At 38.5% G+C, this 144,179-nt stretch overlaps 2 protein-coding genes across 2 annotated transcripts; one reads left to right on the forward strand and one right to left on the reverse strand.

The window, feature by feature from the left end:
• The first annotated feature begins 11,394 nt into the window (after nt 1-11,394).
• SMCO4 (single-pass membrane protein with coiled-coil domains 4) lies at nt 11,395-41,198 on the forward strand. Its single transcript, XM_058856153.1, has 2 exons — nt 11,395-11,585; nt 38,891-41,198. The coding sequence occupies exon 2, from the start codon at nt 39,022-39,024 to the stop codon at nt 39,199-39,201; it is 180 nt and encodes a 59-aa protein (XP_058712136.1). The 5' UTR covers nt 11,395-11,585; nt 38,891-39,021; the 3' UTR covers nt 39,202-41,198.
• DEUP1 (deuterosome assembly protein 1) lies at nt 23,044-86,794 on the reverse strand. The gene is given in 15 exon segments (XM_058856141.1): nt 23,044-24,385; nt 24,387-24,511; nt 46,574-46,730; nt 52,774-53,074; nt 59,279-59,478; nt 61,908-61,994; nt 62,986-63,183; nt 64,799-64,901; nt 65,534-65,679; nt 70,412-70,612; nt 73,011-73,121; nt 75,879-76,013; nt 81,172-81,267; nt 82,571-82,742; nt 86,751-86,794. Coding segments are annotated over 15 exon segments (2,208 nt in total). The 3' UTR covers nt 23,044-24,253.
• Nucleotides 86,795-144,179: the final 57,385 nt, after the last annotated feature.

Raw genomic sequence — 144,179 nt, forward strand, 5'->3', positions numbered from 1 at the left:
ATTAAACACAGTGAAGAGGGTGACAGCACATAAGTAGGCTTTTCCAAGCTGTTGTCAGACCCAGAAATAAAGTGCCTGGCCCTTACAGGTATTTTAGGGCAGCAGTTATACAATTAGGCTCCTTATATTCCAGAGATAATGTCTGGATCTAAAATTCAAGCTTGCACCTGAACAGCTCCCTCGCCTGGCACCAGCAGGCTATTCCTTCTCCACCTGAAGCACTCTGGGTTCCCCCACTAATCTGCCCAGCAACAGTTTGTCCCTTCCTATCTGCAGCAGCCGGCTCGTGTAGGCATCGTGCTCCCAGATCAGCTGCAGCAATTTTTGGTATGATTTACAAGGGGAAAGAAAAAAAGCTGCTTCTTCAAAGATTCGACTCCTTAGGCGTCTGACTTTTGGCCCCCACCCTGACAGCATCACACGGGACGTAACTTTCAAGCTGTTTAAGTGAGACGTGTTTTTGTTTAACAAAGACAGCACACAGTCTATGATTAATCTTTTGCATGAGAGACATGGCAGTTTCCCCACTGTTGTGCAAGACAATATGGTTTGATTGCTTCTGCCTCCTGTCAAGCCTCCAACTGGAAATGTGTAATATGAAATGAAGTGCAGTAAAACAGATAAGAACGTGCTGAGGTAGTTAAAACGATACTGGAGTAATTAAGACTCTGAATCTGTATTAGAAACAAAATAAGCCCACTGTTTGGTTTGATTAACACTGCAGGATTGTAAGGCTGCCAATGACATATCTCTGTACAAAGCAGAAGATGCGAGAGTCCAAGAGTTGTCCCAATGGGAAGATGCGAGAGTGGAGAAGCTGTACCAGTTGGAGCTACCAAGAGCTGTCCCAGTGTGTAGATATGAGACACCAAGAGCTGCCCTAATGGGGAGATGTGAGAGTCCAAGAGCTGTCCCAAAGGGAAGTCAACAGACCAGAGGCTACAAGTCTGGAAGTACAGGGGCTGTACCCTGCGGGTTCCAGCCAGCTCCAGTTGGTTCCAGCTGATTCCAGCCTGTTCTCTTGTCGGGCGTGGCCCTTTGTGATAGAGGAGTGGCCCAGCCCCTCCTTTACATACCGTGTTCACAACAGTGTCCTGTGTGCTCACAGGCTGTAAGAGTGCCCTGCACACTTGCACACTGCCCTAAAAGCAGGAAAATTTGACAGTAAAAGGTGCACAATGGGAATATTTGATTTATTTAAGGGTTTTTAGGAAAGGTTCTCTCCCGAGCAGAAACAGGAAAACTGTTCTTGCAGCAGCTATAGCAGCAAGTTACATAGTGACAGGTCACTGTATTTTTGCTAATATATATTGTATTGTTATTATGCACTTAGAGCAACAACAAAGACTGAATGCCAGTGGCAGAAAAAAAATCTAGCAGCAACTGACTATATAAAGCATGAGAAATGCCTCCTGTGCGCGCCACATTAAAAAAAAGAAGCCAAGAGCTCATTGATTCACTGCACCAAAAACAATTTGGTACTGCCTAGAAGAGCAGTACTGAACTGTGAATTGTTCTTATTTATACTATATCATGCAACTTGATAAAAAAATCAAACTAAACAACTTGCTCTGCTCCACAGGGCTCAGAATCCAAGCAATGAAGTTTACTGCTAGGCATCTGATCCATCAATTCTGTTCTTTTGCCCTTGGTTCCTCTCTGTGTCCAGCTGCACTTCTTTCACTCTCCAAAAGAGTCATTAATTTCTGCATCTTTTGCGAAGTAACAGTCCCTCTTCTTTGGAGAAGAGATGCAGTCTGTGCACAACTGTTAAGTTACACCCATAGCTGTGCACTCTGTGCAGTGTATGTGAAAAATGGGGAAAGGGTGGAAGCATAGAGTCCCATTGGCTACAAATGGAACACATGACAAAAAAGGAAAAAGTACCCCAAACTTTTAAAGAGATCAAGGGAAAATGAATGAAACTATTCTCTCCAAAAGATATACTGCCTCTCTTTCTTTTCCCTCATGCTAATCCTGCCTTGTCCTGTATGCAGCCTTCATCTCTCTTTCCAATGAGAGATGGTACTGCTACTCATGCAGTATAGCCTTGCTCGAACTGAGAGACTTACTATGTCTCCCAAAGTGAATGTATCAATTGACCCAACTCATCACCTGGAAATGGCTGTGTGTGAGCCAACCCCAGCTTTCTGAGATGTCAGCTGTGCAATGCTCATTGCTGTCAAGCTCAGCAAAGTCAGACCTTTCCCTGTGGTGAGCTGCAGAGTGATGGAGCAGGTGCAGACTTCCAGCAACAGCTTTCCCAAAGAGCTCCCCTTGTGACATAGCAAATATGGGGGCTTCTCTACCCTCATTCCTTCTGCTTGATCAAAAACCAAACCACTGCAGCCATTATTTCTAAATAATGATTAAATTTAGAGGAAGTCATAGCAGTACCAGCCATAGTCTTGTGACCACTGTACTGCTAACAAACTGCTTTGGATTAGGTTCAAGCCTGAGCTTTTCTGGGCCTGCTGGATGCTCCTGATAAGTGTTTTTACCTAACAACTCACTGATAAGGATTCAAGTTTGAATGCAGCCCAGGACAGAAGTGCCCCAGTTACTTCATTTGCCTTAAAGGTTTGAGCTTGCTTTCCCATGGAAGTGCCATAATGTCAAAGTTATAGAGCACTCTGAATGTCTACCTTACCACTTTTACTGAAGCTGTTCCACTCTACATAGAATAATTGATATTCAATATGCATGAAATATTGATAATAATTGATGACGGGACCTGAGAGAGTATGGCTTGTAACTTAGTGATTAAGGTGGGAACTGGAGAAGGAATGGGGCTTCTTGTCTGTTCTCCAGGGAGCATATGAGTTTTAATTTACTGAGTATGTTATGGAAAACTTAAGATAAATGCTAAGCAGGCAATGCACAATGACACACACTTAAATTTGCTCATACCACTACGTGGTAGAGGAGCATCTTTACCACTCACTTTTCCTATGTGGATCACAATTGGATTCCGGTGCCTTTTGAAGTGATTTCAAACTGTGATCAGTGCAGCACTCTGGGATAATCCACAATTTTGGAGGATCAAGTGCAATCATACAGGTGTAGTGCAGTGGAGCAACTTCCTCTAACTGCAAGTAAAGGGGAAGAACCAAAATCTCCACGTTCCTTGGATGCAGAGTTTAAATCAGCTCCTGTTCCATTGCTCCTGGGCAACAATGTCAGGCTATGGTAAACTTCAGTAGGTCCCTAAGATGAAGTGAAACTTATTTAAAGTTGTTGGGGTGGTTTTTTTGTGAGCTTCACACATAACAGTTAGCAAAAATGATTAATACAGTCTCCAGAAACTAGAAGATTCCCACTGATTCCAGAGGATCACAGATAGAACCCCAAACCAACAATCTTAATTTTTAAGAACTGTTGAGAAACTACACTAGTCACACATTTTAACATAAATGTTTTGTTTGGAAAGCACCATTTCTACAGAAGTGTGGGGGGAGGGGGTTATGTGAAATTATCAATTTCAAAGCAGTTTCTATTAGGAAATAGTAAAAATCTTCCTGTTTCCATATTCTCCAAATTAGAAACGTTTAACTCAATATGGTTTGCCATTTAGGGATGGAACTCATAAAAACAGTTGAATTGTAGCAAAAAACTTTGGAACAGAGTAAGGTAAAACTTGAGAAGTCATCTAGGATTATTTTTTTTATTTAAAAAATTAATAGAGACAATTTCCATACCACTCATTTCCCTGCCCCTGGAAACCTTTGTCCCACTTGGAATAAGCAAAACTTCAGCCTTATCTGGAATACAAAACAGTTATTTCAAGATTTTGACAGACAGAAAAAAATATTTTTCAGCTCTACCAAATAGTCTACTGTGTCTCAGAGCTGTAAATACAGTTTGCAAATCTTGCATCTGCTTTTTGTTTACAGTGATGGTAAGATATCTGTGTAGGGTAAGTCAAGTTTTCCATGACAACAGTGTGTACTTCTACATTTCTAGCTACTGGTGGTTCTTGAAAACGCAAGAATAAAAGCATACAGAAAGAGGACCTTAAGAAAAAAACAACCCAGCAAGACTTTCAGAAGACAGAATTAGGTAATGTATTGAGTAACTGAGCTTGTTGAAGTAGGTAATTGTATTAGTATTGACTCAGTGTAACCATCTCTCTTTCATAAATGAATGCTTTGCATGACTGGTTTTCTGTGTATAAATGCATTGGATTTTTTTTCTTGTTATTGAGTTTTATAGGAAAAAAAACCCCAGCTACATAGATGGAGGTGAAGAGAACTAATCTCTAATATTTTGTATGAGAGGAAGTATCAAACATAGGTAGCAGTGAATCCAAATGTGACTAGATATTATATAACACTTGCTAGGGTGTATAATCATGTTTATCTCCACTGGGAAAAGATCCAAAGCCAGAACTCCAAATCTGAAGCCATCAGGAATGTACTATTTCAAATACCCCCACCCCTGACTGTGGGCTTCTGTGTGGGTCCAGTTTCAAAATAGAATTTCATGCCCAGCCCAGCTTGGTGAGATTGCTCCTGTACTCCCTCATGCTGAGTAGCACCTACTCATGGAAGTTATTAGACTGAAGGAGAAGGGGAGAGGGTAAGAGTATGTCCCCCCAGGGTAAGAGTATGTCCCCCCTTCACGACTCACAACACTGAAAAGAAAAAAAAGGAAGAAAAAAAAAAGGAAGAAAAAAAAAGAGGTGAAATATATATATATATATATCTTTGCATTATAAGTATAAAACCTTGAGGCGGTGGGGGGGGAAAGGAAGTTATGAATTTGGCCTCTGGGATCCAAGGAACTGAATTATTAAGAATGTCCACAAATGTAATATTAGATATTATATTCATGGATACAATGTGGAGAAAGACTTTGGAATTGAGCCCAGAAAGAACTGCTGATACAAGACAGTTCCTTATGTTTCTCCTAAAATCTCCAAATCTGATATTATTAAATAAAAGGGTTTGGGGGCTGGAATTAAACCTGCATAGTTTTATGAGGAACAGGTCTTTACTGCCTAGTTCAATCTGCATGGAAATATAACCCTCAGACTTTATAGTCAAGTTACAGACTTCTTTTTAGAGGCAGGTCAACAGGAACCACACATTCTCTTTTAATCTTGCTATGTATTAAAATGTTTTATAGTGACATCATTAGTGATATTACTGGAACCCATCTGCAGCCAGAATCTACTCCACTCCTCCACCCAACTGTAAGCATAAACCCTCAACCCTTTCTTTCTGACAGGAACATATACATTCATCTTATGACTGATCTCTCTTCCTTAGGCCCAAAGCTGGGTCGTGAGCAAGATGTTCCAACCAGCCGGTGTGAAATCTTCACCCTCTCTAGCCTCCAGTCCATCCAGCATCTCACTTCCGATGGGTTTGGTGGAGGAAAAGAAAAATAAAAGTACATCTGGCCAGTTTTGCCCAGGCAAGTGAGGGGCCAAGGTAGAGAAAACTTCCTAACCCCTTCAGAAAATAATCTGAAGTCCTGAGAGATGACATTTAATTACACACATTAGTGTAATACAGAACTACAAGTACTATGAGCAAAGTAAGGACTATGAGCACAATTCTGCTCACTATGCCACGATCCACAAAGAAAAGAAACTCTACATGGATTCATGGTTCTGGAAATCAAAATGAACTACAATGTCTGCAGCCCATAATCTCAGTACAGGGGCTATAAATTTCTTCCAGATGATTTAAGCATACTTTGTAAAAAAAAAAATAAAAAAAATTAACTCTTACTTTAAAAAAGCAAAGTTATAGTGATCCACCACTTCCTTGTGAAAGCACCCTACTGTTTAATTATTCCCACAGATTGCAATTTATTTCAAGGTTAAATCTATCTCACTCTTCTTTTGCAATATCATCAAATGTGAAGACCCATCACAAAAAATTACAGTGACATCTATGTCAAAAAGCACAGAACCCATCTTTCCGCTAACCTTGCTAAGCGCAAAGCTGGATAATCCTGCTATGTGATTTTCTAATGTTATCTGGAGATACTCACGCTCCCTTTAATGATATTATTTTACTTCCCGAGTCACTGTAAGGTGATCATCAGGGAGGCAAGAGGAAGCAGAAGGCCCTGTTATGTGCCAGAGAGAATGAAGGGCATGCTGTAAACAGTATCTAAGTGCCAAATGCTACCGAATCTTTCAACAGATCATTGAGCAGTCAACAGCTCTGGTCTGTTAAAAAAAAAATACACTGATTGTTTAGAGAAAAGTCCACAACCAAATTGGTCCTTTGAATATCTGTCTGCTATGATTTTGGAAAAATAAAAAATATCTCACAGCATTAGTACATTTATATACCTAAGGGAAGCAAATTATCTGCTGAAATTCATGGCACTACACATTAAATTTAAAAACTAAAGCTTTTTACACATAAGTTCCTCCAAAACATTTTGTCCTCTAACATCAACAGCAACAGAAGAAGCTGATGGCTGGTGTGAGAATCTTAATTGAAGTGACAGCAAGATTTTGCCAGTTAAGTATATTTTTATGTCAAGAAGAAAAAATAGAAAATGTCAAACTATACCTAAAAGTAACTACAAGCATGTAAGCTAATAAAATTAGTTTGCACTTCATTCTTTTAAAGTCTCAGCTCTTCCTGTAAATAGTCAACTTCCTACAATTCCTAAAAGTTCAGTAAGAGTTGAAAGCACTTAGTAACTCACAGGAAGCTGCTCAGCACTGTGCCATGGTGTTTACAGAGCAGAGTTTGAAAGTCTGGCTGGTATGACAGGTTTTTCAGAGAGAGACATCTTCCAACAAAGAAGATTCTCACGCATAAGTCTTCAGGGATTCACTGTAAGTCACATAGCTGTTAACACATTTAGGTTGATTGAATGTGAGAATGTTATATGTAGACATCAACTTTCAAGAGGGTTGTGATTTAGGGACCTGCAGGTGTTGCTTTTGTAAATTTCATAGAGTTCAGTGCCAAAAGAGGACACAGTGTGAAAAATTATAAGCGGATCAACTAAAGCATTTTTTTCAAGAGAATGTACTGAAGAAAGCCTTGTCAACGTCTGTGACTTATCTATCCACTTTTGTATAACATGATACAGGTGTAACTGTCTATTCTGACTTTTAGTCACAATATTTAGCTACCTGAAAGATAAAGTATAATGAGACACTATACATTTCTCCTTGTTCAGTCTTTCCCAGTTTTGGAACTGTAAGCCTTTGAAAGCAGATGACATACTCAATTATTATCAAGTAAATTTTTTGTCTGTCATTTGATCACTTGTGACAGTGGATGAAATATAAAAAGACTAAACTTGCACTACAGAATTAGCCTGCAAAATATACTGGCATGTGTCCAACACACAAAATAGAAATTATCTCTCAGAAGTTTTTGAATAATATTTTTATGGTTTTCGGGTAAGATCAGCCAAAGTTCTGGTGACATCACATTTCCATAATATCATTCAGAATGTTACATATCATGTTCTGCTAAAAAAGGAATCTTACAGTTCAAGAGTTCTGTTGCAACCTGGAGTACTAGGGAAAAAGCATAGTGTCTTAGTGTGTGTTAGTCTTAGCTTCGAATGTTTATAGATCAGATTTGCTCCTTTTGTAAATCAATATAATTCCACTGACTTCAATGGAGCTATGCCAAGTTAACACCAGCAGATGAATCCAGTCTTTTGTTTTGTGTCAAAACTCACATCTTCTAAAGGTTATTTTAGACTCTATGCTGGGCAAACTGTTGTGACTGTGAAAGTGTTATTCAGGTTTCAGAAAAAGGATTTCTGCAGGATGGTGACAATACAAACCAGCTTCTTCTACCTTGTCAATATAGCCCAGTTTTCTGTTTAAGGAGCTTTTTCCATAATTTGTAAAGTCAGAAGAAAGCACTGTGATAATTTACTTTGGCTTTCTATATATAGAGAGGTCATCATAATTTCTAGACCCAAGTCAGCATCCAGCCTCAATTTAGACATTATTATTGACAGTTTTTCAGCATGTATATTACTTTCCCTTTTTATTTGCTTTCATGTTTTTAATCTCATTCTTAGTGTGAAAATATTGAGCTTTAAACAGTCTGTTCCTAGGATCTTGTTCCATACATAGTTATTTCCAGTCCTGAGCTGCTGTGCTCCTTAAAGCACCTTTTCGATATATTTGCTGTAACACAGACTGAGCTCCAAAGATCTCCTCTCCAGAGAAGAAAGAGCATTATAGTCTCCGAGACAGTTCAGCGACTGACATCTATCATGAAGCAATCACTGAGAACACAGACTAAAAGCCATGTGGATTTCTCACTTGTCCAAAACTACCAAATTACTCTTTAATAATGACTAATGGTCACTTGTGTTTTGAGGTAGCTGCTGAGTTAGAAAAGAAAGCATTCATTATCCATCACCTCAGGTACCACTGTTACCAGGACATAAAAATTTCTTATCTTTCAGTGCTGAAATTACTCAGTTTGTCTTTGACTTCACTGGCAACAGAGAAATACCATAAAATGGAATTAATCTCACCCTACTTTAAATGTCTAAATCTGATCTACTTCTTATGTACTTTTCATAGTCAGAAAAAGATAAACAGGCACATCCACGGCACCTCTGTCCCACACAAAGCTTGACAGATCATCTAGTCTGAGTGTTGGAGGTAACTGTGAGATCTCCACGTTGAATCTTATGAGAGAAAGAAGACTCTGATGATGAGATTTAGAGGAAGTCTCACAGGAGATTGATACGAACAGAGAATAAGGAAAACAAGAACCCAGAGTAAATCTGAAGAAAGTGTAGAACAAAAAAGAAATCAAAAGAAAGGCAAAGGAGTTATTGGAAGGCAAAGAGACCAGCAAAACCCAGGGGTCTAACTGCACAGAGGTGGAAAGTATTTGTGATTTGGTTCTGCCACTCGTTGGAGAAAAAGTCCAAAACTGCCAGGGACTGTGAAAATCACAAATCCAGAGTCTTGGCAAGCAACATTTATTTCTTATTGTCACAAAATACTTTGCCAGTTGGGAAGGATATAATCTGTAAGGTTTTGCCACTCTTAAGTTCCCAGAGAAACAATATTTGAAGGGAAAGGGCCTTTAAGCGTACATGTATATGAATCCATCCAATTATACTTTGTATTAGAACTTGTACTGAACACCAGAGTTTCTGCACTTCAGTTGCACTTTGTGTGTGATTTTTTTCTTGTTCTCTCCATACATGCATTTACCTAAAACCACATGTATTTATTAAAAGACTAAGCTGCTACTGTCAGAGAAGTAGGATACAACAAAAGGACAAAATACTGAATTTGGCAATAGCATTTCCCACACTTTTACAGTACTGCATAAAACAAATCTATAAATTCTGAGCAGCTTTATGGGGAGATTACTGCACACTGACAGTTCAACCTGAAAATATTTTTTTTTTCTACATTAGGAATAAATAATAAAGATTATAATCCTGGCAGCAGATTTTACACCTACATCCAAAGGACGTGTAGGTTTATTACCTACTATTACCTACTACCTAGAACAGTGCAATGTCTTAAAATGTGAGCCAAATCTTCTACTGAGCTATACTGCAGACTTCACTGCTGCAATCAATACTCCGAAGAGCCCTATTTTTCTTGGACAGGAGACATACATATATCCGATATTTGAGGAAGCCAGGTGAATAAATCAATAGCTAAACAAAAATGCACTTAATCATAGCTGTTTTGGACAGATGCAGGTTAGAAAACCTATATGGCCCACGCATTGTCTTCTTAAAGCTCAGACAGGAAGCTCTGTTTCTTAAATGGCAACATCCTGTTGCTGGGCATCGCTAAAGCTGGAGTGATCACAGTAGCAAGTAATTCTGTGCCAGCCAGCCTTAGACAGATCTAGTGCTCAAACTTCTAAGTTCCAGTATAGTTTGTTGTTGGAATACTTTAGTATAAATAAGTAACTTAATAACCGCCAAATGACGTACTTTGTAAGTTTAACAGCTTTCCTGGAATATGTAGCAAAGATTCACACATTCACTTTAACCTTAAATTGACTCGGCTGCATTTTCTTACTTAGAGTCAGCCCAAGGAGGAATTTAATATACACCCATAATTTATCTTTTCTTAATGGTTTTAACCGGTGACCATTATTGGATATTTCTCATGGCACTGCAAGTGATCATTAAACATACATAATAGCCCTACTAAATGAGTAGATAACTCTAATGCCAAAATTTTCCCTGTTCAAAGGTACATTTGTGCATGGAATCACTGCCATGCTTAAAGGTGCCCCTTTACTTGACATTACTTAATAAAGCCCTCTGAGATAACCACAGTGCGAGAGATGTTTTAGAAAAGCACAATTTTATTTCTTCTCTGCTTTAGCCCTAAGCGGTTCAGCATTATTTGAACATCAGCAACAGCACTTCTTTACGACTTCAAAGTCAGAACCCAACCTCAAATTGGCAGTGCACCTCGAGATTAAAACTGTGCCCGGCACTCTGAGAAATGGATGTTTTCAGCAGAAAGAAGAGCAACAGGAGGTAACAACAGGACAGTCTAAGACCACTCAATTACAAGGTTTATTAAGGTTACACTAAGGTGCCTGTCATGAACACTCTGACAGAAAACACTTTAAGAAAGGCACGAAGAAAAGGGTGAAACCACTAAGCTTGGAAAGAGTTTTGTAGCTGTTATTAACCTGGAAGAAGGGCAAACTTCCTCCCAACCAACCTTTTCAGCAGAAAGCTGTGTGTCAGACGCACTGCAACCACTGCAAGCCCAAGAAACGTCTTTTTTTTTTCTCAATATGTGTAATCCTGACAAGAAGAAAAGACAAATAGATGTCTGAGATCTATTTTCCACCAGTTACAGCTTCTGTCTGTTTAGGAAGGTGGTGAGAGGTCTCTTCTCTCGCTCATACTCTCTGTGGCAGTCAGCCTAAGCCATGGGAGCTGGGAAGCAGCTGCAGGTGTTTTGGGGTGTCGCCGGTGCAGAGGTAGCAGCAGCTCAGGCTGAGTGTGACAGGGCTCCGCAGCACACCCAGTCCCGCCGCTCTGCCCACACAGCCCCTGCTCCCGGAGGACGTGCAGCCTGCCCTCCATTTTTATTTTCGGCTCATTATCGCAGAGTTTGATCAACTCAACAGGCGCTTCCGTCCTGCTGGTACGCTGAAAAAAAAAAAAAAAAAAAATCGCTGTCCTGATCCCACCTATTTTTGCGTTCTCCTTTACAAACCTCTCTTCCCCGTCCTGCGCGCCCGACACCTGAGGGGGCCGGGGGGTGCTGCACGCAGCTCCGCGGCCCGCGGGCTCCCTCCGCCCGGGGCCGGGGCCGGGGCCGGGGCTCCCCGGGGCGGCGGGGCCGGGCGCGGCTGGGGCGGGCGGTGCCCGGGCGGGCGGCAGAGGGCGCCCCGCGTTCCGCAGAGCGGGGCCGGGAGGAGCCTCCGGCGCGGCCGGGGAGGGCCGGGGGGAGGGCCGGAGCTGCCACGTCCTCGGCGGCGAGCGGCGGGCGGGCAGCGCAGCCCGCTCCTCGGCTCCACGTGTGGCGGCGGAGCGGGGAAGTTGCCGGCGGCCGGCGCTGCGGACCCAGCTCCTCTCCCGCCGCTGCCCGGCCCTTCCCGTCCCTCGGGAGAACGCAGCTCCAAGTAAGGGCGCGCGGCGGCCCCGCTGCCGCCCGCTGTCCCGGCGGAAGCCGGTGGGTGCGGGAGGCGCTGGGAAGGGGGCGGCCGGGAGCGCCGTGACGGGGCACGGGGCGAGCCCGCGGTGTCCCGGGGGAGCCGCGGGGCAGCGGGATCGGCTCCCGGGCGGGACAGCTTCCTGCTGACTTGGGCTCCGGGCGCTCCGTCCCCCGGCCGGGGCGCCGCGGATCAGCCCGGAAAGTTTGGGAAGGCGGAGGGCGGGCAGGGAGCTGGGAGCCGGCCGGGATCGGCGGGAGGGAGCCGCCGCCGGGCCACGCTCCCGGCGCTGGGTGTCGGTCCCCGGGAAGCTCCGCTGAGAGCTTAGCGAGGAAAAGAACTGCTCCAAAGACTCGCAGAAGACTTTCGGGGTTTGTGTGTTGTTGCTTTTTTCTTTTTTTATCCGCTTGATTTCGATTCCAAATCGCTAGTGCAGTTGTGCTGGGAAACGACCGAGACCCGTGTTTAAGCAGGCTGTTGGAAATAAAAAAAGAAAATCTCAGGGAAGCATTAAAGGTGACCCAAGAAAGAAAGAAAACAATCTATTCTGAGTGTGAAAACGTGGGGTTCATCTCTGTTTTAAAGCACCGTGCCTCTATTGGTGCGTGTTTTGTCCCTGCGATGAGCTGTCATGAGTTCGGTGCATAGTTTTGCGGCTCTCCTTATTGTTAGTTACCTTAAAAAAAATCATTTTCTTCTGTGTTTCTAAACCGATTGTAGTTCAAACCTTTCTCTTATTTTCTCGACTGTTTTAAATGTTTTCTTATCAGAGTGATTTCTATTCCGTGGTCCCTATCCTGTTTGAAATATGTATGGTATTTTTATCGGTCTGTGGGGTGGTGCCACCCTGGGTCGAACCTCTGGGGGCTTCCGTGTTCCTCTCAATTTTGAAAATTTGATTGTCAGCTATTTTTAGCTTCGTTCAGAATTTCCTCCTTGAAATGAACTAGAAGTCTTACAGGAATTCCCTGATGCTCTGTTGAAAAAAAGTGAAATGAGTTTCTTGTTGGTACATTTTTAATAACTTTTTGCTCTCTCTCTCTTAATTGCCTTTTAATGGCCTGTTTATAACATACAGACCTCCTAAGATGAAGCTAAGAAAAAAACTGTTCTTAACCTTTGTTGATTTCACTGATTTTTGTCAGATAAATGAACTGCTCCTGGCACAGAAATTTTAGCTGTTGGTTTCCCTCATGCTTTGTGGAAAATGTAGAAGGGACATGTGCTAACAGGAATTTTAGGTGAAGCTATCAAATACTGCCCAATATTTTGGGAGAACTAGGAACTACCTGTTTCTTTAGTCCATTTTCTAGCCTTGACTGGCATAGGTCTCCATTCTGCTCCTTGAGAGGGTTTTGGCAGAGCTGTTAGCCACAAATGCAGAGCAGTACAGAAGAGCATGGACAGCACTGGCAGACTTACAGAGATAAAGACAAGCGATTTGCAGAGCTGGGCAACTTTAGACACTGCCAGGGTGGACACTGGAAAGCTCTCCTAGGGACTCCTAAGCACACATTACACCTTTTTGGGATATAATTGGTCTTCACAGTCTGATGGGACTGATATGTGTGAGACATCAGATATTCTGTATTTTTAAAAATCTAATAATGTTTTTCTATGCATTAAATTAACACAGAAATGCTTTTACATGTATATATATAAAAGATACATGTACTGATTAGGTGATACAACCTATCTTTTTGGATGGTAGATATCTTTGATGATGTGTAATGTGCAAAGTGTAAAGTGATGCAGTTTCCTTGTTCGTTTTCACAAATTTTCCTTCTCTATCATCTTTCTCCCTTTCCTGTTACTTTGAAGACCAACAAGGCTTGTCCCAATGGTGGTGTTCCACCAAGAAGCAGTGGTGAGAAGCTGACTGAACTCCTCCAGGAAGTCACAGGAGATGGGTCCTGATTCAGAAGGCAGCACTGCTGCCATGGGGACTGTGCTCAGAGAGATACATTGATCTTTAGTAGTGCTGTAGGGGTTTGAGGGAGCTAACCATGAATTCTCTCTGCTGAATTGGACTGGCTTTTACTGCTACAGATGTGCTTCAGCTGCTCCCAAAGCCATCTGAACCCTTTGAGAATGGATCTGGCATCTCATACAGGTCCAGGTGCCTCAGAATAAAATTATCTCTGTCTCCATACTAATCTCTCCATCATTCACTGCAAGAAGCATGCCTGGGTAGATTGACATCCATGACATGCAGTAGCAATTTGTGTTGCATGCCAATATAGATTTCTCTAATTTTTGATTCATTATGCAAATGCTGTCATGCTTGGAGAAATTGTCCTGCAAAGACACCTTGCCTGCTTCTCTGGAGATCCTCAAGGCTGATGCCTGCCACCAGAGCAGTGGCAGGGCTGTAAGCCCACAAATTCTGTAACAAGTTGAGTTTGTTTTTTAAAGGGTGAAAGATCCTGAGGTGTCCATGCTTCTTTCTTGGTTTGTTTTGGTTTTTTGTTGGTTTTTAAATTTTTTTTAAATTATAGCAGTAACAGCTTCCAAGTAAGTCCTGCATACAGCTGAGAAGTTACCTGAGAAGTTACCTTCCTTTCTCATTATGGGAATGAGTTATATGTTGGCGGATGTAGCCTGTGTGAGGATTTGCTGAGCTCTTAATCCTGTTTGTGGCTGATAGGTCATGCAAATATGGAAGGGCATCACTTTCAGTATATAAAGGTCTTAACTGCTCTCTGCCTTAGGGAAGTGTGCTGTTAAAATGCTGTAATTGTTTTATCAGAAGCTACAGGCCATGAAGTTGTAGATGTAAAATCCGGCAACAGTACAGACCACCTCGCCCAGCTTTTTTTTTTTTTTCCCCCCCTTTCTGGTTGCTTGTTTGGGTTTTTTGAGAGAAATATTTTTACTTGTTAAGACAAACCATAAAATAATTCCTATAGGTAATAGAGGAACCAGGCTTTGTATATTGAGTGGGGGAAGCAGCCAGAGAAGCAGCACATGTCTATCTTCAGGGTATGAGAATGTGTGATAATATTCTCTCTGTTGTCTTTTGCCCTGTCACTAATTTAGTTTCAAGATAGGGATTTTTTTGGTCTTCTTTATTCTTCTTTGTTCGTTGTATCGTACACCCATTTTAGATGCAAAGTTAGTCCTACTTTCTTAAAAGTGTGAGCTTTTCTGACTACTGTTGTCATTAAAAATCTTGTAGAATTTCTGACCACTATTGTCATTAAAAATCTTGTAGAATTTCTCAAAAAGTAGGGCATGCCCCAATCAAATTACTCTGCATTAAAGTTCTGAAAGTACAAGCATAATTTTAAGTATATGAGTGACTTGTCAGAGGGGTTATCTTTCTAGTCCATCAATATGCTGGTCAAAACTTAATGGAAATGAAATAGAGTGCAGTGCAGCGAACTTTCCACTGCAGTTTCCAGTGAGTGTAGAAAACACCAGATTTTGCAATTCATGTATGCTATTTAAGTAGCTACTTCATTGATGGGGGCTGCATTATTTGGGCCAGAGGAGTTTACCTGTTTAGTTTAGTGGTGAGATTCTTTGGGGATAAAAAGCTGCTGAGCTAAGTACCTGCCTGCCTTCCTGTTTGCTCATCGGCTGTAGCAAAGGCATGCACAAGATAGGGACCTCACTTCCACCTTAACCAAGGTTTGGTGGGAGATGCTGATAAAACCAGAAACTGGAGCTGGATTCATAGGTGGAAGATGGAGGAGGAAAAGTGATTTGTGACACTGACTTTTGCAGTATGCACGGCACTTGATAGGTTTCCCCGAGTGGAGGTTGCTAACAGTGCCACCCTTGTATTTTCCCCTGTCTGTAAGAGCTGCTTCTGTGACCATAATGCAGTCTTTAACTGACTTACAAAAATTAAACACAATAATGTGGAAATCAGTGAAAGTATCAGTCTTGAGTGTTTGGATTATTTTTTTTTTTCTTTAAATAGGTCGTAACAATAATGCTGGGTTTTTCCCAGTCCTCTGCAGGTGCCTGTTGACTTGAAGGTAAAGGGACATAGCAGAGGAGTCTGACTGCATGCAGAGTGGGTGGGCTCTGATCTGCTCAGGTGGGTATTGACTTTCTGTGTTACTGCAGAGGGTCAGAGGAGACAGGTTTACAAGGTTTTGTGAAATGGCCTGATGTGTGGAAGCAGGAATGCTGAAACTCATTATTGGACTTACTAAAGCCTGTGAACCAGGCTAGAATGTGAACTCGTGACTGGTGCCCTAAGCCTTAGTACCAGCTAACCTATTTTCTGATCCCTTTCATGATTTTTATTTTATCTTATTTGGATTGCACATGTTTTCCATTCAACTTTTTCTCATGGTCCTTTTATTTGCACTGGTATTTTTCTTTCCTGTTTACCCCCAGCTGTTCTTTGACAGTTTGTCTGTTTTTTTTTTTTTTAAATTTCATTGTTAGATTTTTCTCCTGTGCATGGCCTATGTTGTTTACATTTATGCTTCCTTTATTCATCTTCTTACGTTTTTCTCCTTTTAACTCTTATCCTTAGAGGAACCAGTTTTACTCTTAGAGACCAGCCCTTTCTTATTGATTGCTGGCTGCTTTTATTGAAACTAATTTGCATTCTCTGCTCTTATTATGCTAGACAGAGGACTAGTGATTTTGAGTAAAGCTCTTTCTCAAAAGGGTTTGCTCAGAAATTGTCTCTGTATTTCACAAAAAGAGTGGAAAATAAAGAGCAACATCAGTGCAAAAGCTGCTTCTGCCTAAACCAATGTGTTTATATCTTTGTCACATGAAGAGTAGGAAATGTGGCCTGCCCTGCTGCAGGCACAAATGACTCTTTCAGGCTGAAATGAGCTGGTGTGGTGAGGGGGAGTGCAGAATGATATGGCCTAATGTTTGCTTCCATGGGCACCTCATAGACTCTGGCAGTAACAAACCCAATCCATTTGGATTGTGGCTGTGCTCTGCCTTTGTAATGCTGTGATATATTTATGTATTTATTTATTTTCCATAGACTGCACTAAAAAAATGATGAAGAATAAAGATGTACTACAGTTAAAGAGCTGAAGAGCTATGTTTGCATGATGGTAAACTTGAGGGAAAAATGTTAAATGAGAGGAGGTGGCTGGTAGGCTTTAACACTCAAAGTACCATCTGCCTTCAGATAGGCTCTTTTGAGAAGGGTCTCTAATAAGGCTCCTCAAGCCTTATTAGTTGCTAAGCATAAAAGCCCTTGTGTTCAGGTCATGTTGATCTGGGGCTTTGTATCATGCTCGAGGTATGGATAATCAGGGTTTGGATGTACTAGACTTCAGGGTGTATATCCCATCTCCTTCTCAGACTGCTTTTGGTTTAGAACTTGGTCTCACTGCTTTTTCACCCAGTGTCAGTTTGGTTTGACACCTTGGCTTTGCTTATATATTTGGAAAGGAGTTCTCTGACCATGGTACAGTGCTTAGTGTCAGGTCTGGAGGGGGAGGTGTGTTATATAAATCTGTTACCAAAACTCACTGTAGTGCTTTACCTCTCAAGTGTTTGCTCTGAGCATGGCTGCTTACTGGTAATTATATGTCAGTAGCATCATTTTATCAGGATAGATCTTCTACTTGACTTTGACACCCAGCTAGAAGCATAACAAAAAGAAGGAAGGTGCAGGATGGAGTTTTTAAAGTGCACCCTCAAACACAGATCAGGTACATGGCTGTCATGATACAAATAAGACATGAGATCCCAGAGCTTTTTATTAGACTTACTGGTGCCAGTGTAAAATATAGCTCTAAGCCTACAGTCATGCCACAAAAAGGCACAGGAAGTTCGTCTGTGGTTAGTTGTCTTTGCAAATTTAGGTTTGCTCCGAAACCTGTGCACTTACTGTGCTGGGTCTGGCCATCAACTCAACCTTCACAGCCTACTTTAAATGGAAAAACATACAGTTAAACTCTAGCATATTTTAGGACAAAAACTTCAGGATAAATGTGTCTAAGTGGCTTGAGAGGTTTAGGTATTAATGCTGTACAACATCAGAAAAACTTGAGTTTTCTGAATTCATAACTGTTGCAGGAGAAGCTTGTATTTTTACTGTTCTAACCTTTGAAATATGTTTGAAGGCTTGGAGTCTTAGAGTTACTAGTGATGAAGTACTTTAAGATAGAGGAAAAGGCTGCATGCCAACTTTTTGCCTTAATGTTAGGGTTTGATACCATTACTCGAAAGTCTTGATGCTGGTTCTTGCTGCTGAGTTATTATTTCAGTCTGCAGAGCAAACAGTTTCCCTCCATTGTTTAAATCTTTCCCACAGTTGTAAGAGAAATACTTAAGAGTACAGGAAATGGTATCTGTAAAGTAAGATTTGAAATCTGATTGCCTGAACTACTGCTAAGTTTTTGCATTTCTGAAAGTTGAAGATGACTTAGTTATTTCTGTTGGTAATTTACTTAGCATGTTAAACTCATTGTACAGTAATCTCTGTCAAACACACTTCTGCTTTTCTTTTAAATTGCATGATAAATTGAGGATGAGAAACAGAAATATCTGTATACCATAATTTTATTGTTTTTTTTCCTATGTCTTCCAGCTATAGCACCGTCTTCCTGAGTTGGGAGAAAGTGAAACCTTTCTGTTCTGTGTCCAGACAGAACAATATGCAGAAACCAGTAGCAGAAGTAGGAGTGAGAATCCATTTGACTTTTATAATTCTTGCCTTTGTTAATAACAGGATGGGTTATTACTATTGAATATGATGTATTTTTTAAAAAAAAGAAAGTTACTGACTTCAGTATGTGCTTAAGGGAGGAGCAGGGGGAGTTTTCAAACACCCCTTAAGAGCTGTAGGAGTAAATCTTTGGAATAAATTCAGTAACAAGTAGAAATATTTGAGTTGGTTTGTGCATCTTAGCATTGATCTCCTCCTGAACTAATCACACCCCTCCTAACACACACATGGTTTAGCTATACAGTGCCTTGCAGTCTGACCTATACTTTTCTGCACACCCTTCCAAGTAATTAGACAGAAGCAGGATCTTCTGTGTAAGCCTTTGAGCCTTGTTATTTCCGTGCTGTGCTCAGTGTAAAATGCAGTGCTGAGGGACTGGCCTTCAGACCAGCATCTGGAACTGCTTTGCATCTCATCCCCTCTGAACAGGAGTGAGGAGGATTGGGTCTGCCTGTGGTGTAGCGCCCTGTCATAACCCCATGTCTGGTTCTGGTAAATCAAAGCTGTTGACAGCTGGCTTAGCTGCTTTTTTCATGTTCTCTTTGGAACAAGATGATCTTTAAGGTCCCTTCCAATCCAAACCATTTTATGATTCTCTGTGTATGTTCCTGAAATGCCCAAATTCCAGTGGGAGGTTAGTCCCAGCTATCCTTTGTGACTGACAAAATTTCTGTGTGGTTTGGGGAGGGATGTGGTTTCTTTGGAGTGGGCTTTTTAAATTTCTTTTTGTTCTGTGGTTTATTGTTTTGTTTTTTTAGTTGATTGTTTTGAGGTGTTTTGGGAAGAAAGTACCTGTGCAATTGCTGTTAAACTTTTAACTTCTGGATATGTTTTGGGTTGTTTTTTTTTCCAATGCCTTACAAAACAGTGAAAAAGGAACCCCTGACCCCTAAAGCTTTTCTGCTTTATGCACTTCCTTGACATTTTCAAGCCCTTTGTGCTTTTGCAAGGGTATAAACCTGGATTTTTTATATATTCTGTGTTGCTGAACTAACTGGAAAATTTGGGGGTTTAAAAGATAGGAGCTTTGAGAAATGCATTTTTCCTTTGTAATACTTTATCTGTATTCTCTCTGCTGGGCACTCCTGAAGGAGAAGTTCAGTGTGAAGAGAGGTCTTGTGACAGTTCTGCCCTTAGCAACCCTTAGAAGCATAGGAGAGGAAGAATTAAAGGAAAGAGCTGCAGTGTGCAAAGTCTGAAGAATTAACATCAGTCCCTTCTTCATACACTGGAAAGAAAAGAGTTGACTGGAGGAAAGCTTTCCTGTGGTAGAGGAGTACAGACAGTATTTGAGACCTAGTTAAGGCCTCACAAGCAGCAGAAGTGTATCACACTGCAGAAGCTTTCTGGGTTGTGATCAGTGTAGTAAAATACAATTTAAGAAACAGTTAACAAAATGTGTATTCAGTTCACCTACAAAATTCAAATGTATTTGATAATCCCCATATAGTACATTTCAAAAGTATTCTTAAGCTTAACCTTCTTTTAATTTAGAAGGGTCATCACGGTAGAGTATACCACATTGCATGTTTGCTGAACAGCATATACTATCTGGATAAATGACTGAAAACTTTTCCATGTGGCATTTATTTGCTCCTTTATGCCAATTTTTTTTCTGTTTTTTTTTTTTTCCTGTGAAATGAGTGGGTACAAACCTTTTGCTGAATATTTCCATCCATGTTTTTATCCATTGTGTGAAAATATGATGCTCTGTTACTAAAATCAAAAGAATCCCCAGGTTGCAGGCATATATTGTAATATTGTCAGCATTTTTTCCTGTAAGAGTGACAGTGGATGCAAAGGTGTGTTTACCTTGAGGAGGGATATAGTTGCATTCCAAATAAATGTTGTTTATGAAAGTTTATTAGAAATTGTCTACAGGGGAGCGAACATTCAAGGATCAGTGTATATAACGTTTTCTTTGGAACATAACTTTGGTAAATATATTTTTAACGGTTGCTAATCTGTTTCCTGCCTAGGAAACCAAGGAAGTCAAAATGAAAAGGAGATTATGGACATATTTGTTATTCAATGCTGTGTTGTTTCTCTGACTTCCATCTTCTACGCAGTTAGAAACTCTGCAGGAAAGGGATATGTGGCTTGTGTTGAAAAGTTTCAGATTTCCTGTTTCTCTGGTCATGTAGGTTTCTGGCTGAGCAGGTTCACCGTTACTGCTGGGTTGAATCTATCCATATTTTCCTTAGCCCTGGAAAATTTTTGGTCTCCCCTGTTCCTGACCACCCTGGACAGCTGGCAATCTCTTCCTTCCAGTCTCACAATACCAGGAGTGCAGTGGCACCAGCAATGTGTATGCAAGTCCCTTTGAATTCTGCTGTCAGTTATATTTCTTGTGAATAAAGTGTTTCAGAATTCCAGGGAGCCCTGAATATAAAGGTATCAATTATGTGTCAACACAACAGCATCTGTCGTTGAAATTGGGTATCGTTTATTTGGCATCAGCATAGCAAAGATTTGGCTGACAGCCAGAGTGAAATATTCCAGCAGAAGCTGCTGCAACAGGAGCCATCTCAGAAGCAATTTGCTGAAATTCAGGTGCTCTAACATCATCTTTTAATAAATTCTTAAGACATGAGGGACCTTAAGCAAAAAGCCTTACATGTTCCACATTCTTGCCTACTGTTATTTCTTTTTCATGTCAAATTTTTTTTCGTTATACCTCTCTTGGAAGAGATACATACAAGGTTCTGGGATATATCTATCCTGTGATTTAATATACTTTTATATATTATTTTATATATTATATAAATTAAATTATATATTATATATATTTTTATATATATTTTATATATTATATTATATTTAATATACTTTTTTGGCTTCCCACTTCTTACTTCAAGACTGTTTGAAAGTTCCAAATGAAGGCAATCAGTGATGTCTGTTTTGGGGAAGCTTTGCTTAAATGTGAAAGAGGCAAGGCTCTTAAAACATGAGAGTAAGAAATTGCCCCTTGTAAAAGATGGGTGTTCTGGAGGTTTTGCATATTTTTTCTTTTCTGAATATCTTTGTCTCTTCCTTGCTTTTTCTTAGCTGTTTTTCTTAGAATTAAGTAAGTTTTGCATTCCCAAAGATGTAAGTCAAAACAGTAATTTCAGAAAGTTAAGAAACCCCCAAGTCTGTAACACATGCTTTTTGTCACAGACATAATGGCCATGGCTGAATAAGCATTTTCGCAGATCTGTGGGAAATGGGGAACTCGGATGACTTTGTTTTTATGGGTGATCTTTATTGTATTTGAAGGAGGTGAAGAGGAAACTCTTTGATTTAATGATATAGCTTGTAATAGTCACCTGGTTGATTCTGATACCTGTTTAAAAATGAAAGCAGGAAGATCAGAGTTAGAAAGGAGAAAATATAGCAGAAAGGCTCAGTATCCTGTGGCATATCCCAATGTTTACCTCAAGCCTTTTTAGTGACTCTGGGCTCCAAACAGTCCCCATCCCTTCATCAAGTTTTTCACCTGGGTCCTAGAAAAAAATATCCTTTCCAGGGAAGCATTAAGAACAATACAGGGATAAAACTAATTGGGAGAAAATGCACATTGGGTTTTCAGTGCTGGAGGAAAAGCTTGTAGAATAAAGATGAACTGGGGTTTTTTAAAGGTTTTTAGGGTTGTTTTTGTTTGTTTTTGTGGGTTCCTCCCCTCCTCTGAGAAGTTTGAAGTCCTGTGAAGTTGAGTTTTTCTCAGAGGGGAGAGAACAGCAAAAGGGAGGGAGATCTATCATATTGTCTGCATTTTAAATGGGCTGGTTTCTCAATAGTAAATAATAAATAGTAAATAGTAAATAATAAATAAATAGTAAATTTGGATTAGTTCTTCCTACTCTCAAAAGAAATCACAAATCTAGAGTTAAGCAATGAAACGTCTTTAGGAAAATCAATGTAACCTCTATCCAAGCTCAATTTATTCAAGAGGTCGGCTTTGTTGCTACCTTGGCATAGCTTGAATTTAATGATTAACCTCTTAATGACTGTTCATGTAGTTTACATCTGGTATTTTATATATAAGCGTAAGCCAAGATGATAACAGAATGCCGTAACAAAACAATATGTGCTATTCAGGGAAAAATCTCATTCCAAATCCTGTATGCAGCACGCATCAGCCCCAGTGAAACTGAGAGAAGCCCATTAAGAAATCCGATTAGCTGTCTGCTCTCTAGGTGAGTTAAAATCTCTGTCCAGTGTAGTAATCAGTGATGTCTAACTGGTGGCTTATCTGAAATAGTGCTGTCGCCTTTTATAGAGGTGCCTCTCTTGCAGTTCCGCCTGGCTTGTGTATTCATTTCAGCCACGTAGAACACTGAGCGCCCAAGTGAGACCCTGTTATAAATTTTAAAATCCTCTTCAGAACTGAGGCCAGCACTGTCGTGTTCTGTTGTGTTGCCCTTTGTTCCAGCAGGTTTCCTTGTGAGATCTCCAGGTGCCATGTAAGGAGTAGCACACAAGAGAGGGGAGAGTGTGCTTTGTATGAAGGCAGCATGGAAAAGTGCAGCATTAGGTTCAAGTTTCAAAGCAAAGTAATGTCAAGTACTAGTTAGTGTGCTTGTTCCAGCAGTAGTTTTCTACAGGTCAGAAGAAAAAAACCTGTATTTCGGGAAGAAATAATGGAAAATATTTCAAAAGTAGCTTTAGTTAATGCAGTAGCCTGTAAAGTCTAAATTGTTTTCCTGTTAAAATGCAGAATGTGAAGAAGGAAGTTCTAATGTCTGCAGTTTTTGATGTATTTTTTCTCCAGAAAATACAGATCTGGTGTTCCTTCTGTATGCATAGATGTTTGTGTCCATGGAGAGACCTGGCTGAATGAAACCTGTGGAGCACTGCAATAGCAATCAACATGAGTTGCCATATGGGAACTGAACTTTTCATCAGCTCTTGCCACATAAATATAGTCCTGAGTCTTTTGAAGGTGTCATCTGTTGGTGGTTGCTTCCCATCAGTGTTTGTTCATCTTCTATTCCTTCCACTCAGAGGGGGTGAATTTAGACTGCAGCAGTTTTGATAGTTGGAGGTTTCTTAATTGTGGTATGCTCTTTGCTTGTGGGTTCCATTAAGTTACTGTGATCTCAGCCATACTTTGTACCTTATTTTGTATTTCATTCTATACTTGCTGTTTTGAAATATAGTAATAGTGTCATTTCTGTTTAGGTTTATGAACAATTTTGATCTGTTTTTAGCATCCTCAGCTGATTGAAACTTCAGCTTGCCCTCAAGGAAAGTGAGGTAATACCTGTGGTACAGCATGATAGATAAGAAGTTATGCTTCACTCTCCCTGTTCTCAGAAATCTGCTTTGTAGTTGTAGTTCTAGTTTCAAATCTCGGTTAATTTGTGAAAAGAAATCTTGCTTCTCTCTGGGAAAGAGGCATAAGCAATGGCTGATGGCCTGTATCATAGGAGGAGTAAGCAGATCTGATGCCTCCAGCCCTTTGTAGAAAAAAGATGGTTCTCAGAGTCCTGCTGGAGGTGGTGTATACTCAAAATGTGTTTTGAGGTGTCCTCACCTCAGAATGCACAGAATGTACTTGTTGATTCTCTTGGGTTTTGGAGACACATGCTCCAGGAGTATGGGTACAGTACACTTGGTATTATTTAGAATATTTAGGTTTTGGTCTGGTTAGTAAGAGGCTCTGTTAAGCCACTGCCTGGTTTTCTGCTCAGATATTTAGTTTATTTCCCCCTCTGAGCTGAACCTCCATTCCTTTTCTTAGTGTCGTCTTTTCTTCCCAGTTCAAATTAGTTACAGTTTTGGAGGGAATTAATATTTTCCTTTTCTTTACACTTACACCAGAAATTCAAAGGACAAAATTCCTCTTCTTCACTCTCAGGAGTGAAGTGTTATGTTATAGTACCCTTGGATTAAATATTGAGGTTGCTAGTCTACTTCCTGCACTACAGTTCTTGTATAGAGGAACAGCTTGTTTGGAGCAGTATTTACAGAATCATTTCACTCACTATTTTCAAGTCAGTACTGCAACCTTATATAAGCCAGTCTCCATCCACTTAACTCCAGGACAAATGTGGTGATTAATATTTATATAAAAGCTTTCATGTTTCCACAGTGAAATTGTCTCACTTTGAAAAGAAAAGGTGTCTTTTTCCCTGTTGACTTGGTGTGAAAAAGCTTGCAAAGGCTTCCAGCAGCACTGCATCCGAGACAGGCATCAGCAGAAGGACTGAGGTCATCTTTAATTCGGTATTTCATTTTGTGAAATTGCCTACTCCAAGAGAAATAAAACATTTACATGTATATTAACCAGTGTTTGCTAGCTCTTGGAATAAAGCCAGTTCTCTCAGGGCCAAACAAACGCTCTGAGTGAATGAGTAATAATCTGCAATTGTCACTCCTAATTTATGGATGAGTAGATAGAGCAATGTTTGCCATTTTAAGTTGTCCTATTCGCTTGAAAGACTAGAAATCATGATTAGCTGTTGGCTTGGAGTATCAATAGCATGTCTGTTTATAGCTGATTTACTCAGTATAGCTGTTGCAAAAGTTCAAGACCTCCCCACATGAGAAGAAGTAATTGTGAAAGAAGATGAGAACACATGAAGGTTACAGATGTTTTGGGACAGTAATTTGGAGTCCACAGCCAGAAGATGAAGGATACATGGCATCTCCTCTTTGTAAATTACATGCAAGGTCTCCCTGTGTCTCGTTTATTTTCTGAGGAAATCTCTATCGTCATCTTCTCATGTTAAGAGAAAATTTAAAAATGGATTCCCAAGATGATGTCTGTATTGGCTTTTGTTGTTGATAAGTAAGAGGAAGGCATGCTACTGATTATCTTGCAATGATGTTTCCTGTCTCCGAGCCTTTCTATTTGCTTAATTTTCCAACAAATGCAGTTAAAAACAGTTTTGGAAACTTTATTTTACACATTCATGAGCATGCTTTTGTCATGAGGTTAACAGCAATCTTGCCATGATTAGAGTTAATAAAAACACCAATCAGACTCTCTTTTGGTTGAGAAAGAGGTGTGTTTTTAATGGGAATACTTAAAATGCTACCTTATAAAGCCGGTATTATAGACTGCAGGGAGTCAAACAGCACAGCCTCTCTGGAGTAGGAGTTTATGGGAATGAGAGTCACTCTTGAGATTAAATTGTCTGCAGAGTATCCTGTGAAGTCTTCCATGAGGTCTCCTGACTGTTTGTGGAAGAGGCTGCTCCATCACACCTAAATTTGTAGGCAAGAGATAGCTGAGAAGTACGAACCTCGGCTGTCAGCCACTGAAAGCAAAGACACACAGTGCAGAGGTGAGACCTGTCACTGATGTCTGTCTTCTCTGATGGATGGACCCTTCCATCCACTTCTTTCAGTATTTTACTTCCATGCAGCTTTTCTTCTGTGCGCTGGTTTGTCTTTGTTTTCATTTTGTTCCGTTTTTTTTCTGTGCACTAGGAGGCCTCTCCTGCACTTTCTGGCTGGGCTTCATTATCTTGCTCACCTACTTGCGCTGCATCATAACTTTTTTCTTCCTTTCCCCCCACTGCATTAAACTTCCTATCTGTCATCTTGTCAAATGAAATAACAGCAAGAGCAGTCGGTGTTGATGTTGTAGATACCAGGATGTCCACAGCCCAGGGTGCAGCCATTAATATTCTGTTTGTAAGCTGTGGAAGACAGACTCTGAAGAGGTGCCTAAGGACATGATTCCTCAGCCCCTCTTGAAAGGTCAGACATAGGACTTAACTTCTCTACTGTGTAGCCTTAGCTGTCACTTGGTGTTTGCAGGCACTTGGATAAGATTAAAAACTAATATATCCCTCTTTAGAGAGAAGGTCAAATAATACGTGATTCAAACCCTACTTGTACTGGGTCATGGCAGGAACCTTTAAACACTCATTCCCTGTACATGCACAGCTCCCAAAACCATCCGTGAGCCCCAGTGCTGACTTGACTTCCACTATTGGGGTTCTAGGAGCAACTTAGTTTGATTGTTGAGTGTCTGCTGTTGAATTGACAAGAGTGATCTACTGAATATTCCAGTAAAATTATATATATAGATATAATACACATATCAAATGGGGCTGGTTTAAACATGGAAGCAAAATAAGTTATATTTTTAAGAGCTGGTCAGCATTATCTTAATAAAAATAGGTGGGGTGAGGAGAACTAACTGTACCACAATACAAACAAAAAGAACCACAAACAAAACACTGAAGAAGAAAAAAAAAATAACCCAAACCTAACAAAAAAGCAACACCCCAAAGAGGAAAAAAAACCACCAATTTACCCAGCAGCTTGGAGCAATATTTCATGAAATTGCTTTAAAATATGAAACTATTAAGATTAATCCAAATCAGTCTGTGCAGAGTAAGATAGATAGATATGTGCTTAGATCTCAGCAGCAGCAGGTGCTTGCAGTATTATAAATAGAAAGCAATACAAATTGAGGTGCTTATTAAATTTGCCTTTATGATACTTTGAAGAATTGCCCTATAACAGAAAAGAAAAATTACCAGAGGCTCTGGATTAGAAGGATGACTTAAATAGCTGTGCTGCCAAAGGAAACAGAACATAAACTAAAATAAGTGATAGACTTGTTCAGAAAAGGTTATCTAACAGTGATTTGTCTCTAGCATGGAGTGGTTGGCCAAGAGCTTTGGATGGATGTGATTGAACACAGGAGGGCTTAATTTTTTTCATCAGTTTTAATATGGTATTGAGTTTTAATATGTTTTCCAGGAGATTGCACTGTAATCCTTTCTAGGACTTCTATTTCTCAGGTTTTTCCTTGTTTCCCTCTTCTTCTTCTCCCAGCTGACAAGACCTAATTCTGAAGGAAATTCATTCAGAATTCGTTCATGTTTGTGAAATTGACTCGTTCAGAATTTTTGCGGCCTTTTTGGATAAGGCCATGGTGAGGATCCTGTATCTTATTGAGAACTTTCTAATATTCTTGAAACACTAGGGCCTCCACAGAGAAGTGGCTGAGCACAGCAGCCAAGGAATCGTCAAGTAAACCAGATCAGAGCAACAGGCTCAACTGGCAGACCAATAAAAATAGATCAAAATCTGCAATGTTTTTTTTCTTTAACGAGATACTCAAATTGATTTAATTTGGCAGGGAAGCATACCAGGAAATCTTAGCATGGGAAAATGAGCGTGTTGGGGAGGAGTGGATTGCTCTGTGTAAGATCTGCTATCCTAGCTTTTAATAACAAAGCACAGGCATCCTTGATGGTGGAGAGAAGGGCTGCAGTGGCACAGTGTTGGTCCTGCACCCTTCTCGTTGGGTCACTGTCTTGGAAAATGGAAAATGCCTGCCACAGAAAGAGCAAGGTTGGAAATGGTGATAACATGTGGATATGCAGAATGAATCATTATCACTGAGTGAAGGGGGAAAGGGAACACTTGTAGACAACTGGACTTCTGGCATCCATACCCAGATCTCCCTGGCCCTGCATGCCTGGGCTTATACCAAGCATTCAGTGTATTTTAAGCTATCATTAGGAAATCAGTTGCAGCCTTAGGAGTTGCAGGAGAAGGATGGCTAAGGCAGTGCACAAGCATGACTCCCCTTGGAAAACTGCATCAGGGAGTGAAGCTTAGTTTTGCACTGAGTTTACTGGGGTTAATGCAGTATCCTGTATCACTGATGACTCTGAGAGTGCAGTGAATGTAGCAGATTGCTTTAAAAACAACCAGAGTGAAAAAGGGACTAAATGAGAAAGGTGAATGGGACTAGTGTTGCATAGGGGAAGGTGATGTTTTGGTCTTGGTAAGTGCTTTAAAAGGAGGTCACTTGTACAGTACTGTGTTGAACTGTGGTACTGATCAATAGTTGTTTGCTGAGTGTTGTAGAAGAACTTCTGAGACATCCTTTCCTGACTACCTGGGCTTGCTCATAATGGACCCTGTTAACACATGGCTCCACAGCATTTGCTTTTGCTTCCAAGTTTTTGATCTGGGAGAAGGTCTTGGCAGTAGAACTGTAAATAAGAATATATAAATACGTGGTGCAAGAACCAGTGTTGCAGAGCTGATGAGGCAAAACAGGTTTGTGTTTATAGAGTGCCTTTGCTGAGGAATTCCCTTTGGTTAGATTGTGCAAAACCTTCTTCTTTCTGTTTGTAATTTTATTAAGTCTTAATTAAACTTTCTTCATTTAAATTAGTTTACATTAATGTCACACTGTCTTATTATTGACAGACGCTAACAGGGATTTGATCAGCCTAATCCAGCTGTATGTAATTATGTGCCTTCCCCTTAAATAATTGCAAAGAGTCTATCAATCATGGCAGGAAAGCCGACTGCTTTATTACAATGTGGGATTGTTTAGTGAAATGTAATAAGACTTCAGATTTAAGCTGGGGAGTAAACAGAATAAGCTTTTACTGAGACCAATAGTAGGAACAAAAACTTCCCCACCCATCCTGTGTTGCAAGTCTCAGTTCTTATCTTCCCTCCCCCCACCCCCCTTCAAAAAAAAGGTGTCCTGATTGCATTGTTTTCACACTGATGTTAAGAACATTTCTGTACATGAAAGGAATTTGGGAAAGGTGTAGATTTCTGGCTAATGGATGAAGAGCTCTAGCCTAAACCTGTAGTGCTCTTCTAATGTAAGGTGGAGGCTTTTATTTCATTCATTGATAACTTGATTATCCAGATCAAATGTGAGCATGTAGAAAGCAGCAGCAGAGGTGGGAATGAAATCTGGGAAATGGCAGCACTGCATAAGCTCTAAAATAAAGCTTGGAAAGCGAGTAAGGAGGGGAGTAACAGGTGCCCACTCCATCGATTGTATTTGGGTCGATTTCTGTGTGATTTAGTTACTCTCCAGTGTCATGCAGACCTTCCCTGGCACATGCAGAAGCAGGGAGAGACAGGCATGTTGCCAGCAGTCTTTCCTCAACCTCCTACTGGAAAACTATCCATGCCAAGAAAAGCTTGAAAAACCAGAACTTCAGACAAGCCCCAAAGGGGATGAGTTTGAGATCTGAACCCCTCATTCAGTGTGTTCTGACATTGCATCAGGCTTTCTTTAAATCTGTGAATTACCTCTAAGATACTGTATAGAATAAAATGGTAAGTGCTGTTGTCAGTGCAGTGCTGTGCATTTTCCCCTGTGGGACCCCTGGGGGTTTCAGGAGCCAAGGTGATCATCCATCTTGCTTATTCCTGTGCCAGATAGTTCTGTATGTTTGAGCTAGAGGAGCGAGATTTCCCTTTGTGCCTTCTGAAGAAACAAACTGTTTCACAATTAGTTTTGATCCAGCATAGACAGATTGTCCTGTGGTCAAGAAGTACATGTTTCTGGATGTTCTAGATTTGTGCTATCTTTGGACAGTTCTTCCAGCTATTCTCTTCTATCAGTCACTCTGCATCCTTCTCTCCAGTGCATACACAGGTGTACACACACACCTGCTGCCCAGGCTCAGCTCTCGCCTCTGTGGTTTCCGTGGTTTCAGATTTAACATTCCCTCCTTCCTTGCTGTGGGCAAGGATTTTCTGCCTGCCAATCTTCAGCCTGGACTGAATTTTCAGTGCCAGAGTTTTAAAGACAGTAGAATTGTAATGAAAAGCAGTGACAGTCCCTCAGCTCTCCTGTTTGCATTACAAAACTGTAACATCAGGCTTTGGACTTGCTGGCATTATGCCTGGCACATGCCTGGGGGTTCTGTCTCAAAGGTGTTCATAGTGATGCTGTCTCAGAGTGACTGTGTTGGGAACCCCTTAGTTTGAACAGGGGAAGCAACAACCAGACCTCAAGTAGGTAAAGAGTGTTTCCCATCCAGGTCGTCATTGTTTCAGGAGATGAGCACTGCTACCCTCTGGTGACAGTTCAGCTTGAGGTGTGAGCAGTGACATTCGAGATCTGGGTGGGCTGACGCAGCTGGACTGGAAAACAGAAACATTGTTTTCACACCAGATTCCTGTTGCTGACCCTTCTGACAGATGCCAGAGGTTGGAAAAGCAGCACTTAAATTTTGAGGAATTCTTACACCAGTGACCAGTTTATTGTTTATTTAGTGTAGCTGTCTAGAAACTGACTGGATTTCTGTAAATACACTGTAAAGATAAATGTTTTGTATCCAAAGGAGCCTTGTCAGGAGCAGCTGAGAAAATTACCTTTTATGAAAACAGCTGAGCAAACACATAATATCAAGTCATATGCTAGATGTTGTGGTTTACTGCATTTATGTGCAAGATCATCTGTATCTGTAGAGATGCAGAATGGCAAGTTCTTCTTTTACAGCCTCCCCTAGGAATTTAATTCATGCAGTGGCAGAAATGACATGTTTATTTTTCTTGTGTTTTCAGTAAACATTAGTTGTATTTCTACATTGGACTGCCCATTGGAAAAGTTGTCTTGATGCTGTTCTCTACCAGGAAAAATACAGGTTATTTATCCACCTGTGCAAAAGGACTTTGCATGGAGCAAAAGAACTTGCCTTTTTATTTATTTTGTTTAAATTGCATTCTGCTCAGTTTCTTTGCTGTGTTCAGGGCAGATAGGATGGCACTGTACATCGCCTAGCCTCTGTTTAACAATGCCTCCCCAAATGCAGAGATCTGCAGCTCTTTGTTTTCAATGGAGGTTGCTTGCTATGCCCAAGTCCTTAGAATTGTGAGAATCATATGGAAATAGCTTTCTGCTTTGGCGGCCTTGCTCTCTCTGACTTTCTGGCAGCATTCAGTGATGGCTTTCATTTTCCAAATGCTGTGAGTAGTTTGCAGACTCTCAAAGCTGCATTTACAGTAAATGTGATGTTGCAGTAATGATGGGTCAATTCAGCTTTAGAAAAAAAGCCGCCACCTCTCACTAAAAAATAATGTTAAACTGACTTCAAACAGAATCTTAATAGTTCCATATTGCTACATGTATAATTAAAAGCTTTCACCTTTGAAAAAAGCATTCTTTTTATTTGCTAATTGTAATTCCTTGCTACAGTCAAATAGACTGAGGTAATTTTTTATGATATTAAGAATTGGCCTTATGCTGTAACGTGAAAATCCATTTTTCACAGAGCAAAAATTTTTCTCTTAATGCTTTTCTTAATTTATAGCAGACTCTGAAATCATGACAGTGTCACCGAAAGAGAAGATTTCGAATTTAGCTTTGGAAGCATTATCTTTAAGTATGCATCAATTCTGTTGTGCAGCTTCAGTTTAAAAAGAATGGGTGATCCGGAGCATTTTGATCATGGAAAAGGAAAGTTATTTTTTTGGCTGTTGCTGCAGTCGTTGCTCGTTATGTTAGGGAATGGCTTGTACAAATTAAAAATTGAGGTTTTTTTAAGTATTTGACAATAAGTTCCCCTCTTTAGTGGTTGCACAGAACTGTATTCCAGTACCATAAGAAGCTCTCCTGTGGCTGGAATATTCACTTCATCATGGAGCTGCTTTTGTGTTGCTCAGAGTGGGTTGTCCAGGGAGGTTGGGAGTGGGATGGAGGATGTGACTTGGATTGAAGTGTTTTGCCAGTCTTTTCGGCAGGCCTTGACTTTAGGGTTCAGAACTCAGTCAAACTGGCAAAGCTTTGTCTGTCTCTCACACAAGTGATTACATAGAAGCAGTCAAATAATGAAGATTTTTTTTCAAACTATAATTTTATGTTTATTAAAAATGAAGTGTAATAATTGTGCTTCAATGTGATGGAAATACTGCTGGACATTTACTACTGCAGTTGCCTAAAAACTGTTAAAGTCAAGCTTTTTTGCCTCTTTTTCTCCCCATAAAGCTTCCTGCATAGAGCCAGGTTTGCAAGGCACTGGGTGTCTAATGGGTCTGGCACAAACACAGGGGCAGGTTTAGCTTCTGTCTCTGCATGGGATATGGGTGCAAACTGGTCCAAGTGCTGCTGCATGTTCTACCTGGGTAATAGCTGCACAAAGTGATGAAAATGTTCTCCAGAGAATATGTAAGGGTTGTTATTTTTTGCATATCTGCCAGAACTAAAATGTGAGGTAAAATAGAGTTGGACCTTGGTGGATGGAAAGGCTGTGTACAGAACTGTTCTCTGGAGACCTCATCTAGAGCTCCATGCACTGGTATTTCTGCTTGTACATCTGTTCCAGACTCCAACTGAAATGCTTTTCAAAAGTCTCATTTAGCTGCATGTCTAATCTGGCCAAATCACCTTAGAAACTGGTGGCCTTGCTGAAGCTATTCCTACAATGGCCAGACGGTAGAATTACAGTAAGGAAAATTTCTGATCCAAAAAAAATGTCAAATAGACCATAGCACTAAGTGCCACATCCAGTCTTATCTTAAACAACTCCAGGAACTGTGACTCCACCTCCCTGGGCAGCCCATATGTCACCTCAAGGTAAGATCAGTTATGAAGTAATGATAAAAGAAAATAAGTCTGTGTTCCATGGAGAAGAAGCCTGGAGAAGAGGAGGCTCAGGGGTGACCTTATACAAATACCTGAAAAGAGGTTGTAGCCAGGTGGGGGTTGGTCTCTTCTCCCAGTCAACCAGTGGCAGGACAAGAGGACACAGCGTTGAGCTGCACCAGGGGAGGTTCAGGTTATACAGTAGGAAGAATTTCTTCGCGGAAAGGGCGATTAGACATTAGAATGGACTGCCCAGGGAGCTGGAGTCACAGTTCCTGGAGGTGTTTAAGATAAGACTGGATGTGGCACTTAGTGCTATGGTCTATTTGACATAGTGATGTCTGGTCACAGGTTGGACTTGATGATCTCATAGGCATTTTCCAGTCCAGCTGATTGTGTAATTCTGTGATTCTGTGGGGTAGCCTAAAATAAGACTTGTCCTTTTATTAAATAGTACCCATGGTTCGTGTAACAGTATTACATGGAGTTTGGTCATTCATTAAAAAAACCCAAAACATTTGTCTGGTTTTGAAGCTAGGAAATAAAGTGTCTCTGTTGCTTAGACCCCATTTTTATTAGGATGGAAATAAGAATGATATTGCTTCAGCTAACCTGTGGGTTTTGGGGTCCCCATGCTGGCTGGGGCAGCACGTCATGGTTCCTTCTGCTCTGTCAGGAGCTGCCATCTCCTGGCAGCGGTCACTGCCTTGGCTGCAGGGAGCTGAAGTTCTGTGAGATAAGGGTAATTAAAGCTTTGTGTGCAGGAAGCCCTGCACTGCTGCTCTGGCTACACAGAGCCTCTGTGTCTGTACTTCTGGGAGTGTGCAAGGAGAGGACACTGTGCCATGGCCTGGGGCTTCAGCAGCACTCAAGGAACAATCCTGTTTCACTGGTGGGAAGGATGGTCTTTGTCATAAGGATGGGAAGTGCTCTTTTTTTAATGACCACACAGTGCTGAGCAGTGGTTCCCTGCTGCCCAGGCTTCCTCTTGCCCTTTGGGTCCCTGCCTCCTCCTCTTTCCAGCTCTTGGGGCCAATGGTTCTTCCACCCTCCATGCAGCAGCTCTGGCTGCATGATCTTGAAGTAATCAGCCTAGTAGTAAAAATAAGTAACAAGCTGATAAGTTTGTTGGTTTGGGTTCTTCTCAACTCTGATGCTGATGTGTCTTGATGATAGGGAACTACTGGCCTGGGGGCTTTTTAATACTCAAATAATCTGAAGAGTATTGTCTGCTTACATGTCTTGTGTTCTTTTTTTCCAACCGCTGGCAGGCAGTCTGAATGCCGTGTGTCCAGATTGTCTGCTGGTTTGTTGTTTGATTTTATTTTTAATGTCTCAGTAACATCCATATCCCTAAGGGAAAATTTAAATTATAAAAATTAATTCCTGTCAGATAATTTGTTCGAATTTCAAGTTGTTTTGGTGTTCCAGGCGTGTTGTAGTGTTGGTAGCAGGATCATGAAGCCAGGTTGAGTCAAATTGGCTTGCATACACTTGTAATTTTGGAGGAAAATTAGTCAGTTGAACATGGTTAATACATTCATGCTGTAAGGCTGGTGATAATAAGTTCTTTAGACATCGAGACATGCAATTACCCTAAGTGCAGATAAACAAAATCTTTTGTGCACATGTTGCATGTGGAAGGATATGCAAATTTGCAATACTCCATGAGCACTGGTGTATCCTTAATCAAGGCTGCCATTCAAGACTTGCAGGAATAGCCTTGTGTGGTGTGAGGAGCTTTTAACTGCAGGCTACTGAAGTTAATTTTACCAAAAAAAAGAGATAACAGACTGGCACAGGTGTGGTTGGAAGATTGTTGGTATATTTTGAAGGATATCAGTCCCTACCAGTTCCACTACAGCCTTTTGGTATAAAATTATCCCTGCTTAGCCACAATTGACTTGATCTAAGATGCTGGCAAATACTTCAGCATTGGTATGAGTGACTTCAGTGACTCAGTCCACCAATTCATGTTTTTAGATTTTTATATTAGCTCTGCAGAAACAGTTCATAGTAACTTAACCCGGAAGACAGAATGAAGAACACTTTTGTATATAAAAAAACATGTTGATGATGGGCAAAGGGGAATGTAATTGCTCTATCAGGCAACCCAGAATACTAAGTTAGTGAATATGTACTATGTTGAAGAACGGTGTTTCTCCTCAGTAGCCTGAATTTTTTTACTGTTTTTTTCTCCTGGAAACCTTAGCCCTTCAGTGTCAAGCCGGGGTAGGCTTTGTGAGATGGGCATATCAAACAACTTTACCAAGTCAACACTCATTTTCTTGAATTGGCAATCAAGATTGTTTCTTTCTAGCAGCAGGTTTCTGCTTTTTGGGGAAACTTTGCTGTAGTGAATTTAAAAATAACTTCATCACCCCACATAATTTTATTATCGAATTTCAAATTTCAAAATTGATAAAAGTAAGGTGAAATTACCATGTCTGGCTAGTGCCAGGCTGCTGTCATAGTGTTGTGGACTACAGGTATGTCACTTTTGCTAGAATGTTAATCCCTTCTGTTGGTGTTCTACTTGTGTCCCAGTTGAGGAAGTTGCTGGCTTTCCAGTTAAGGCAGTAGTTGAACCAGTTTGGTGATCGCTTTGCCCCTTGGCAGATGTTTGGGCCCGTTGAGCAGTTAATACCCATGGGAAGTAGCCTTAGGGGGATAGGATGTGTGCAGCCTCTGGCAGTGAGCCCTCACGTGTGCAGGGGACTGGTATGGGAAGGAGACTCAGCTTCTGTCTGAGGAGGAAAGGTGAGCTTCCAGTTTTTCTGCAGCTGGTCCAAAGTTCGAGTTTGCACAAGACTGAAGAACCTGTGGGACATCACCTTCTCATTGACCTTTTGATAGTGGCTGCTCTGCAATGGTTTAAATGAGCAGTGCTAATGAGACTGTTAATTACACCTATCCCAGTGCTGTATTACTTACTTCCTCTCTTCACTGGCATTCCCAGAACACAAGCAGGGTGGTTGCTGGCTGAGGGAGGATGTAGCTCAGTAATGTCAGATAATTTGTTCTCGTGGACTGTGCATGCCACAGGGAACAAGACACCAATGTTGTAATCCTGCCCCTGTCACTGTGTTGATGTGCTTTATGGATCTGTTTCTTGCTTACCATAATTTTTGGTAGCCAGTGAAGTCCACAGGGGTTGGTAAGAGGCTTGGCAGTGCAAAACACTCTGAATATGCTTGTACAACATGGGCTGTAGAGTTTCCTCATATCCAGCTGAGCGCTGGTTTTTCAGGGCTGTTTCATTCCAGGATGAACATAGCAGAATCTACAACATCCTGGACTTTTCCTGTGGGAAAGTGTTGTTTCTTGCAGTAACTGTCCATCCTGGCAGTCACATCTGGGCACCTGGTGTTAGCAGGACCCTGGCAGCAACTTGCAGAGATTCACCACTTCCATTTTATGGTTCAGTTAAGATGAACCCTAAGGCTCATTTCTCTGAAAACTCTAGGTCAGTTTCTGAGTGAGTCCATCTCTGCCAGTAGCAAAGCCAAATAACGCATTCTACTGGAAATGTATTTGGAGACTGATGCCAGATTCCCAAACTGGAGAGTGTCAGCTTGCAATTCAAGTGGTGCTGACGTTTGCGGGAAGGCTTTCAGTTCTAAGCTGTCAGATGTTAGCCAGTCTGTGTAATTAACTTGGTATAATTCTGCTTCAGAATGAAATATCCATTCGAAAGAGACTTAAAAAAGCCATCCTGATGTTTTTAATGTGTGGGTAGGAAGCGATGCTGCACAGAGCAAGGCATACATTTATTGTTAGAGAGATTGGTTTCATGGCAACTCCTCTTTGTTACTGTGGTACACAGGAAGTCCCAGAGGCTTTTACTATCCATCACTTCTTGGGTCTTGTGGGCAAACCAGATACAAAACCTGCAGACATACATTAACAGTGGAAACAGAAAATAATACCAAAATACATCCTGAAATGCTCCAGTTGGCTAATTATCCCAATGGACAAATGTAAAACTTTATTTTCCATAGTAGTTTTTCTAGAGTTTGGTAATAAATCTTGTGAGCAGAGCAGGAGAGGGAATGGGAATGGAAGGAGTAAAAAATCTGGTTTGCCCCAGAGGAAATTCAGGAGTGAGTCAGAGAAGTGGTAACACCAAACCAGAAGCCCATGGCTTGCAGGTCGTGTAATACCAAAAGCTCCACCATGAGTCAGGGAGAGTTGAGGATTTGCTGAGAAGAAAGTTATGGAAGTTCAGAAATTACGTAGCCCGTTTGATTAAAAGATGGGAACAGGGTATTGTGTGTAGTTGCTCCATCCAATTCCTGTTTACCTCCCCATCATGAAGTTCATTGACCACTTCTGATCTCTAAATCTGTTATGTATTTTGATTCTAATGCTGTACCATGTAGAAAGAATTGATTCTTTTTAAGACATGAATTTTATTGTTTTCTCTTTTGAAAAATATCCTAGGCACCAAAGTTCCCCGTTTGTGCTTTATTAAAACCAAAATGAAGGGTTTGCCTCAGAGTGCAAGCTGTATTTGCAAAGTTTATGGTCAGAAAACAACTTCCTGAAAGATGTATAGGCAGGGGATACAGAATTGAGGAATCCATCTGAACAATGAGATCATGTCATGCTTGAGCCTTTTTTTGTTGGGACTGGAGTTTTTATTGTTGTTTCAGTTTTGTTTATTTGTTTAGATTGCATCCAGGAGGGACCATATAAAGCTAAAAGTATTGATTCTTTGCCTTATTGCTGGTTTTCTAGTGCCACAGGCTTGCTATGATAGTCTGGTTGCTTCCATCAGTTCAAGTTTAGCAGAGTTATTCCACATTGTACTTTAAATGATGCAAAATAATTGCCTGGATGAGATTCACAGCAGGCAGGTTGAGAGAAAGGATGTGAGAAAGGATGAAAAGTCCTTTGTAGCTGCACATAACCTCTAGGTGAGGATTTTTGTTTTGTATGTGAGTGTTTTTAGTTCCGTTTTGCTTTTGTGATCTGGCTGACAAATGAGATTGAGTGGTAATACCAAAAGAAAGTACCACACTCTCAGTGAAACCTCTTCTTGTTTTTTAAAAAAGTAGTCATAAGACAACTTGTAGCATCAACCAGAGATGACACATCAAGAGGAAATTGTGTCTGGGGTGAACTGAGCTTTGCACCTTTGCTTGTTGACGTATGCTTCTCACCTACAGCAGCACATTAAAATCTTTACATTTGGATATAAAGAAGGGAAAGAAAAGAGGAAGTTATAGTAACCCACTAATTTCTACATACATTTTATTCTGAGTATATTAGAGTGATGGAAAACCCTGAGTTCATCATTTACTTCAATTCAGCTCAGTATTTGTTACCGGTAATTATTATCCTCCAAATCTGTTTATTTACTTGTGGCCTGTGTCCAGCAGTTGTGCCAGGGCAGAACTGGGGGATGTGGTAGAGAAAAATATAACTAATGGCTGGCATCCACCCTTACTGCACAGTCAGGGAATTGCACAGCTCCAGGCAGATCAGGGTATGGAAATACTAAGCCTCTACTGACTCATTTCAGAGAGGCTTTCATACTGTGCTGTGTTTTTGTTTCTCTGACTTTGTAGATACTTCTGTATTTAAAAATTGTCTAGGAGATGCTTTAGAACGACTACCTTCTACTTTATTGATGACTGCTTGTCTACACCAGTGGTTTGTTAGCAGACTCATTATCGCTTGGGCTTCTTTTCTGTCATCAATGACAGCTGCAATAAGAGTGACAGCACTGAGTCATGTTATGATTTAGACTTTTTGTGTGGCAGCAGAACCAGAAGTATTAAATTAAGCAGATCTTTCTCCACATTTCTTCCTGTTGGAGTATCCTTTATGCCAATAATTACCTATTGTGGATGATAAATGCTTGTGGCAGGGTGTGTGCTTGCCCCTCCTTGTTCTGCAGGTCTGTGGGAGCCACAGCACCTGAGCAGGGAGCCTCCTGCTGTTTCAAGAAGGGGCAGCTTGAACCCCGTGTTGATGCAAGACTAATTCTGGTTATTTTCATTACGTCTCTAGTTGTGTTACCTTGTTTGCCTTGGAGGATAAAATGTATGGTGCTGGGCTCTGTTTCTGGCTTAACAGAGTACAAGTTCAGGGTTCTTGGACTGATACACACCATGACAAACTGCTCTGGTTTTTATGGGAAAGTGTTATGGGGATGAGCTGAACTCCATGATTCTGTTTCCTTGAAAGAAGTTGCATTAGTGTCCATTGGATGAAAGATTTACCAAGTGTAGCTGCAAGTGTTTTTGATGACTGGAATATGTGTAGATCTTGCTCAAGAGAATTGTTTTCTTTCTTTTGCAGTTTCTTGCACAGCCAGCCACTCAACGGAAAAGAATTCTTCAGCCTCTTGTTTCAAAAGACCTTGGACAATCCTCTGCTGTTCCACTCCCTTTGGTCCCACACTTCAGCAATAAAAAGATCCAAAGAGGAGGATGAGGCAGCTTAGAGGAAAACCTAAAAAAGAGACCTCCAAAGATAAAAAGGAGAGAAAACAGGCAATGCAAGAGGCCCGGCAACAGATCACCACCGTGGTGCTTCCCACACTGGCTGTCGTAGTACTGCTGATTGTTGTGTTTGTTTATGTAGCGACTCGTCCAAATACAACCGAATGATGCAGCTTTTCAGACTCCCTAGCTTTGGGATATTAATTTTACCAAGAGCCAAAAGGAACATTCTGCCACTCTTTTAGTACTTTGCAAAGGATCTTGCTGGTATTTTCAGTCTTTCTCTTGGCTACGGTCCCACAGATTCTCTTTAGGAATGTAACATAAAACGTATTAGTGAATGTGCCAGTACGTTTTATGGTCGAGTTATGTGCCTTTCAGACTTTTAAAAATGGTGTTTTTCTTAAAGCTGTTTGAAGCTCTATATTGTAAAAGGAAATCGTGTTCTGCTATAAATTTGTAAAAAATCAGCTTTCAGCTTTTATCACTGTTATGGATAATGTTGCTCCCATGAGCTCTTGTATGTCTATTTCAGAACTTCCAAAGAAGTACATTTCTTCTTTGTACTTAATGTCATATGAAGTGCTTTGATTCAGAAAGGATATATTTATTTTTTGAATAAAAGAAGTCTTACTTGGAATCTTCAAATTATTTTGCAAAAAAAATGTGACATTGTGAAAGCCTACATTGTGTAATAATTTTTTCATCAACCACTATATAGTTCACTCAAAAAGAATTTCATTTTGGTGCGAGATGCTAACATGCAAAGTGAATACTTCAGGATATTCTGGATGGAATCGTACAGAATTTGGACAGGGAGATTCTGCAAGGTTATGGTGAAGTAACTAGTAACAAACTACATAAACACAGATAGTTGCTTATCTGAATGTTCAATATTTGGAACTGTGTAAGTGGCAATAAAAAGGTGGTTTGGCATACAGCTCTTGATTATTTATTAAGATGGGAAAAGTAACAGTGTAACCTTGGTCTCTGATCTGTTAGCTGAAGTGAGCTGCTGTCCTGTGACATGCCCCCATCCCCTCATTGGAAGGAAGCTGTGAGCACAGCTTGTCCAGTTTAATTTTAGGAAATTAAGCTACAAATTCTCATGAAAATGCCTCAATGACCCTGTATTCTAGTACAGCCCTTTCTCATCCAAGTATTTTAAGGCACTCAATAGGCATTAACCTTCAGAAGGTTTTGGGGAGGGAGATTGAAAACTCTTCACTGCTGCTTAAATGCAGGTCAAGCAAGGAAGAACGTGATGCTATAGTGCAGTGGTGCATGGCAGGAAATACTTCTGTGCTGAAAGTTAAAGATCCCTTGAGTCTTTCCCTCATGTGTAGTCTTTTGGCTCAGGGATAGCACCAATGAAGTCAGCAGGACTCTTCACTGAGGTAGGTGCCAGTGAAAGAGAGGGTTGTGTTTCCTGCATCACGTCCATGTACTGCTCCTGTGTAGAATGCTGCTGCTAGCCAAAGTTACTTTAGGAGCAAATGCAGGTCCTTGCAGTGTACTTTGCCCTAAGGCCCACATTCCCCCAGCAGGGCAAGCCTATGCCTGGCTATAAACCAGCTCCACTGGGAATGATGCAGATATCTGATGGTGCGAGGATGGCCAAGGCTCCTGATATGGTGCTACCACTGGTGGGAATGTCTAAAATAAAACTGGCACTGGAGACTGAGGTGTTTTTGAAATACAAAGTTTACTAAAACCTAAAGAGTTTGGATGAACTGTGAGGTTGTTGCCCCCCGCAGCTTGCATCATAGTTGGGATATCTGCACAAGGAACTGCACAGACAGCATGGCCAGCGTGGTCTGACTGCAAGAGCGTTTACCCACAGAGTGACCAGCAGGAAGTCTGCTGGCAAACCCCTGTGCTCAGCGAGCCGTGTGCTGACACTGGAATTATCTGTGCTTTGCACTGACAACTGCTTCCTTCAACTGGGGAGCTCTGAAATGATGAATCTGTAAAGGTAATTGCTTAGTCTGTCATCTCCCAGCTGTTTCTGTTCTCCCAGGCACCAAATCCTTGTCCTATTTTTATTTTATCCTCAGTCAGGGATGGCTGCACTGGAACTGGTAGTTTGTACCTTTTTCAACTGTGCTGTTCAGCTTGAATAAAATTTGTGCCTGAGCAAGTGACCAAAAGTTTGTGCAATTTAAATATGTGTGTCCTTCAGGGCACTTGGTGTCTTGGGTGTCTGGAATAGAAGTGCAGTTTCTGATAACCTCTTGCACAGATTCCTCCTCATTGTCCTCTTCTATAGATTCTTAACCAGGGGTTTTCTGACCCTTCTTGTCGTGTAATACTTTGTGATGGTGCTAATGAGGTTTCTGTGACTTCCTCATCTCTGACTAGTAGCTTATTTCAGTCTCTTCTACCTGCAGGGCTTTTTATGAGCCCAGGCAATGATTTTATAATTCAGAGAGCCTTCCCTAAAATTGTTCAGAGTCCTTATGTGGTTTTGCCCCACCTTCATTGCAAAAGTTGAGTCTGTGACATAAGAGCAATGAACTGATGAACTGGCTGATAACAACTAAATAGGTAAAAGGTCAGTTGGGTTAGATAACATTTATGATTACTCCTCTAATGAGATGTTACATTTCTGCTGCTTTTTCTTATGCCCTTTCTTTATCTCTCGTGATTGGTAAATTCTTCGGGTCACAATAATAATCTTTTCAGGGACAAATGTCTATTAATATAAATCTATACCTAATCAGAGACATATATTTCAATTCTCTGAAATGTCTAATTTTACTGAGTGCTAATTGAGAGGAAAATAGTGTTACACTTTCTGAATGGCTCTTTATGTAGAAGCTGGAATTGATTTCACAGTTCAACCTTAAAAAAACCAGTATTTTTTCCTCTAGTAAACAATGAAGTTGGATTCTGACATTTTCTACCAAATTCCCTTTTACTAGTATTGAATATGAGAATGTGGATTTGGAGAAAAGGTATGAAGCCTCTGCAGACAGAAACTGTCAAAAATCACTGAGTAATAATGGGGAAGTAAATTAATGGTGGTTGCCCAAATGTCAACTTGTATGAGCTTCTCAGCCAAAGGTGTAACTGTGCCTCTGGTTTTTTAACTGTATGTATTACTCCAACTGTCAGTTGCCTTCAAAAATGTTTTAGAAATAGGGTTTCAAACTTTTTCCCAGCATACAGTAGCTTGTGGGCAAAATTGAATGATTTATTACAAGCATTTTCCAGAAAACTCCTGCTGAGACACTTCTTCAGCACTGTCTTACGGTTTCTAAGAGTGCTCATTATCAGGTGAAGTCATTAAAAACCTACCTTTGCCTTCTGATAAATCAAGTTATAGAAGCAGTTTTTAAAACCTGATTTTTCAAAGCATAAATCAAATCTGAGTAAAATACTTAAACATCAAGGTTTGAATGGAGTTTTATAAATGTCTGTCAAGTGCTAAAAAAACAAAGCTATTGTGTCAAGTATTCTTGCAGTGGGTAAATGCCCAGCTGTGTTACACATGGCCCCAGCTCCCCAAAGCCAAGTGAGAGAAGCCAGCAGCACTGCCTGTGGTCTGAAGGAAGAACTACACATATTTTAAGAGCTCAGAGAGATTGGCTCCTGCTCTCATGTTTCAATCCATCTACAAGAAAATATTTACTTACTCACTGATGTTCAGTTTAAATGCACACACCAGTGATGATGTGCTATTCTTTTTTCAGACCATGTATGTTCAGTGCCCAGATGGTTCATGTACAGCTTTGAACAGTCCTGTAGTTGTGGAAGAGGTGAAAGAAACAGATTGATCTGCTGGTTTAGGAAGGGACACAGGAATGCAGCATATCATAATCTAGGGACATTGCTCAATCCACAAGCAGAAACCTAGATGCAGTACATTAAATTACAGCCTATTTATGGATTTGAGACTGTCCATGTGATTAACTAGTAACTCCAACACAGTGAACTTTGAGATCTGATCCCCACAGTGAGGGAAGAACAACACACAGCTCCCACATTGGTTTGGCCAGTTCCAAGGAACTCTGCTTAACCTAGCATTTTCTCAGCAGAAGCTGTGTGTGACAAGAAAAAAACCAACAACAGATTTCCCTAGCAAAAGGCAGTTTGTGTGTAAAATCTAGTGGGTAGCTATTTTCAGTGGAATTAAATGGGGGAAAAAAAGATTGTGAATGATATAATTGGCTGTTGTAGGTTGTAAAGCCAGAGGGGAATGATACAAGTGAAGGACCTTCTCCCCAGTGCATTCTCCCAGCTGTTGAGTCTGTGGGAGACACAGGAGCAGAGAACAGCAGGAGTGAGTAGAGTTCAGCACACACCTGAGCTGGCTGTGTAATCCAGGCTTTGATGACTGGCATGACAGACCGTAGATGTGAAGTCACCTGGGGCTCATGCATTCAGCAGTCTCTGTTGACGGCTTGCTTCTCATTCCCACTGGTGGTGTTTAGCTGAGCTTTGAATTACTAAGTGCTGGTGGGCTTGATTCTGTGTGCTGTCGTACTGCTGTTAAATCAGGAATTAGAACCATTTACAGTACAATAAAGCCAGAACAGTGACACTTCGGGGTTAGGCACTTCCTGTGCTATCTCTGATCACAGCAGAGATTTATTGGCCGTTGTTTAAGTCTACCCATCGGAAAAGCAAGAGAGCCATGCCTGTGATTGTTCGTTTTTGTCTTCATTTGGCAGTGTGTTTTGCTGCTGCAGTTTGCATTCCTCTCTACATTGGCTCAGAGTACCCACTGTCTGACACTCTTCCATTAATTTCCCATACATAAAAGGCGAGAGTAAGAAATGGAAGAAAATGTGCTAAATATCTGACTTTCATGTGAGCCACTTTTAAATGGCTATTTAGTATTCAGTGACTGCTGTTTCAACCCCCTCAGAATAAGTTTTGGGGAGTGAATTGGACAGCAATGCTCTGGCAGCTCTTATGCCACCAACTATTTCAAAATTACATCTTGATGAAATATGTTGGCAACTGCATGCATTTGACCTCTGTTTTTCCTTCAGCCAAAAAAAAAAAAAAAAAAAAGTTTGTGGCAGCCTGAACCATTGTTCTTTGTATTTAAAACAAGTCTTTCAACTGGGAGCCAAAAGCTTGCTTTTCAGTACAGCTTTGAAAAATCATCAAAGTCCAGCAGCTTACAAAAATTTTCCATTGCCTTGCTATTCACAAAGTAGAATAAAAATTTTCTGTATTTTTTGGGCAACTTGCAGCTCCCGAAGATTGCACCTTGTCCTGTCAAATGAACCTAATGATTAATACTTCTTTTTTTTTTTTTTTCTTTTTTTCCTTTTTATTGGTGTTTTCTGGGATTTGTAGCCTTGAACCCTTCTGATTATTCCTTTTTTAACAGTATACATCCATGTCCAATCCCTGTTCATAAATGAGTAATTTCTCAGTCTTTATTATTTCTGCTGTCCATCATTCTTTTTGGCACGATAACGTCAGGAACATGTATCTTCCTACAGAAACCTCTCACCAGTTTTGTTGAGATTCTGCCTTTTAATGCAAATAAAGTATTCAGACCAGTGGTGTGGCTCCAGCTTTTCTGTGGTAGCAATGGGCTCATTTAAACTGGGGATTGTCAGATGAGCAACTTTTGCTGCTTGGTTGAGAAAGAGAAGGACAACCTTTCTGGCAAGTAGGTGTTAAAAAAATGTCCCCTTGATCCATCGTGTCTCAACACGTTTGTGGCACAGTGCTCTCTGAGCAGGCAGTAACAATAACAAGTAGGCTGCTCAGATACAGGTACTTCGCAGTTTTCAGTGCTTCTCACAGGCAGTTTAATATATGGCATTGCACAAAAGCCAGGCTGAAACTAACTCTGGTATTTTCTTAGCCAAAATTAGTAGCTTGCCCAGATATTAAAAAGCTTTAGGAAAAAAATAATCATATCCATTTCTTGATGATTTAATTCACTCATTCTTCATCATCTCACAGATCTACACCTTGAGAGGTGTCCTCAGGCCTGAAATGGAGGCAGACACATCCATTTCTTTGAAGATCTGGAGCAGACTCTCATCTTGTATGTTTGAATCTGAGAGTGGCAAAAAATTCTGGCTAACTGGCTATTTATTTTGCTCTTCTGAAAGACAGCACTTTTCTGTCTTTCTGTTTCTACAGATCTTTCCCAGCTTAAAATTAAGTTTTATTTTCAGAGGTCTCTGAATTTCTTCATTAATTCTTTTAAAACTGAATACCCCCCTAAGCTGAGGATATGTATATATTTAGTTTGTTCAGATGTCCTTCCGTCATCTTTTTATTCAGTCCTTGTTCCTCCAGCTGAGTCTAGTAATTTTCCTGAATTTTCCTGTAAAAGGTTCTTTGATGTCCTCATCTTCATTGCTCTTTTTACTGCAAGCTGAGCCAAACTGGTATTTAAAATCTTGGTATTTTGTGTAAGTATGATGTAGTATATTTTGTCTTAGTGAAAATATAGCATCGAAAAACAATTTACATTTTAGCCATGGTCCTGAATATTAATGAGAATTCTTTTACTCACAAACTGGAGCGGTTTGACAGCCTGGTATTATTTTTATCCAGATTTTCCCAGGAAGTTGGCAACAGTATATGCTGGAAAGCAGTTCTTCAGTATCTCATTCACTGAAATTGGTGGTTCATCAACAGTGTCTGTAATTTCTGTTTCGCTTGCACAGCAATAGAATTCAGTATGAATTGCAAATAAAAGGAATCTCAATATAATGTAGATTTTCAGCACATGGAGTTGAATTAACTCTGCTTGGTTATATAATGTTTTCCTATGATGTAGGAAAATGTAAAGAATTTAGGCCCTTACCTAAGACTGATCACATGCTGTCTGAAGTTAAAGTTTTTCCTCACTATTGCAATATAGTTATACAATAAGCCAACATGGTAAAGAAACTTCAATAAAAAATAGGTGCTTTTGAATACAGGTTTTAAAAATTGTGAAGTCGTAATGTAAAGTGCCTGAGATTGGGTTCTGCCCCTGGTGAAGTCTATAGGTCTGGTAAAAGGGGCAATATGGATGGCTTCAGAACATGTGCTTGGTCCTTTAATGTTCTTCTCACAGAGCAGCATTTCCAGAGGCCCAGGGGCTGTTTCCACAGCCAAGAATCACCAGAGCATAGATAAGCTTTTCATGCCAGGAGCCCAGACATGGTTAAAGGCCTTTATTATTTTTTTGTACAATCTAGAGAATTTCTCATGGTTGATTCTAATTTCAAGGGAGTAATTCCACTTATTAGCCCTCTGTACATTACAAAATTTTAAGTGTCTTGTTTCTTGATTTACAATGCTGCAACAGGGTCTCTGCTGCACACAATTGAACCCACCTGTATACTTTAGAATATGTTTAGAGTTTATTTTGTAATATAGTCAAGTTACAATATAATTAAATCTGTTGGATAATGATTATTTTCTTGAAAACTTGGTGTTACAAATACATGCTATTGGCAATGTGCCTAAATACATTAAGCAGCTATTTGCAGATTTTAGTTCTGAGAAACTCATGGGTGATTACTTCGTTTGCTTTCCTTAATTGTGTGACTGGCTTAAGTATGCCTGCTTTGCTGCATCCTGGCATATTTTTTTAGAGTGTTTTCAGAATATCTTTGCAGCTCTTCAAGCTGTGAATTTAAACGTTCTTCAAATTCTCTTGCATGTTTCTCTTCCTCTTGAAGGAACTTCTCTGTTGTTGCAAGGAAGGACATCTCAGGGGGAGACTGAGCAGTGAATAGAAAATCATGGTTAGGAAAAACCATCAAGTGCTACAACATGTTTGCATTATCAAATTCTAGATGTGACAAACATCTTGACCTATAGCAGCTAATAACACTATAATGCTTTACACCTCCTCAAGAAAGCACCATTTTTAAAGGCATACATTTTTGATGGCATCCATGTGCCTAAATGACATGAACTGAACATTGTGTTTGATTACCTCTGATATTCATAGCATTAGGATGTAGACTGGCCATTAAAAATATAAATATCCCACTAGACAGAATTAAGCTGCTGCAGAACCTCCAAAATCTATCGACTATAGGTTATGTTAGTTATTTGGATAATGTAGACCAGGCAGAGGACAACAATCTTTTTTGGAATTACAGACTACAATTAGTGTTGGATGCTGCTGATTGTCTTCTGCAATTTTAGCTCTCTGCTTCTGCTTTCTGAGGAAAAGAAGAAAATCTGTGCTCATTTCAGTACTATTAACTCAGAGCTCTGACATTCTGGAGAATGTACTAAATTTTTGTTCACTGCAAGTAGTTCACTGAAAAAATCTTCTTTCTGTTTAATGAGTATTTAGTGGACTCAGACACAAACCATACCAATAATCAGCCTTTAGATGGTTGTCATGGGATGCAGAGTTGTATAGAGCAAAGGACATGTGTGCATCTTTGCTGGAACAAGTTCTAAATTTTTAAGCACCAATTTTTGTAAATTTTCTTGCTAATATCTCAGATGCATTCATTGGAATATCTTTATCAAAAGAAATGTATGAAATACGTGAAATAATTTTTCTTTTCCTAAAGAGATTATGCCTGTTTAAATACATTCAATGATTTTTTGTAGAGATAAATGCAATTTTATGACATAAATTTTTAAGATTTGGCTGAGGAAAAAACTTAGTATAGGAGTTTTAATATTAAAAGAAAGGTAATATTTTATATTTTATTGTCATATATTGAGAAAAAATTATTGGCATCTTTAATCTTAGTTAAACCATATCTTAAATACTTTTAGTTACTGATTAAGTTATTAGTTTAGAATTTCAGGGTTTTTTTCTAGAATATAAAATTGTTTGAAGTTTATATGTCAGCATATCAAATAGGAGTTCAAATATTCAGGTGGTCTGTGGAAAAGGCCAGTTCTATTACATCAATAAATTTTTACTCCAGGCTGCACTGTATCAGAATGAGGTATTCCTTATTTCTACAGCAACATAGAGACAGATTCGGACTTTTGTTTTCAACTTAACTGAAAACTGCTCTTTAGAAGCTTTTAAGGCTAAAAGATACTAATTGGAAAAATGCTCTAAAGCACCAATCCATTCAAACTCTTTGCAGTGGACTCTGAGACGAAATTTAGAGACTTCCTATAGGAAACCCCTTTTCTTTTCAAAGTACAGAAGTAAGTGATAGCTGGAAATAAATTCTGAGTTCAATACCATCCTTCTTGAGTGAGAGAGGCTTCCTGATGCATAGGGCTCCTAAAATGAAATTCACAGAAAAAGCAGACTCTTCCTTTTCTCAATCCCTCCAAATTAATGTTTTAAAATGATGATCAAGAAAAAGTTACTTAATTTGACATGTATTAATAAGAAACCTAACCACTTTGTGCCGTAACACCCCTCTCTCAATCCTTGTACTAGCAAGAATAAGAAAGAATGCCAATCCTCTAAAGTTTAAGAAAATGGAGGGACATAACCTGCCTTTGATTTTCTTCATAAACATGTGCATGGTTTCTCATTCATAAATTATCACTGTTCCCATATGAAGAGTTTTTCCTGACATTCCAAATGCCATGGCTTCATGCCATTTATTCTTTCATGGGCTGGGTCACAAATACATCTCCTTGTGATGTCAAGATTCAGTGACAGAATTGTTAGTACTATTTTAAATTATTTGAAGAAGGCTTTTGTATTATGGAGAATACATTGGATTTGGAGGCTTTACTTAAAGAATCACCATGTGTTTCCCTTACTGAATACTAGCTATGAAATCACTGATTCAATGCTGAGCAAATAAAATACTTGCAGTGAGAAGCATGAGAAACTGGGAAAATTTGAATCTGAAACACAAATTTAATAGGTGTCATCACCTAGAGAAAAATGTCATGTCAGACTTTTCCTTATGGACTGCAGATTTACACAGCTGCCAGTCTCAGAAAGTTTATATCAAGTTTCAAAATATTCTTAGAGATTCAAAATAATAATGCTTATAATTACTGACTTGTCATTGGAAACAGATTGGCCTCACGATCAATCTATCTTCCCAAACTGTTAAATGTTCTTCTCTTCAACTGGTACTTTGATGTGTTTCTTCTTGAAATACACTGTAAACTCCAAATGAGACATTTCTGAATTTCTCAGAGCTGAGAGAAGAATGTTTCTCACTTAGAATAAGCAGGTCATGGCTCCCCACAGCTCCTTACCCGAGGGTCAGACATCACAGACTATGATTTTAGATAGGACCCTAATGCATTGTTTTTCATGCACTTTGAGAGAGGGTTTTATCTAAGCAAGTCTAAAAGACAACTCTTTGTTAGCAGCACTTTGCTTTTCAAGCCTCTGGTCTGTTCTTTCATTATGTTCGTTATTGTCTTTACTTTTGGCCTCTGAGGAAGAAGAAACACAAAGAAAGTGCTTTAATCCATGTCTCAGATGAGATTCATAGTCTCTGGTTTTGAATTTCTTTTTCGCAGATATTACTGCTTTTATGTCTTTTGGTTTTCTAACTGAAACTGGATAGAGATGTGTTCATTGTAAGCTTTCCCTCTAACCTGTTTGGGTAATAAAGCAACGAGGACTCTATTGTTTCATTTCTACAGTGCCAGCTGATCTCCTATTTCTTTGGTGTATATCAGTAATGAGAATCACCTTTCTGCCTGGAAATGAAGGAGTGCACCTGACAGAGATACATATTTTTATAGATGAAATATGTGCTAAGTATGTCTTCTCCTTAAATAAGAACTACCCAAAGCAGTTAAGAATTAATTCTGGGTTGCTGGGGAGGAGCCCTTCAGGTGGAAGCTAGCTCTCTCAAAGGGAGAGACAGAACTGCCTAATTAGTCTCTTACTTGCCCCATGAGCTGTCCCAGCATTCTTGGAGGCATCTTCAGCAGGGCAGCAAGAAAGCTTTAACATGTGCGATATTTTAACATTTACTGGTCAAATCATGAGCAGTCAAACCCCATTGTTAGAGTCTTCTCATGTTTAGCTGCTTCTACTTTCCAGGAAAGTTTAATAACAAGAGTAGAAATTGGTCTGGCTAATTTTAATCTCATAGTGACTAAATTTGGGATGTTTTGAGAGTAACCCTACACTACAATATCTCTTAGGCAGCAGGTACAGATGCCTATCTTAAACATGCTTCTGTTCATATATGAAAATTAAATTTGAAATGCCTAGAAAATTGGAGTGACATAGGAAGATTTTTAGAGGGCCTACATAGCTAGGAAATAGTAATACCTAGGGGAGAGAGGCATGGACTATAGCATGCCTCAGGGTAGGATCAAGACTGTCAAAATAATTCCTAATGATTTCCAAGGGCAGAATTTCCACAACTTTCCATTGCAAACTATTTATTAAGCAAGTTCCCATACTAATGTTAGAAAATTTCCTAATGCCTAATTTAAATTTTAATTATTACAGCTTAAGTCTTGTATTTCCAAGCCTTGAAAGCCAGAACAAACAACTGTCTATCATCTTTAGAGAAATATGAGAAAGTATTTATGACTAAAAGATCAACCAATCATTTTCTGAAGTTGTTCATTTCAGGAAGAGAGTACAGCCTAAAGTACTATTTAGAGGAAAAAGTATTTTCCAGATTAGGAAACCCTTGAAACAAGAATTTTTGGGGTTATGGGAATTTCCAGTGAATCCCAGCTGAGCTCTCTAGTTTATTCTAAGGCAAGAATGACACTATACATGTAACCTCTAAGTAAGAATGTGAAAGGGCAGAAGGTAAAAGTGGAACATTTACTAATCTTTGTCTGAAGATTCTCTACCAGGGGGAGGGACACAAGTCATTGTCTAAAGCCCTAGAGACTATTTTCTTTCTCCCCTCAATACCAATAGAGTTATTTTGGTAGGTATCAGGACATCACCTGGAAATTTGATGTTTTCAATTTGGCATACAAATATTCTTTAGAAAACTAGTGCCTTATAAAATTCTCCGAAGTTTTGAACATACTGGAGATTTCATGTGGGTCCTGTCCCTGTGTTCTATACCCCTCAAGTCCTCAGAAATCTGTCAAAGAACTCTGCTTTAACATACTGTGTATTTCCCCCCTCTTTCTCCTCAGTGCAACAGCTTTCCATTTGAATACAGATCTCTGGAGTAACAGACTACTGAATTCTGCACCAAAGCTGTGGTATTCAATGTCAGCCTGAGTGACGATTTGATTTCAGTGGTCTGAATTTGTACCTGCTTCAAAGCCACTGATTTGGACCTAGACTCTATATGAGAAACATCTCTTGTTTAATAGTTATGTACTTTGCCCACACACCAGCTGGAAAGTCAGCTGGCCTGAGTGCCAGCTGGGTAATAGTTTCCCAGCTGGGTAATACTTTCTGCATCTTGCAGAAGTGTCTCAGAATGGACATTTTTCCCAGGCTTTCTGGAAACAGAAGCTTTGTGATTTGGTGTCTTGTCTGATGCTTCTGACAGAAGAGAGAAGAGCTGGTGTTTATCAGACTCATCTGGAAAAGTCCAAATGACTCTTTTCATGATCAGCAGTTTAAAGAGAAAAACTCTCAAGCTGTGAGAAACCAAAAGCCATTTACTTAAAATTCCTGTGAAACGTAAGAATGTAAAAATGGAATTGAGATCAAACATCTGGGACTACCTTGTTCCCACTGTTCTTAGACTACTGGGACAGAGCTGATGGGACCACAGTAAGAGAAGGGCTGCACAGCAATCCCTGCTTCCCAGGCATGCCATCATTGTGGTTCTTGCCATCAACAGTGAGATTCTGGACTATGGAAATAGTTCTGCAGCAGCCATGTCTCTGATAGGAAGGGATGTGCATTTGTATCTGAAATGGACAGCAGAACCGGGGTACAACCACCACAGGTACGATTGCCTGTCAATCCCTCTAGTAAATGCTTAAGTCTTCCCTCTTCTCCCTCTATAGGTTCAGCCAGAGCCCTGCAGCTGAGGATCTCCTGGTTCATGTAGAGATCCATGTAACCCAGCTGGGCAGAGGGAGGCCTGTAGTTCATTCCTCACTTACATTCTTAGTTCCACTGCTTACTGACGGTACGGTTTCATGGTTTGAGGTCAGGAAAGTGCTAATTGTCAAGTGGAAAACAATAGTGGCCTGTAGTGGAGGCCTAAGGAAGAAGAGAAGATACTAAGGAAGAGGATAAAGCTCAAATTCAAAGGGAGCTCTAAAGCCAAATAATTATGGAAGCGTTTTCTTAAGAGTTCCTAGGCAAAGTGGGATTTGTCCCACTTGTCATGGAGGATAATAGTCTCCAGCCTATGAAGACTAAAAGAAAGAATGCTGTCCTATTACTCTTGAAAAATAAGGATCACAGTAGTTATAATTTCTGTTTCTTTTCAAATACAATAGCTAACATATGGAAAATAGTTGCTGTGATTTTTCTGATTTCATCCATCAATCAAAGAGATGTAGATCAAATAGGAACCTGATCTGTCTAATAGCACTTAAGGCAGTAAGTTTTCAGGTATTATGGAAATACACTTGAAGCAGAGTACTCTTACATAGGCAATACAAAGCAATGTGCCCCAATATAGAAGCCAGTAAGCTAAAATGTAGAAATCTTTCTCACAGTCACATAATGGCAGGTAATTATCACCATCATTATTAGAACAGAGGTATGGCTCAGTAGGGGATGTTTAATATCCAGAAAAACCGCACTTCTGTTAGGATAAGATATTTCCATTTTTGCTGGGCTGGCACTGTGTAACTAACAATGACAACAAGAGTGGTCTAATTTTTGGCTCTGTCAAGGCTGCATTTGATCCACAGATGGATTTTTGAGAATAAATGTGTTACAGGAAAACAGTTACTTACCAATAATTTGATTTCTTCCTCACTGTAAGCAGGGCTCTGAAAGCTGCCTATTCTGCCCACTTCAGGAAATGGCCCAGGAAAGCCCAAAGGATACCCCTCTGGTGTTAATGGAGATTTATGAACTATTTTCTTTTCATGACCTCTAAGAAATGGATGAGAAGATAGAGTGCTATCACTGTTTGAACCAGTGATATTGCCTTGGCCATACAAAGCAGGACTACAGTTTCTGTGGTATCCACCAGCAGTGAGCATAGCAGTCTGTTGACATTCCACTTCCCATGAATCTTTATTTTGGAAAGATCTAAAAGAAAAAGAATTGAAATATGAAACCCAGTTGAACCTCATAAGCTATCACAGCAAAGCGAAGGGTTTTTCATTGTATTTATTTACACAGTTTTGATTACTTAGTTGTTTAAACTGTTTCATGCATGAAGTTGTGGGCATAAGATTAAGCATTACCCAATTGCAGCAATTTAGCAATTTCCACCTAGATTACTGTAAAAGTCTGAGTGTGCTTTCTCTGTCTGCTTCAGCTGTGAATTAAACCACCCGAATTTAAACCCTTTCACTGGAGCTTGGGTTGAGGAACCTTGCCTTGGTTGGTACAACTGTGGCAGAAGGAGCTAAAACACAAACTCACTTCAGGTATTGAAGATGCCAATACTCCTTAAGGAACTCCTTTGTTACCTGTCCTTTGCTAATGGCTACCATTCCTTTGGCTTTCCAGTGGAAAAAGCTATGCAAGCACTCTTTGGCCATGTCTAGGAACTAGAATGAATTTAGCCACACAAATAGAGGAAATGAAATATCAAAGTGTGAGAGGAGAGAAAAATCCTATTAGTGGTTGGATAATTAGTCATTTTTGATCTAATATTATCTTAAACAACTATGTTCAAGAGGCTAGAACTTAGAATAAATGCTTAAACAAAAAATAGTACAGGAATCTTTGATTCTGCATTTTTACTGCAGTGACAGTTTTGCCACTGACTTAATGATAACACTCTGGAGATTAATATAAAAATTATTAGATTTAAAAAATATACTTTCTAAAAAATTGTACAATAGCATGGTTTTGTAACAATAAATGAAATCTTCAAGCTTAAAAATAATTTTTAAGCATTTTATTATGATGTTTCAAAACTCTTGTATCTCAGTGATCAGAACAGATGTGCAAATACGTATTTCTAATCATTTGTATTTCTGTAAAAACTATTTGCTATTTAATAGCAACTTAAAAAAAAAAATTCTTCCCATTCAAAATAGTTAACTGAACAATTCTGATACTGTACTGATAAAAGCAGAAAATTTTGAGACTTGCTTGCCCAGATGTCTGCAAAATTACATGAATTTTCAATTGTATCATTCCTTGTCTTATACACCAAAACATGCAGAAAAACGTTATTTCAGATTCTATTAATTTTATGCTACAGTATTTCTACCTGAGATAAAAATTTCCATTGTATTGAAGTCTGTGCTTATGATGAAATTTTAATCTTGGGAGGTAACTACTAAAATGTGATAGCAGTTTGAACAGATTCTATCATTGCAACTATCCTAAAACACTCTACTAATTTGAAATGCAGCTATAAAAGCTTTTAAAGAGCATGTAAAATATAATTCAATAAATATGCAAGCGTATGCAGCGCCACTCAGTACCTTTTTTTCTTTTTAAATAAAAGAACTTTCCAAGTGTAGGGAAAAGAGTGTTTTCTGCAGAAAGATCATACTGTCATTTTCTAATCTTAATTTAAATGCTTGGTGTTGGGAAAGAGTGGCTGTGGAGCATTGATGGACCTGCTTTTACATAAGCCCTTCTGCTGGTTTTCACAGGGATAGGGTTGATTTTCTTCACAGCAGCTTGTATGGGGCTGTGTTTTGGATTTGTTCTGGAACCAGTATTGATAACACAGGGATGTTTTAGTCACTGCTCAGCAGCACATGCACAGAGGCCTCTTCTGCCCCTCACCCCACCCCACCAGTGAGGAGGCTGGGGGTGCACAAGGATTTGGGAGGGGACACAGCTGGGACAGCTGATCCCAGCTGACCACAGGGATATTCCAGAGCATATGGGAGCATGCTCAGCAATAAAAAGCTGGAGGAAGGTTGCCTGGGCCTCACATGACAGGTGGTGAGCAATTCCACTGTTATAACTGGGCATCACTTGTTTAATATATTCTAATTATAGCATTATTATTACTATTGTTATTGTTATTATTACTACTACATTCCTTTTCTGTCCTACTAAATTGTGTCTCAACACATGAATATTACTTTTTTTAAATTTCAATTCTTTCCTTGTGACTGGGGGAGTGAAGAAGCAATTGTGTGCTGTTTACCTGCCAGGTTAAACCACAAAAGACCTAAAACATGAAACTGAATATTTAGTACATGAACTGTGCAGAACAACTCAGAGAACTAATGAAGAACATATTTTTTTTCTCTGATTACAAAAGAAGCTGTGATTAGAGATACTCTGAATGCTATGGCAAAGCAAATTATAAGCATGATGCTGTATTATTATTTGTTACTATAATTTAATTTTTACTATAGTAATAATACTATTATACGTGCTAACATAAAACTCTCTGAAACTACTCAACAAACCTTCTAGTTTTCTAAATCACCTTAAATGTTTACCTTTATGGAGGCAGAGTTTTCTCCTTTCTTTCATGCTTTTCTTTACATAAATATACTCTGCTTTTTGAGCACAGGAGAATTTCTTTTCTCTTTATTTTTCTTCCTATTTTAAAGTCCATTCCATCTACAGTTTGGGTGAAGGGCACCATGAAAAAAAGCCTGCCACAACTGAAGATAGATGGCGTGAATAATAAAATCACAGATTTTTTTAATCTCATGTTCTGACCTTTTTAGAAGTAATTTTCTCTCTAAACCCACAGCGAAGTCCATGTGATCAGTTTCCCTTTTTTCCCACAGAACTGCTTCTCTATGTATTTAATAACAATTATTTACTGTTGTGTTATAACTTCTCTAAGAACAGAATTTTTGGACTTGAGTGCCTACTTGACTTGGGTTATGGTAGCCTTTCGATAATAAAAACAGACACTGCACCTCCACTCCCCCCCAAAAAAGGACTGATTTTTTTAAAAAGGAACTCCCATTCTCCCCCTCCTAGAGTAATCCGTAGGTTTGCTGGGCCTGCTTGCTATTTTGGAAAAACATGACACCTGCATTAAGGTGCTTTGATAGGGATATTTGGCCTTTACTTTGTATGGTTTTCACAGTTGTGATTTAAACTTCTACCAGTTAATGTGCAAAATAACATCTAAGAACATAGATCTACTTTCAATACAATCTGCAAATTTGTAGGAAGCTGTCCATTTGTTAACACTACCAGTGCAAATACATTATTATTACTACAGCTGAACTACTTATGCTTTCAGTGAGATTACTGTCATAGAGTATTTAACATGTACACATACCACACAAATAATATCACTGTTGACATGGTGACATAGGGGACAAGTAGTGAAAGAACAGTGTCCTCACAAAAAGAATTTATATAGACAGGATCTACTTTTCCAGACACATACATAAAATCTGCCTGGTCCCTGTGAGGTCAATGACTTCAGTGATGCAAAAAACCCCAAATACCTTACACAGCTGGTTGACATAATCAGCATAATACCCTTGAGAAAGAAAACTACAGATCTTTAATGACCAAAATGTCTTCAAGAATTTGTGCTATTGCTTTTACCTGGCAAGTATAATAGCTAGCTTGATTTTAAAATTGATAAAAAGCCTTTTCCTGAAGAATTGTTTTGTTTTCACTGCTTCCACTTCATTTATTGCACTAACTGATACAGTGGTGAGTGTGACTAAGAGTTGTATGATCTCCAAAGAGTAGAGAAAACCTCCTTCACACAGATATTTTACTGCAAACACACATCCACTGAGTGTTCCCCAGCTACCTTAGCAGGTATTAAGACTTAGCATTTACCCTTCACTTTTCCCACATGACTAAAATGCATTGGCTTGATCAGTTATCCATTTAGTGCACATTTTTGTGGTAAATAAATAGCTTTTCATTTCAGAACTCATAGGCATGTTTTGATTTTGGAAGAAACAAACGGAACATATCGGCTTCATCAGAGAAAGTCCTCTTCAACCATGCCCAAATTTACATCAACTGCATATGGTCAAGGTCTAACTAAAGGATTGAAATCTAGAAAAGACTGAGGAAAGCTTATGTAAATTGCAATTAGAAGTAAGATAATTACATAAGGAAACAGTAATTAATGAAGATGGTTATAGGTAGAATGTGGGCATAGTCCTTTTTTAGCAAAAAGATGCTACCTCTGCATATCTTTCTTTCTAATACCTAGACATTCACTGTATACTGAAAAAAAAGAAGAAATCATGCCGCTTTTTGGCCTGCCAGTATAACTTCCTGCAATTTCCTGTGTTTTCTCTAGAGGTCTCCTCTCTAAGACATGATGGTTCCTGTGCCCAGGATTCCACTACTGATTGAGAGACACAGCTGAAAAATATTGTAGAATATACACCCGTCCCTTGCACCAACACCAGGTTTTCTAATTTTTTACCATATTAAAAAAAGGATTTTGTGCCCTTTCTCCAGTGCCATAATTACCATGGAAACAGAACTGCAAATTAAACCAGAAATAACAGGGTTTACGCTCAGAATAAAATAAAACATACCCCAGATTTTAACTTATCTAACATCAATTTCCTAGTTTATCTGCATACATCTAATGGTTGAAAATATAATTTTAGTTTTCTGGAAAAATCCTTAGGTAGTTTCCTGCTTGGGAACAGAGAAGTGATAGTACAAAGTGGGCCCAATCATAAAAGCACTGGCAAGGTGATGTACATACACAGTACATGTCAAATTTGCATGTTTTAAAATCTGTGTATTTATTTGAAAATCTGAATAGCTCTTCATTCAGGAATTTTAATGCATGATTTAGATACTGAAATCCAGGCTCAATATATCTGTTTCATCATATTAACGACAATAATAATAATTTATATTGTGTTCAGTAGTCTGGTTGAGATTTTTCTTGTGAGAAAGGTCAGCTCTCACAGGTGTCTCTCTCACAGTTTTGATTGATCTTCCAACAGCTACGAAATCACAATCCTGCAAATTACATGCATAGTTCTATTGTCTCAAATATTTATATTCTCATAAATTAAATTTCATAGTCTCTTATGTACAGCAAGTGTAAATACTGAGAAAATGAGAAAAAAATCTTACTTCCTTCTCACTTGAGAGGAGTTAAGCATGAGCAAAAATTGCACTGACCAATTTTGTGAAGTTATGAGACGTATTGGTGCAGAATAATCTGTACCTTGGTTTACAAGTATTTGTTTCAACAACATCTTCAACATATTTTGAAAATTCACAGGATATCGGCCATACCTGCCACTTCCAAAGACAGGTGGATGTATGTAAACATATACACCTCCATATAATATATCTATTTATTTTCATAAACACATGAATACTATCTCCAACACAAAACAACACTCCTTAAAAAGAAATTAAAATTTAGGCAAAACTGGATCTACCTATACTGGGATGCTGCTCTATTTTTCAGAAAAAAAAAGTGTTTTAAATTTTGCCAAAACCTAAATGTATGAGTTTGAAGTTTTAACACATCCAATTTTAGCTCCAACTATTTCAACTTTACTCCACAGATCTGTTTCATGTTAGTGCTATCATGTCAGTTCTTTATTACAAATAATCAACATATTTAGCTTCCTATTAATTTTTATTTTCCTGTAGTATGAAATACTGTTTAGCAGGGAGGGTTTTTTGTTTTTTAATTTTTTTTATTACAATGCCATGATTATAATATGCTTGAAGGCAATTCAGTGGCTCACTGAATACAGGGAAAGAAGAAAGTCATCACTACAATGCTTTCTATGAGTCTGAATATTCTCAAGTCTCATTATTTTTCCCTAACAAGGAGTTTATTGTAGTAATGACTTACTCAGGGCATCTGAAATTATGTTTCTTTTAAAAATCAGGTCACCCAAGAACACCAAAACCAGACAAGGCATTAAAATACATTTATTGAAACTTCCAACAAATGAAACTGGAGGACATAAAGCTTTTCAGCAGGGCCTATAGTTCAAACTGCTTATTAAGAGAACCTCCCGTAGAGAAGTTTACCTCTCATGTTGATTTTTCTATCCTTTTCTTGTCTTGTTTTTATTTGGTAGTAAAAATACAGTCTGCTCTATTTTGCAAAACCTGGAACTAAGAACAGCTTGAGCAGCATATAAAAAGTTTTTAAAGTTTCATGCTAATTACAGATATTAAACATTTCTGGGACTTCTTTTATTGCCAATTTCCATCAGCCATCAAGAAAATGTAGGAAGTCCTTACAAATATACTAACTAGGTCTGATATTTATATTGGTGGGAATTTTGAATGAACAGAAACAGCAAAAACTTGACAGTTTGGCCTAGTCAGACCATCCAAAACACTTAAAAGAAATTTCATAAACAATCTAAATATTACCTCTCTTCTGTTTCTTGCACCTCTGAATGGGTTTGGTAGCTGTGCTCTGTTTCCTTATATGTATCCATGCAACCCAGTATCGATGTTTCTGTGTCATTTTGTAGTTTAACAAGGCTATTTTGTAGTCTTAAATTCTCATGTTTCATTTTGCGAACAGAAGCTGTGAAATTTCCATGTTCTTTGTTACATAAATCTATACACTGTGAAAAGAGATAATACCATCATTAAGCAGTTATTTTTTCCACAGTAAATGGGTATATTTTTAACAAGCAAACACAAAACAATGTTCTGTGCTAAAGAAAAGACCTAGCTACCATATATAATCATGCAACATTTAGGGCAAACCAAAAGGATTGCCTCCAGAAAAAAAATCACAGTAGTTAAATGGAAAAGAAGGGATAACAGCTTCTATAACACAATAAAACAAATTAAAATTTCTCAGCAAACATGCATTCAAAATATTACTGTTGTAAATTTATCGCTTGCTTTGTAAAACAGATGACATAAAAACAACCATAACAGCTATAGCTGCAGACTGTATTGCTCCCTCTAGAAACAATTCCTTCAAAAATAACAAGCAAAATTATAGGAGTTCATTACTATACTAGATACAGAGTATGTGTACAGTTTAATATGTGTGTTGAGACAGTCACCTTCAGTTTCTGAAGCAGTGAGTAAAGCCACATCAGCACAGAGCTCTCTGTCCATGTCACTGAACCCTGCTCCTCAGCTGGGTTAGCCCACATGGTGTGCAAGGCAAAATACTGAAAATTCAAGCCACACATGCACTGTGATCAGGGGCTAAACACCCCCACCCACTAGGATATCAAGAAGGGAAGATAGATATTAGCTCTGGAAGTTGTCTAGCCAGGATACTCTGTTCTTTTTTTTCTCCTATCACTTAATCTACAAAGGCTACAGTGCACACCTGAGCCAGCTATTTTGGAACTATCTCTCTGCAGAGTACAGCACTGCATTGTGTAATATATTTGCAATAACAATATACTGTCGGCACCAGGAAATTCTCAAAAGGTTTATCAGATTACACACAAAAGACTAAAATCCCTTGCATTTCATTAAGTTGTGCTTTTATATGTTCCTAGATTTACCTTATTCTCTTGGAACTCAGTAACTCATTATTTGGTTCTTAGTACATGGCTGGCACAACTGTGCTTCGACATTTGAAAGCTTGTCTATTCCTTGCACTGATTTGATGCCATCTCTTCCTGTGAACCTTGCTTTGCTTAATTTTAGGGGGAATTCATGAGCCAAGCTGGCATGGAAATACCAGAAGGTATAAGAAAATTTAATATTTCATGCAACTATGGGGGAGCAGGGGCTCAGCTACATCACAAAAGCGGGAGGAGTGGCGGAACCGAGGGAGGAGGAGAATGCTAAGTCATCCAACCACTAATAGCTCTAGAGTCAGCAGTGAAGTTATAATGGCATGAACCCCGAAAGTGAGCTGGCCCAGCTACATTGCTTTTGACATCTAAACCCTGACAGTAACCCTGCCTGATGATGCATCACACCACACAGACTTAAGGCTGGCACTGGTCTCTGAGGTCTGTGTAGTGCTCCACTGTACAGCACAAACATGTCCATAAAAATCTCTCCAATCCCTGCAATCTTAATATCAAATATATCACAATCTCTAATGTTTAGATCCTCACAATATACTAGTAAAGCAGGAAAGAATTTTTAAGTCCACAATTCTACTGAAACATGTATTGACCTTGGAATACATAGTAACTGGATTTTACTGTTAAAATATAACAAACGTGATGTCTCCAAGGACCCTTGTCAGACAGCTCTTCTCAATCTTCAAGAAAAGTGTCACTGCAGAGAAGATGGATGTATACACACATCCATCTATGCTTCCACAGTAATATATATACACATACAGATATCCATAATAGTGTGTATGTATGTGTAGGTAAAGCATCACTGATGGACATCTATGCTACTTGAAGGGTGTGAATAAATGTGACATTCTTAACATTCCAGTAGGATTTTTTTTTTTGGTGATAAATACAGTAACTGCAGATGTTCTGTAAGCAGGGGATGTTTTGAAGCTTTTTGTGGAAAACAGGATATATACTATTAATTATACCTTCATAAATCATAGTTCTAGATAATCTTACGGCACACTTTTTATGAATTAAATTTTAAAGATCCCCTGTTTGGAGAGATAAAAATACTAAACTGAAAATAAGCTGGGTGGGAGCAAAATGTGACAGTTTTCTACACTGCTATTTAAATACCATGTGAACAAAGGGGTAAGGTATTAAAAAAGGGACATATTTTTGTCTGTGAGAATGATGACTAAACTTAAATAAGTGATATCACTTAAAAAAAATAAGCTCCCAGAAATTGTTTAGTGTCTAGACAGTTACTGAAAAATTTAGCTTACTTGGAGTTTAATACAATTAAGGTAAAAATTACTCTTAGCTCTACTCATTTTCAGGCTGTGTGTGAATGCCACTTGGTTTTGATTATGTTGCACAGCTTATTTTTATTTATTTAATCTATGCAAGTCAGGAATCTCTAAATCTGCCATGATCTTCATCTAAATTTACAATAAATATAAGTAACTATTCCGCATACTTCATAGGTTAAAAAAAATTACCATGCAATTCTCACACTTCTGGTTTTCCACCATTTCTTTTAGATGTGTGTTTTCAGATTTGATAACTTGGTAATGGAATTCCAAACACTAGGAAAAGATTAAGTTCATAGTTAAATACAAGAATATTACTCTCAACTGGAATAACACTGGGTATAAATATATTTAAGCTTAATTTTACAAAATGTACATTAGGAATTACAAAACCTATTATAATATTTTTAAATATAGCAATACCAATGTAGGAAGAAGTATTAAACCATCTATAAAAGATATAAAAATGCAATGCCTCTGAATTTATTTAACTTTTTGAAAGAAGTAACGACTTAGGAAAACAAGAAGTTCAAATGCAGTTACTACATAGAAATAGGGACAGATTTTATAGGCCACTGAAACTGGATGAAATCCTCTTCATGACGTCTAGAAATAATATCTACTCTTTTAGTGATTTGGAAATACCTGGTAAAGAGTGCCACACAACAAGAGATATCTCTCATTTTCCCAAACACTAACTTTGCTATTATCTAAAGTAAAGTTTTACTTCAATCAGTTTTCCAGATGTAGTGACCCTCTCAGAAACTGTAGAGATACCCCGAAGCCTCTAAATGTGATTGTTCTTTTGTTTTACAAACTAAGTAACGAGATGACAAATCTGTTTTTAAAACAAAAATTTGCCACCAAGATCCCCACTGTATCTTACAGTTTCCAGCTATAAAATTACTCAAATTTTCTATGCAGATTTGTAATATTCTTCAAAAAGCTTTAGAAAACACTGAAAAATTAGAAACTTAAAGCATATGCAATTACCACAAACTGCAAGTTTTCAAGATCTTTTAGATGTTAAAATGGTAACCAGATGTGATGGTCAGAACAAATTTCAATTTAGATATACAGCTGACATTTACTGGTGATTTCTCGTTCCAGTATCAATTTGGCTGCTTTTGTAATACTTCACAGATATTACAGCACCACTGATAAAAACTACAGCAAGAAATGTGATGTCTTTTTTTTCACAGATAATGAATGTCATTATCAAGAGTGTGGAGTAAAATGATGTGGGCTGCTTTGCCTACTTGCATACCTGTTGTTTAGTTAACAATTTGTGTTTTGTCTCTAACTCCATTTTTAACTGTCTTTCCAGAAGACTAGCTTTCTCCATGATAGTTGCTATAGTGATCTCCTTCTGATGAAGCTCCTCTGTCAGGTCAGAGATTTCTGTCTTCATTCTTTCCTGCTCAGAGCAATGGGACTGCTCTTCTCGATAAACATGGTTTCTTATCTGTAGCAAATACATTTCAAAAAGAAAAAATGCTGTGCAGTAAATATGATTGTATGACGTGCTACTTATCAGTGACTTTTTCTGGTGTTGCTTCCAAGACACCAACTCTCCTAACTGAATCAGAGATTCTGAGATTGTAAAACAAAATGTCTCTGAAAGTCAGTGCAGAGAAATACATTTATTTTTACATCTTTTTTTTCAACACTTCTCTTGTACTTCCATTTGCCTATTTAATATTAAATAGGCGTTAAAATATTTAATATTAGAAATTAACAAAATACAATACACTTCAATTAACCTTTTAAAAGAAAGTAATAAAAATTATGTTAAGAATTGGAATTTATGGTAAAGAATATCCTAGGTAATATCCATTTAATAAATTCAAGTACTATTTATTTATACAGCACCTAAGTTAAGTTAGGTTTAAAAACAGTTTGACGAAGCTTAAATTAACTTAGAAACAATATAAGTACATTAATCTAGAGGCTCTTTAATAAGAAATGGTGCTAGAAATAAAGGGTATATATGGCAAATCACTTTATGAGAATTTTTCCTGCCATTAAGGTCAAACTTTCTTCGATACCGCCTGTGTAGAGTTCTCCAAAGTATCAACAAAAAAATTGTTTTCCTAATTTTTCTACTATAACCAACAATTTAGTACTGAGAGATTTTTTATTGTGTAAGAAACAAAACAACAAAAACCAGCATAACAACCTTTGAACCCATTTTAACAACTTTTAAAGTACTATATATGAGTAACAGATTGCATTTCATTTTTATTTATGCGAACAGCACAGAAATATTAGAATTGTATAAAACTAGACATAGATGCAAAAACCCTAAGAGCTGGATCATGACTGTCATGCCAAAACTGGTGAACCCAACTCGATGCATCCAAATAGAGACATTCAAAACCCACTTGGCATGCATTCCTGTAACCTGCTCTAGGTGGCAGGGGGTTGGACCCTTCCAACCGTAACAATTCTGTGATTTCTGCTTACATTGCTGCTTGGCAAAACCACAACATGCTTGTAAGACAAATTCTGAGCATCCTCTACTTCCAAAGTATTTCAGCCTGCCAAGCCATACACCATGCCACAGTGTCATGCCATGCTGCTTGCTCACAGCACTTTTGGAAATGTGCAACACAATGTGATGCATTGTTCCAGTGTGAGAGCTGTGGTGTGCAGCAGGTACCTGATTAGGCTTAGCCTTGTGTGAGTATCTGCCACAGTGACTTGTATCAGTTATCTGTTTGCATATCCTACCTCTGAGACCACCTACAAATTACAGCTTAGCTCTACAGGCTAATAATTAATCAGAGCTTTGGAGGCTTTCTTAGTTGCATGGTATTATCTGTATCACAGTAATGCATAGGCATAGGTCTCTTCCATCGTTTCAATGAAGTAGGTAGACACAGAACCAGAATGCCAGTTTTACAGCTACACAACTAATTGCAATCATATATGAAATCTTTTTCATATAAAAAAACTTATGCTGTCCTGAACCTACAATGCATCCTCCTGCTCTCTACAGTATATGCACATACGCTAGGTCAGTACTCTCTCCTAAAAATCCTGTACTGCAGTTAAGACCTGGAAATTATATGAAATACCTTGTTCAGCTCTTCTTTGTGTTCTTGACTTCCTGCAAATAGCAATAACTCAGTGTTTTTATTTTCTAGTTGCTCAGTAAACTGAACATGAGATGATTGATGCCTTTAAGTAAGAAAGAAACAAAACATGAAACAACCAGAACATTCAATACTCTTTACCTTGCAATATCCTCTCCACAGTGTAAAACTGTAGAACTGCTTGCTGATGAAAAAATACCCCCAAACATAACCACCATTTGGCCTAAACCAGGCTGGATTTTGGGAGATGTCTAGGAATTAAGGACAATACAACTATGTGCAGAAAGAATCTTGAAAGCTCCTCTAGACTGGTATTTCATATATTTTGAAATGGCTACAGCATATTAGATTAGCCACAAAATCATGACGATTTTATTCAAAGGAGGTTAGGGAGAATCTTAATTGCATTGTTTCCAAAGTGTTTTCCAAAGCTGAGAAAATGAAAGACTGTAAAGATATAGGTAGAAATATCTGAAATGCGTTGATTTGTAGAAATCTAGGCATCATTAAAGCCTTTTAACAGGCATCTGTTAAATAGGCATCTAATGCCTAAAATTGTGTGATATAATTGTCAATGAAAATATCCAGTCTACAATTTAGAAGCTGACATTTGAATTCTGAGTGTCTTTTCAAACAGAGTTAATTTAAAACAAATGTAAGAAAAAAGTTATTAGCTCAGAAGTACTTGTAATTTAAATATGTCTTCACCATCCATACTTTATTTGAATTTCCTGCATATCTTTATACTCTTTGATTTTCAGTAGTTCTGTATACAATTTTTGGCATTCCACTTGTACCCTTCTCCAGAGACCATCCCTTGACTGCAGCTCATTTCTCATTTCTGATACGTCTGCCTCCATGCTCTAAAGAAACAAGCAAATGGATGAACAGTTAAATAAAATTTAACCAGCTGTTAACCAGCTTTAAATGCTGGGTTTTGACACATTGTATTCAATACCTGTACACACATGATTTTAATTTCTGAAAAACATATTGCTTCCATGTCATTTCCTCTCATCTAAAAATCAGATTCTGAATATGTTTTAGCCCTTGCAACATTCCAATGAATCTGCCTCTGAAATTATCATAGGAAACATAATTCAGAAGTTCTTTATTGTACTAAATTCACCTAAAATATATAGCTTGCTTGTTTTAGAAGGTTCTGCATCATGGAACATGTTTCACATGCCAGAATTGGAGTCATAAGTGGCTTCCATTTTCTATTTTCCTAACAGCATTTCCAAATTTATAAACTTTAGAAACTACAAGGCTGCATAAATCTTCTTCAAAGCTAGTTCCATCTGCATGGAGTTAACTGCTTATTTAAATGAACATCACAAAATTTTCAAACAATCAAAAAAAGATTTTTCTTAGGAAACTGACAAACCTTTTTCTGTTTTATCTTTAATTTCTGATTGATCGTGTGTTAGGCAACCTGAAGACACATACTACATTTGGCATGATAAAACATGAAGCCCAAAAAAATATACTGAAAACATACTAGATATAAGAAATTGGAAATATAACTCACAAATAACAAAAGTAACAATAATAATCAGTGCTTGCAACAGTAATATCCAGAGAATATGTATTGCTTCTCACCTAAGATCCAAAAGCATTAAAAAAAAAGATTTTTCCAAGGATACTGATCCTTTACCTTTCAAACTATTACACCAAAAACATTCACATTTTTCCTAATTTCTTCATTTTATCTGAATATAGCTTCCATCTTTAAGAGCAAAAATAAAGCCTTTAAAATTTCAAAAGAGAACTGGATTCCAGACACTGCACTACAAGGAAGAACTTCAAAGGTCTATTTCCCTTAGAGCCTCCTATGAGAATGACCCTCCTTCCAAGAAGCCTGTGGTCTTCCTCTTGCTGAAAGGGTTGCTGAGGACAGATATGAAGTGCTTTTGCATTTTTTGGATTCTTTTAGGGGGGGGCTGCATATATGGACTCATTCATCTTATCCTTTGTTATATTAAGGCCAAGAGAGCTTTTTTAAACATCAAAATGCGATTCTGGGTATATTCACGTGAAATAAAGCTTAATAAACTGTTAAAGTTGTTGGTAAGACTTGCTTATTCTCATCTTCATGACTCCAACATTCAAGAAATAGCCACAATTGTTTTATAACATATGAATATGGGAGATGGTTAGTTACCCTTCTGATTTCATTCTGGGGTGGATAAGGAAAATGAATTCCACACAATTGTGTGGCAGAAGTAATATTTTCTGTGATAGACTTCTGTCATCACACATATTTACATAAATTGTATTTTCATGTGAATTAAAATAGTAGCAGGAGCAACAGCAGTCACAGCAGCAGCTGCAATAATAATTGACAGAACTTCAGGTCAACAGTTTCACAGTTCTACATATCAGTTAAAAAAATTAGTTATGCATCACTTATAATTTTAGAAAATATTTATTGCATCTGGTTAAAATGAAAATTAATTTTGAAGCAGATAACTTTACGATTTGTTTAGAAAGCATCTCATATAGTCTGTCTGTTTCAAGTTGAAAAAAACATTAAATCTTTTACTTCCTTCTGTGAAAAGTTTTGCTTCTACTAGCTTCCCAATCAAAACAAAGTCCCAAAAAGTTCCTGATCAGCTCTTGTTCTAATTCTACTCAAAGCTCTTTGTGGTGTGTCGACCCTGACTGGATGCCAGGTACCCACCACAGCCACTCTGTCACTGCCTTTCCCAGCTGGACAGGGTGGATAAACAAGAGAAATGCTCTTGGGTTGAGATAAGGACAGGGAGAGATCACTCACCAGTTACTGCCAAGGGCAGAACAGTCTCAACTCAGACAAATTAATTTATTGCTAATAAATTAGGGCAGGTTAATGAGAAATAAAAACCTAAGTCTTAGAACACCTTCTCCTCATGCCTCCTTTCTTCCCAGGCTCAACTTCACTTCTCAGTTCTCTACCTCCTCCAGTGCTGCAGGGATATGAGGAATGCAGGCTGTGGTCGGTTCATCACACCTTGTCTGCTGCTCCTTCCTTCTCGGTGGGACTCCTCACTCTTCTCCAGCTCCAGTGTGGGTTCCTCCTTAGGGAGGTGGTCTTCTATGAGTTTACTCATGGTGTGTCCCATAAGCTGAAGTTCTTCATTAACTCCTCCAGTATGACTTCATTCTATGGAGTGCAGTCCTCCAGGAACAGGCTGCTCCATTGTGGGTCCCCAGGGGCTCATAAGTCTTGCCACCAAGCCTGCTCCAGTGTGGGCTCCTCTCTCCACAGGACCACAGGTTTGTCACAAACTTGCTCCAGCACAGGCTTCCCACAGTCTCCTTCAGACATACCCCGCTCTGGCTGGGTCCCTCCAAGGGCTGCAGGTGGATCTCTGTTCCACCCTGCACCTCCATGAGCTGCAAGGCACAGCTGCCTCACCATGGGCTGCACCAGGGGCTGCAGGGGAACCTCTGCTCTGGTGCCTGGAGCACCTCCTGCCCCTCCTTCTGCACTGACCTTGGGTCTGCAGGGCTGTTCCTATGACATATTCTCACTCTTCTCTCTCCACTGCACAGGGTTTTTTCCCCCTCCTCTAAAATACATTAACCCCAAGGTGCCACCATCACTGCTGTTGGGCTCAGCCTTGCCCAGCAGTGGGCCCATCATGAAACCGGCTGGCATTGGCTCTGTCAGATACAGGGGAAGCTTCCAGCAGCTTCTCACAGAGGCCATCCCTGGAGTGCCCCCATTACCAAAACCTTCCCAACACAAACCCAATACACTGTTCAACCTTTTAAATATAATTATATGGTGCCTTTTAATGTAAATTAGTGTCCAGCACCTGACCTAATGCTGACTTTACAAGAACCAAGCCCCTTCTGTGATGTTTTCAGGTTACCTCTCATGTTATGGCTTCAGATAAGTTTGTCAGATAATTCACAGGGTAGAGAAACAGAATGCAGTCTCCATTTACATATTTTAAATTTTGTATTTTCTGTGAAGTCAAAAAGCTGGTCGTCCATACATTTTACTTTATTATTTGCTAATTAATAGTATAAGTGAAATAATTAGAAGCGCACATAAAATGATCATAGGCATAGAGGAGTATATGAGGCACAACAATTCTTGCTCTCCTTGCCATCACAGTTCTCCACACCAAGATTCCCATCTATTTCTTCGTCCTTTACCTATATCATGTCCAACTACTGCCATCCTCCACCTGATTCTCCCTCACACAAGCCTGCTTACCTTTTCTGGCTTACAACAGGCCTTGCATTTTCTTCTTTCTCATACAGACATTCCTAAAAAAATATTTTCCCTTAGCTACCCCTTTTCACCATACATTGACATCAGTGTTTCCCTTATGCATCTATTTCCAAATGCAGCTTTTCTAACCAACATAGCAGCATTCCACACCACCAACACAGTTGTTCTGCAACTTTCTGCCCTTTAGATGACACTGTTATGTACATCTCGTTCCACTTCTACTTAAAGTGTCTTCAAGCTTCCTACAGTTCCTGTATTCTCTTGAATACGTGATTCCTAAATTCTTCCTGCTTGAAGATTTTCTTCAAGGCTACAGCACAATCTCTCCATTGTACAACATGTATCCACTTGCTCCAACTGCCATGATTTGTTCCACTGCATATTCTAGTCCCACTGCTATAGATGGCAGCCATTTCAACAGGCCCCAAAACATAAGTTTTGATTGCACACTGATAACTTGTTTACAGGCAAAAGATTCAGTGAACTAATGTGCAAATGGCATGTATAAACTTGGCTCTTCCCACAACACCTGACAACACAATCTGAAATTAACCTCTGCCATGTACATGCTAATTCCTATAAAGTATATTGCATATGCTGTTAGCACTCTGCAAGACTGTCTATAAACAGAAATAAATCTTACTCCAAAAAGATTTGAAGTTGCTATAGGCCATTCAATATATTACTGAACCTAGAAATGCTTAAATATATAAGCAAAAGCATAACTGGTATATGTCACCAGAAAAAAATATCCATGAGAATCTCATTCCTGATATGTTTCACAGATAATAAAAATACGTTGTAAAGATGTTGTATTATCTCAATCTTGTCAGAACTCATATACTATGACCAAAAGAAGGGGAGCAAATGGTTGTCTTCATAGATCAGTGCTATGATGAAAAACAGCAAACTAGGGATAAGATAAAACTTGATGGTTCTTTACATGGCCAGAAACTTAATTTTCAAAAAAAAATGACTGCATAGTCTTCTTTCAAAACTAACAAAGCATACCATTCATGTTTGTATATACTTATTTACTAGCTACATGACACAATGAACAAAAATATGTAAATCAGATAAAGAGATTTCACAGAAATCATTTATATACAAAGAACCAAACTAGGGGAAGTTCATGTAGATCCCATGGATATAGAAGAGTTATAAAAACCTAGATACATAGACAAGAGAAAAAGTATACCACTACAAATCAAACTTACTTCTGTTTTACTAAAAACAAACAACCCATAACATTCCCATATTATTCTGTGTTCATGCACAGAATATACCTAATGACATTTATGTAAGCATCTCATTTTGATTTTCCAACATTAATCTACAGTCATCATAAAAAAAACAACTATTACTACCTGGCACTGATTTTGGTACATTTTTAGATCCTCACGGAGTTTCATATTTTCTTCTACTAGTTTATTCTTGTTTCTTGCTATTTCATTCACAATTGCCTTTAGCTTTTCAATAATCAAATCATCATTTTCACTTTTGGGCTGGGTATATGTAATTAGCTCTTCTTGGTTTTGCTTCTTATTGCGTATTTGGAGTTGATAATTCTGGGTCTGCTTCTATAAAACAAGAAAATATTTTAAATTAAACTCAATTATTGTATGTAAATTGCTAGGACCAAACCATTACTACTGAAATCATAAGGCTATACCCATCTTCACCTGGATTTGCTTAGAAAAGATGACACAATTCAAACAGTTTGAATTACTTGCCTTCAGTAAAAAAAATGTTTCAAGAACCTTCAAGGGCACGGGAGTTTTTCAAGGATCTTTTTCTCCTGTACTGTGTATTTTCCTAATACTTAATGAGCCTCAAACATGAAAAAGGTGATTATGATGACCCACTCAAAGCAGTTACCTGTGAGAAATAATTTGAGAGAAATGTTCTTCTTTGATTCATTGAACTCAGTAGGAGCTCTGTGTGTGTGTGTGTGCCTCATGATAGATATTAACCTTTGACTAGAGGGCTACCATTACATAGGTCATGTACAAACAGCTCAGTTACTACAGAAACTGTACTTCTTTGAGATCATTATCCTTAAACTTGGGGAAGAATAATTCGTACATTCGGCAGACTCCTACACCCCATGCAGCTTTTTGCACCAATTAAAATCCTAAAAACAAAACTTCAGAAAATTGGTATTGCCAGTATTTCTGAATCCACAGGCATTGTGAAGAAGCATAATTACTATGGCAACTGTTTTTGCTGTTTAAAAAATTATCCACATGAATCCCACTACTTGGAGATTAACAAGCAGCACTAATCTTTCAGAAGACTGAGAATTACTTGAAAAATGACAACAAAATATGACCTGGAAATCATATATCATGTGCAGAGATCAAGTTGGGCAAGAAAATATAAAGTAAAAATAAATAGGGTTACAAATACCATATTTCACTGACAAGAACTGCAAGAAGTCATAGTTTAGACAGTTTTTGACATTACTGACTATATCCCCATAATTTGTGTTGTCTGAGAACCTAAGTATAATGGACCACTGGCTGCATATCAAATAAAAAGCAAAATTAATTGGCTTCATTTCTATAGATAAAAAAATAAGGTCCCTTTGACATCCAAGTTATGGACTTGGATATACCAAAGTGCCAATGCATCCTGAGAAAAATATAGTGCAAGACTCCAAATAGAAATCAAAGATCTCATGAAAAATGAATTTGCGGCAAAGATGCAGGAACAATTAACACTTTTGAAACAGCTAAGGGTAACAGTCTATCAGACTTGTACTTCAAAAAATAGTAGGTGTTAGGTTACAGTTGTGAAGGAAATTGTCTTCAAAGCAAGTTCACTGATGGCAATGAAAGCTTCAACAGAAAAATGTGAATGATCACCCTGAGTACTCTATTTTGACTTGTCTAACTGTACAATCAACATGTCATCAGTAAATTGTCTAGTCAAAGACTTGTTTTTTGAACACATTTGTATGGAAGTTCAATTGCTGGAATATAATGCTCTCAGCAGCTAAACCCAAAACATAACTGCAATCCTTGGAAACTCTGGATATGTGTAAAGAGTCTCATAGGAATGGTTAAGAAAGTGTTTCACTAGATTAAGATCCAATGAGCTTAGTAACAGTGGAAAAGGGAATCTGTGAGCAACATAATTGGCTTCCCCTTACTTAATTTTCAAGCTGTCTTGTGGCCCAGTCAATTTATAAGTTATTTTCTGTTTTGTTTTTTTTTTTAGAGAAGGATACATCACCAAGACATTATTTAATTAAAGGTTTTTCTGGATTAGAAGGAATTAAAAAATAAAAATATGCAGTATCAATAGTCTATATATATAAAAAAATAAACAAATTGACAAGTAGAAAATAATCATAAAGTCAACCAAGGAACTGCATGGTAACTAAAAGGCTGAAAAATATGAAAAAAGGGGCTAAGTGATCCAACAAACAATGCCAAGAGTGATTCTGGAATAGCATATGAAAATTCATTTTTCTGCATAACTGATATTAGCATATATTTATGATCTTCAAAAAAATGAAGACTATCAGATTTGAAAGAACTTTATACTTGCATTAACACCTTAATGGCATGTACTACTTACTTGGTAAGATACTTTGTAATAACTTGTCACACTTAATTGCATATTAATAAATAGCATGCAAAAGTATCTCCATAATATGCTTAAAAAGTAAAAAGGAACATTCACTGGTTTTTGTAATGGTTTCCTTTTTTTTTTAAAAAAAAAGAAATGTTATCATTTTCATCATGATCCTTATTCATTTTTTCATTTTCATGAGAACAATTAAATGAAAATAAGATCATGTATCTTCCAGTATGGTTCTGCTTTATCATATATTCACTACCAATATAGACATGCATTGTAAGAGTCACTGTAAGCTTAGCTTTTAAAAATTAAGTTAAGTAAGCTCTAGCTGAGCAAAGAGTTAATTTTCCTCCTAGAACAGGAAGGTAGAAATCTTACCTGAAATAAATTACATTTCTCAGGCAATAATTTTGGTAGCATATCTACATAAACAGGATTATTTACACAGGTTGTCCCATTCTCCCATTCTTGTGATTTTGCCTTAAATTCCTGAAAGATAACAAAACAAGGCTGGTAAACATAGAAAAAAATACCTATTTTCCTCTATCTAATTTTTTTAAAAAATTTTATCATTCTAAGAAATATTTGGTTTTTAAATAAATACATAATCTTTCCATAATTTTGGAAAGAAGTTAAAGGAAAGAACCATTCTATAAACCAGCCATCCAGTCATTCCCACCAGAGAAAGACAAGTCTTAAGGGCTATTGATTTGAGAGCAATGAGTGTAAACATAATAATTAAATAAAAACTATAAAATATTAGAATTATTTCTATGATACACAAATTTTATTGGATAGTTTCTCCTGTGACTTTAAAGCTATATCAGTGTTGAGCAGGGTAATCAGCATGGAATCAAACCCTTAATATTCAGACATGAAGTGCTCACTTTTTACTTTTTGCTTTCTTTAAAATTGCTGCTTCAGGTTCTGAGTTCATCTAGTTTAAACAAAAAACTGTTTATGAAATTCTATTATATTAGATTTATCTAATATTGTTTCTGTATTTGCACTTACATTCATATTTATAGTGTATCTGAATTTGCTTTAAACTCATGCCAAACCTTATATGTTCACAAATACATTTTGAAGGCAGTATCCTAAAAATAAGCAGAACTTCAGTTACTAGAACTGTTGCTCTTTTAGTCTGAAAATTTAGTGAAATAACAGTACACTGATTTATATATTGAAAACAAATGGAAATGTTGTTCCAAAAAGGCAGATGATATTTTATAATTAAACTAAACTGGCGTATTTCCCAAATTTAAAACAATAAGGGTTCTTATGGCCACTGAAAAAACCTATTTCTCAACATAGAGGATTAATACAAATCTTCTTTCATAGCTGCCCTAATATCTGCTTTGACATTTAAAACAATAAACATCTTCCTATTTTATAAAACATGATACAAATGGAGTTTCAGACTACTTAATGAGGACTGCAGGTTCAAGGCCTTACTAAAGCACTGCTGAGCTTAGTAGATTTTCATCACAGTAATTATTTCCTGAACACTTGAATTTGCTGAATATATTCCAAGTACTTATTCTTCATACTGCGTAATTAATCAAATTATAGCATTGTATTACATTATTTTCACATTTTAATCTTGAGTAAGGCTATTCTCAAATTAGTTGACAGTAGTGATATATCAATGATAGATGTACAATCCATTTATTATTCTTGTAGTAGCTGATGTTGGCATGAGTTGACATCCAGCTATGCTGCAGTCCAAAGCATCGTAGCTTTTCTGATGGTGAGAACTCCCATGTGGAAGAGACAGCCAACATCATGTAGAGCTGGGATGTGTCTATGTAGACACAGGAACCTGAAGGTCACAGAAGTCAGTCCTAGATCTTACAGAATAACATAAAAGGCAAGTCCAAAACACAGATCCTAAGACCCTGTTTAATATGGGTTAAAAGTAGGATTTACTTAAAATCTCCTAGAGCTGAATTTCTTGATTGCAAAGTCCTCAAAGTGTCCAAATCATCTACATCACAAATCTACATTATAAATGTCTAAGTCTACCCAATGCTTAGCAGCTCCCATATCACCTAGTACCACCCTCCTTGCTTTGCCTACAGCACCCAGCACAGTAAGCATGTGGAGCACACACTACTTTATTATGCTCTTCACAAAGGATGGACAGAGAAAATATGAATTTTGTGATCATTCTATGCTTCATCAGATTACTGGTTAGACTGTTCTTCCCATAAATGGAAGACTCAGTGTAAAAATCTTTCAAGATAGAACCTGAAGTATAATCTTCCCATGTTAGTTTTATACCTATCAGACAAATGTTATTTTTCAATAGGCTCTGGAATTCTTCCTTTTGAAGTTGTTTCATTTAGCTCAGGATATCAGGAAATTGATTGGATAGATAAAAAAAAAACAGCAAAAATTAGCATATAGACACTATATTGCTCAGTTATAAGAGATAACTGGATGTCAGTTTCTGCCCCAGTGAATGCAGCCAGAAAAGTACTTGGAGAGAAGACACCACTTGGGCACACACTCTTTACAAGTTCTCTGTCTTGCCTAACTTTCCTTTTGGTCCAATAAATACCTGATTATTCTGCAGATGATAAAGTAACCTCTGAGAAGTCAAGGCTGGGAATTAAGAACAAAAATCAGCGTCTTCCCATATTCAAGAATAAGTCCAATAAAATCCAGCCTGTGTCCGAAGGGATAGGGAATATGACTGAATCCTGTCCTCAGCATCTATTATCTACTCCCCCCGTCAGTATGTTGGATTCTGGAGGATGTGTTTTCAAGTGCCTAATCCTTCCTCATACATTGCCCAGGGAAATCAGCCACTGAGGTCAAGGTCACAGATTGCCTCAGGCATATGGGTGCTGACAAGATGTATGTATAACAAGCAGTTTTCCAATCCTAAATCTTTTTTTCTGTGTAGACCAATGTGGTCAAGGTTGTCCTGAGGTCCACAAAACTTGAATTAATGGTAGGTAGTGTGTGACGGTATCGTGCATACATATAAGCTCTCATGCCTCAAGAGACTGTGTTATCCAGTACACATCTATTCACCAGGAAACCAGTAAAATTTATTTTAGTTACACTTACAAAAAAAATTTGTATTAAATAATATTAAAACTAAGAACCATTCTTGCCAAAGCAAGACAATGATATAATTTTTGTACAATTATGAGTGAAATAAAGCTTACAATTTCAAATCAAAGATTAGTTCTAGAAGCATAATAAAATTAAAATATAATATCATACTATTCGTACCTCCAGTTTCATGTGTAAATTCCTTGAGTTAGATGATGTCTCCAGGTTCTCTTCATATTTTTCTCTACTTTCGAGCTTTTTTTGTTTTAACTGATGCGACTGTAGCTTTTCATAACTATGTGTCAATCTTGAGAACTGAAATCAAAAGTAGAGTTCAATATGCAGAATCTATCAAGGATGACCACATGGCCAAAGTTTTCTTAAAATTAAATTGACCAACTGCTGCTTTAGTATTCTAAATGTTTGATCAATGTAACAAAAAAATCAATTAATAAAGTTAAAATCAATTAATAAAGTTATCACAGATGAACAAGACTAAGATCTCATATAAATGTTAACTGTTCAAATGAGTTCATTTGACAGCTACTTAATTCTGCTGGAGTTCTCCATGGCACTGTTACCCACAGAGTCATTTCCTCTACAGTGTTCATACGGAATGTTCTATACTTGTTTACTGCCATCTTGTGTTGACATTTTTAAAGGGTGCTTTACTAGTCAGAATGATTATCATTAATGTACTCTGAACTTGTGTGTTTCTTTCTTATGATGAAAATTGTTGAAATGTTCTGTCTGTGATGACTGCACTCTTCTGGTACCACTGAGTGGGTCTCAGAATCAGACACTAAATAGACAACAGACACTGCCTACTGATGTCATCATGAAAGCCTGGCTTAGGAGTCAGAGGCACAGAAGCAAAGGTACCAGGGGAAGGACCAGCCTCTCCAGAAAAACAGACAGTTTTCACATCAGTTCACTACACTGCACAAAACAAAGGGTGTGTCTGATAGCAGATTTGATACAGAAAAGCAATACTGTTTGGTAGGAATGTGTACATTTGGTTTTGAAAAAAAACCACAAACCCAAGGATATTGATAAAGGAAACACTAAAAATATGGTCTTGAGGAAAGGTGAGTGAAAGAACCTGGGGGAAGAATATTGTGCAGAAAAGAAGCTTACAATAGATACTGATCTTGTCTCTTGCTATTTAGTTCCTTTACATTTAAGTATACATGACTTAAAAAAGAACCTGACTCTCACATAAAGTTCTTTGCATATCCAAACAAAATCCACAAAATCTCACAGTTTTGTTAACACTCAAAGTGAACTGTTATTTAGAAATGGAATGAAATCTTGTTGAGTCAACACTGAATGAGCAATTGAGGTCTGTTCAGACAACAAACAAGGCCAAAGAAGTCCAGAGAAGATACAGAACAGAAACTAATTAAAAAATAATCTGGAAACTTCCTAGACACATTTGAGATGAACTTGAAAATCATAATATGGGATAGCAAAAACTAATTGAAAAGATAACAAAAAGACAGATTGTCCTGGATGAGAAAATTCCATGATATGAAGAGGCCCAAGCATAGATTTCACCAACTTGGAATGTCTGAATAGCAATTCTGTAACATGGGCACACAGAGCTCAGTTATCACCTTCAAAACCAAATCAAAAGTCTTTCAGTGAAGCTTCCTATATATGAAATTGACTTTGCCAGAGAACAGAGTTAGATAAAATATTTAAAATGAGTCAGAGTATCCAGGCTCAAACAACATGGAACTCATTGACCTTGGAAGAAAGATACTCTTTTTCAAATAACAGTTTTACTCTTGAATATATTATGGCATATGTGAACTGCCTGGGAAGACTAAATTCAGATAAGACAGTTATTGGAATGTTTATGCTAAAGAGGTTAGGAAATACAGGATCCAACAAATCAGTAAATCAATCTAAAATGGAACAGAGTGGCCAAAATGTGAAAATTTAGTCTGAGTCTTTTTAACGACAGAAGGCTATTGAAGGCAAATTATAGTCTGGATATTATGATGACTGGAAACTAAACTAAAAGCCAAAACCCCTTCCATTTAAGGCCAGACATTTGCTTTAAAAGGTTCAAGTTGTTCAATTTGCATGTTGTACATGTTAAAAAGAAAAGAAGAAAAAAAGAAAAAAAAGAGGCATTTTAGTGAGTTCTGGGGTAGAATCGATTTTAGTTTAGATTTCTGAAAGTTTGACATGCAAGCCTGAGATACTCTGCATCAGAAAAAGCTGCCTGTAAATGCTTAGTCATTTCAGCTATCTTAAATTCTTGTCATACACTGGCATGAATAGTATTCTGGGGGTGTCCATTTCTTTCTGTAGATTCTAAAGAGAGCCCGGGATAACTCAGATGTAGCTTTTACATGTCTAAGTGAGGAAATTAGTTGCAAACTTCTTAGAGCAAGAATGGTTCCTTCTTCTTTTGCTGAGAGATTTCCATCACTTTCAAAGAGAGAATAACTACTAGACATTAATATAAAAAAAAAAAAAAAAGAAAAGAAAAAAGAAGAATCAAAGTAATGAAGATAAACCTTGAAAACTTTTGCTATTTAGTTATGACAAAATGCTGCATGTTTGAATGAATGCAGCAGTGTAGCCTAGGAGTTTCAGATTATGTACCAGAAATTATTTCCCTGATACAAGAAAAATGTAGATTTTACTGCATTTGAAAGGCATACAGTCAGTTCAGAGGGAATACTGCCCATTAAACAGCTGGTTTTAGTAGTACCAAGGGAAAAAAGCACATAGGACCACAGAAAAGAAATTTATTCTGAATAACCTAGCATTCTGATAGCTAGAAAAAGTGATCCTCACTATTTCTATCAAGATTGGGAAGGAACAAATCTTAGGAGGGATTTTAAGAATACACCTCTAGAGAGATACAATGCTATTGGTAAACAGTAACACACAAGTTGTGCAAAACTAAATTGTAGCTCATAAGATTCTAGAGTTTAGAAGGTGGTATAACTTCCAAGTGAGAATAAGAACCGAAAGAAGGGGATCAAAGGAGATAAGGCAAAGACTCATATTGTCAAAGAAGGTCTATATTTTAGATGTGAGTTTGTGTAGCTGAGAATTGGGGACATTAAAGTCATTCCATTGCAGACACTGCAGCACTTTAATTCAGGAAAGAAACTCAATAAGGAGATGTGCAAAAGCTAGAGGAGCAGAGCGGGACAGTCCTACTGTCTAGCATAGGTGCTAGGAACTGTTCTGATGGGCAGACTTCTGTTTATCACATAGAGAATCAAGGCAAGCCCCCCAACACAGGCATTCAACAGTTTTCCAGCCAAGGTGAACAAGGTGGATATTTCATGAAGAAGTAAGGTTTGTTCAAAGGAGAGGAATGGGGACTGGAAAATAAAATGCAAACAGCATCAGTGCTGGAACCTTTAGAAAAATAAATAGGATGACTGAGAGAATTAAATGTTTGGAGACATGGATTGGGAAGGTGATGTATATTCTTAGGAGTTAGAAATCCAAAGTTCTTGCATAAAGACAGAAGAAGAAGCAATCAAGAAACTCGAAGAAAGGCTAAGTGGTCTGAGAGGTTAGCTAAAAAGGAGAATTTGGGCAAGAAATATAACCAGGTTTAAAGAGAAAAGCTAGTAGGTTAGAAAATGTCAGGTTCTTTAAAAAAAAAAAAAAAAGAGAAAACAGGTTGCATTTGCACATGAAAAGGGTAATTGAAAACTCTAAAATAAAAATTTTTTATGAAAAATAGCCTAGACTTTCAATTTCAGAAGGTTCAATTTTAGTGAAGATATTACCAAAAACGTGAAATATAAACACAAGTATTTTTAGCATGAGATAAAAATAATTAAGAAATGAAAAATATTGCAGCAAACGCTATAAAGAAGAGAGGTGTACTATATTTTGAGGATAGTTCTGCATTGCTAAAGATACCTTACTACTTATGCATAAAATGTCACACTTTTTCATTGTGTGTTTATCTTCTCAATAATCATGCTAAGATGATTTCCTGTAATTCTGCAAATTATAAACCAGATTTTATTTCTAGCTACTTTCCCAAATGATTAAAAGTGATAATTACAAAACAGCCAAAGCATTCACTGCCTATTTACAGAAATGGTTTCCAAATCCTTTTTCATACGAAAAAGAAAATATAAAGACAATATAACCTTAAGAATAAGTAATACATTTATTCATCTGATGGACCCAGGTGTACTACCAATTCTAAATAAAAAAAATTATATTCAATTTATGCAATCTGACTTTACTATATAATAAGTGTGATGACTGTAAATTCTGAATTATATCACTATGTCTCTGGTAGGAGAATCCAGTGAAGGGAACAGAAAAGTAGCAGGAAAAACAATGCAGAGTTGTGTACTTTAGTTGTTAAAATCTGAGAAACAGAATCAACTCGAGTTTGCTAAGAGTTTAGATTCCTGATTGAAGTAGAAAATACTGAAGAAACAAAAACACAGGTGCAGAGCAAACACAGCCAAACTGAATCATGAAACCATAGAATGATTTGGGTTGAAAGGGACCTTTAAAAGATCATCTAGTCCAGCTCCCCTGCCTTAAACAGGGACATCTTCCATTAGACCAGCTTTCTCTAAGCCCCATCCAGTCTGGCCTTGAACACTTCCAGGAATGGGGCATCCATAGCTTCTCTGGGAAAAATGTTCCAATATCTCATCACCCTCACTGAAAAAGTAATAAATTGTTCCTCAGGTACAATCTAAATATGCACTCGTTCAGTTTGAAACCCTTGTCCTTTCTCTCAGGCTGTCTTCACTGGAGAGATGGTCCAGAACCCCCTAATCATAGCCTGCTCTTGACTCACTCCAACAGGTCCAAGTCCTTCTCGTACTGGGGACCCCAGGGTTGGACACAGCACTGCAGGTGGGGCCTCACCAGCGCAGAAAAGAGGGGGAGAACAACCTCCCTCAATCTGTTGGCCACATTTCTTTTTATGCAGCCCAGGATATAACTGGCTTTTGGGGCTGCAAGAACACTCTGAAATAAATAAAAAACTCCCAACATCATCAATGCTGGTTACACCAGTTTTGATACAACAGAAACCTTATGGAAAGCTATCAGGCCACTTTAACAGTTGAGGGAAACTAAAGCCAGCAAAAGTTACAGCAAAGACATGACAAGCACACCATAAATCTTAAAATCCCTAATGTGCCTCAGACTCATACTAACATGAATCCAATTACCTATTTTATTCATTCACCAAGGCTTTAGTTTATTAGTCTGAAGTTAGGAAATCATGTATCTGTCTTCATAACAGATGTCACATCCACATCAAAATCTATCCAAAGAGTTTCGACACGACAGTACATAAATTATAATGGAGCCTGGTAGGCAGCTGTAGCCATCATCATTTGTATGACACGATTCATCTTTCCCAAATCCATAATGGCACATCTATACAATTTGGCATGTGTAAGGTTTTTATACTGCAATCACAAAATAATGAAACTGACATTTTTCTTACTTGAGATTTCAGTGCTTGAAGCTGAGTTTCATAACTCTGAGCCATTTCATTTTTAGTTTTCTCTAAGTTTTCCAATTCTTGTTGAAGTAGTCCCACCTAAAGTTAAAATAAGCATTCAAATGTACCTTTTTTGACATTTTTCAAAGTAAGTAATTTTTGGGAAAGTAATGTGAAACTTTGAAAGAAGACCGCTTCTTTAAGGAGAGATATTAAAAATAAGTATTATTTTAGTAACTTGGTAATAAAACTGCATACCACAGACCCAGATTGTGTCAACATCAAATTAGGGATTTTATAGTAAAAAAATCTCATTGTTGTACAAGTCTGCCATGAAAGACCATTTCTGAAAGCTTTTTTAACCCAACTGTGGTATTCCCAATTGTGAAAATTTTCCTTGCATGGCTTATAAAATGACACAAATTACCTTCCAGTATTTATGTATAAATTACCAGAAGACACCATAGAATCATTTCAGCTCCCTAAGTGCAGTGCCATTTGCAGTATCATGAATTATTACAGTTTCACAGAGATCTGAGAAATATGAGAGAGCATACATGGCACCTGTGCTTCTCTGGAGGGGCATTTGGAAGCTCGGCATAATATGCTAGAGTATTTCAGATAATGTCTCTGCACAGCAAATAAATTGATGTTTTAAGGACGGGCTACTTGAATTCCTCTCTTGGTTCTTCTGACTGCAGGGACTAAGGGCAAGTTCCTAATTGCTCATTAGGGAGAGTCACTCCCTTTTTAAAACTCCCACGGGCAATTTAGCCACCTAGATCACACAAGGCCGCCCTTGTGTAAACACCTAAATTCAGCTGGCTTGAACTAGAACTGAATGCTATGCAAGGATTTCTTGATGCTTCTGAATAATTATTCAGCAGAAAAGACAGTGAAGTACAGACAGTATCAGGTACACTGGGGCTTGAAGTTTCATAAGGAAGTCTAAGTAGTAATACATTTTGAATCTTCACAATGAATAAAATTATCCTACAAAGATATATCATGTAAAATGTTAAAAATCAGGTATAAACAGGAGTAACAAAGACATAATTTTGGGAACCTATTTGAACTGCATTCTTCCATTTAAAATTTCTGATGAAATAAGAAGTGCTGGCATTTAGGAAAAACATCAAATTATCTTTTTACAGCTAACCCAAGAATATTCGATGTAGACTTTAGGGAAATAGAAGAAATATGAGATTTTAAATGACATTTTTACAATCACTTTTCAGAGAAGCACACTTTAAAACAAAACACTAAGGATAATTAGTGACCTTTAAGGGGTGTTTGGTATTTTACATGATAGAACAAACAGTCTTATAGAGAATTTAAAGCATACTAATAAGAAACTACCAGAATAAATACTTTCTTTATAGAATGTGATATTCTTAAATACCTCTTGACCTTTTTGATCCAGTTTGCTTTGGGCACTTGCTAATTCTTGATCCTGGATATCCATCTTTGCTTCCAAAGCTCTCATCTTTTTTTCCCATTCTACTTGCTTTCTGTTTACCATGATGTCAATTTGATGCACTAATTCCTGAAGTTCAGCTTCACATGGAGAAGCTCTAAAAACATAAAGAGATTTATTTTTTCAAAGAAAGAATAAGGGAGAAAACTTTTTTTTTTTTACATTGTTACAATTCTATTTTAATTGTGATCAAACTAACGGAAAGGAAAGGAAAGGAAAGGAAAGGAAAGGAAAGGAAAGGAAAGGAAAGGAAAGGAAAGGAAAGGAAAGGAAAGGAAAGGAAAGGAAAGGAAAGGAAAGGAAAGGAAAGGAAAGGAAAGGAAAGGAAAGGAAAGGAAAGGAAAGGAAAGGAAAGGAAAGGAAAGGAAAGGAAAGGAAAGAAGAAAGGAAAGAAGAAAGGAAGAAAGGAAGAAAGGAAGAAAGAAAGAAAATCATGCTTTCAAGTGTAGGTGCCACCTCACTTCATCAATCTTGAGTTTGCCTGCATGCTCAACTTTTGACTGCACTAAACTGAAAATACAACTCCTTAATGTGGATATGGGTTTATCACAAATCTTTTATTTGGTGCTTAAATTGTGCACATCCCTTGTTTTGATAATTATTACAGGACATTTGAGCGAATTTGTTAAGATTTATAATATCACAATTAAAATATAGCATGGTTTCTAAAAGTTAAATTCTTTAAAACTTCTTTTACATCCACAAATCCTTGAAACTGTAATAGTATCAATGTTAAGCTTGGAAGGGCTTTTTAAATGCACACATAAATCTTAATGACTTTTTAATGTTAAAACTGTTGGCAGTGCCGTTTTGATATTTAATATGAATCACAGAATGACAATAACGAAAATGCAAGCAAGTGATGTATGTCTCTCAAAACAAAAACACCTCCCTCCCAAGTGCCTGGAACCCATCTCAAAAGTAGCATTAATGATGGGTAAACTCTGATTGCCTCCGGGTGGAATATAAAATGGGATTTTGAAAACAGAAGATAAAGCGATACTGCTTTATAAGGTCTACCTGCTGCATCAGGACTACCTTTTCCTTGATACTGCTCTAAAGACCAGTGTACTTCCAGCCCCCTCAAATGTCACACGGCAACACTTTGGTGAACCACCAGCAATGACTCAGGTATGTGATTTCAGCCTTCAGAAGCAGGAACTCGCTTTATTGTATCACATGGATAATCTAAATATTGTCATGCAAGTAAGAATACAACTTCTAGCCTAGATCATCAGATTACCCTTTCAGATCCACCATGGCTGACACCCTTCACTCTTAAATTTCACCTACCTCTTTCAGATCTTCCTGCACACAGCAAATTCTGCATTTGTTGCTAAAAAAAAAATTCTCTTAACAGCTCTTGCATGCTTCTTGAACCTAAAGCCATCATTACATAAAAGGGAGTTGTTGAAAGAAAAATCCCTTCTGAAAGAGCTTCTCAGCCTATCTTCATTTTCTTTAATTCCTTACCTGGATCCTCTAAGCACACTTGCAGCTGCAAAAGGAAATCTGTACTTGAAGTTGTAGATTACTGCTGCTGTTCTACTACCAAAACTACTCTGTATCAAGGCTCTGGTATTGAAAACAGACGCCCAGTCATCCCCACTCACTAGCAGAGAGGTGCTGCTTGCTGCAGTAACTATTGCTTTAATCCACTAGTGCTAATTACCCCCTCACAATATGGCCAATTAAATGGCACCACAGTCATGAGAATATATTTTGATCACTGGATGTGGAATGCAATGGTTACTTTTGTTTAACAAGACATCATGTAAACAACACACAAAGAAACAAATTTTCTCATAAGCAAAGAAGTAGGCATGTTTTTTTTTACTCAGGCAGAGTCAGCATTCCCAGTTTGCTGGATGCACACATGGAATGGATTCATCATACAGGGAAGTAATGACTTGTACTTCAGCAAGTGGCACCTATTTCTTTTTTAGGTTCATTTACTTTGAAAAAGCTCAAAACACTTAAAGTTATCTCACTTTAAAGTGGTGTAGGTAAGCTCTTAGTCTTCTTTTATTCTGTCTCCATGTAAGTGAAAATAAAGATGAGTCATATTCTTCTGCCATTAATAACTATTTATCTTCATGCAAATTTAGACAAAAATCCAGGAAAAAAGCTTTACCACCTCCAGGCCTTTATCACAAATGATTTTTGCACTAGTTAGAGCTTTCTAGCTCTATTTATCCATCTTTTGCTTTGGAGTTCTGCACAGGTCTGCTTTTTTCTGTTTCCTAACAGACATAGAAAGAATGGTATTGTCCATACACTCTAGAATAAAGTTATTTAAAAACAGATGATTTAAGAAATGTTCGGTTCATACTGTCTGTCTTGACTTAATACTTTCTTCCCTTATTATTTACATTTTACATCCTACACAAGTAGGAAAATAAGTATGGCCATATTTATGCAAACACAAGCAAAACTTACTCAGTCTTACATAGTATATTCATTAGGTTTCAATATTTGCCACAGCTTCCACAGTCAATATTAATTCATTTTATTATTGCAAACCTTGCTCTAAAAATAGGAAATATACAAACCATTTGTGACAGAATCTTCTACCCTGAAGTTCCATTATAAGAACTACAACTAACTTATTTAACAACTTGCAGCCATACTGAATCATACACATCTATGGATAGACAATTTGTGATTTATGAGTCCTTGCAGTTGGAATGTATTTGTCCTGATTTTCACCACCATTACTCAGCCATTTTCCCAAATTTCAAAGGCACTGCATTATCCCTGGAATACTGTCAGCATAAGACTGAAATTATTTCCTTTCAGCAAAGGTGTATCCTAAACTACTCTTCCAGATTCTTTGTATAGTTAATAGAAATAACTAGCTAGCAAGAATTATGGTTTATGATGGGAGAAATTCCTCTAGATTCATCTGCAATAGCTGGAAATTTCCTATGTTGATTAAAAAAGTCGAGGCAGAATCTTGAATTTTTGAAATAAGTTTCTGACTTGTAGCCAAAGAATAGCAGTACCTTTGGGGTTTTCTAATTCAAGCTTTTATATGGCCACTTTGACAAATCATATAGCTATGATATGAAAAAAGGATTCCCTCAAAGCAAAAAGAAAAAAGGGGGGGGGGGGAAACACTAATCAGAATATTTTACTGCAGCAATTTATTTCTACCATGAAAAGTGCATGCATTATTCTTCAGTATGACACAGCACACTTTTAAATCCCATTAAAAACTTTATTGGGCCAGAATAAGATATGATAGAACATGCCTCTTTTATTTTAAGAAATACCTTTACACTTAATGTGCATCGTATCACGTTGTGCTGTTTCTTGGAAATAATGACAGAATGAACAGGTTTATTTGAAAAGCAGTTAGTAAGTTTACCTACACAATTATGATGGATAAATATTCTGTTTCAGTCATTAAGTAGGGAAGTACTTCTTATATTTGTGTGTTCCTTCAAGATGCTGAATGGGACGAGGTCCAGCATCAAATCTTATTCATGTTCTCACTTCTTTAAAAAGACTTTGTGCTAACATATTTTCTAGATTAACTAAATACTAACATTTTTTTCCTAGATTAACATTAAAAGAACTAAATTTGGATTATGTAAAAATAAAAAAGGATTATGTGTTCCTATGAAAAGTGCACTTAATACTTGGGGAGAACAGTTGTGGTTATTATCTGTGCAGAATAAGGCTAGGGCTTTAGCAATGAATCTTGTTTTCAAGATTCTTAATGTTTTAAGAGCTGTGATATGTAAGTTTATACTGCTGTAGCCTAGCAACTTCAAGTACTTTTAAAAAAAAGTTTGAAATAATGTTTCTTAACATCTTAATAAAACCCCACATAGCTTTCATACTCCCTCCCCTCCCCCATTTCAGGTATGAATATTTAAAACATTTAAATAACTAACAGAAACAGTGAGTACAGTATTAGCCACAGCAATAAGATGTCTTAAGTATCAGCAATTTCTCCAGTTTGCATGGAAAGCAGAAGAAATAGAGAATCAAGTTTGCTTTCAAAATTATTAATATTTTGTGTTTCACATTTTTAATAAACCTACATAATTCAATTCCATCATATATTCAACTCCCAGGACAGTAAGTCATTACATACATAGTCACAGCTTGGTCCTGGAGCACTTCTACGTCCTCCTCCATAACAGTGATTGTTGTTTTAACCTGTTAAAACACCAAAAGTCAAGTAATTCAGATTCTTAAATGCATTAGCTGACATAGCCAAATAGTACCAACTGGATAGTTCTGTTTTCATTTCATATTATCCAATTTTCTCACAGCAAAAAACAAGGACAGGGGAGTGCAGCTCTAATTAAAGGCTGGAATGGGCAAGACAAAAGCTTCGGGAGTAAGCTCAGCTCTCTGATAGCAATTCTTGCACTTGGTGCAGCCCTGAGATACCAGAGGTGGTGCTGAGCTTGAACCTAGCCCTGAGTCTCCATACAGAAATTTGTTTTGGATCATTCCCTGTTGTATGATATCAATGATTTGCGTAGACACTCTGAAGCACATGAATCTAAATTTGCCATAGATTCATGGCTGTGTTCGTCAAACATTTGTACCTTTGCACACCGTGATCAATCTCCACCCAGGCTCTAAGCGCTCTCAAGCAGCATTTCGGATTCCTACTGACTGGTCACTCCCTTGCCTGGCAGATGCAGTCCAAGACACGCAGCCCTCAAATACCTCGGCAGGAAGGTCAGAACAAATGCTATTGCTGAGACCAGTCCGGTTCTGTGAGTGCGGCAGGACACAAGGATGTGGGGACATGCCTGCCTGCATGCAAGAACATTATGGGTGGCGGGGGAGCACCAAGCAGCCCTAATTCCTCGTGGGGAAGAGCAGTGGGGCTCTCAAGTGCACGGGTACCAGAACCCACAGACGTGTGGGCAATGACACATGGCACTGCAGCCTTGGCTCCACAGGGAGCAGGCACTTGAGGTGACATTGCCAAAGGGGCGCTGGCTGGAAAAGGACCGGACCCCAGGGGTGATGCTGCCACAGGACGAGCCATAGGACATGGACACCTGTGGTGACACCGGCACAGGGACAGCCTTGGCTGCGCCGGACACCTGAGGAGACCGGGGCACGGACAGCACCACCCGGGCTTCCGCGGCCGCCCCCTCCCCGCCGGTTACCTGCGGTGCTCCCCGCTCCGCTCCTGCCGCCCCCGCTGCCGCTGTGGCCGCGGTACGAGCCCCGCACTCCGGCCAGCCCCGCTGCCCGTCCCGCCGCGGCTCCCGCCCGTCGCCACGGTAACGCGGAGGGCGGCGGGCGAGGCGGGAAGGCGGCCGGGACAGGGCCGGGACCGGGCCGGGAACTGCCCCGATGGGCGCAGGGGGAGCGGCGCGGACACCCCGCGGTCACTCCCTGCGTCCCTCCTTCGATCCGAAGGTAAAGAACATGTGCTTTTTCTTTACCATAATTTAAGAAATCAGTAGGCAAGGTGGTTTTTTTTCTTTATTTTTATATTTTTTTTTTTTATTTCCCTTCCCCTTAAAACACTGTTATTACTAGATAATGAAAAGGATGAACATTACCCTTTCCTCCCTGAATGACTAGCTATGCTTTTACCAAAGGGCTTCAAATGATTTTCAGATTACTTTGCAAACGACCTTGGCCTGATGTCTTTCCATTCTTGTGGCCTTCAGTCTGCCTTACTGAACAACAAAATGCTTTTAGGAATCACAGCTATTTCAGCTCTTTACAGTAATAAATTGGGGGAGTTTACATCTCTTCAAACACCAGTGAGTTTTTCTACCAGGATGGTACCATTTACTTTGTATTGTCCTGAAATTTCACAGAGCAGTGTCAGGACCTGCTAGTCTATTTCTGTGCACTACATGTCCAGCTTTGGCTTTTTTTTTTTTTTTTTTTTTTTTTTTTTCTCTTAGTATGTTTACTGAAATTAGCCAAGTGAACAGCAGTTTTAATACCAGTTCAAAGGAATAATCTATTTCATTGGGTTCCTACATACTGTGCTGTGGCAGATGGTTTTTGTGTCAGCAGAAATGCTGTTTCAAGCTGTGAAATATGATTTTTAATTTTTATTTTTATAATAAAAGACTAAAATAAAATTATATACAAAGTTTCAGGAAAGTCACAGAATGACAGAATTATTAGGACTGGAATGGACTTTGGAGGTCACGTCTCTGGAAATCATTTTGCCAAGGCAGGGTCGCCTAGAACAGGTGACCTCATCCCTGATGAGGTTTGCCATTCATTCTGGAAAATAAGAGTTTTTCCTTGTAGCCAAGCCCCCCAGGATGACAGAAGAAATCTGTGGGACCAATTGCTGCACTCTGAGCCCTGAAAACGTTTTCTTCATTACACTTTTAATACTTCATTACACTTTTCTTCATTATTTACTTACTGTAATTAAGTTAATGTTGAAATATAATTTCTTATAATTGAAATAGTTTTGAGATTTTTTTTAACAGTGAAATTTGGGGTTATTTATTTTAAATACTGAGCTTTAAGATGATTTAAAGTACTATATACTAGAAGTGACTTCTAATGCAACTGCCAGCAAATCTCCATTTTTTCATCTGCTCAATCGAAATGAACTTTTCAGCCATATTCCCAGTGTATATATTTTAATTTCCTCCCTGTCTTACCCTCTCTCAGCGCTAATCAGTTATTCAGAAATTTAATTTCCATCTGTCATGCCTAAGTAGAATTGGGAGGGAGGCAACTTAAAAAAATACAGAAAAATAATTTTTAAATTTCTTACTTACATTTTCAAAGCTTTTTAGAAGGACAATTCCACTGCCACTAGCTGGAGTTGTGTTTAATTTTCTTATGTATATCTAAATACCTCCCCCTCTATATTAAAAAAATCCCATATCAAATTGCTGACCTTTTCTATTTGATTTTGCTCATCCACATAATCTCTTGACTAGGGCTTGCCTTATGAGACTCAAGACTGTTATTTGTTGACTTTAAAGAACATGCCTTACAAATTGTGACAGCCAGCCAGCCAGCCAGCCAGCCAGTCAAAAAAAAAAAGCTAATTTCAAATCAGCTTTTAGATTAAAATTCATGGAAAGCTATAAGCACATTTCTGCAGGAAAAGAAAGCAGATCAGGGCAGGTACACAACGGAGTGTGAACAAATGTCAAACAAGACAAGGTATAACACTGATCTATTTACAAAAACACGGGGAACTAGGCATTAGCTAGGAAGCTGCATTTCAGAGGGATTTCAGGTTGGTGTGCTGGACAATGATTAATGGGATGAAATTTAACAAGTCCAAATGTTGGACTCTGTAACTAGGGATTGAGAGTTTCTAATACTAAAGCAATAATTCACAAATCAATATAGAATATTTTTGGAGCAGTGGTGTTAATGGAGTAGCATAATTCAAATATAATTTCAGTGAGAAATTATTATATACGTACTAGTTATCCTTCCTAGGTATTTGTCACTTGAATTCTTTGACATGTGTTGGGTTTGTAGTGCAATATGTAATAGTATGTAAAAGCTAAGTGCATTTGTGTATTTAACTTTAAATACAGATTGTATTTACAGGATATATTCACAACTTACTTTGCAATCTCAGATGACAGATTTGATTGAACATTTTGTTCCAGTAAGCTCAGTATAGTTCTCATAAGAAACAGACTCATTTCTTTAGCATAGAAACCACATTATTTTAGTGATATTTATATGATGGATTCATAGCAGCTCTATGAAAGTTTATTAATTGCATTCTGTATGTTAGTTTGAATGCACATGGACACCCCAACTTAATTTACAGAAAAGTAAAGGAATAGCCGAGTATAAGCCATCCATCAACAACTTTGCAGGAGTCACTGAGAGACAATAAAATTTATGGAAAAAATCCTTAAGATGTAAGCAATAACAGAAGAATGACATTTTAAAAAGAACCTTTGCAATAGGGATTTCTGCTTGTGAAAATGAGACGGGCATAAAATGTGCCTGAAGAATCTGAAAGTGCCTAACTAATTTACTGGCAGGAGTTGATAAATCCTGACATAATATAGACATAGATGAAGATTACTGTTTTGAAATATTTTGGTTTTAGTTTAAACTGAAAACTACTCTTTTCCTAAGCAGCTTATGAAATCACTGAAGGAAAGAACAGAAATAGTTTGGATTTAGTAGGATTTGCCAGGTAAACCAATTGATATGTCATACTGTAGGCTGAAACCTTGGAGTGGAGAATTGTAAGAATTTATCCTGTAAAAGGAAACCTGAAAATAAAGGTTACTGCTCTGGGAGAATGCAGACAGGAGATAAAGGCCATTAGGCCTGTTTCTGTGACACTTCCAAATTAGTCTTTCTGTGTCAGTCTCTAAGGATGACAAAAAAGTAATGGTAGAATCATGTAGGTTGGAAAAGACCCTTAAAGATCATGGAGTCCAACCTCTAACCCAGCACTGTGAAGTCTGCCACTAAGCCATGGCCCCAGGCACCACATCTACACATCTCTTACCTACCTCCAGGAATGGTGACCCCACCATTTCCCTGGGCAGCCTATTCCAGTGCTTGACAAGCCTTTCAGTGAGGAAATTTTCCCTAATGTAGGGTCTAAATCTCACCTGGTGCATCTTTGCAGCCATTTCCTCCTGTCCTGTCCCTTGCAATTTGGGCGAAGAGACGGAACCCAACGTGGCCATATCCTCCTTCTAGGCAGTTGTAGAGAGCAATAAAGTCCTGCCCGAGCCTCCTTTTCTCCAGGCTAAACACCCCCAGCTCCCTCAGCTGCTCCTCACAGCACTTGTGCCCCAGACCCTTCCCCAGCTCCGCTGCCCTTCTCTGGACACGCTCCAGCCCCTCAATGTCTTTCTTGCACTGAGGAGCCCAGAACTGAGCACAGCATTTGAGGTGTGGCCTCAGCAGTGCCGAGTCCAGGGGGATGGTCACTGCCCTGCTCCTGCTGGCCACACCACTGCTGATCCAGGCCAGGATGCCATCGGCCTTCTTGGCCACCTGGGCACTGCTGGATCATGTTCAACCACTCATTGACCAGCACCCTCAGGTCCTTTTCCACTGGACAGCTTCCCAGCCATACTGACCCAAGCCTGGAGCATTGCATGAGGTTGTTTTGACTTAAGATCTTTGTTGAATTTTATCTGTATAATGCTAGATACTGTCTGCACAAAAGAACAATTGCTTGTTTAAAGTTGCTTTTTCTGGAAACTCATAATAGCGTTTAGCATTACTGCAACATCTTTCAGTATGGCATAGCCTTTCCTTTGTAGTTATTCCTACTGAAGCATAAAAATAAAAAAAAGAAATATGGTTTGACAGTATGTGTATGGTTTCTAGCTCTGTAGACAAAAATACTTCTTGGTTAACTTGTTTTTGCTTCTCAAATGAAATAGTCAGTTGTCTGTGATCTTTACAATTAAAAAAGAGACTGCTAAATTTGAGATTGTACATTTCATCTGTTGCTATATATCTTGCCACAGTTGCCTCAGTTTTTATGTTGTGCCATACTGACATGAGAATTTATTAAAAATATCCTGGTTAAGATAGGCAAGTTATAGGAAAAAAATTAAAATAAACACTCTAGAAGCATAAATTTGACTTCGTACTGTCTGAGAATATTACAGGAAACAAACTGTGGTTTGTTTTCATCCCGAATTTAAATTATTTTTTGATAGTTTGATAATTTTAATTTTCAACAGCACAAAATGTGCTAACAATTGTACAAGCTGCTTTTGGTCATATTTAATGACCAAAGAGTAGATAATTTGAAGTTTTGTAATATTGCATAGATTTAAGTTTTTCTTTTTTGAATCAAGCACATTAAGTGACTATTCTGTTGAAATACCTTGTAGAGAAGTAATTAACAGTGCTGACATTTAAGTTGTCATTTGGGGTTTCAGAGATAACAATTGAGGAGATGTCATAGGAGTTCGCATTGCTCACTTGCATAAGAATGTATAATATAGAATACAGCACTGTATTGGTCCTATTAAGATGATATTTTCAGGTTATGCTTGGGTGATCAGGTGCTGTGCCTTAACTAATTTTATTTATTTTATCTTTGGAGTCACTGGTTGGTTTTATAATTATCTGAGTGTCATTATTTTCAGAATTAGTAGTGGGGTACAGTGGTAGAGCAATTAAAAGGTATTGCTGTGTCACCTTCTACAGAAGTGCATCATGAGGCCTGAGCTATTTGGCTTGCCTGGAAAAGTTGAGCCTCCATTTAACTTAACTGTAAAGAGGTATTTGGATGGGGACTCAGAGGCAGGCACTTGGGATACTGGCTTTGTCATTCTCTTGCTTTTCTCTAGAAACAGAAAAGAGCTTTTTATCAACCTAACATCTAAACTCACCCTTCTGACCTTGAGAGCCATAATTCTAGTCAGACCGCAAATAACAGTACCACAGTATTTGCTTGCTTCTGCAGATGCTTGCTCTGAGCATTTACATGCTCAAGGCTGAGTCTGGGCTGAGCAAATACTGCATCTGCTTGAATATCCCGTTCTGCTTAACAGGCAGCTCACAGTGATGAGACTTGAGTCAGTGTGAGTGCTCCTTGCAGGGCCAACTTCATCCAAATGCATAACACTACCACCAAAAATGGAAACTTTGCTTCACTTTGCTGATAAAAAAAGCAAAAGCAAGCAAAGCTTTCCTAGAAAATTTGAGCAAACAGAAATACTCTACATTTTCTACAAGATGGAAATGAGGATTGTTCATCAGTACCCAATTACTTCTAAGGGTGGAGCCTTAATGATTGACTTTCCCTCCCAACCTGAACACCACTGTCTCATAAAACTACATGGCAACTTTATTGCAGGTATATTATATTATAAGCATTATTATATTATAAGCACTGTGCTATTATCTGAAAGGTTAACTGGCCAGACAGATATAAGCCATGGTCAGTTTGTTTTTTATTTAGGGTAGCTAATAAAATTAGTGGGGAAAAATGTGCAGGACCCATGAGAAAGACACAGACACTTGGGTATGCAAACATGGATGAACACAGATGTCTGAATCTTACACTTGTTTTGGGTGTTTGATTGGCTAGAGCAAAAGATTTTTGGAGAGGTATTCTTGACGTATTCCATCTTCCAACACAGTAAGTGTGGCAAGAAAAATGCTACACCTGACTCAGGCCTTTGCCCCTTCATGGCATGGGTTGCTTGGTGAAGTTTCTGATTGGCATTTCTGGGGCATAAGGCAGAGTTCTCAAAGCAACTGCTCTTGCTGACCTTCCTGCCCCAATTAGGCTGAGCCAGCTGGGGTAGGGGCTGTGTTTTTCCTCACCAGTACATTCAAACCTTCCTTCTGCTGCTGCTTGTTGGGTTCAGCCTGACCTCCATCAGGTCTTAAGGCAAAGCAATGAAGATACCTACAGCAAAGTGTATATCCAAGGAATGGTCTCCTCAGGCCACTGGACATTTTCAAATGTTATGTTTTTCTCATGAATAATTTGCCAGGGTTTGAGCCTGTTTTTGAAAAAGAAACTGAAGACATCACTGTTGAATGTCATGAACTTCAACCTCTGACAAGTTACCTTTTCCATTGCTCTTTCTAGGAAATAGCAATTAGATCAGGATTTTCTGTGTGTTTTTGTCTGTGTGTGCATACTTTAAACACTGCTACCATTGCTGTAAAGTGGTAAACAAGAAAGTGGGAAAGAAATCAGCCCTGGTTTAACTGTCTCTTTGAGCAATAAGATTTATCTTCTGCTTCCTTCCTCGTATCTGAAACACAAGACTTGAGGATGAAGATGGTCCTGTAGCAGTCCTTACAGATATCAGTGTGGTGCATGAGAAACACCAGGGTTAAGGGAGGAGCTGAGAGAGGCTGAGGAAGGACTAGGTAGATGAAAGACAAGGGAGGTATGGAGCACATGAAGAAGGGATTTGGACAACAGGAATTTTTAAAGTAAGAGGAATGAGATTTTGCCAGTAAGGACGCAAATCACCTTTGTGTGTTGGGAGCTGTTTGGGATGATAGTTGCTAGCTGTACATACACTGATGCCAGGCAAAGGAAAATTTGAAGGAGAAATCATATCCACTACACAATGCTTATGCTTTTTGGTGCAATTTTATGATGTACCTGTGTTACTTAATTGTCAAGTCCATTGTGGATATAAGCACACTGTCTTTCATGGAGCACTGCCTTGCAACTAGAGCAGGAAAGGGTTACAGGTTAGCTGAAACAGGGAACTGAACAAATACTAAATGAAGAATCAATCCTCCTTTCAAACTTTTGCATCAGTTAAGAAGGAGAAGATTTGAAAGGAATTTCCAGAACTTCATTAGCTACTTCATAATATTGCATAAAACCAGATGCACTGTGGACAAGAGTCTGCAGAAAAGATCTTGGTTCAGTAAGAACTTAATTGTTTTCTAAATAACTAAATAACATGGTTATTACTAATAACTAAATTAGTATTAGTTACTAATTACTTATTACCAACTACTAAATAGCATGGTTATTACCTTATTGTTAAATAACACGGTTATTTAGTAATGTTAGAGCCACGATGGATTTGTTCTCTAGTCATCCTTTCACAATCTTGAATATTCTTCCTGTGCCTTAAAACAATTCCAGTTCCATCTCTTTAAAACTTTCCATATCCTCCACAGTTATCTTGCACATCTTTGCACGTGTTTAGGAACACTAAGATAAAAAATTACCTTTGACTAGAAATGCTGTATTCTGCATCCTCTACATCTCAGGAAAGGCTCAATTTTTGTTCCCTTTCCAATGCTGCTTACTTTTGAAATTCAAGTGTTGAATAATTAAGTTATTATCTTATAGGGTTGTCTAATTATGAGCTATAAGCACAGGGATTTGTGTGAGATAAGTACCCAAAATGTCCTTGCTTTGTCTCCTATTCTAATTTGTTTTGTATTCCTAATACTTGATTGCTGCAATCTATGATTGAGTGAATATACTTTTCTTTATGAATAGCTTGTTGATGTCCTAGGATCCTCTGGGACAAAGGCAGCTGCATACATATAAGGTGATATTAGTATTTTCCATCTTATCAGAGAAAGTTCACAGCTGGGGAGATATTAAAGCAACATTTTCAGCTCTCTACATTCCCAGTAGTTTAAATTGAAAACCCAAATATAAAATTGAGGACTAAAAATAGCTTCCCCTACTCAATTTATGGTATTACAAAGAACCTTCTACTTTACCTACTTCTCTCAAAGCCATAATGATCTTTAAAGGACAATTCTAATCATCTTTATATCCAGTCTAGTTTCTGCTGACTGAAACAGTATCACTCTTCAGGAGGTTTTCTTCAACAGGTAGATAGACCTCACTGATGTGATTTTTGGGTATTTCACAGAATCACTAGGTTGGAAGAGACCTTCAAGATCATCAAGTCCAAACCATGCCCTAATACCTCAACTAAACCATGGCACTGAATGCCACATCCAGTTTTGTTTTAAACACATCCAGGTATGGTGACTCCACCATTTCCCTGGTCAGACTATTCCAGTAATTTATCACTCTTTCCATAGAAACTTTTTCCTAATATTCAACCTATACTTCCCTTGGCACAGCTTGAGACTGTGTCCTCTTGTTCTGTCAGTTGCTGCCTGGAGAAAGAGACCAACCCCCACCTGACTACAACCACCTTTCAGGGATTTGTAGAGAGTGATAAAATCACCTCTGAGTCTCCATTTCTCCAGGCTGAACAATCCCAGCTCCCTCAGCCATTCTTTGTAGGGTTTCTGTTCCCAGCCCCTCACCAGCCTTGTTGCCTCCTCTGGACATGCTCCAGCATCTCAACATCCTTCCCAAACTGAGGGCCCAGAGCTGGACACAGCACTCCAGGTGAGGCCTCACCAGTGCTGAGTTCAGGGGAAGAATGACCTCCCTGCTCCTGCTGGCCACACTATTCCTGATCCAGGCCAGGGGCCATTGGCCTTCTTGGCCACCAGGGCACACTGCTGGCTCATGTTCAGCTGCTGTCACCAGCATCCCCGGGTCCCTTTCTGCCTGGGCACTGTCCAGCCACAGCCTATAACATTGCAGGGGGTTATTGTGGCCAAAATGCGGGACTTGGCACTTGAACTTATTAAATTTCATCCTATTGATGGGATAATTTTGATCCCACTCATCTAAATGTTCCAGGTCTCTCTGCAGAGCCCTCCGACCTTGCAACAGATCAACACACACTCTGAACTTAGTGTCATCTGCAAATTTACCAGTGGAAGACTCAATACCCTCACCATGTTGCCAATAAAGATATTGAACAGGGCTGGCCCCAGCACAGACCCCCGAGGGACACCACTGGTGACTGCCCCCAGATGGATGCAGCCCCACTCACCACCACTCTCTGAGCCCGGCCATCCAGCCAGTTCCAAACCCAGCCCAGAGTGCTCCTGTCCAAACCATGGGCTGCCAGCTTCTCCAGGAGTGTGCTGTGGGAGACAGTGTCAAAGGCCTTGCTGAAGTCCAAACAGACAACATCCACAGCCTTCCTGCATCCACCAGGCAGATCACCTGGTCATAAAAGGAGACCAGGCTGATCAAACACAACCTACCTTTCCTAAACCCATGCTGGCTGGGTCTGATACCCTGGCCATCCTGTAAGTGCTGCATGATGGCACTCAGTATAAACTCTTCCATAACCTAATTGGGTACTGAGGTCAGGCTGACTGGCCTATAATTACCAGGATACTCCTTCCCACCCTTTTTGTGAATGGTCATCATATTGGCCAGTTCCCAGTCATCTGAAACCTCAGCAGTGGTGGTGTATGGGGAATAAAACAGAGCACAATGGAACCGATTAAGGAGGCTCGTATCTTGGGCCTAATCAAACAGAAACCATGGGAGAGACAGATACAGATAACTACTCCCTGGGGTAGAAGTGATCAAGAAATATGTTGTGAAACTTTGTAATGATTATCAGGTAACTGATGTCATGAAGAATGCAAAACCAATGGGAAATTGTTGCCAAAAATAGAGCCCTATATAAGTGCCGAACAAGTAAAACCCTATATAAACTCCTTGTATACTCAATACAATTGGCTTATGATCTTTATGTGGATGTCCCCTTCTCTCAACTGCCGATTGTGGTGTCCAAGATTTGCTCAGTTTTCAAGTTTTTTAGTTTCTTAGTTTTTCTCCAACCCCCAAAATTCCTATTTTACAGAGTACATAGACCAGTCAGATAGGGCCAGCCACACTTACATGGTAGCAATTTTTCTGTAACATTTCATGCTTCCTGCCAAACCAAATTTATGTCAGTGTAGCTATTCAGTAGGATAACAGATCACCTGAAGTATCTGAGGATGCTTGAGAGCAATGGATTTTTGGCCATCATATGTATGGTTACTGCAAAAAAAAAGAAACTATCTAGGCCAAATTTATGTTCATAACTTTTAACAAGTAGAGAAGAGGAGTGTTTGTTTGAACTCATGAGTCCTGACTCAACTCTGAAATTTGTCATAGGCTTCATACACTTTTCAGCATACTTTTTTGATTAATTTCCAGACAGAGAAATCTGATATAATATAAATTATATTCTCATTTGTTTATCGATTCTTTATTTTCAGCTTTTGCAGCAGTGAGCATTTCCTGTTTATTGTGCATGGAATATGAAAGAAACAGTCTTGGCTTGGTTAACAGGTCATGTCATCCAATAATGCTCTTGTCTGGGATTCAGTAACTTAGTGGCCATGGCCGAGTATTCATATACATTCTTCATTCACAGATTGTTCTTCTTACTCACTTTAGCTAAAAGTAGTTTAATGCAATTTCATCTTGCCTGACAGAGAAAGATAAATCTAAGCCAACCCATGTTTCTATTAATATGCTGTAATGAAAGCATTTTCATGCTGCTTTCCAGTGTGGTTCAACACATATAATTGATTATTTTACAAAATGACTGTTAGAGTTGCATTGAAATCAGAGGGGTTGCATTCAGATTTTCATAATCAGTGGGATATTAGAATTTTTAAATGGCCTTTAAGCACTACCGCATCTGAAAATTAGGTCTTTAATACACTTTTTAATATATTTATTTAAATAATAGTTTATTTGTGTAGAAACATTGTAAATGTCTTTGTTGCAGTTTAACATCTTTGTGCTAAAAATCAGCCAGTTCTGACCATTTAAAATTAAACTGCTTTGATAGTTCTTGTTATAGAGTGTAAAGGATTTTTCCCACCAAGTTTTCTGCTGAAAAGAATTCCATAGATCAAAGCACCAACTGACATGCTGATAAAGATTTTTTTATGTTCTTCTTGCATTTTTTCAAACCTTTGGGTAAAAAAAAAAGCATGTGTTCTTGTGATGTGTTGAATTCTTTATCAGTGCAAAGAGAGTAACCATATTTGCAGCATTAGAGAGTGATGTCTAAACAGATTCACAACATTGCTGTCCTTTCCTTAAGTTTTGGGAAGTGAATGTTACTCTTATTTTTTTTTTTCCTAAGAGCACTTCCAAGCCACATGGCCAGTCATCTGTTACTTTCACATGGAGCCAAACCTGGGAACGTTCCTGCTTCTGCCTTCTGCATTTTTTTCAGGGTCTAGTAGGTTATTTTTCTTAGTTATGAAACTTGACATGTGTTACACAAATGGTGAATTTGGAAATATCTTCCATTATTTTTAGTGTGCACTCAGGCTTATAATTCTGCATCCTTCTCACTGTCTGGAAAGCCAGTTTTTGTTGGTGTATGTTTGGTATGTGCATAGCTTGGGGAAGGCATAGAGTGAATAATTAGTGGAACACAGAGTGAAGTGGCTTAAGATGAAATCTTTGAACTGGGAAGAGAATTTTACTCAACTACATTTGAAAAATGCCTAAAGGAATCAGTGGTCAATCGAGAATAGGTTATTTTCATATTAAGCATTTTCCTGTTACAATTCCCTTTTTGTTACTTTTCATTTTGCACATACAACTTCTGCACTGTTAGCTTCAGTAAAGACATACTGCCTGTTACTACTAAAGATTTTCATTTTTCTTGTTTACCTGTTGCTGTTAAGCATTTTTCCCAGGCCTCATCCTCTGTACTTCAGTAACTCCTTGTAGCTGATTACACAAGGCCGAGCATAGATTTTAATAATGTTTTATAGTTCTTCGGAGCCAATTGTGTGAACAAATGCAATGTTCAATTGCATTCTTTTTATTTCCTAAAATACCTTTTTGATAGAAGTAAGTTCTGGATGCTGAGTTCTAGGGTTTTTAACAAGTTACTGTCTAGCAGCTGGCTCATAGTATGTCAACAGTTCTATAGTAATTTCACATTTTTTTGTTATTGATGTCCACATCAATACATCAATACACATGGGAAGTAGTTGAAGCTGGTTTAGCCCTCAAGCCCAGTTAAGAAAGCTTCTGGTAAGGGACTCTTCACGTAGAAAGTTTATAATATAAGGGGATGAATCATAGAATCATAAAATAGTTTGAGATGGAAGGGACCTTTGAAAGTTGCCTAGTCCAACCTTCCTTCTTGAAGGAACGGGATATCTTAAACGAGGTCAAGACAAAGGTGAAGATACACATGAAGACTAGACAAGAAAAAAGAAAAGATTGCTATGATAAAAGGCATGCTCCATATTCCATGATTTTTTCACTGCCTTTTTAACCTGAGGTAAAGGATATGTAGGAAGTGAAGTAGAATGCAGACAAACCGGGTGCCATTTTTTTCACTTACATTATATCAGTTTGAAAATATATGTATTCCATAAAAAGTATGTGGAATGTATGTGTTTTTAAGGTACCTGTACCTCTAAACAAACAATTAACACCTAGATATCATTTAGGTATGCAACAAATTCCTCAAAATTTAGTTATAAATGATGCTGCTTTTCTATGATTTTAGGTCAAATTAATTTAAACTAAGTCTCAAGACCTGGAAAGAGCTACATAGTTGTTGTCTATAGCTGAAATTTCTAGATTTCTGTCTGTGAACAGAAATAAGCATTTCTAGGCCAAATTAGTCTCTTCCTATGTTTATAATTAAAATGAGGTTGTTGAAAATTGCCTTCAAAGTCCTTATTTCTGTCCAGTGACTATAAAGGAAAGTTACAATGCCTAATTTACATAGAAAACTGGATGTTATATGTCTAAAGCTAAGTGAGCTGAATCTTAAACTCAGGAAACACTTTTCACATCAGTGTGATACTTTCCACCATCTTGAGGAATTAATATTGCAGAAAATACGCAGGTAGTTTGAATATGTAGTCCTATTACTTAATGTGACATTTCTTTCTTTAAAAATGCTGCTGCTAATGAAACAATATAGAGAAGCTTGTCAAAACAATGTCTCAGAAAGTGAAAGATGTTATTTAATAGAATTTTGATTCCTTGACTTGCTGTTTTCTTTTTGAAAAGACTGCTTTTTGAATACAGTGTTGAATGTGGGGGAACAGGAAGTGATATGTACTTAATACCTATTTGAAAAGTGTGACATTTTCTAAGAGCAGTTATTCAAGTGTTGTTTATTTGGTTCACCTGTAGAGAACTGCAACCTCTCAGAGAACCCCAAACCCATGTGATTTTTTGCTGCTCAACTGAGAGATGGGACTTCAAAGGAGGGGTGTAAAAAGTAGCCCAAGCAAGAAGCTCTAGCAAAAAGAAATCAAAGCCTAAGCAAAAAGAGGTTGTAGTCCGAATTGAAGTTGTTTATTGAAGTCGTTGATTCTTTTCCAAGTTCTGTTTATATACTGTTGCAGCCCTAAGCAGGGACAGTCCCAAGCAAAAATTTCCTACTAGCCTATTAGACAGCATACTGTTCTCATTACTTGGCAGCCTTACAAAACTACATAGTTTCAAAAACCTTGATATTGGCATATGCTGTACTTTTTCTAGCTCTCCTTTTACATCCATGGTTTCCTATCCTATGGTTTGTACCCAACCAATGCCAAGATATCTTGACCATAAGCTCCACTGTGCTCTTTGTTATGTCCCACATTTGTTCTCACATTATTACTGACAGTGCATTTATGCACATTTTATTTTGAAATATAAAATGGGATATTTAATTAATTTAATAATTAATTTTGATTAAGAAGATAGTACTGCAGTTAGGGTTGTATGACTTTTTTGATGTTCTTACATTTCCTAATTTTCACTGTCTTTTCTGATGCTTTTAGGAATTGTAGCTAGTTAGCAGTGAAGTGTTGTATTTGGCAAACTTGGTATTGGTTGCTTTGGATTGTATAGATCATACTCAGACATCACTGGTTCTAGAATATAATTTATTCTCAGAGAACAGTGATTTCAGACTGGGAGAGGCATATTTCCTCTTCAAGTAAAAATAATTTTCAGCTTTTTTATTCATTATACTTTGCTTTGGAAGCTGAAGGTTTTATTCCAATTTTATAATTTTGGATGAAAGGAAGCATGGAAACAAACCCATCTGAGAGTTCTACAGTTCATTGTAATGTGTATGCCTTAACTTGTGAATTTTCAACAATAATTCTGCCAGCAGGATCACTAACTCAGGCTTTTTCTGTTCTATTATTGGCAGATCTTTTGCCTAGGTCGCAGTCATACCAATAATTAGTGGCTTAAATAATTCTGTCCTAATCCATAGGGTTTTTTCAAGAATCCATATATTACATGTGAGTGTTTCTCTAACATCTTGAACAGGCATTATCTTCTGCAATACTATGGATTAGCTTTTAGTTTGGGCACAAAGTTAATGTGAGTCTATGCTGCTTTCTCAGATGATTATTTCTCTGTGACTGCATATTGAAATCTAGGGAGCTTTGTATTATCTTTTGAAGCTCTGTAACTGTGAATAATGCAACGGTAAGTGCCCCTAAATGATTTCTTTCTCATCTGGATGGGTTCCTGTGCTCTCTGAATATTTTCCTTTATGTTTCATACGTGCTAGGTATTTTAGTTTCTTTACAGTGTCTACTACAGTACCAGACCATCAGTATTTAGGCAGCCAGACCTTGCGTTCTTCTGCCCGACCTCAGAACCAACAGATTTTTTTCTTTTTTGGAAATGAGAGGAAAAGATTTGGCCTTTCTGATTCATGACTTTACTGATCCATAGTTTAGTAAAATTTTCCAGTATGCAATGATTCTCCTGAAGCTCAGGCACCAGCCTTCCATTCCTTTTTCAATCCAAAATAAGGACTATGCTTTAAATTTCTTTCCTTTTCACCTTGTCCCCTCCACGCTATTTATTTGCTTTGTAGTGATTCCTAAGAATGTACACAAGATCTCAACCCTTCATTTATCAGACATTATATAGAGATGCCTGTTCTAAAACTTAAAGCAAGAAACATAGAAAACAAGAATCACAAGGCATGGACCATATTCCCAGTTCAAAATTCATAATTTTTTTCACTTTTAAATAGGACAAACATCATAGGAGGTATGATATATTAATTTTTTTTTTTTTTACCAGACTGTTCAACCTGACCATCTTCATTTGTCAGTTACCATTAGATATCTTGTGCTTCAATAATAGCAAGTTTTGTAAGCTTTGAATTTTCTTTAGGTTTTTTTTAATGAGAAAAGCAGAGCTTTTAAAAGAGAGCAAAATTTGTATTTCCTTTGATTTAGCACTCTGCTATCTTTCCTCACAATAATGTATTCTAATATAATTCAAAATGACTGATACTCATAATTCTGCAGAGGATTTTGGTTTCCAGAGCTACATAGTGTTTCTGTAGAAACGTTGTGCTTTTCTTTCAGTCATTTGCAATAATAGGTTTTCTGTAAAACCAAATTATTATTTTATTTCCTGAGAATGAGGCATTCGGTATGTTTTACTGTGTCTTAATTTATGAACAGCATCACTTTAGGATTAATTAGTTGATTTTTCATTGCTGTTTTGTCACAGAACCACAGAATTGTTTAGTTTGGAAAGAACCTCCTTGGATTAAGTCCAATCCCACTGTTCATGCAGAGTGCAGAAAAGCAAATGGAAGTTCATGTTTTTTAATTTGTGCCCATTACCTCTTGTCTTCACAGTGGGCACAAATGTAAAAAGTCTGACTGCCTCTTCTTCATTCCCTCTCACCAGGTATTTATATTTATTTATTGATGAGATTTCCCTGAGGCATCTCTTCTCCATGCTGAACAGTTCCATCTTTCTCAGCCTCTCCTGTTATAAAACAAGTTCCATTCCCTTAATCAATTTTGTGGCCCTGCTCTGGACTCACTCCACAAAGTTCATATCTGTCCTGTACTGGGAAGCAGTGGACTCAGTACTCCAGATCTGGCCTCACCAGCCCTGAGTGAACCCTCCACCTGCTAGCAGCACTTTTCCTAAAGCAGCCCTAGAACTTGCTGACTTCTTTTTGCCATGACACATTTCCTGCCTCACGGTCAGCGCTGTTGTCTGCTGCAACCCCAGGTCCTTGTCTGCCTTGTCAGTGGTGTGTCAGTCACTCAGTCCCCAGCATGAACTGGTCCACTGCCTCATTCCTCCCCAGGTGAGGGACTTTGCTCTTCCCTCTTCTGAACTTCAGAAGGTTACTCTCATTCAATGTGTCCAATCTGTTCTATCAGCACACCAATATGGACTATCAGCCAGTCCTCCCAGTTTTGTATTATTTTTGAACTCCTTGAAGGTGCACTCTATCCCACCACCCAGGTCATTAAAGAAGCATAGGCCCCTGTATTGACTTCTGGAGCACACCACTAGTAACTTGCTTCCAACTGGACTTCTTGCAGCTGACCACAACCCTCTGGACCTGGCTGTTCAGCCAGTTTTCCATCTATTTTTCTGTCTGTTTGTCTAACCTGTGCTTTGTCAGGTAGTTGATGAGGATATTAAGGGAGACAGTGTCAACAGCCATATGAAAGTTGAGCTAAGCAACATTCACTTCTCTTACCTCATCCATCAAGTTAGGTTATTATCAGGTTGGTTAAGCATGACTTCCCGACTAGTCCCAGTCACTTTCTTGTCTTTCATGAGTTTGGGAATGTTTTTCAGGATTATTTGCTTCATCATCTTACTGGGGATTCAGGTGAACCTGACTGGCCTGTAGTTCTCTGAATCTTTCTCAGTGCTCTTTGTGAAGACAAGTGTCATTTGCTCTCTTACTGTCTTCAGGAACCTCTTTCAGGTGCTCTAACTTTTCAGAGATAATCAAGGGTAGCCTTGCAGTGACATCAGCTGGCTCCTCTAGTACTTGTGGGGGCAGCCAACCAGCCCCATGGACTTCTGTACATCCAATTTGTTTAATGGCTTCCTCATCCGATCCTCCTCTTCTGAAGGTATGTCTCCCCTCACGTCTCAGACTTTTCATCTGGCCTGGGATGCCTGGGATCCCTGAAGACAAGGCTTACCAGTAGAGACTGAGGCAGAGGCATTGAGAACTTCATCCTTTCTCATGTAATTTGTCATCAGTTCTGCTGCTCCATTCAGCAATGGGACCATGTTTTTCCTAGTTTTTCTTGTGCTGCAGATGTACTTGTGGAAACCTTTCTGGGTTGGCCTTGGCATTCCCAACTCACCCCTGCTTCCACCTCTTACACACTTTTTTTTATGCCTGAGTTCACTCAGGAGTTCCTTTCTCACCTGTACTGGCTGTCTGCCACGTTTGCTTGATTTCTAAGTTGTATGAGTAGATCTTTCTTGAGCCTGAAGGAAATGATCCTTGAATAGCAACCAGCTTTGCTGGACCCCTCTTCCTCTCCCATTGTCTCACATTGTATTCAATGGCTGCCACATTTTTAGTACATTTTTAAGCTTTTGATTCAGTTTATTGTCTCCTCTTTCTGATGAAAAAATTCTGTGTACAAAAAGACTGACTTTTATGATTAAATGATGTTAGAAGTATTTAGAAATTATCAAAATTATCAGTTTACGTAATGTTACTATTGCTTTCTTCTGTTCGTTGCCAGATGTATTGACATGAAAATTCTCTTACACTGTCCCTTTAAAGTACATTGACAGTGTTCTGACTTTCCATATAACATTGGAGGGTCCAGCTGGAGAAAGTACTATGAAACACAAGAGGCAGAGTTATATTTGAACAAGAACCTGGTTTTACCACAGTGTCTATCTTTTTCATGTCTGATTTCTGTGTCTTTCAGAGATCAGGTGGCCAAATGTTGGACTTTGGTGCTAATGCTAGTGAGATATTTCTTGCATCATAACCTTGAAGTTAGAAGACTTCAGGAAAAAATAGTTGTGGTAAACTGACCACTCTGAAGTCTGGAGGGCTTCTGTTAGGATGTACTTTCTGTCACTTTTATTGGAGCTAGATCAAGCTACTGTGTGTACAAGAATTCAAAACCAGAGGGAAAAACTAAAAAGAGATGGATTCTACAGACTGGTAGGAAGAGGACATGCTTTGATGACAGGAAAAGAGTTTTGCATCCTGGTCCTCATTACCTTATAGACTTGAAGACTAAATGACCTTCAAAAACATTGTTATAATTGGTTTACAGAGCCTGCAATGAAGAAACCCGTGAAAAGAAAAGGCAGTCTAATGATAAAGTGCAATCCAAATAGGTGAGGTAGACAAAGGCTTGAAAGAAAATCACAGCTAATTACTATCATGGTTATCTGGTACCCACTGGTTTTAACTCCTGTTTGAATTTCTTTAGTTACTTGAGAAAGGTGTTCAAATGGTAGGTAAATGTGTTTGAATGTGTGGGGAATATTTTTTCACTACAAGTCATTAGTCTTTCTAGTCTATATTGCCACCCAGCTGTGGTCAAAGAAACTAGGATGTTACAGGACTTGAATATATTGCTTTTACTTCTGCTCAAGAAACAGATCACATGGTATGCTTTATTTGCAGGAGAAAGTATGAACAGACTGCAACAGGAAGGATGAAAACAGGGCATTTGTAACATTAATAGGCCCAGTCTGAACTTGTAAAGAGAGAGAATTTCCTTAAAGGATCCAGGGGCTGTGTCAATCCTATGGGACATTGCACTTTAACACAACAGCTGTCTTGCTGCCTAAGATAGTGCCTCTTTTCTTTCCTTTCCTTTGAAACATCTAAACTCAAGCCCATAATTTTAGTATGCATTTATGTTTTTGTTGCTAAAGGACACGGAATGATTCATGTGGACGTCTCAATGGTGTGTCAGGAAAGAAAGTAACTTTATTTTCTGACTCCAGTATTTATAGATTCTTGACAATGACCAGGGATTGGATAACCAAATCACCACCTTCCCAATCACACTGGTCATGCAAAATGTCCATCAAAAAACATTTCTCAGAAGGAATGGGATAAACAACTTATGTTTACTGGACTCTCATGGGAAAGTAACTGAAACTATGGAAACATTATCAGAAGGTTTGATTTTCAGGGCGACATGTTTTTGCTTCACTGAGACTAATAGGATCAACATGTCTAAGTGCTCTGTTTACTGGTTTGTAGTGGACCAAAGTGTATATTGGTACATGAGATTCTTCTACACTGAAGTAGGACTAGAAGGAAAAATGAACAAATTCTTATGATGAAATGCATACTAATCACTGTAAAAATAAAAGGATTGTGAAATTTGCAAGTGGGTTGCAATTTTATGAACATACAGACTTAAAAGGGTATAGAGAAAAAAAATCCATTACCCCTATTTGATAAATAATAAAATGTATTTATAAGTTACAAAATAAAGACAATTATGCATTATTTACAATCTTTGCTTTAGTTTTTTATTTCTGTTGAAGCTGCAAAGAAAATAAAAAAATATTTGCTGTAGATTTTGCCACAGCTGCAGAGCAGAAGTTGTGTTGCTACACAGGTAAGATGCAGGAAAATAAAGGCAGCTAAATTATAGAAGTGCATTTGCTGCCATGCTAGCTGCAATATTTTGTTATGTGTTAAACCAGCTATTTTCTGTTACGATTAACTTAAAAAATAATGATGTCCTTGTGACATTAAATTCCATGAATACAAATTCCAGTGTTAATGGCTCATTTTTGCACACCTTTCAGATCATCTGCCATTGTTGATCAAGTGCTATTTTCGATGGGTCTTTCAGACACTTCAGAGTTTATCCATACCTTCTATTAAGTTTGTTGCATGGCAAGCTGATTTCCTTTTCCAGATTAACTGTATATTTACTCTGAGATTAGGAACTCTTGTGTTGTGATATGTCAAGATCTCCGGCACAGGCAAATGAGTCACACTGGTTCAGACAGTGTAAAAAAAGAATAGAAAAAGAGTAATTCTTCAAGGATCTGGAGGTTTGAAAGTGGATGCAAATGGTAACCACGAGCAGAATTTTTCCAGATGAACACCAATCCATTTTATTTACATTTGTGATGATTTCACCTGAAAATTCAGCTAAATGTTGCAGGAAAGAAGTGCAGGTAGATTTCTAGATCACATGGTTCTGAGTGTTCCTCAAATTTAATTTCTTAACAACAGAATATAAGTTTATAATTCACAAAGGATTGAAGCTAACCTTTCTGTTTGTCGTCATCTGCTTTTCAGTGTGGATATTAAGGCAGGGTATCCTCAGCAGGCTGAATGCATCTGTCTCAAGGATTGCTTTGAAAATACAGTATAAGTTAGAAAAGTGGGCAAAATAGAGCAGTTACAGCCGGGTGAATTCAGAAACACAACATATAGGAATCATGCTGAGTGTTTCATAGCACTTTCTGGACACGTAAATTGATAAAGTTCTTTGACTTGTACTTCAGCAAGTGCTGCACAGCAAGAGACATTGCATTCCTTCACTGCCATTGATAAATGAGTTGAATTATTAGGACTGAAGACAAAAAGAAACACAAAAAATTTGCTGTGATTATCAAATCAATCTGTGGCAAGTTTTGGGACAAATAACAGCGTGGTCTTTCAAATATGCCAAAGTAAACAGCTTGCATTAGAGGCACCAAGGAGAAAGTGAAAGCTGCATCCATACAGTGCCATTTGAGATTTCTTTTCAGAATATTATTTTTCAGAATATTACTGCCCTTTGAGCACTATGGCCATACTCACTGTTCAGAATGTGAATGCACCAGAGGGCAGATGATACTGGATATGAAAAAAGTAATGTCAGGGAAGTTCTGTTTCAACAGGGACTTCTAAGGATTCAAGGGTCTGTTTATGCCCTTAAGGAGATCACAGTATCCAAATACCAAGCTGGTTATGAAGAGCTGGGAGAGCATGGACATCTGGTAATTAAAATCACAATATAGGGTGGAAGGAATTTGCAAATGTGTTGCAGGTTCTGTTTCTGCTTTGCTATAACCCTTCCTGCCAGGAGAAAAGAAACAGGATTCTCCCTTTGCTCCAGGATGCATTGCATTTTCCAGAGTGGCATGTTCATATTTTGGAGAGGACAGCATTTATTTGTAATTACATATAATGAGGATCTTGCCTACCTGTCACCAAAATTACATTGTCTCTGTTTTCCCCTCTGTAATAATTTTTGTATAAAATGTTTCCTATGATTAGTTTGCATTTCCTTTCGTGTATTAGTCATATCCATTGTTTCTCCTTTTTTTCTTTTTCATGAGAACAGGTTCAGTTATTTGCTATTTGTTGCTGGAGTGCCGTAACAAGATGAACCGAGGTGCTGCAGTGCTCCTGCAGTGCAACTAATGAGTAATAATTGTGCTGGTAGTAATAGGAGGACTGATCTGTTTAATAAATCTAAAAGGGAACTGGTTTGGCTGCCTTAGAGTGGGGTGAATGCTACCTGACATTTTCCAGGGTGACATTAATCATACTGTCTTCCCAGAAAAAGTAAGTAAATAAGAGAAAAAGGGAACTACAGACTTTTTAGTACCCTTGGGGCAGGGAGAATATATAGATCCTACTGTGAAAAGATATGGGAGACTGGAGTGCACAGAGATGTTAAAGGGCTATTAGATATCAGAGGCTGTCACAACAATGAATTGTTATGGGTACCTCAATATCAAAAAGTCATTGTGAAGAATTCAGAAATAAAATAACAAACACCTTTGTGTTCTTAAAGATATAGTTTTATTTGAAAAATATCACAGAGCTAACTCACTTTTCTTGTTTTGATTTGTTGTATTTTTTTCACAAAGGAATATATGGATCCAGTTTTATAATAATGGTTTTCTGTTGAGAGCTTTTCACTGAAGGGAGTTTAAGACATTTGAGAACTATTTGCTTAACCATATTAAGAGGGCCTCTGAGAAGCAGTGCAGAGATGGCTAAGTGAGCACTCAATGAAAGCCACTGAGCTATTAATATAACTATACAACTACTTTGCACAGTAATTCAGAAGAAGCAAAGCAGAGCTGGACAAAATCTACTACATGTATTCTGCTAGGTGATAAAAAACATTCATTTGAGGAACCAGAGTCTGTTCCCATCTGCTGTAGATCTGTTTCTATCTGCAGTAATCTGAATGGCTTAATAGGGCACACATAGGGGCACATGGAGGACAGGGAGGAGCCTGAGTAAGCTAGTGGCCTTCTACAATGGAGTGACTGAACCAGTGGATGAGGGAAGAGCTGCTGGTGCAATCTTCCTGGACTTCTGCTAAGCCTTTGACATGGTCCCCCACAATGTTCTTCTGTCAAAATTAGAGAAATATGGATTTGATGGATGGACTATTCAGGGGATTAGGAATTGGTTGGATGGTTGCATTCAGAGGGTAGGTGGAGAATGTCTCAGTGTCTGGATGGAGATCGGTGGTGAGTAGTGTCCCTCAGGGGTCTGTGTTGGGGCCAGTGCAATATAATGTCTTCAGTGGTGACATAGTGGGATTGAGTGTACCCTCAGGAATTTTATCGACATCAAGCTGAGTGGTGCAGCTGACACACCTGTGAAATAGGATGCCATCCAGAGGGACCTGGACAAGCTCAAGAAGTGTGCCCAATCTCATGAGAGGCCAAGTACAAGGTGCTGCACCTGGTTTGGGGCAAGCCCTAGTATCAACACAGGCTGGGGGGATGACTAGCTCAAGAGCAGCCCTGTAGAGAAGGACTTGGGGCTACTGGTGGAGGAAAAGAAGGACATGACCTGGCAGTGTGTGCTTGGATCACAGAAAGCCAAGCGTATCCTGGGCTGCGTCAGAAGCAGCATGGCCAGCAGGCCAAAGAAGATGACTCTGGTAAGACTCCACCTGCAGTGTTGTGTCCAACTCTGGGGTCCTTAGTATAGGAAAGACACAGAGCTGTTGGGGCCGGTGCATAGGAGGGACATGAAGATGACCAGAGGGTGAAACACCTCTCATATGAAGATAGGGTGAGAGAGCTTGGGGTTAAGCCTGGAGAGGACAAGGCTCCAGGGAGAGCTCATTGAGGCCTTTCAGTACTTAAAAGGAGAAAGATGGAGAGAGACTTTTTAATAGAACTTGTAGAAAGTGATAAGACAAGGGGTAAAGTTTTTAAACTGTGAGAGGTCAGGTCAGAGCAGGTAAAATTAAGCAATTTTTTTATGGGAGCTGTGAAACATTGGAACAACTTGCCCAGATTGGAGCTGATGCCCCATCCCTGCAAACGTTCAAGGTGGGATTGGACAGGGCTCCGAGAAATCTGGTGTAGTTGAAAATGTCGTGAGTTGGTATATGCTCATTGCTAGGGTAATTTGGAAATTGAGTTCTCAAAGCATTCAGAAACACCTAAGAATCACCCCAGAATGACAAGGAAAAACTAGAGTTATTGAATGTCAATTGGAAGTGTAAGGCATTTATTTTTTTTTAGTTTCTATGCTGTAATAGGTATGGATGAAGCCTAGAAACTAATTCAGGAACCTAATATAGTTTTTTAAACTCTTCAAGAGACAAAAATATATTGAAGACAACTGAACGTATGCTATAGTTTCTAATGTCCCCTGCCTCTCTGCCACCACTGCCCACCCCGCAGCAGCCAGGGAGACAGGGGAGATAGATTAGCTTGCCAAAGAAGAACCTAAAAATGAGCTCTTTCCCTTGCTGAGATGTCAGTTACAGCTTTATTTCTTGGGATCCTTCGGGGTGAGGTAGCAGGAGGAAAAGAGGAAGAGGTATCGATAAGCACTCCTTTTTGAAGACAGGAGGAAAGGGGTGGAGGGAATTCACACAACCAATAAGGGGAACTGGGGAGAACAAGATAAGGGAAAGAAACTTACAATTCTACATTTGTGGGGGTACATTTTTTGGGTCATACCATTTTTCCTAACTGCATTACAACAAACGTAAACTTAGAAAAGACTGATTCACTGGGATTCACCAAAATGAAATTTTGATTAAGTGTACCCTCAGTCAGTTCACAAACAGCAGCAGCACTGATCTCCTGGAGGGCCGGAAGGCTCTGCAGAGGGATCTGGACAGGCTGGATTGATGGGCTGAGGCCAAGGGTATGAGGTTCAACAAGGCCAGGTGCTGATTCCTGCACTTGGGTCACAGCAACCACAGGCAGCACTACATGCTTGGGTCAGAATGGCTGGAAAACTGCCCTGTGGGAAAGGACCTGGGTGCAGGTCAGCAGTGGCTCAACATGAGCCAGTGTGTGTTTTCTAGGTGGCCAAGAAGGCCAATGGCATCCTGGTCTGTATCAGGGACATTGCGGCCAGCAGGAGCAGGGCAGTGACTGTACTCCTGTACTCAGCACTGCTGAGGACACACCTTGACTCCTGTGTCCAGTTTTGACCCCCTTGCTACAAGAAGGCCATTGAGGAGCTGGATTGTGTCCAGAGAAGGACAACAGAGCTGGAGAAGGGTCTGGGGCACAAGTTCAATGAGGAGTAGGGGGTGCTTAAACCTGGAGAAAAGGAGGTTTGGGGGGACTTTATTGCTCTCTACAATTGCCTGGAAGGAAATTGAAGAGAGGTTGGGGTCAGTCTCTTCTCTGAGGTGACAAACAACAGGATGAGAAGAAATGGCCTCCAGCTGTAGTAGGGGACTTTTAGATTAAATGTTAGGAAGAATGCCTTCACTGAAAGGGTTGTCAAGCACTGGAAGAAGCTGTCCAGGGAAGTAGTAGAATCAACATCGCTGGAGGTATGTAATGTGTGTAGATGGGGCATTTACAGACATGGTTTAGTGATGAACTTGCAGTTGGGTTAATGGGTGAACTCAGTCTTTTCCAGCCTAAATGAAGCTGTAAGGTAAATGAAGTAATGACATTATTGAAAGACAGTATTATCACAATGAGGTTTCTGCATTGCTACTTTTGTCTAATGGACAGCTATTCTATTATGGAGCTGCACAAGTAATACAATTTCTATACGCAGTTTAGAAAGCAGAATATCTTGCAGCTGACCTTTAACCACTTGCATTGAGTGTTCTCCCTGGTGAAGTATTCTACTTTCAGCTTCAGTGAATTGGATGTTCTGGAAGCTAGATCTGTTCAGATACTTCTATGGAACACCAAATTTGTATGTTAAAATTGAGGGAAAGAGCAAATGACAACAGAAGTAGAAATGCCACACCTGATGGACCAGATTCTCATTTTATTTCCATCAGTTATTACAGTGTAGTGGAATTACTTCTGCCCGATTCTGCCATAAATAAGCAATCATGACATTATCATGGTTAGAGAGGAAGCACTATCTAGTAAATAGAAAAGAAGAATTATTTAATTTGCTCTAATGATAGCCACTTATTTTCTGTATGATCTGAAGAAAGAGTCTTTGTCATTCAATTTTCTTATGATTTAAGTGGGTCACACTAACACTTTGCTACCTTGTTGGATTGTCCTGAGGATAATGAAAATTTCTCAAGTGTTTTGATATCTCCAGGTAAAAAGAGTAAATAAATGTAATGACATAATTTTTCTAGTGGATTAAAAAAAGAAGTTGCAATTTGCAGAAATTTATTTATCATTTCACTGGTTGGCATAATGAGCCCTTTACGTCGAACTGTTGCTATATGGAACTTGTGACTGAGTGTATATATTAGAACTTAATGTCTTAAAAGGGACTGGATTAGTCTGGTTCAAAAAAAGAATGATCAATTTTTGTTAATTGGATGGGAATGATGGGACAATTCTTTTAGCATGTGGGGAATCCTGCATTATTATATCTAGAACTATAATTATGAATTCATTATGATAAAATGTACACTTGAAGGGTACAGAAAAAGCATCTGTAAGTCACCTCTTAATTTCAACTCTTCTGCCTTCTTGGTCTTTTTCTTTCCACATTTTAAAGAACCTAGGAAGCTACTCATATTTAGAATTGAATGCTGGTTTTTTTTCTGTTGCCAGTAATATAAGGAATATTGTCTCTATAAGTCTGCTTTTTCCCTAGCACATGTTCAGTGATGGGTGAGGGGCACATTAAAGGGCTATTGTAAAACTATGTCAAATATTAAATATGTCAAAAATTTACTAAATATCTAACCTAAATGAGCCTTCTTGCAGCTTAATCCTGTGACTTCTCATCCTGTCCATCACAGGAATGAAGAGTGAGTTAGTCTCTTCTGCTTTTTGGCAACATTTTATATAAGAGCATGCAAAATTGGTGTCTCTTCTTTTATTTAGTATGAACAACCCTGATTCTTTCAACTTCCCCCAGCAGGTCACATTTTCTGAACCAAGTATTAGCATTTGCTACTGCTCTCTGTTTGACTGATTCTGCTCAAATGACTCCTTTGGGGGCACTGCCTGGAGTTCCAGTCTTCTTTTGAGACAAGTATACATCTCAGGAGGGAAATAAAGGGACTGCCAGTAACATAAGAAGAATTGGCTCACCAACAAAATCCTTCTTCCAGCCCCCAAATGACATTGATTAACAAACCCTGAATGAGAATATAATTATATAATAATATAATGAGAATATAAGACCCCAAGTTATGCAAGATTAGCATTTTTGTATTCTTAACAGTAGTTCTTAAGAGCTGCTAAATCCTAGTAGTTCAAAAAGGTATGATTTGGGATAAAACACCCCTGTAGATTTAATTGATCATTTTGTTAGCTTTTGGTTTTGTGCCTTGGCATGCAGCTTTCTCTTTCGCTCTAGGGATTAGAAACTTAATTTGGCTTCTCATGAAGCCTGGAATTACTACATTATTACTGTATTCAGAGAATCTAGAACTATTAGAATAGCACTAAATATCACAAAAATTATGACTAGATTTAGAAAATTGGTGACATTAGTAATTTTCTTCAAGAATATCAAACTGACAACCATTGATTTCTTAAGTCCATTTGTATGTAATTGTTGGTAATCTATAGAAACATTATAAACTCAACTAAGCTTTCTCTCAGACTTTCAGACATACAATTTCTTTGCCTTTTCTATTTTATTTAGAATTTTTACCAACTTTAGGACTTTCTTCAGGCTGCTGAGTTTCAGGTTGAAATAACCTATGTGTACAATGCAGAAAACAAAAGATAAAAAACAAAGAACGTTTATTTCTGTGTGCAGGTTTCTCTGCCCATGTAGTTTCATTAATCAGAAATGTGTTTATAACTTCCATAGGTAGTTTTCCAAAAGTAGGCATTCTAAAATAATGAACAATCACTGAGATTGCTTTCTGTAGTATTTTCTATTTACTATTAATCTGTTTATGATTCTGAAAGACTTTTTCCAAAGTGTATTAAAATACATGGCAGACTTCCACAAGTTTTTGAGCCATCCTTAAATAACTAATAACTCTGAGAATGTATCTTCACTTGAAAGCATAAGGTTGGTATAGAATTTTTGTTTCTCATATAGGTAAAGCTGTTGACTGAGAATTGTGGTTTGTCTGAGCCAGGTCAATTTTAATAGAAAAATTAACTTATATCTTCTCCAAGACTGGTACTTTTCCATTGCTCAGTACTGGTGAAAATCTGTCTTGATTTACAATCTATTCATTGTTAGGAAAATACAGAGAAATTACTGTGTTTCTGTCAAGGCAGAATTTGTCCTGCTGTCCTAAAGTTTATTTATGTTATATTAAAGACCAGTTTCCATTCAGAAATGAAAATCCATATATGCAATTTTTAGAAAACAGTGCTAATTTGCTCATAGTTTAACAATAATTTTGCATTTTGAATACCTTCTAGGCTCTAAAGCCCAACTGTAGAATCAGTAATTCTTGTAATATATAGAGAAATTTCTACACTACAGACCATGGTCTCCTGTTGCAGAGTATTTGCCACAGAGGCAATAATGATAACTTCAGAAATATTTGTTTTCATGACACAGAATGCAAAAGCACTTTTGAAATCAGTGGAATGAGATGTCTATAGGCTGTTTTGAAAAGCCTGTAAAGTACTCTAGCTGCAAATTTGTATTAGTAAAAATCTTGAAAATCTTGCAGCGTGTCATCAAACAAATATGAAAACTCTAGTGAGCTGTGAGATGTCTACTGAGATGTATAGTAACATCTGTTAGTGCACAGTATCTAGTTCATAGCTTGCTGAGAAAGCAAATTCTGCATCTTAAAAAATAGTTTAGAGAACAGAGATGAGTAATTAACTTTTAATGGAGTCAAAATTCCTTAGTATTTAGCTGCAGATATACTCCAGGGATCTAGAGGTCTTCTGTGCCACAATAACCTGCTTGGTGGCCTGTAGAAGAGTCTGGGATTTTTGCAGTTGCAGCTCCAACAGGGTTTTTTGTTTGGGACAGGATGAAGCCCTTAAGAACGAAAGTGTAGATGTAACTAATCAAGTGCTCTTTCATTATTCCACCAATAATTTTCTGAAGAAACTGTGAATTTAGGTGTGGTGTTTAATCCTCTGTAGTCACAGAGCTCAAAACCTGAAGCATCTGAAATTTTTCTATGTTCTTTGGTGGCTACTGAGGAAGCAAGCAGGTTGGCATGGAACCAGGTAAGCAATCATCAAAAAAGTAATGTGAATGAAAGACTCTCATTACAGGTTTGTTAAAATTTCAGATGTTACAATTTGTTACAGAAAATTTTGGACCAGCTCAGCTGTCATTTACAGATTCTTGGTATGAATGAAAAGCAGAATAGAAAATAGTCTGCCTGTACTAATGTGTAACATTACATGGCATTAGAAATTCAGTTGCTCCAATTTGGTCATGAAAGAGAAGAAAGACTATATAGAAATGTATTTTTGATCAGTCTCAGCTTGTTGTCTAAGGTATTATGCTTATGTGATAATGGAGAAAACCATGTTCTGCTGCTCTCCAAGCATACAATGGGATAATTATGAAAGCTGAAATCATAAAACGACAAGAAGAGTCTTCAAAGTAAATGTCTTCAAGATGTTTGGAAATACTTCAAGCTACTTGAATTATTTTCATGGTGTTCAAACAGTCTGTAATTGAAAATATTAACAGCTATGTTTAAAAACCTTGAAAACAGCAGACATCAACAAGAGGTTCTTGGTAATATATGATTATTCAATCAACTGGTTGATGAAAGCTCGGGCAAGGACTTTGTAAAAAAAAATAATAGGGCAAACAGATGAATTAATAATTTAAACTGAGCAAGTCACACAATGTCCTAACCTTAATATATTCCTAACCTTAATGATTAAAAAAGTCTTGGGGTTGACCTTCTTTTAAGCAATAAAATTTTGGCAAACATTTAAAAAAAAAAGTATTCTGCATTTACTTAAAAAGTAGTTCTCTTTGGCATGTGTTTTTAACCTGAGTGGAACTGCCCTTCATTGGCCATAGGGCCACAAGAGACACATGTTTTTATTAGATTTTTAAGGCTAGGTGAAATGAATCCTATCTTTAAGAAAGAGCAACTTAAAAATAAGATTGTAGTTGTTTTTATTTGCCAAGTTATGAATATTTTTCATTGCTGGTTTTTGAATAAGTAGGAGGTCTGTTTTCTCTGAGTTGTACACAGACACAGACACAGACACAGACACACACACACACAAATTCCACCAAAATCACCTTTAAATTGAGTTGCAAACAACAAATAAGTAGAGAGTTTTTTTCTTGTTTGTATGTCAAAGCTATGTACTGATCTTCATTTCTCCAGTGAGGACAAATTTTTTAAGCAAACTTTATGTCATGTATGACAAGTTAAACCAGATGTTAAGCACAGTTCCAGTTATCAAACAATCATGGAAATGTTGGCAAGTAACCATTAACCAAGGTGTGTTTCCCAAAAGAGAAAAGAGCTTTGATATTATCAGTAAATGTCTGAAGTTTATGACACAGCTACACTCCCATCTGTCCCCAAACTGATGGTGGCACGTGCATCTGTCCATCTGCCACTTCATAACACCCTGAAGTTGAGAACCATAAATCATTCTATTGCTGCAGCAGTGACAGGTGCAGGATAACAGATGCAGTCTCCAATATATTAAGAGAATGCCATGATTTATTTGAATTAAGGCAGTCTGGGGTTAGCAATCTGTTTGAAACTAGATAACCATATGGTGCATGGCTGCTAGATGAGAATATTTGCTGGTAATAATGTACTGTATTAAAATGCAAACTCCAATATTTAGCCTTGGAAAGTGTCTCTTGACACCTGTGTCAGCTCCTTGAGATGCCTGAAGACTACATTATATGAGCTGAAGTGCAGAATGTCACTAATCTTGTGACAGCAACCTTGGCAACTGGGTGCAGATTGCCAGTAGAGTGAAGTGTTTAAGCATTCAAATTTTCTAAATGGCCTCTAACTTTGGCATATACCTAACACACAAACTGAGGGAGGGTCTACAAGAAGTTTTCTGATGAAGCATTAATTGTTGTTGTTTACTAACAAATTCTCACTTGTTAGTAAAGGTGATCATGCTCAACATACGGGCAAAGGCAGGATAGCTCTGTGATTAAGAATGTAGAAATAAAAATTACCAGAACTGAGGCACACACAAAAATGTCAGTGAAATTGGTGAATTCAGGTCAGGGACAGAGTGTGATCTTTACAGATTCTTCTGTAAAGAAACCTGAGAATACACAAAACTATTGGTCTAATAGCAGTCTGTCCACACAGACCTCAAGTCAGGGAAAGCATAAAAACCCAGTGATATTATTTAGGGATGGTTCTTAGTGTAACTGCAGGCCCATTATTCTGATCCCAAAGGTATGAGAAGTTTAAGAAAATACTGTCAGGGAACAAGCAGGGCTGGCAGTTGTGGAGGAGCTGGCAGGGGTGTGTGGAGACCTCAGGCAAGGCTGATCAGGCAATTAAGTACTATGAGTGCCCTCAGGGTCTTGACACATATTTCCACGGAAGAAGAAACCAAAGACAATGAAAAAATGGAGAATGAGATAAATTTCAGCTTGGGTTTACTGAATGCGAGTTGCGTTTGAATAGCCTGACATCCTTCTTTGCTAACTTATTTTCTAGATGACGGAAATGGCATTGATGTCATCTGTCTGGCCCACCAGCTGTATGGGAAATTGGAAAAGATGCAAATTAGTGGAAGAAATTTCAGGTGAATAGGAATTAGATAGAGGAGAGACAATAGGTGCCTTTGAAGGGGAATGCACTATGCAGAGGAAAGTCAAGAGTGGAGTTCCTTAAGGAGTGATCTGGTGACTGATGCCTTAACTATTTTCACTCTTCTAGGATTAAATGTGAAAACATGCTGACAAAACTTGTTTATGGCATTATGTTATGGAACATGATTAAGATAGAAGAATAGCACAAGCAATAAATAGATGAACTTCAGATTCAAAGTACTTGATATGGGAAAAAAAATCCACATATGTAGAAAGAAAGGTTTATCATGAATTTTAGGAATAGTAAAAAGAATTTCTGGAGTCGCTCAACAAGACATGTCTTGAAAAACAAAAAACCAAACCGAGAAGGAAGATTTCAGCAGACTGCTTTTCCACAAAAAATATTTTGAGCAACCAAAGAAATGCAATGACAAAACTGTTTAAATAATTCCAGAGCATTGTAGTTACAGTAGGTTTAGCAGAAAAACAGATACCAAATTAAGATACCATTGCGCAGGATAGTATCCTAACAACTGGAGGGACTGCTCATTCCGGAGTGTCTCCTTCTCAAACATAGCAGAAAATTAGATGTCTGAATTAGACTCCTACTTTCTAGATGGATAAATCAGGTGAAAAAAGTCACCTGTTCTATTAATTAGCTGTGAATGTGAACGATGGACTTTTCGTTTGAACAGACTGTATAAAAAACAGCAGAAGAACCTGGCCAGTCACCTCTCCATGCATTTTGCGTGAGCTTCTTTTCTCCTTTGTCATTAAAGTTCCTAGATTTGCTAAAATGAAATAAACTGAACTCACAATGGTCTAATTTTAGGACCTATTTGTTCATAAAGATTAAATAGCCAACAAGCTCAATCTAACAAGAACACTCGTATTTATCTAAGTCCCTTCTCATCTTTAGCATCGAGGTACTTTGCAGTAATAACCGTAAGAACCTTGTACCAATGCTGTTTGCCACAGATAAAGAAATTAAGGCCCAAAGGTGGCGTATCTTGCCAAAAAACATGGTAAAGGGAGTCATACGCAGGAATGTACCCCAGCAACTTGAGTCTCTGTATACTGCCTTGTCTACTGGTGCCTGCTGCCTCCCACAGATGAGTAACAAAACAGTTTTCAGAGATGACCTGTAGTACTCCTAAGACAGTAACTACCCAGCAGGAATTTTTCCAGGTTGTTAAAGGAAAACCAGGGAGGCAGAGAGCACAGTTCTTTGAAAGAAGCATTTGTCTTAGAGACAAAGATACAGAACTTTGTGGACAAGAGTTTTTATATGCAGAAAGAATAGACAAGAAGAAGCAAGATCTTTTAGTCTTGTTAGGTATTAATTTGTATTAATTCATAGGAAATTGTTACAAAACTTCAAAATGGAAACCCTATGCACCCCAGGCAGCAGCAATAAATCACTGAAATGACTCATTACCCAGCTGTTTTATCTAAAAAACTTCCACATAGATGTTTTACAGGGAGCGTGTCTGTATATGACTGACAAAATAAAAAAAACTGAGGGACATCAGCTCTGGCAGGAATGGCCATTTTCAAGGAAAGATTTTAAGATCCACAAATTTAAGAAAGGAAAAAGGAAATGGAAAAGGAAAAAAAGAAAGGAGAAATGGAATATGAGAAAGAAAAAAAGGGAAGTGATACAGAAAAGTGAATATTCCATGGCAGCTAGCTGGGAGGTGAGGTGGTAGTTCTGGTACTGGTGGTAGTGGTGGGCATTCCCCAAGAGTCTTTGTCTCTGGTGCTTTGTCTGGCTTTCTCTCCAGATATTCTTTCTATAGTAACTATGTGGTTTTACCCGGATGGACTCCACCTCTATATTAATCATCCTTATTTCTTCTGCTAATAATACTGCTCAGAGCATGGTTTGATTACATACACATTGTCCGTGCTAATGGTCTTCTCAGCTTTTTGCAAATGTATCACAGCCACAAAACAAAGAGGGGAGAAGAAGAGGAAGACAAAAAGAGTGCTTCACACAGTGGTAGCAATTGCTTCTTGTAAGAAATCCAATGCAATGGCCAGGGCTGTGGTCCAGAGCACAGAGTGCAAAGCTGGGAGGATGACAGCATGTTGGATAGAGGGGTACAAAACTCTGCCACAGAACCTTTGAGATATGAGGGTGCACAGTTACACAGGAAGGTAACTGTCTAATTGCAGTGGAAAAAGTGGGGGAAAAGCAGCAGAGATGAAAACAGAAAACTCTTGGCATTTCACAAGTTGCAGGCCGACTCCTCTGATCAGGCTGTGGCACAGGGTGATAAAATCTCCTCTGATCTTCCAGGGAAGCAGCTGATTGCTGCATCCAGGGAAAGACATGAAGTGCTTTCCATAACACCAAAGCTTGAGCGCCAAGAGAGGATTCCCAAACAACTCCCTCTCTGCCTGTCACCCTCCCCATCTGACTTTTGGAAAACGATTCGTTCTTCCTAAGTGTCCCTAAGAGGCACTTACATTTTCTTCCCTAGCTCATGGAAGATCTTTTCAAAACTTTATGGCTAAGGAAATGTTTCACTCGAAGACGCCCTTGTCTCCTTCTGCGTCTTGTGGTGGGACTGGACCAGGGATCACAATCTGAAGTCGCTGTTGCTGTTTATGTCCTGGCAGTGTTGTGAGAGCTATGGGATTTATGGGATTTATGGGAAATCCATAATTTGGAATGAAGAATTTGATAAAAATAAAAGAACCAGGGCCTAGTCATATTCTCACTTTTATCACATGCTGGTAGCAGCACAGCTGTGATTCTGTGCATGTATCCCAAGTTCACAGCTCCCAAGTAGGTTGCATGGAGGGCAGCAACAAGTCAGAGTCTCTGGTATATGATTACAAACTCTTTTAAGATGTGCAAGTAGGCAGATAGAGAAGAAGAACATTGTCCTTTTAATACTTGAGGAAACAAAGCAGATCATGGTGTGAATGATAAGCAGTTGGCTTTGCACAGGTGTCATCTGATATTCATAGATTCATGGAATTTCAGGCCAGAAAGAAGTCTTAAATCATTTTTATTGACTCACTGCCTTTTAGAGGTTAATACATTTCACCCAGTGAAGTGAGCAATTTCTTCTTTCAGGCTACAATGAATGCCACTGAAATTCCTCTGCCCACTGTAGTTTCAGGTGCTGCTGTAGCTATTTTTCTTGCTTAAGTTTCTCAAAGGTCCTTCTGTTTATAATTCCTGTGGGAAACTAAAAACAATGGTGAAATACGTTTGACCTTTTGATCCTTCAGCCAGCTGAGCTTTTTTTCAGCGCTTGCAAGTGCTCCATCTTCTCTTGTTAGGGTAATGTTTTGCACTAACACAGTGTTCATTAAATTTTTGTAATTGTTTTTAATTAGACCACAGAAACATGTTGCTGGCTCTGACTTCATATACCATGGGATTCTACATAACATTTGAATCTCAGTGGCATCCCATTAGCCATCAACATTTTGGCTTGTCTTAATTGTGGTCAGCTTCGGAGACAGAATATAAAAGTGATCATCAAATATTCTTCTGTCTTCAGTCAAGCTGAGTAATGAGGCACTCCTTTGCTGTCCATTCATTTTACAGTTACTGCTGACCCCAAATGGCTCTTTCATTGTTGCACAGCAATGCACAAAGTGCCTGACTTTGGAAAGAGTCCAGTTTCCCTGAAATAACCAGGAGCAGCAGAGAATTAGCATTCAGTGCCTTTTTTCTAAGGCATCTTCTATTCTTTCAATGTCTCTGCTAATGACGGTTATACTCTTGTATTCCTGCACGGTGTGAACCTGGATTTTTGTCTGGCTTGTGGCATTTTCACAATCACTGCATTAATAAGACTACTTAGTGTTATTGTAAGGAAGTTTATTATGATGCAGCTTCCTTTGTCTCCCAGGAGAACACAAATTCCTATATACACCTTATTGTCATTTGTTACCATCAGCCTTTTGATGTTTTGATGTTACATAGGGATGTGGAAAGGAAAATGGATAAAACAAGTATGATTCAAGTTAGGGCACTGTGAGCTGCTGGGAGGTAAAACAAAATCAGAAAAACTGGTGGCATGATTATGCTTAAAAGGTCACATTTATTGGATGACACTCTACCTTGGAGGCCATTAACACATGTCATACTGCGTGGGTTGGTCCTGGGATCTGTCCCATCTTTACCAACAGTCTGGAAAGGATAGTGTGCCCTCTTGTCAGATTTGCAGAGGCCACCAAAACAGGAGGAATGGCAAACACTGGAAAACATTTTTGAAGAAAAATACAGGAGAACATAACTGAGGTTGTTTTGAAACTCTGAAATACCCTCAATGAGAGAGACTCAGACAGAGGGAAAAGGTATGATGAGAGAGGTAGGCGTGTGCATGTGTGTGTCTATTTGTGGATGTATGACTGCATATCAGAAAAATTTATAAGGATTCATCAACCCTACCATTGTACTTGTGAGCTAGCTGGTGCACAAAGCTACAACGAAGCAACTAGTAATTTCAGTTCCTTGTGTGCTTTCTGAGATTCTAATCTCTGAAGTATTTGATAGCACCTTAGAAAGAAGATACTTTCAAAAAAGCATATCTAACTACATGCAAAGACCTACTGCATATTTTAGAGCAATTACAGAGTGAATGCTCTATCATTTGGTGGTCTGAGATATCTCTGATGTATGCTACCCAGTCAGAAGTAAATGAATGTTATTAAAATTGCAAGGTTAGCGCTGCACAATCCTACATCAGACTTCTTGTCCAGCTGCACTGTTACGTGGTTTTTAATTACCACATACATTATCAAATATTTTATCTGTAGGCTGTCTTTTATCATCAACTTTTCCTTTATTCAGTGAATGACCAATATTCTTTATTGCTTTAAAACTTTAAACCTATTCTGAAAACAAAAAGATATTAACTTCCTTTTGCAAGTTTCTGTGTGTTTTTTATAACCAGAATATCTAGACATGTATTTACTGTCACAAAATCATTTAGGGTGAAGGGAGATAATCTCATTTTACAGAATGAGAATTAAGAAACAGAAATGAGACTTTTCCCTGGTGAAAGAAGGAACCTAGATGGGACTTCCTGAACACCCACCTAGCAGCCACTGCTGCATCAGTACAACACCCCACTTCAGAGAAAATCCTCAGGATCAGCTTCCCAGTTGCAGCTCCAACAGCTGACTTAGTTTACAACTCTTCTTTAGGCTGAAAGCAAATCCCAGCATCACTAGAGGATGTCCAGTCCAGGTGGCTGGCACTGCATGGGGAGCACTAGGGTAGAGGCAAGGGTAGACTACTGCAGGGCATGGGTGGGCTTCCTTCATCCTGAGCCCACCATTTCTCTTGGCACCTTCCCTAATAACAGTGGCCTCCTCTCTTCTTTCCCCACACCTACCTGCCCCCCACTATTCCTCTTACAGTAGCATCTATCAATCACAAATTATTACAGCTCCACTGTTTTTCTCCATCCTCATTTTCTTCCTCATTTTCTCTCCCTTCATGCAGTAGCATGCACAACTTGAAGAGCTGTACCCAAGTACTTCAGCAGGGTGTTTTGTGTCTCACTGGGCGCATTTCCAACTATTTGTAGCTGTAACTGGGGCCACAAATTGAAGTGAGCTCTCAGTGTGACACTTCAGGCCCTGACTAATATTTAATTAACATAGTCCTTAAGCAGTGAGTCATCACATAATGTTTCTTTTGCAACCTTACCCTGATTTTTGGTGTGTGATTCATGTAACCCTTTGTGACATTTGTCACCCCTTCACCATCATGGATAATAAAGTCCCAATTACAAAATTACACCATTCCAGTAATGAAATCAGGAGCTGTTGACAGACAAAATACTATTTTGACAATATTGAGTATTTGCATTTTTTAATGCAGCTGGGAATCAGAAGACACCAACTGTATTTTTTTTAATGTGTACAAACTTCTAGCAGGTGATCCATGAATCAAGACTTTGAGAACCAATTTAACTTTTAAATGTAGTGTAACATTACTATCTTTTTATTTGAGAAGACACTTCCTATGTCTCTAAAAGTGGCAAAAACAATTACTATTTTGAGTTGTAATTAATGGAAAAGCTATTACAGGTGTTACAAAACCAGGAATTTCCTCTCTCTAGCCTGAATCTTCTTGTAGTGATCCACACATTGGCTCTTCAACTTCACTGACAGTGATTTTAACATGCTATTTATTAATCACAGAGCAGATTTTTCATGTAGTTTTTCAAGGCTACATATTCAAGTGAGACCAACAGCTGTCACCATGATGCTTAGGAACCCAGCTAAAGGACTGAGCCTTCAAAAAAAACCAAAAACTTAATCAGTTTAATTTTCTCTCTGCTCATTTCTGAAGAGAAAGCAGAGTAATGCTGCCAGCCCTTTCTTTAAAGGATGCAATGAAATCAGCATTGAGTGGGGAGAGCTGGGTTTGAGGAGCAGCTTCTCCCCTGATGCTGTGCTAAATGTTTATGCAAAGTGAAGGGAACTATAAAGTATTGGTGTTTGATGGGCTTAAAGCTATTGAGTAAATGTCTAAATTAAATTATGTTAGTTTCCCCACTCTCCTTTTCTTGGCACAAGACATTAGCAGATGCCTTCTGCTTATTTATTGACACTGCTGTTTTCAACATATCTGAATCCCTTCATAAGACAAAAAGAAATAAAGTAGACTGGTATGGCACAGTAAACAGTTTGATAGGTCAAGCTATCATAAGCTTACCAATAGGGAAATAAAACAGATAATATCTGGGTTGTTAAAGCTTCCCAGATGGGCAGCTGCTCACTTTTCAGTAGGAACTCAGAAGAGCATTTCAGACATCAAATGTGACATTTTTAATAAGGTTTGTACCATTGAAACACAGCTGTGCTCAACGGGCAGAGCAGCCGAGCTTGGTTTTTTCATTAATTCTGTTCCTTTGCGTTATTTGCACGAACGCACTTCAGACCAGATGAGTGGGTCAGATCAAGGGTTTGTCTAGCTCAGTATCCTTCCTCAGAAAATTTCCAGAGGTACATCCACAGGGAGCAGAGGAAGCACGCAACAATCATTTGCCAAAATGTTATTCCAACCTTCAGCAGTTTGCAGCTTGGCATTTTTCTGAGCCACAGGTGATGTCTGTGTTTTTAGCCACCCTCTTAAGCTTTCTTTTCCATAAATTTATCCCTTTACTCCATGTAAGTTTCTTAGTCTTCATAATATTGTGTACAAAGGAACTTGGTGGTAAAAATACTTTTTTTTAACTTGCCATCTGCTACTACATTTGGTATTTCTTAGCTTTTCTATTTGGAGAAGCAGATAATAACTGAAACCTGATCACCCTCTACATTTCACTTGTCATTTTGCTGATACTGCTATAAACCACCTTTGCTGACAGGATGAAAGGTAAGATGAGGCAGATCCAGTAGGTAGATACGGACCATTTTCTGTTCTGAGGATCAGTAAGTTTGCCAAAAATGGTCATTTTAGTTAAGCAAACTGTAAGGTCAAGTCAAAACAAATAAATAGTTAAGACTGCAAAAGAGGAGGATAAATTGGGGAAATGTCAAAGCATTTAATTTTAACATTTTCAGAATGATATATTTGGTATTGTTAAATTGTTTGTTTTGACATTATGTACCCGAAACCTACAGAGTTCTTTTTAAAAAAGAAAGTGGAGTGCAAGGCCTACAAAAAGACTAAATAATTAAAAAGACAACTAAATTAAACACTTCATTTAGGACTGAAGAGACTTCCATGTAAATCAAAACTATTTGTCTCAGTTTTCTTAGTATAACATTTGAATATAAATGATTTTATATTTCCATTCAGGCCAAATACCTGCTGTGGTTTTCCAGTATGGTTGTGGAACAGAGACACCTACCACATTCCCACCCCTATTTACTGGGCTTTGAGTGGCTTTGCCCTTTCCACAGTATTTTTGGTTCTTACTTTCAATTGTCATTCTTTTACTTGGTCATACACATTTTTGCAATGGAAGACAAGTACAAGCCAATTTGATATTACTAATGCAGAAAAATCTGGCAAAACTTTGGCTTGTTTATCCTTCCAAACCAAAGTTAGCAAGTAATATATTTGCTCCATATAAATACATCAGGAGAAACATGTCAGGGAAAGGAGAAAATATTCACTGAGTGAAGATGATTTAAAATGGAAGACAAGATTGGTGAAAAAGCTCAAATGACCTTGTGAAAGAATTAAGCTAGGAAAAATTTTAATTCCCTGTAAAGAGAATTTAAGGAGACAAAAGGGAATAGAATGGTCTGTTTTGGATGTAACCTGATCATTTTATAAAAAGACTTATATGACATAGTAACCTAGGACAAAACCAGACCTTTGTGACTATTTTTGCCTTATTCTCTCTTTACAGAAGTATACAGAGATTCTCTCATTAGCTACAAATCCAGCATTAAATGTGTCAAGGGATCAAAACAGTGCTACCACGTAAATACTGACATGGATTAATTGCTAAATATGAATTTGCTAAAATGTATCTGTATGATGAACAGAATTCTTGAATTCTTGAATCCTGGGCAAACATGAACCAGAAAAACTGAGGTGTCATCTCATTCCTAAAAGAGTTGAGATTTGCAATATAAGCTGTCTATACCAAACTGAAAACAAACCACCTCTCAGTGGGCCACATTAATTCTAAACATGTGGAATTGTAGCTTGTTCTGCAGATGTGGTTAAATTGGCTTAGGGAAAGTGTCTTTGGCTTGCAGGTGAAACCTGCTGTCAGATATAGGCTATTCTCAGAAATTGTTGTGAGAGATAGCAGCTGAACATTGATGTAACATTTTAGGGTGCTTGGATGGCTACCATGGCTGGTGATGTGGTTTGTGCCGGAGAGTTGGCCAACCTTGCGCCTGGTGCTGGAAGGGAAATGGGGTTGCCCCTCTGTGAAGGGTTAAATGCTGCTGTTTGCTGCTCTCCTTGCACTCATCACTCACTGATTAATGTCTAGAAAAGATTTCTGCATCATTTGCAGTATCTGATACATACTAGCACAAAAATCTACAAGGCAGAAATTGTTTAGCTATTTTCTTTCTCAGCACATTTTCTTACTCACATCTGTGGGTTGAATATGACTCTAAATGATGTTGTAGCACATAGAAACCAGCCAGGTAAGTCTCCATTTGCTGTCAGTGGTGCAAATAGAGAAGTCACTCTGCACCAAAAATGTGATTGTGAGATACATGTATGCCCAGAGGGAGGGGAAGCAAAGGGGATCGTGGTGCTGGTCTGAATGCTTATGCTGCAAAGCAGCTCAGCTTCAGCAGCAGTGATGGGAAGGTGTCACTGGGACCAGCCTATACTTGTGCTGTTTGCTCAGACTGAGACCTGCCTGTGACCATTGGCTGGGCTGGCCATACCTGGGCCATGGCTGACACCAGTCCCTGTCCCTTCACCTACTGCGCTTTTCTGACTGGGTGCTGTGGGACGTGAGAAGTTGGGGGTGTCCCATCCCTTCAAGGCCAGGTTGGGCACCTTGGTCTAGTGGAAGGTATCCCTTTCCTCAGCAGGGGGTTGGAATGAGGTGGTCTATAAGGTCCATTCCAACCTAAGCCATTCCATGATTCTATGATTCTGTGGTCAGGAATGGCACCTCCCTTGCCCTCACTCTCAGCCCCCATCTCTCCTGCCCTTGCTGCACCTCTGCCTGATACTCAGAGGGACATCTCAGTCTATGCGAGCTTTTGGGTATATCTGTGTGCATTAGAAATTGCCCTGCTGACTCAAACACTTCAGTGAGGATGAGTAGGTTCTCCTTTGTCACTGAGCAGACTTCAATGACTGCTCGCCGGTCAATGGCACAGTCTCTGGCGGAATATTTTGGAGGAGCCAGCGTTGCTATCAGCCACGCTCTGCTGTGGGTTATCCATCCATCCATCCCCGCAGCCTCAGGGCGACTCCTGAGGCATTAATACACCAGCACCCCCAGGTTTTGTGGAGAGGTCCTTAAGAATTTGAGGTAAGGTCCTTAGAGTTCGTGCTGGTTTCCACTTGATGGCAGCAGAGCCCACAGCAACGGGAGCGGGCAGGTCTGAGAGCAGATCTGGTTATTACTGATGGCGGATGGCAGACGATCAGCCCTCACAGCAAAAAGGTGGCTCCTGAGAAGAATATTCAGCATATTTGGATAATATGGATCATTTGGATCATTTGGATATATGGATAATAATATGGATTGCGAATGTAGAGTGGCAGTGAGACCAGCTCTGACAAGAACTGGTGTCCTCCTGCCTGTTTCCCAAGCTGGGAGGCAAAAATACAGGCTCTTTTGCAAGAGGTGAAATCTCCCCCACTGTAACTATGTATGAGACCAAGTGTCATCAAAATTTCTTAGAAAATTCAGTGAAAATATTTCATAGTTCATGTTGGTTTTGTGTGCTTTCAGTATAAAAGGTTTGTTCTGAATTTTGGTGTGCTGTGCAATTAGAAGGCAGCCAGAAGTTTATCATTTATGAGGCTGAACCAGTTTTTAGCATGGGCTTTACAATTCTTTTCAGGGAAGTGTCCACAGAAGAAGCAAAATGAGAATTTTAGAGAATAAACAGGGAAGTGCAACAAGGACAAATTTATAGAAAGAGCATTTTTGGCAAGGTAGTCAGCTGCTCTGTAGGCAAGTCAGGGTTTTAATTAGGTCTACATTTGCAGGTGTTTCCTAAGAGCCTAATCATCTTTGGAGGAAAACATCATTTGGAGTAAACTAGAGGAGCTTGAACTTTTCTGATCCCTATCTCCCACATGTCACCTGACAGCTGCATAATTTACTGTGTTTTTGAACTCTTTTAGCATAGTGCAAGGTCTGAAATGGAGGCAGCTTTCTTCATTCTTGTCTTTGTTCCAAGGTTACATTAACAGAAACGGTATATGTATTTTTCAAATCACATCAGACACCAGTATAAAAATGAATTAAGCATTATTCTCATAATCTTGAAAATGGTTGCCACTGCTACTTAATGGCTCTCCATTTTTCCAGCAAGGAAAAATAATAGTTTTTAAAAAGACTTAGTTTCTCATTGTAAAGTTATATACTCTGTAAACTGAAGGAAAGAACCAATCATCAAACACCAGTCATCAAAAGAATCAACTCCATTGGACATCTATGTTTCTTGGATTCTGGTGGAATTACAAGTGCCATGTTATTTCTGCTGCTTGGAAAGCAGGGCAGAAAAATTACTGGAGGAAATCAGAAGTTCCCAGAAAGCCCATCTAAAGCTTTCCCTAGCAAGTGCATTCCTGACAATGCTTGCTCTTTTTGAAACTAGATAAAAGATACCACCCCACCACCTTGTGTCCCTTCAAAAGAACATAAACCCTATAAAGCCAAAGCCATGATAAAAAGCACTTTGTTACAAAAATGGAAGAGGTAAACAGGAGGGTATATAATTCCTTGTCTCATCTTACATCTATTTATCTTTCAACTGGAATTCTGGTGTTCCACATACTGCAGTGGCCATAGAAGGAGTTAGGAGGAATAGCAGTGATATTCAAGAATGAGTTACTTCCAAGTTCTTCCTCTGTTTATCATGAGGAAGGCTCAGGGAAATGAAGTAAGACCTTATAGAGTGGACATGTCAATCCAGCTTCTGCTTTCATTTTTTTTCCCCTGCTTCAAGTACCCTACAGGATTAATTTTGCAGAGACTGTGAGAGGTTATGGCATGTGAGGTGGGATGATGGTCAAGGGAGCTGCCAGAGACAAGAGAGGTACGGAGAATGATGTCCACTTTCTTTTCCTGAACTTTTTTAAAATTACTGCTTCCAAATGTGTTTCCCTATTTCATGATTTTTCATTTACTGAAGCATATGTTTGTGATTTAGTAACTTCTGTACACTACAGGTATCTATCACATTAGCCAATATTAACTCTTATTTGCTAATTCAGTACTTTGAGATAGGATTGTGTGAGAAAATCTGTTCATCATCTACATTGATATGCACTGGTTTTTGACCAAAATTTATCTTTGGCTGCAGTACATGACACATTTTTAAAATTCCAAGAATCACAATTTATTATCATCTTTGGGGAATATGTTACAAGCCTCTGACACAACCATCACTGCCAGGAATGTCAAAATTTTAAACTTGTTTAGGTCTTTAGATTCTGTTCCTCAAAGGTTTATTAAAGAATTAATTATGTTATTAATCATTACAACTATATTGTAGTTGTAAATCAAGCACAAGCTCATGAAAAGTGTTTCTAACCTGTGGTCATGGATAAGCATTCACCTTTCTACATTTCTTGAAGTAGCCATTTACTAGGACATTTATTACACATGTAGTAATGTTTGCAGCCCTCCCTTGCAGGCAACTTTGATTTAGACTTATTTTTCTGAAACATTTGAACTTTCTTGGTGACAATTTCTGTGGAATTCCGTGCAATCTCCGGTGTTAGCACCAGACCCCAGGATGGAGTGGTCACCAGGCAGCTGCACTGCTTCTACAGCAACTGAGTTTTTTGAGCAAATGCTCCACACTATTGCCAGTGAGACAAGGTCAGATCAAAGGGAAAGCTGGTGACAGATTCCAAACAGTAACAAAAGTTTTTCTCCTTTGCTCTGTTGACAGATTAGTTTGTTACCTATAAATAATTGCTTAATGCTGCTGGCTATATCAAGATCTTACTCCCACCTGAATACTTACTGCTTCTTGGTGAATATCCAGCTATTGTTGTGCATTTAATTATGCATTAAAGCATCCAGCATTTTCATAGATATAATTTGATTGTTGTTCAAATAAAAAGAATGATATAATAAAAATTTCCTTTTCCATATAGTATAATCTGCTTTAAACATAATTACTGCTCCATTTATAACATTGTAATACGTAATGTAATTGACCTACGTGTTCATTGATGCATCTGTTTGATCTTTGGTATTATTTAGAAGGTAACAGTCAGTGGTGTGGACAGATTTCAATTACTCTTATTCACAAAGTTTTGAAATTGTGACATGAATGGGAAAGTGATTTGCAAAGGCATTTAGGTTAGATGTCACTTTTCAAATAGATATGGAAATCCAGTAATAAAAATCAAACAAACAGCTTCTTTTCCACATTAAATGTTCAGGTCTTTTGAACCCTGTATAGTTCTTTATGTTTTCATTATTTGTGAAATTTGTCAAGAGATTTGGAGAGTTTTTTTTTAAAATTCAGCACAGAAACAGAGGTTTGGGAACTGCAAAAACCCTTTCTGGATCAGTGGGTCCAGGTTCTCATGGTACAGAAAGCCATCATGCATCATCCTCTTTTTTAACCAGGAAATTGAAAAGTAGTTTTAATTTAGGCAGAATTCAAAGACATTTCTCCAATCTGAAGATTAAAACTTATTCATAACCTGTTATAGCTACCTGTTCTTGCTTTACCATACATATATTTTCTGTTCACTGTTTATCTTCTCAGCCAGCTATGTCTCAGCTCTTGTTTTGTTAGACTAAACAAGCCCATCTCTGAGCTTTCCCCTCCAATTTTCTCCTCCTCTGACTGAAATGACCATCCTTCAAAGCACCTGTTTCTGCTGAATGTATCCTTCTTGTCCTGTAGTGCACAGGGGTTTAGATAACGTTCACTGTGATTTTTTGCAGTGCCATTACCACCTTTCTTTCCTTGCTGCCTGATTCACCCAGCACTGAAGCTGAATGACACTGGGCACAGTATTTCACTGAATACTGAAGTGAAAACACTGCCATGCTGCTTTGCCTGTGACAATCAAAGGCAGGAATCTTGACAGGAGCTTCTTATGGAATCCATGTGAGATGGATGTGGGTCCCTCCACTGGAGAGAAGACTAATTCTGCTCACAGAGACCCTTCCTACTCTTAAGTCATCTTTTGGAGATATATTTTTTCACCTTGTTTTCTAAAGTTAATATTGCTGAGTGCCATGATTGAGACATTTCACCTGGGAAATGGGTTTTAGATGGACAGCTTATTTTGGTGTGTGCTATGGAGACTAGGCCATCTGCATTTTGCATTTAACTCTGTTTTGGTAGGAGGTGTCCCAGGTATTCCTCGGAGAATGACACAGCCTTGCCTGTGGAGAAGCGTGAGGCTGAGTGGAAGTGGGAAATAACAGTGCTTTGGCACAACTTCTCAGCATCTTCTCTTGTCTCCTTGTGCCATGTGCAGAAATTAAGGCTTTCCAGGTACTTGCTGGTGAATAAGCAGAGCTGCTCTTACAACTCAGCACTACCACTCCTACAAACTGTGGTATACCCTGATGTTCATTGCTCCAGTACCTAACAGCTATATGAAACAACACAAAAATGTGCAATCTAGTGCTTGATGTGGCTTGGTCACTTAATTACAAAGGGTTTGAAGGCACTGAGCATGGGGAGTTAGAAGTACTTAATAGTGGATGAAAAGGTGCTATCTTTGGCTATCAGTCAGATGTGAGCTCTGAGCTTTGCTGCTGGAATAGCTCTTGAATAAAATGCCAATATACTTTCTACCTCCTTGGTTGCTCAGTGTGACCTGGTAAAGACAGTAATAGAAACACTGCTGCTTAATGCACAATGGTTTCCAGACTCTGGATCCTTGGTATCTCAGGGGGTGACTGCTACGATAGAACAAGGCAAATTGAGGGTTATTCTGAATAATGGCAATTGCTAGTTCTTACCCAGGGCTTTGTTAGGCCATTTTCTCAGAGATGGGCATGATCTGGGCCCTGCAGTTGTACAAAATTACATATTTCAAACCTTTCAAAACATTACACGTGACAGTCAGCCATTCAGATCCACCCAGAAAGGCAAGCTCTGTATTTGGGAGCTTTTCTTTGCCAAGTATGTAATTTTCCTGTTAGACTAGAATCTTCTTCATATACATGCATGCACACATACACACATAGAAATCTCTTCTTGTAAACTTATTTTCCTTTTTTTTTTTTTCTGGAAAGAATTACTTTTATTTTCTTTCTAGGAATACCCTAAATAGCCTAAGCACTTATTTTGTCACTTACTTACAAAGTGTGAAAGGTATTAATGATCTACTGATTCCAGGGGTGAAATATTTTTGAAGTTGCTGTATAGTGGCAGAGATATGAGAAACACCTAAGTTACAGCTAGAAAGTTTTGGAGACTAAATTTCTTTATTCAGCCATTATATGGCTTTTTAGTCCAACACTTTCAATCATTTCGGTGTACATTAGATAACAAAGTTCCAATTAAACAAAATTGAGACTACCTTATGCTCATGCAAAGTCCTGAATAGAGCAACAAGATGAATAGAAATTATAGAATTTATTCTGGTCAGACTGAAAAAATAGTGCAAAGAATCTCTGTATCAGCCTAATTTCTTATGGAAATTAATTTCTCAGCTGGATTCCTTCAACTGAAGGTGGGTTATTTCTCCTCATTTAAACATCTATTGATCTCAAAAATTAAACAAAAAACTCTTGTTCTTTCACCTTTTAGAAATAAAATGTTAAAAGTTTTCATAGGTTTGATAATATTTGCTTTCTCCTCTTTCTCTCCTCTGGCAATAAATGCAATGGAATGAACTATTTAAAACAGTTTTATTTTTTGCATTTTTAAAATTGAAAAATAACAAAGCAGCTTGGCAAGAGGGAAACAAAACTCTTCTGAGTACTGAGAAGATAGAGAAAACAAAATGACAAAAGGTAGAAAAATGATAAAAACTTCATGTGAAACTTTATCCCACTGAGTGTTTTAGCCAACAAACCAAAAATCTTCTCTTTTCTCCCATTCCCATGGAGAACTCTGCTAGATGTAAAAGCTGCAAGTCTCAGTGTGCATCTCGTAGTCTCCTTTCTACGTGCTCTAACTTCTCTGTTTTTCATGCCTGAGTGATGATGTAAAGTGCCTCCAATCAATGTGCAACAAACATTACTGAGAAGGAGTCTTTGTTCTACTTTTAGAGAGCAAGAATCCCTCTGCTGGTCTTTTCCACTTTCTGGAAATCTGGCTGGAATATCTGTCTGACTTTCAGCTGTACTTGAGAAGAGCAAGACAGCCATAGGATAAGATCATTTACCATTAGAATAATAGACCTACACATGTCTAAAGATGCTCTGACAAAATTGTTCTCACGCAATTCCAATCATCTATATTTTTAGACCATTATTAGCTTTTAAGTCTTAATTGATGCCAGATGTATCCATCATGCTACCTGTTATATCATCTGGCTGACAATTTAGAAGTAATATAATGGGACATAAAAGTTTAAAATTAAAGACTGCTTAATTGTACCTAATGTATAGATCTAAAAATAAGAAATCTCAAGGAAAAATTAATACCAGCTGGGCTAACTCATAAAAGGCCTGTACCATCAACCATGGATATGTCTAAAGAATTGCTGTACTTCTAAAAAAGAGACCAAGGCAGTAGCTGGTGTAAATCAGTACAGGTCCAGTTACTTCAGCAGAACAAATGTAGCATTGGTGCAGAATCTTATTCTTTAAACAAGGTGTCAAGGTGCTACTAGAAATGGTTTATATTATGTAGTTGTACTTTTGGGTTTACAGCTTGGTAGGGAGGGCAGTTGTTTTCCAAACAACTAAAACAATTCTCTTTGCTGTAGAAAGCTTTACCATCTAAATGAGGAATAAGTTTGAAAATAAAAGTAGCTAAACTGTACAAAACTCCAAAAGTGAAGATGCAAGCTTAACTTAGCAGTTTTATCATGCTTTCTGATTCAACTGCTGTGGATCTCCTGCAGGTGGTCTACAAGTTTTGGTAGTAACTTGAAAGTACACTTAACTGTGTCCTCAGAGGAAGGGGGCTGATGTGAAGTGTGAATGTGAAGAGGGCTGCAGTTCTGAGAGCTACAGCTCATTAGCATCCACACTGTAGGCTGAGGGCACATTCACACAATTAAATGAGTGTGGTTCTTGGTACCTTGGCCGAGTCCGCCCAGCTGAAGCCAAGTTGTCCATTGGCATCCACACTGCCTTAGGCTTGAACATGAGTCTCCTCTGGATGATGTTTGGTTCCCCTGTAGCCCTGCAATGAGGTTACTCTTCTGCATATTCACATTTTGGGGCGTCTGTAATGGTGTAAGAGCTGATTCTGAGCCAACCGGTGTGGTGTCTTCAGCACATGAACTGCAGGTACATGTTGCCATGGCTTGAGGGCACTTGGGAGCTGTCAGCTTTTCTCCTCTGAAGGAACAAGGCAAAAACTGGTGCAGTCTCACCCACACTGTGTTTTGGGAGCTGTGCTGGGGATCTTTCTCACATCCACTTGAGTATTGCCTCGCAGAGAGCTAGCTGGGATTTTTCCAAATATCTTTGGCAGGCCAGAATGAACACCATAACCAGAACCACACTCTTGCAAACTTCAAGCTTCAGGAAAGCTGTGGAAATAACGCTTCAAAACCACCTCAGTACTTGAAATGGACCAAAAAGTACCTGACTGTGTATTTTTTGGGCCTAAATGGAAACTGAACTATTTTGAAAGTCTGTTCTTGGGTAAGATGACATGCAAGTACAAATCTTGAAGAACACCTTTGCGTGTATGTACCCAGTGTGACCATTCTGACAACCTTACACGTGCTTTATGGGAATTCTGAACCTCCAGTCCTCAAATCATATCTATTGACTTCCTTTACTTTTCTTTTTATTCCAGACAATAGTTACTAAAAACCAAAATAGTTATGGATCCTGTGAGAGTCAGGTCCCACCATATTTTAATGGAAAATTTTAAAATTGCCATTAATTATGTTAACTTCATTTAAGATTGAAATTGATATGTCTAACTCCACGGGCTCGAGATTTAAATGAAGTTCCTTCAACAGTTTTGTTAGAACAATAAATGAGGAAAAGAGAGCTGTGATAATTAAAAAAAGCAAAATCACTGTATATCAGATGTATTTCATCAAGTCAAGCACTAACTTGATAAGATATTTTCATCTAAAAATAGTGCAGCTATCTGTGTTGCATTTATCTTCTACTAATTACTTAGGCCAGTGAGTTTCGTCTGGGTAAGGCAAATTTGCACAGAAAAATATAACTTCATCTGTTTCCTTTCACATTGCCAATTCCACAGTTAATCAGATGGGCAATGCCTTCCCCCACATATGTGGAAAGTTCTGTTTCAGAACTAGTATCAGAAGATTTTTAACAGAAATGGAAATATAAACCCCAGACTATTGGCCAGGGAAATTAGGAGAATAAACAGGTTTAACAATTTTAAAGTAAAAATATCTAAAGAATAAAATCTTTCCCTGGTAATGAAGCTCTTCACATTTTAAAACTTGGATGGGTAGTGTCAGCTTAACTTGTGAATGCTCTTTGTTGTTTGCCTCATGCAAACACTGCAAGATTTATAAAATCTTGCAAAATAAGCTGCCAAAATCCAGTGGCAGAGTGAGAAATGTCCCCTCATTAAGCACTGTCAAATCATTCCTGTCTGCTTCTATCTCTCCACTCCTGGGTGATCTGACGCTGCTTCAGCGTCTTCAGCAGAAGACTCATCTAGCCTAGTCCCAGTCAAAAAATAAGTGATACCAAAATTTCCTTTACTTTTTATGCCAAGCAGAGCTTCACAGTTCCAGGTTCAAACAGGCTTCACTTGTTATGCAGCTCAAATCTAAAACCATATTTCAAAGGATTCCTACAGGCCTGAAAACGTAAGTAGCTATTTGGATCTTCATCTGCTCTTAGATGCCTCATATTTTTTTATTGCCATGATAGTTTCAAACAGCAAGCTAAGATACATAGATATGTGGTACACAGTACATTCTATGTGCTATATAGAATATGTTATATATAATACAGCTGAAGTCCAGTTGTGGCTACTAAGAAATGAAAATGAGTTGACAAATATCCTGGGTGCAGAATCTGACCAGCCCAGAAACTCCTTCAGGGTGTTGCTACTGCAAAATGACCAATCTCTACATAGAAAAAATACCTGCAAATAGTGTGAACCCTTCCTACAGAAGGAGAATTGGTCACATAGGACCATCTTCTGTTATTAGTTATGATAGGGAGGAGATGTTTCTTATGCAGTGTCAGGAATGATGGATTTTCTGTGTGCTGTGGCAGTCGTGCAGTAGCACAGGCCAGCTGCGTGTGTGAACATTATACAGCTTTGATAGTTTGTTTAAAGGCCACTTTTACAGTTCTTTCCTGTGATTAGTTTGTAATTTCCTTTTAGTGGCCAAATTGCTCTTTCAGAAAGGGCATTTATACCCCCAAAGCTCCCCCTACAGTAGCAGACTAGTACACATGCATAAATTAAACCCTGGACAAACAATTTAGCTTGTGCATGAAGACACTTTATGGACAGCTTACAAGAGATGCTGGTTCCTGGCCAGGCTTCTCCAGCCTTTTTCTTTGCACACTGCTGTCCCTTCTCAGTCTGCTCCACTTTCTTTGACTGCTGCAGGCTGAAACAGGGCTCTTAAGCAGTTTTTGGTACCTCAACTGTCTTGTTCAGAACTGGCTCAGGTACCTCTCATGCCAATGTTTTTGAGACTGAACCAGTGAACTCCATGGGAAGGGCTTGAACAATTTCACTTTGCTGTACTACTTCCATTTGAGTACCTCCTCTCTGGAGAAAGGCTTCCCTGTTACATCTGTCTCATACTCTCTAAAATGAGGACAAAGAAGGTGATAAAAGAATGTGCAAGGGTAAAAAGGTATCTCTGTAAGGCAGGGAGCAAGTAGCTCTTCTTTTTGCTATCCAAAAGCACTTCTCAGTCCTCATTGGACTTCTTCTAAAAAGCTCTAAGATCTGACCACCAGGATTCTTCAGAAGGGAACAGTGTAACCTACTACACACCTCTGTATCACAGAGTTATCAGTTCATGCATCTTTTGCTGGCAATCAAACCTTTGACTTGGGTGGGTTACTTGAACTCTAGTCAGGGGTTGGATAACAAAGCAGTAGGAAGGATGAAGACAGATGATTCCTGTGTGCATGTGCATACCTGATGTACAGTGAAGCAGTCTGGAGCCCTTCCCTTGTTCTCTGTAGAACACAAAAGACCCATTCACCAATATTCCCTGCCTGGCTATTTTCACTTTGATTCTAACTCGAGGTATTACGCGTCAAGGCTGTGGGCTATGTGGTGTGTTTTGGCAAGGATCACATGCTAACCCTACAGAGTAACTCCAGCAGGTCTCCAGCAGCCCTGCAGGTGCAGAATTCATCACTGGCACTTGGGCTCTCCTCCTGGCTTTGGCTCTACCAGCTCAAGCCATATGAAAGCAGCTCTGCCTTCTGGGCATCAGACTTCTCAGCAGTGTTAATTAAACCCTACAGGCTAACCTATGTCAATATAATTTCATTCTGTCCCATTCTAAATATGCTCAATAAATAGTGGGTAGGAAAGGATTTTTTTTTCTGAAAGGGGTCAATGAGAAAAATAATTTGAGCATTGCCCCCAAGAACAGCTGGGAAGGAAATGACATTGCCATTATTGGCAGATTTCCACCATTCATCTGTATTAGGCATGTGTTGGCTTTTGTCAATAAGATTTTATTTTTGTCCAGTTCTTCCTTATAGATATTGGAATTCTTTACAGCCTGCTAGGCTACTGTGAGACATATTTAGAAACACAATTAGTGATCCTAAGGCTCCATTCCTCTGTCCCCAAGGGAACTCCATTGAAAATGTTTCAGGTTTAGGACTGTGCAGCAAAATAACACAGCTTATCACATGGGGGGAAACATTTTGTGTAAATAAACAGAAATTAACAAATAGTCAGTTAAAACTTCATTGTCCCCAGGCACAAAGAGACAAATGATTCTGTGGCCAGTGTTGTAAGAAATGTGCTTCCAGAAAGGAAGCTAGAACCAAAGAGAACTAAAATGCAAAAGCTGTTTAAGAACTTGCTTTCCATTCCATGTTAGTTTGGAAGAATGTATTTTAAAAATAATTTCTGTCCAAACTGCTTCTCAGCTATTTTTTAAATAATATTTGGACTGTATCTAACTTACAAGGAGTTTTAGAATACTATACAGAGGACTGAATAGCATGGCCACAGCATGACTCCTCTGTCATCACTGCTCTCCAGCTTGTCCCCTGTGTGCCCTTCAGCTCCAAGCTAAGTCACAGCACAGGGGCAAGAGCCTAGGCTGTTGTGACCTATCTACTGCTGACCTTCTGTTGGTGAAACACCCGTTCACTAAGCATTAATTAACACAGTCTGTCATAAATCCAGGATTTATTTGGCCCACTTAACTTGGAATGACAGTTCTCACTGTTTAGAGTAGAGCTGGACATTTTGTCATTCATCTCTAGGAAGGGTGTGGTAGATACACCAGGGAAAAATTTCTCCAGATTTTCCAAACTGCCTGCTAAACACACATGCACATGTACATGCACACGTCTTTGCATCTGTAGAGGAGATATTTTGATTTAAAAGTAGATTCCTCAACCTTTTTTTGTTGTTTATAATCTGACATTTTTCTTAATGAAAAACAAGAAATTTTTTTCAGCATGCTTGATTGTGAAATTGAAGTGGTGTTGTTCTGTTACTGTGTCTATTTCCACTGGTTTTATTTGTTTAAGGGATCAGTTCCTTTCATTGATTTACTTAAGAGATCATATCTTTGAAAAAGGTGAGGATCCTCTTCGATTTCTGAAGGACCTGAAGATCCTTTCCTTGTTTTTCAATGTTACCATGCCCTCCCATATGGAGTGAGATTATTTTGGTTGACAAAGTTTTTTAAAGCACTTTTTTTTTAACAAGAAGCATGTGCGAATGGCCTGGGGCTGTTGCTGTGTTACCTACTGACTGCTTCTTCCTGAGTTTTGTTTTAGGAATGGCAATGCTGACTTACTTGCACTCTGCGTTCAGGAAAATGCTGACCAAAGAAGTACAGTCTTGCATGTAGATTTGACTCTTCCCACTCAGCAGACTGGGACAATCCTCCAGGAGGAAGCAGCAGGGGAAGAAATCTCACTATTTTATGACTGAGCTAAATAAGTTTGCAAACGACAATAAATGACAAGTCCATTTCATGACTGCAGGTGGCCGAAATGGCTGGCTGATCCCCTGTCCTCATAAAAAAAAAAAATAATAATAATAAAAAAAATAATATATATATATATATGTATATGTAGAAAAGAATTAGGGGAAGGAAAAAAGCAACATGTTTATTGATATGGGAACAGTTTTGTTCACCTGCACCACATAAGCACTTTGAGATTAACTTCCCTTGATGCTGATGATCCCATTGCAATCACACCAGACCATTAATGACAGAATAGGGCCCTCACTGCTGTCACCAAATGGCACCACAGAGCAATATTGTTTGCAGCTGTTTTCTTCCACATTAGACATTTTGGTGTAATTTTCAGAGTTTAATTACTATAATGGGAGCCATGACAGTATTTCATTAGGACTGTTCCTTAACCAGGAGCTCCTCAAGGAACACAACCTTACTAAGCAGCCATAGCAGCTAAGAGTGAACAGTCCCATTTATTGTTTAGTTATGTCTTCATCCTGTAGGGATCAAACCCATTGGAATATTATCAAAGAAACTGGCCTTGCTACAGCTGAACATTAATACAAGCAACTGGAAACAAAAAAACACCTATTCTTTGTCTTCAAATAAAGGCAAATGTTTATTTAAACAAACATCACTCACGCAAATGCCATTGTAACCTCAAATTTGTTTTCTTCCAGAAAAGTATTCAAATACACGCTTTGGAAATACTATTGGCTTATATTGAAACATGTTCTGTTATCATCCTGCCCTGCTGTATCTAAATAGCATTTAGGCATGTGCTTTCTCTCTAGGAATATTTAGGCTTTTTTCTCCCTGCTTGAAAATTCCCCCCTCTTATGAGACCAACTGGAACAGATAAAGACACATGTGTTGATTATTAAATGGTGAAACACCCAAGTCTTACAAGCAGAAGAATGGACGCAACTATTGCCGTATTTATTATTGACAGCTCATTGCTGAATGGAAACTAATTTCAAGATTAGTCAAGGTGTAAAAATTTTGGTTTTTTAAGGATTGCTTAAAATTATCTGGATAGTTATGTGTGGATGTTGCAAAGGGATCTTTATGATGGTGCAGAATACTTAGAAGGGTTACACTGACTTAGTGCTGTTATTTGCCTACCCATTTCTCCTGCTTCAACTGTCCTGAGTTTGAAAAGGAGCAGCTCAAGACTTAGAGATGTATAGTTTCTATACAGACACATTCTTTGCAGAATATGTGCATAACTGAAATAACTATTAACTTTTTCAGGCAAAAGGAAGGCACTGAGAAGGGCATGTACACTGTCCTTCACACACTGCTTATCAACCCTGTATTTGCCATAGCAGCATTGCAAGCAGCACAGATGAGAACCGTGTTTTCATACAAACTAATAACACCCCATCTCTAACATCTGCTTCCCAAACTACCCTCAGTGGACCTATGAGCATCTCACTGTTTGCACCAGAAAAATAAAATGGTCTCCTGTGTCAATACCACCAGCGATTCCCAAGAGTTCAATGTGAATTAATTAAGTATGTAACCAAGACAAAGACTAAGGTTGTAATATCTTCATAGTGATAAAAGGAGTTAAAAAGACTTTGGAGCTGATTGTTTAGAGGCAGTTATAAAAGGTTATTAGAGTGTAACATAGTGATACATTTCCTCCTGTGTGGAATTAGCATTGCTTATCTACATTTACACTACAGTACACATTAACACAAAACCATGATCGTTACTAGAAAATCAGGTTTAGGCAGGCTTTAAAACCTAGCAAGTTATATGCTTTGGGTACAAACTCAATGGGCTTGACATGTGCAAAATAACTTGATAACTATATGCTATCTTTGTGCAGACATCACACTAAAGACCTTCATTTGCTGATATCTGCAAGGATCTCTTATTTTGCAGTTGATCTCAACACAAAACTACTACCTGAGACAAAGACACAGCTGGGACTTTGTTGCCAGGTAGACTTCAAACTCTATCTCAGGCACCAGTCACACAACAGCCATCACTGTAGTATGGTGTCTAGAAGAACTCTGTTTCTAGAAAAACAGCTGATTTCAGTGGGAAAAGGAAAGCACACCATGATGATTTTTTGCATATTTTTAATTATTTTTTTTTAAAACAACCTCTTCTGTGACCTTGCTCTGGCCATTGCCTTCTACAGATTTACAGATTTTCACTTCCATCTTTCAGTAGTAGAAACAGGGTTCAAGAATCTTTGGGCTTTAAGGTTATTTTGCTTAGGAACTTTGCCTGAAGCATCATTTATTAAACAAATCTGGTTAGCATTTATGATGATAGTGTGTTATTTCCCCAGTCTTGCTTGATTATGCTTCTGCCTTGGATCAACTATGATAATATTCATTCCAGTGGGATCTCATTAGTTTCAATGCAGGAAATCATTACTAAAATAACTGGCTCAAAGTATTATTTCTGCATGTATTTATTTATAGAAGTATTTATAAAAATGGTTGTGCTTAAATAAGGATAAGATTTTTATTAATTGATACATCTATCCATATTAGTACTTCAGGCTTTGAAATCTGTCACTATTTAGTGCCTCACACTAAAATTATTTAAGTTGTGGGAAGGTTACTGTTATCTTTGTCAGACTCTGGATCAGACTGCCTATGGCGAAGCTCCTTTATATCATATTGGATATAGAAGAGAATAAGGGTTCTAAAAGAGACTGAGAATCAGGCCAATCCATTTGCAGAGCTGCCATTTAACTTGTAAAACAGAAATAGATCAAGTGAGATTTGAAAAGTGAAAAAAAGGGCTCATTTTTGGAATTAAATTTAATTAGGTAATTCCTTGGGGGGTTTTAGAAATTCTAGCACATCATTTTCAGGCAGTACTTTTGTTTCTTTCAGGCTTCTTGTACTTCAGATAATATTTTTTTAATCAGGCTACCTGGTGCATTTAAGGGCCAGTTGTTAGAGGACTTCAAATTTCCAACCTTTTGTGCATCCACTTATAATCATTCAGTATTAATTCTCTACATACCAATGGCACACTGGTAACTCCTGTTATTCTCTAGGTAAAACACATTTTCTTTCTTTCTGCATGGTCTTTATGATGTATACAACCTAACTAGGACTGTTTAAAAATGCTGGACACATTCTCAGAGTTATTAGAGCTCTTTGGAACTGAAATTAACTAAATTGAGCTTATTAGTTAATATTTGAAAGTTAATATTTGTTAAATAATTGTGCAGATTAGTTAATTAATGAATTAACTATTTAATCTAATTAATGCTGAGGTTGGATGGGGCTCTGAGCAACCTGGTCTATTGGAAGGTGACCCTGACCATGAGAGGGGGATTGGAACTGGGTGATCTTTAAGGTCCCTTCCAATCCAAACCATTCTGTGATTCATAATTTGTTGACTTTATCAAGGAAATGCTTTCCTATACCACTACTCCAGAAAGATCCAGAACACAATTCTTTACTTAAGAATAGATGCCACCAGGGAATTTTTGTCTTTTATTTAAAGAACAGCAAGACAAATAAAAAATCATTCTACATTTAAA

Source organism: Poecile atricapillus, chromosome 1, assembly GCF_030490865.1.
Source record: "Poecile atricapillus isolate bPoeAtr1 chromosome 1, bPoeAtr1.hap1, whole genome shotgun sequence".
Taxonomy (NCBI): domain Eukaryota; kingdom Metazoa; phylum Chordata; class Aves; order Passeriformes; family Paridae; genus Poecile; species Poecile atricapillus.

Excerpts from the sequence above, each read along its gene's own strand:
- SMCO4 (XM_058856153.1), top strand. The coding sequence starts at position 39,022 with ATGAGGCAGCTTAGAGGAAAACCTAAAAAAGAGACCTCCAAAGATAAA.